General features: G+C 44.4%; 4 protein-coding genes across 7 annotated transcripts; 3 read left to right on the top strand and 1 right to left on the bottom strand.

Moving 5' to 3' along the window:
* Positions 1–85,335: 85,335 nt before the first annotated feature.
* Positions 85,336–90,929, top strand: LOC125511508 (isoprenyl transferase 1-like). The gene is made up of 3 exons (XM_048676896.1): positions 85,336–85,740; positions 85,814–85,881; positions 90,207–90,929. Exons 1-3 carry the CDS (start codon positions 85,396–85,398, stop codon positions 90,655–90,657), a joined length of 864 nt encoding a protein of 287 aa, XP_048532853.1. The 5' UTR covers positions 85,336–85,395; the 3' UTR covers positions 90,658–90,929.
* A 17,838-nt stretch (positions 90,930–108,767) lies between these two features.
* LOC125511507 (E3 ubiquitin-protein ligase SINA-like 10) lies at positions 108,768–111,213 on the top strand. 2 transcript variants are annotated; one of them, XM_048676893.1, is made up of 2 exons: positions 108,768–109,160; positions 110,340–111,213. In XM_048676893.1, the coding sequence occupies exons 1-2, from the start codon at positions 108,834–108,836 to the stop codon at positions 111,027–111,029; spliced, it is 1,017 nt and encodes a 338-aa protein (XP_048532850.1). In that variant the 5' UTR covers positions 108,768–108,833; the 3' UTR covers positions 111,030–111,213. The 2 variants fall into 2 exon arrangements, with proteins under 2 accessions (XP_048532850.1, XP_048532851.1); XM_048676894.1 differs by having other exon boundaries at positions 108,770–109,160; positions 110,361–111,213.
* A 6,186-nt stretch (positions 111,214–117,399) lies between these two features.
* Positions 117,400–120,314, top strand: LOC125511506 (fatty acyl-CoA reductase 1-like). Its single transcript, XM_048676892.1, has 8 exons — positions 117,400–117,635; positions 117,786–117,889; positions 118,002–118,207; positions 118,312–118,412; positions 118,563–118,920; positions 119,040–119,121; positions 119,271–119,650; positions 119,773–120,314. Exons 1-8 carry the CDS (start codon positions 117,545–117,547, stop codon positions 119,972–119,974), a joined length of 1,524 nt encoding a protein of 507 aa, XP_048532849.1. The 5' UTR covers positions 117,400–117,544; the 3' UTR covers positions 119,975–120,314.
* A 625-nt stretch (positions 120,315–120,939) lies between these two features.
* LOC125511504 (branched-chain amino acid aminotransferase 2, chloroplastic-like) lies at positions 120,940–128,135 on the bottom strand. Of its 3 annotated transcripts, none has more exons than XM_048676891.1 (10): positions 128,010–128,135; positions 124,247–124,335; positions 123,966–124,140; positions 123,643–123,819; positions 123,413–123,544; positions 123,096–123,194; positions 122,430–122,546; positions 121,790–121,885; positions 121,581–121,693; positions 120,940–121,454 (listed from the first exon to the last, which is right to left on the bottom strand). In XM_048676891.1, exons 2-10 carry the CDS (start codon positions 124,312–124,314, stop codon positions 121,334–121,336), a joined length of 1,098 nt encoding a protein of 365 aa, XP_048532848.1. In that variant the 5' UTR covers positions 124,315–124,335; positions 128,010–128,135; the 3' UTR covers positions 120,940–121,333. The 3 variants fall into 3 exon arrangements, with proteins under 3 accessions (XP_048532848.1, XP_048532847.1, XP_048532846.1); XM_048676890.1 differs by lacking the exon at positions 128,010–128,135 and adding an exon at positions 126,761–126,820; XM_048676889.1 differs by lacking the exon at positions 128,010–128,135 and adding an exon at positions 124,789–125,077.
* Between the last annotated feature and the right edge of the window lie 16,044 nt (positions 128,136–144,179).

Here is a 144,179-nt window from a genome sequence, read left to right as displayed (position 1 = left end):
TGCTTCTGCAGCTCGTGAAACCATGCACTTCAAAAGTCACGACTGCCACGCTGTAATCGAGGAGCACCTAGATTGACTCTAGCACGGTATCTGGCACAATGAATACTAACAATAAATAGCCATCGCATCGGTCACCAGCACATCTTTTGACCGAGAGAACAATGAGAGGAAGCAAACAAGATGACCCTGTCGTACAAATACTACACGGGGACTGAAGAAAAATAGAAGCACGGTTCGGCCAGCACAAAAGCCACACGCGTGCCTCCACTTTGCTTTAAAGACAAACCTCAATGATATCAACGGACCTGCATCTCTATGTCTGTCCATGCTTCTCACATACAAATAACTGTGGGCTATCATAGATATTCCTACCTGAACCCAACGTACATAAAAACAGTGGCTCCCTGGGTCAACAACTGCTTGAAAAAAAATTACAATAACAGAGTCATGAACCGTGACTCCATTCCAAATACAAAAGTGCCTCTCATTAGGAACCATCATGCCTCCCCTCAATTTTCCTCCCTGATGTATCGACCATGCCTCTCCTGCTACAACGACCGTGCATCTAATAACATCATCACCGTTCCTCTCCTAAAGACACACCCAACCATATCTGGTTAAACATGTGATTAAAAAAATTAAAGCACAGAAGCAGGAGTATGCTTTTTAGCATGTATAACGGTGCCTCGCAAAAAGATGTGAGGCAGCATAGGCACGTAAAAGACTCTGCTTGGACGCAGCACAGCTGGACAACTATAATGGGAGGCAGCTGGACGAGTCAAACATCTCGTGTCCCCATAACACCTCAGGATACACGCACACCATCTACAACCAGCATTCATTCCATTTTGCAGAATAAAAAATAAAACAAAAAGCACTCATTACTAATCTTGCTCTCTCCCATCTCCTTTATATTTCAATAAGCTTCGACTCCCTCAGCCACAACACAACTCATTTGCCTTCTCCGTCGCTTGCTTCTAGGGTTCGTGCTTCTTCTCTGTCTCCTGCTTCCAGGGTTCGTGCTTCTAACCCACACACAATCGATTAATTTCTAAGCCATACTTCTCTCATAGATTGCTGGACGTGGGTGCTTTCCCTACGCTTCCCATCACAAGCCATCTTCCTTATCCGTCCGCCTACTTTTAAGGTTCGTGCTTCTTCCCCGCACACAGTCTCATTTCAAAAAAGTTATTGAAGAGTTTTTATTGGGTCTCTTGATTAACTTCCAAGATGTGCTTCTCTCGTAGATTTTGCTATCCGTGTGCGCTTGCCCTAAGCTTCCCCTACCCAAATCTCCATTCGTCAACCCTCGTTCTTCTTCTGTCACGGGTAAAAAGCATATGCGTAAGCAACATGCTCCGATCCGTATGTACGTTTTATGTTTAGGTTTTTCATTTGATAGTTATTGAAGCATCAGATCCGGTACAATGACTTCATTCTCTAACGGAATATAAAAAACATTTGAAAATCTAAACAAGTGTTATAAACTCTGTCATACTGCTTTTCTTGAAGGAGTAGATGAGAAGATTTATGGTAAATTTGTAGTTGTTGCCTGCCTTCAATATAGCTACCATATTTGAAGCTAGCCGTTGTCTACCTTCCATGTTGAAGCTTGTTTTTAAATTGTTATGATATTCTTGTTTTCTTAACATAGCTTTTCTGAAATATTTAGGTATGAATTGCCCTGCCTGCCGCCAACCAGGCGGCCCTTGCGAACCACACCCTGAAGTTATCTAGGAGTTTGAGGTTATTCTTGATGAAAATTGCTGGAGCCTCATGGTTAGTAAGCATCACTAACAAATTAGTTGCTTACAACACAGTAAAAATCGTCACTGTCACTCATACCCCCTTGCACCTACACTAGGTCCCCCTGCTGCCACTTCTTTGCACATGCCTTGTGTTTTCAATTTCCATTAGTTTGCTTGCCTATGCCCTGATTAATATAGTCCATTAATTTATAATACAATTATGTTGTTATCTGTAATTCTTATCAAAAATTCATATCAAATTTAAGAAAACTTTTAACATTAATAGTACGCAAGTTCAAATTTATACTTACAGGTTGTTATTTGCACTACTTTTTCCAGTATGTACCCTGTAATGTCAGAGCTTTTCTCGCTGAATACATTGAAGAAGAGAAGAAAGAAGCAAGAAAACTGCGTAAACAGCAGGTAGAGCCAGCCCTTCTTACACATGAAGGAAGGTATTACAATGCTTTGTTTAAGCATAGGGAAAACTACACAAAGTTCTGCGGTGGTGAGTGGAACATCCTTGCGGCTGATTATGAACTTCGTGCTGGAGACCGCATAGAATTTGAACTACCAGACGAGGGTCTCAATCTCGAAATACAAACATATTGAGATTTCAAAAGGCTGCTTCCATTACCCCACGTTGGTAGGTATTTAATATTACAAACATTACAGACTTATCTTCTTTCGCTGTAATTTTATATGCATGAATCAAACTGGATAATATTAACCCCGTGTTGGATGTAACTTTATCTAACTTTAAAAGCTTTTTATTTTTCTAGCTCTCGACGATCTTTCTTCTGACGATTTCGACCATGTTCACTGATGTATCTACTCTAAGGATATTGAGCTCACCTACGACCAGACACGATTCTTTCTACAACGCCTTTTCGGAGATACTTTCATCTGTTGCCGTCCATTTGTCCATGTCCTGACTCACACTAACACCAAAGACTACGTCATGGTTGGTTACAACTGTCCTTGTTAAAATACCAAAAGTATTTTTCTCATATGTAATATAAACAATACCGACGTAATATTGCTTATATGTAAAATTATAAAAAAACCTATTTATTCAAACCTAAAACAACGAAACTTCCATTGTTCTCTTAATATGTTGTTTTATCTGTTTACACACAAACCTGAACATGCCAGGATATATTACTTTGAATATGGAATTTCTTAATGTTTGTGCACTAACCATATTCAGACATCCTTTTATTTATTGCCCAAGTGACAAATCAACGGTTTTAATTTCTATTTAATTTCGATGTTCTTCTAGAAAATTCCAAGGAGCGTTGTCTCAACACTGAAGAGACGGGTGGACATGTCAACCAATGGCAGGGTAACCCTTGAAGCTCCTGATGAACATACACATGTCATCACTCCTTCATCGTACTACATCTCCAAAAACGACGGCAGGATGGTAATACAAAAGTCTTCTTTCAGAGACTTCATATCAGCTGCATCCTTCGTTGAAAAGAACGTTGTTCTAATCACTTTCAAAGAGCGAAATGACCATTCTGTGTCCATCATCATTCAGCGCATCATGTAGATTCCGTCGGAACCAGCACCTAAAATGGAAGCAAACAGTGCATCTCCTAGAATGTTCAACGCTCGTTTCATCATGATGCCTCCAGGAGCAAAACACTGATTACTATAAGTTTGCTAGATAGGATGGTAGAGTAATTTAACTATTATGGACCATGTGCTTGCTTGAACTATCGGAATATTCTTTTGCAACTTATGTAGCTCTTACAGACACTCAACTTGTTGTTTCAACCATCGGAATGATCCTTTAAAACAAATGTTGTTTGAACCATCAAAATGATTCAATCGAAAAATGTAGTTCTTATCCTTTGAAAAGTTCACAATTCAAAAAACCAAAAAAACAAAAAGTTTCATTTTCAAAAATGAAACGAAACAAGAATCAGTTTGTGATTCAAAACCTCTAGCAATACGATGTTATCAAACTTATTCAAACCATCTAGTGAAACATATCTCAATTAAAAACCAAACGGTACTACGTTTTCAACTCCAAACTATATTTAGTTCAACTTATCCTAAACACACTTGTACACCGAATAACATGAAAACCGTGCCTCCCTAACCAAGGAAGATTATTAACTGAAAAAAATGTTTCACAAAAAAGGCACGACCATGCATCCGCTGAATGTTCTCACATTTACACGACTACTATCACGGCCAAAGATGCATCACGCAGGCAGCACGCAACGAATAAAAAAATTCAATGAACAAAGACAAGTGAAAATCTTAAAAAAATAGATAAAAAAAACCCCTGTTTCCGAAACTCTACGCTTGGAACCGCCGCGTGACTAGCAACTACTCTTTGGCGGTTTCCTTTTTTGCACGACAAAACAACCCTCACTTTTCCGACTCTATTTCATCCTCTTCCTCGAAAGTTTCTCACCGGCCGCAGTTCACCACCGCACACCTCCAGCCATGGACGACGGGAAACTAACAACATTCACCAAACACATCACTGCCCACGGTACAACCGTGCTCGAGCTGGTGTACACCAATGACCCAAGGACCATGGAGCGGATCATCAACAAATACGAAGAATGGCTAAAGGAGGAGAAGAACAAGTTCATCGGCCTTGACCTCGAGTACACACGTAAGAGCAGTTACATACGACAAGGGGTCGCCGTCGTCCAACTTTCCATGCACGAGCATGTCCTTGTATAACACTACTGTAGGTCCGAGCGCTCCCAGGCGTTAGTTGACTTCCTACAACGGAAAGCGGTAACTTTCACTAGCGTCGACACCAGGAACGACAAGACCATGCTTGCCCGTGCATGCATCAGAATTCCAGACGAGCACCACGTTGACATCCAGAGCCTATTCTGCATCAAGGGTGGTGGAGAAAGGGACTCCATGGCTGACCTTGCAGCAGCCATCATCGACCCCTCATACAAGAACATGAAGAAATCATTCCCAAATGAGAAGCACCAATTCTGGGAGTGGAAGCCACTTTCCCCGATACACCTTGAGTACGCGGCAAAGGACGGGTATGTTAGCTACGAGTTGTACCGTAGAATCCTAATCATCAAGAACGGGCTACGTCATCTCCACCAACAACCAATGAAAGAAAGACTCCTCCCACGTAAGAGCAATGACGAGGGATCTTCTAGCGGCTGGAAGCGCCGGAAGGGAAACAGTGGTTGGTAAATTACGAGAAAATGGATGTCTACATTAAACTAGTAGGAACTACTATTATCATAATTTGGATTGCATGAACCTATGTTGTAAATATGTTTGTTGTTGCTCAAAGATGCTGTGTGTATTGTATTACTATTTTACGTTTGAACTTTGAACACAGTGGTGTGCTCATGTACTAATTTGGATTGTATGAACCTATGTTGTAAATATGTTTGTTGTTGCTCAAAGATGATGTCTGTATTGTATTACTATTTTACGTTTGAACTTTGACCACAGTGGTGTGCTCATGTACAAATGCATACTACGTTTTGCATGTCTAAATGCAATTAGTAAGTTATGTATAAATGCAATTAGTAAGTTATGTCCCAGTACTGAGCAAGCATATATTGTATCCATGATTATAGAACGAGAGATATCTCGCACGATATTGTAGTATAATTTTCATACTCAACCTTTACAAGATGCATCGTGCATTTACAAGAATATGTGATCATATCATTGTAAACTCTCAGTACAATGCTTATTAAACATTGGCGTGAGCAATTCATAAATATTGCAGAAGATCATTCGGTACACAGTCACAAGCGACGAGAACTTTTTTACCTTAACCACATTGGAAAAAAATCCTTGCCTCCATTTCACATCAAACACCGCTCCGTCCATTCAGAACATCCTTGCTATTGTACACAGGTTCCTCTCCGTACACCAGTTCTGCATGATGCCACAAAACTGCACTACTGTGTGCAACTGACCTATTTACAAGCGTGACTCACTAAGTGTCTACTCAATACATTCCTGTGGTGCCACGCACCCGTGACCCTAGAGACTACACACATGTGCATCATTAACCGATCCCCTCTAACCAGATATTCGGACCGATGCCTCTACTGTCGTACATCCGTGCCTCTAGAATCTTGACACCAGCAAGTGGGTTCAAAACCATGCCTCCAGACAACCATGCTTGTACTGACTGCAGTGCCTCTATTTGCTTGATCAACATGCCTCACTTGAAACCCAAAGTAACTCTACGTGATCCGCACGCGTGATCGCCAATGCAACTTTGGTGCTGCACATATGTGTCTCTCACTATACCCGTACCTCCAAAACCGTGCTTGTACTGACTATAATTCCATGCCTCTGTTTTGCTCAATCCACGTGCCTCACATAAAACCAACAGTAACTCTACGTCCTACACACACACGTGCCTCTCGCATGAAACTCATAGTATCTCGCCCATACAACTTTGGCGTTGCACACACGTAGCTCTCAGTATACCCGTACTATTGGGGAACGCAGTAATTTCAAAAAATTTCCTACGCACACGCAAGATCATGGTGATGCATAGCAACGAGAGGGGAGAGTGTTGTCTACGTACCCACGCGGACCGACTACGGAAGCGTTGACACAACGTAGAGGAAGTAGTCGTACGTCTTCCCGATCCGACCGATCCAAGCACCGTTACTCCGGCACCTCCGAGTTCTTAGCACACGTACAGCTCGATAACAATCCCCGGGCTCCGATCCAGCAAAGCATCGAGGAGGAGTTCCGTCAGCACGATGGCGTGGTGACGATCTTGATGTTCTACCGTCGCAGGGCTTCGCCTAAGCACCGCTACAATATGATCGAGGTGGAATATGGTGGCAGGGGGCACCGCACACGGCTAAGGAACGATCTCAAGGATCAACTTGTGTGTCCTAGGGTGCCCCCCTGCCTCCGTATATAAAGGAGCCAAGGGGGAGGGGGCAGCCGGCCAAGGAGGGCGCGCCAAAGGAGTCCTACTCCCTCTGGGAGTAGGATTCCCCCCCCCCCCCAATCCTGGTTGGAATAGGATTCCTCGGGGGGGGAAAGAGAGAGAGGGGGCCGGCCACCTCTCCTTGTCCTAATAGGACTAGGGGAGGGGGAGGCGCACGGCCCACCTTGGGGTGCCCCTTTCTCCTTTCCACTAAAGCCCACTAAGGCCCATATAGCTCCCCGGGGGGTTCCGGTAACCTCCCGGTACTCCGGTAAAATCCCGATTTCACCCGGAACACTTCCGATATCCAAACATAGGCTTCAAATATATCAATCTTTATGTCTCGACCATTTCGAGACTCCTCGTCATGTCCATGATCACATCCGGGACTCCGAACAATCTTTGGTACATCAAAATGCATAAACTCATAATAACTGTCATCGTAACGTTAAGCGTGCGGACCCTACGGTTCGAGAAAAATGTAGACATGACCGAGACACGTCTCTGGTCAATAACCAATAGCGGGACCTGGATGCCCATATTGGCTCCTACATATTCTACGAAGATCTTTATCGGTCAGACCGCATAACAACATACGTTGTTCCCTTTATCATCGGTATGTTACTTGCCCGAGATTAGATCGTCGGTATCCAATACCTAGTTCAATCTCGTTACCGGCAAGTCTCTTTACTCGTTCCGTAATACATCATCCCGCAACTAACTCATTAGTTGCAATGCTTGCAAGGCTTATGTGATGTGCATTACCGAGAGGGCCCAGAGATACCTCTCCGACAATCGGAGTGAAAAATCCTATTCTCGAAATACGCCAACCCAACATCTACCATTGGAGACACCTGTAGAGCTCCTTTATAATCACCCAGTTACGTTGTGACGTTTGGTAGCACACAAAGTGTTCCTCCGGAAAACGGGAGTTGCATAATCTCATAGTCATAGGAACATGTATAAGTCATGAAGAAAGCAATAGCAACATACTAAACGATCAGGTTTTAAGCTAATGGAATGGGTCATGTCAATCAGATCATTCAACTAATGATGTGACCTCGTTAATCAAATAACAACACTTTGTTCATGGTTAGGAAACATAACCATCTTTGATTAACGAGCTAGTCAAGTAGAGGCATACTAGTGACACTAAGTTTGTCTATGTATTCACACATGTATTATGTTTCTGGTTAATACAATTCTAGCATGAATAATAAACATTTATCATGATATAAGGAAATAAATAATAACTTTATTATTGCCTCTAGGGCATATTTCCTTCAGTCTCCCACTTGCACTAGAGTCAATAATCTAGATTACACGGTAATGATTCTAACACCCATGGAGCCTTGGTGCTGATCATGTTTTGCTCATGGAAGAGGCTTAGTCAACGGGTCTGCAACATTCAGATCCGTATGTATCTTGCAAATCTCTATGTCTCCCACCTGGACTAGATCCCGGATGGAATTGAAGCGTCTCTTGATGTGTTTGGTTCTCTTGTAAAATCTGGATTCCTTTGCCAAGGCAATTGCACCAGTATTGTCACAAAAGATTTTCATTGGACCCGATGCACTAGGTATGACACCTAGATCGGATATGAACTCCTTCATCCAGACTCCTTTGTTTGCTGCTTCCGAAGCAGCTATGTACTCCGCTTCACATGTAGATCCCGCTACGATGCTTTGTTTAGAACTGCACCAACTGACAGCTCCACCGTTTAATGTAAACACGTATCCGGTTTGCGATTTAGAATCGTCCGGATCAGTGTCAAAGCTTGCATCAACGTAACCTCTTACGGTGAGCTCTTTGTCACCTCCATATACGAGAAACATATCCTTAGTCCTTTTCAGGTATTTCAGGATGTTCCTGACCGCCATCCAGTGATCCACTCCTGGATTACTTTGGTACCTCCCTGCTAAACTTATAGCAAGGCACACATCAGGTCTGGTACACAGCATTGCATACATGATAGAGCCTATGGCTGAAGCATAGGGAACATCTTTCATTTTCTCTCTATCTTCTGCAGTGGTCGGGCATTGAGTCTGACTCAACTTCACACCTTGTAACACAGGCAAGAACCCTTTCTTTGCTTGATCCATTTTGAACTTCTTCAAAATCTTGTCAAGGTATGTGCTTTGTGAAAGTCCAATTAAGCGCCTTGATCTATCTCTATAGATCTTTATGGCTAATATGTAAGCAGCTTCACCGAGGTCTTTCATTGAAAAACTCTTATTCAAGTATCCCTTTATGCTATCCAGAAATTCTATATCATTTCCAATCAGTAATATGTCATCCACATATAATATCAGAAATGCTACAGAGCTCCCACTCACTTTCTTGTAAATACAGGCTTCTCCAAAAGTCTGCATAAAACCAAATGCTTTGATCACACTATCAAAGCGTTTATTCCAACTCCGAGAGGCTTGCACCAGTCCATAAATGGATCGCTGGAGCTTGCACACTTTGTTAGCTCCCTTTGGATCGACAAAACCTTCTGGTTGCATCATATACAACTCTTCTTCCAGAAATCCATGCAGGAATGCAGTTTTGACATCCATCTGCCAAATTTCATAATCATAAAATGCGGCAATTGCTAACATGATTCGGACAGACTTAAGCATCGCTACGGGTGAGAAGGTCTCATCGTAGTCAATCCCTTGAACTTGCCGAAAACCTTTTGCGACAAGTCGAGCTTTGTAGACAGTAATATTACCGTCAGTGTCAGTCTTCTTCTTGAAGATCCATTTATTCTCAATTGCTTGCCGATCAGCGGGCAAGTCACCAAAGTCCATACTTTGTTCTCATACATGGATCCCATCTCAGATTTCATGGCTTCAAGCCATTTTGCGGAATCTGGGCTCACCATCGCTTCTTCATAGTTCGTAGGTTCATCATGATCTAGTAGCATGACTTCCAGAACAGGATTACCGTACCACTCTAGTGCGGATCTTACTCTGGTTGATCTACGAGGTTCAGTAGTATCTTGATCTAAAGTTTCATGATCATCATCATTAGCTTCCTCACTAACTGGTGTAGGTGTCACTGAAACAGTTTTCTGTGATGTACTACTTTCCAATAAGGGAGCAGGTACAGTTACCTCGTCAAGTTCTACTTTCCTCCCACTCACTTCTTTCGAGAGAAACTCCTTCTCTAGAAAGGATCCATTCTTAGCAACGAATGTCTTGCCTTCGGATCTGTGATAGAAGGTGTACCCAACAGTCTCCTTTGGGTATCCTATGAAGACACATTTCTCCGATTTGGGTTCGAGCTTATCAGGTTGAAGCTTTTTCACATAAGCATCGCAGCCCCAAACTTTAAGAAACGACAACTTTGGTTTCTTGCCAAACCATAGTTCATAAGGCGTCGTCTCAACGGATTTTGATGGTGCCCTATTTAACGTGAATGCGGCCGTCTCTAAAGCATAACCCCAAAACGATAGCGGTAAATCTGTAAGAGACATCATAGATCGCACCATATCTAATAAAGTACGATTACGATGTTCGGACACACCGTTACACTGTGGTGTTCCGGGTGGCGTGAGTTGCGAAACTATTCCATAATTTTTCAAATGTACACCAAACTCGTAACTCAAATATTCTCCTCCACGATCAGATCGTAGAAACTTTATTTTCTTGTTACGATGATTTTCAACTTCACTCTGAAATTCTTTGAACTTTTCAAATGTTTCAGACTTGTGTTTCATTAAGTAGATATACCCATATCTGCTTAAGTCATCTGTGAAGGTGAGAAAATAACGATATCCGCCACGAGCCTCAATATTCATCGGACCACATACATCGGTATGTATGATTTCCAATAAATTTGTTGCTCTCTCCATAGTACCGGAGAACGGCGTTTTAGTCATCTTGCCCATGAGGCACGGTTCACAAGTACCGAGTGATTCATAATCAAGTGGTTCCAAAAGTCCATCAGTATGGAGTTTCTTCATGCGCTTTATACCGATATGACCTAAACGGCAGTGCCACAAATAAGTTGCACCATCATTATCAACTCTGCATCTTTTGGCTTCAACATTATGAATATGTGTGTTACTACTATCGAGATTCAACAAGAATAGACCACTCTTCAAGGGTGCATGACCATAAAAGATATTACTCATATAAATAGAACAACCATTATTCTCTGATTTAAATGAATAACCGTCTCGCATCAAACAAGATCCAGATATAATGTTCATGCTCAACGCTGGCACCAAATAACAATTATTTAGGTCTAATACTAATCCCGAAGGTAGATGTAGAGGTAGCGTGCCGACCGCGATCACATCGACTTTGGAACCGTTTCCCACGCGCATCGTCACCTCGTCCTTTGCTAGTGTTCGCTTAATCCGTAGTCCCTGTTTCGAGTTGCAAATATTAGCAACAGAACCAGTATCAAATACCCAGGTGCTACTGCGAGCTCTAGTAAGGTACACATCAATAACATGTCTATCACATATACCTTTGTTCACCTTGCCATCCTTCTTATCCGCCAAATACTTGGGGCAGTTCCGCTTCCAGTGACCAGTCTGCTTGCAGTAGAAGCACTCGGTTTCAGGCTTAGGTCCAGACTTGGGTTTCTTCTCCTGAGCAGCAACTTGTTTGCTGTTCTTCTTGAAGTTCCCCTTCTTCTTCCCTTTGCCCTTTTTCTTGAAACCAGTGGTCTTGTTGACCATCAACACTTGATGCTCCTTCTTGATTTCTACCTCCGCAGCTTTCAGCATTGCGAAGAGCTCGGGAATAGTCTTGTTCATCCCTTGCATATTATAGTTCATCACGAAGCTCTTGTAGCTTGGTGGCAGTGATTGGAGAATTCTGTCAATGACACAATCATCTGGAAGATTAACTCCCAATTGAATCAAGTGATTATTATACCCAGACATTTTGAGTATATGCTCACTGACAGAACTGTTCTCCTCCATCTTGCAGCTGTAGAACTTATTGGAGACTTAATATCTCTCAATTCGGGCATTTGCTTGAAATATTAACTTCAACTCCTGAAACATCTCATATGCTCCATGACGTTCAAAACGTCGTTGAAGTCCCGATTCTAAGCCGTAAAGCATGGCACACTGAACTATCAAGTAGTCATCAGCTTTGCTCTGCCAGACGTTCATAACATCTGGTGTTGCTCCATCATCAGGCCTGGCACCCAGGGGTGCTTCCAGGACGTAATTCTTCTGTGCAGCAATGAGGATAATCCTCAAGTTACGGACCCAGTCCGTGTAATTGCTACCATCATCTTTCAACTTTGCTTTCTCAAGGAACGCATTAAAATTCAACGGAACAATAGCACGAGCCATCTATCTACAATCAACATAAACAAGCAAGATACTATCAGGGACTAAGTTCATGATAAATTTAAGTTCAATTAATCATATTACTTAAGAACTCCCACTTAGATAGACATCCCTCTAATCTTCTAAGTGATCACGTGATCCAAATCAACTAAACCATAACCGATCATCACGTGAGATGGAGTAGTTTTCAATGGTGAACATCATTATGTTGATCATATCTACTATATGATTCATGCTCGACCTTTCGGTCTCCGTGTTCCGAGGCCATATCTGCATATGCTAGGCTCGTCAAGTATAACGCGAGTATTCTGCGTGTGCAAAACTGGCTTGCACCCGTTGTAGATGGACGTAGAGCTTATCACACCCGATCATCACGTGGTGTCTGGGCACGACGAACTCTGGCAACGGTGCATACTCGGGGAGAACACTTCTTGATAATTTAGTGAGAGATCATCTTATAATGCTACCGTCAATCAAAGCAAGATAAGATGCATAAAGGATAAACATCACATGCAATCAATATAAGTGATATGATATGGTCATCATCTTCTTGTGCCTGTGATCTCCATCTCCGAAGCACCGTCATGATCACCATCGTCACCGGCGCGACACCTTGATCTCCATCGTAGCATCGTTGTCGTCTCGCCAATCTTATGCTTCTACGACTATCGCTACCGTTTAGTGATAAAGTAAAGTATTACATCGCGATCTCATTGCATACAATAAAGCGACAACCATATGGCTCCTGCCAGTTGCCGATAACTCGGTTACAAAACATGATCATCTCATACAATAAAATTCAGCATCATGCCTTGACCATATCACATCACAACATGCCCTGCAAAAACAAGTTAGACGTCCTCTACTTTGTTGTTGCAAGTTTTACGTGGCTGCTACGGGCTTAAGCAAGAACCAATCTCACCTACGCATCAAAACCACAATGATAGTTTGTCAATTTGACTCCGTTTTAACCTTCGCAAGGACCGGGCGTAGCCATACTCGGTTCAACTAAAGTTGGAGAGACAGTCGCCCGCAAGCCACCTATGTGCAAAGCACGTCGGGGGAACCGGTCTCGCGTAAGCGTACGCGTAATGTTGGTCCGGGTCGTCTCGTCCAACAATACCGCTGAACCAAAGTATGACATGCTGGTAGGCAGTATGACTTATATCGCCCACAACTCACTTGTGTTCTACTCGTGCATATAACATCAACATATAAAACCTAGGCTCTGATACCACTCTTGGGGAACGCAGTAATTTCAAAAAAATTCCTACGCACACGCAAGATCATGGTGATGCATAGCAATGAGAGGGGAGAGTGTTGTCTACGTACCCACGCAGACCGACTGCGGAAGCGTTAACACAACGTAGAGGAAGTAGTCGTACGTCTTCCCGATCCGACCGATCCAAGCACCGTTACTCCGGCACCTCCGAGTTCTTAGCACACGTACAGCTCGATAACAATCCCCGGGCTCTGATCCAGCAAAGCGTCGGGGAGGAGTTCCGTCAGCACGATGGCGTGGTGACGATCTTGATGTTCTACCGTCGCAGGGCTTCGCCTAAGCACCGCTACAATATGATCGAGGTGGAATATGGTGGCAGGGGGCACCGCACACGGCTAAGGAACGATCTCAAGGATCAACTTGTGTGTCCTAGGGTGCCCCCCTGCCTCCGTATATAAAGGAGCCAAGGGGGAGGGGGCGGCCGGCCAAGGAGGGCGCGCCAAAGGAGTCCTACTCCCTCTGGGAGTAGGATCCCCCCCCCAATCCTAGTTGGAATAGGATTCCTCGAGGGGGGAAAGAGAGAGAGGGGGCCGGCCACCTCTCCTTGTCCTAATAGGACTAGGGGAGGGGGGAGGCGCGCGGCCCACCTTGGGCTGCCCCTTTCTCCTTTCCACTAAAGCCCACTAAGGCCCATATAGCTCCCGGGGGGTTCCGGTAACCTCCCGGTACTCCGGTAAAATCCCGATTTCACCCGGAACACTTCCGATATCCAAACATAGGATTCCAATATATCAATCTTTATGTCTCGACCATTTTGAGACTCCTCGTCATGTCCATGATCACATCCGGGACTCCGAACAATCTTCGGTGCATCAAAATGCATAAACTCATAATAACTGTCATCGTAACGTTAAGGGTGCGGACCCTACGGTTCGAGAAGAATGTAGACATGACCGAGACACGTCTCCGGTCAATAACCAATAGCGGGACCTGGATGCCCATATTGGCTCCTACATATTCTACGAAGATCTTTATCGGTCAGACCACATAACAACATACGTTGTTCCCTTTGTCATCGGTATGTTACTTGCCCGAGATTCGATCGTCGGTATCCAATACCTAGTTCAATCTCGTTACCGGCAAGTCTCTTTACTCGTTCCGTAATACATCATCCCGCAACTAACTCATTAGTTGCAATGCTTGCAAGGCTTATGTGATGTGCATCACCGAGAGGGCCCAGAGATACCTCTCCGACAATTGGAGTGACAAATCCTATTCTCGAAATACGCCAACCCAACATCTACCATTGGAGACACCTGTAGAGCTCCTTTATAATCACCCAGTTACGTTGTGACGTTTGGTAGCACACAAAGTGTTCCTCCAGCAAACGGGAGTTGCATAATCTCATAGTCATAGGAACATGTATAAGTCATGAAGAAAGCAATAGCAACATACTAAACGATCGGGTGCTAAGCTAATGGAATGGGTCATGTCAATCAGATCATTCAACTAATGATGTGACCTCGTTAATCAAATAACAACACTTTGTTCATGGTTAGGAAACATAACCATCTTTGATTAACGAGCTAGTCAAGTAGAGGCATACTAGTGACACTAAGTTTGTCTATGTATTCACACATGTATTATGTTTCCGGTTAATACAATTCTAGCATGAATAATAAACATTTATCATGATATAAGGAAATAAATAATAACTTTATTATTGCCTCTAGGGCATATTTCCTTCACGTGCCTCCTCACGACCATGCCTGCACTGACTTCAATTCCGTGCCTTCATTTGCTTAATCCACGTGCCTCACATAAAAGAGATACACAGCCGTGCCTCATAGTAAAAACCACACGTGCCTCTACTGTATTCAAAACAATAACCCCAATTAAATAACATCCGTCCAAAAGAACATCTTCAAAAGAGATGCACAGCCATACCTCTTCTACAAACATACAACAACAATGAACACTTAGGTTCTTAGGTTCATATCGTTTCATATATCAAGACAACATTAACCCGTAGCATAGATTTTTAAACAAAATCCATTTATGTTCAAAGGCTATAACTAACATCACTGCGGCAGAAGATTGAAGATAACAACAAGCCTCCCATCACGCTCTTTGGAAGTTATTAGCACCAAGCTGTTTACTTCAATAGACGATGCCTGGAGAAAATCACTGAAAGCTTCCTGTTTGAACACCATTCTACTACCCAAGCCAATGAAGTAGGAGCAAGGAGTGCTCACATATACATCATCATCACCAGATTCCAAAGTAACTTCAAGGGTTAAAACGCCAGTCCTAGGAAAAGTCGCAAACTCCTTCAAACTCCTCACAACAATGCCAGGAATAACCTGACAAAAACATCAAGCTATCAGAAATAGAACAAAAATTAAAAACTATAAATAGAAGAGATAATAAAAATAAATAAATAAACAAAAACAAATAAAAACGGTGGAACAAAATCTGACCATATGATAACCATTAACATTCATGGAATCAATCCTGCGAACAAAAGGACAACAGGGTATATAGACATCATCAAAGAGTTGACACCTCATGAAATACATCTGCTGATAATTAAGAAAAACACCACGGGTGTAATGACAACTCCCAACAAGTTCCATCTCGGAGTCGCTCAAACCATCAAGAGCTACAAAATATGATTACACATGCTCAAGGGAACAGAAAAATCATCATGTGCAATAAAACAAGCTAAAAACTTCCTTAAAAATAAACCTTACCAACAGAAGGTAAAGGAGACAACGCATCTCCACGACCAACACGATAAAAATCAATACCAATCCATGTTCCATAGTGTTCAAGCCTAATGGTCATTATATCACGTGAACGAACACCATAATCACTGACCAATCGTTCCCAGGAAGGACCATGGAATTTACTCCTCAACCGACCATGACTAAACAAAACACCATACAAATAACCCTCATTGCACTGAAAAGCAAGATCAGTATCTTCGTCACCCCTCCTTATGGCTAAAGCTCTGCACTCCTCGATGTAACGAGCAAGATGAGCTCCAACACTGCACGGAACATACTGCAGAACAAATCAAAACAAGGATCATAATCAAAACCTAGACAGCATGAGCAGCACCAAAAGAAATAAACGTGTGTGCCAAAAATTGAACAATTATAAAATGGTACTCTTACAACACGCCTCCAACAACGCCGATCCAGGACCGCACTGAACCCATCTACAGAAGAATCAACAGAAGAACACGGGCCACCAGGCATACGGCAAAAAGGACAAGCCATAACTGCAAGGAACACAATGATTATCAAGAACTAATCACACAAAACCCAGTTGAAACTTGACATCTGATAGTGTTGGTAGTCCCCACCCGTAACTACCCCATAAATCTCCATATCCTGGAAATATAATGGGAACAAAAAGAGAAACGTTAAAGGGAAACAGGGAACCCACAAAGGCAACCGGTAGGGAACGACGATCACGCGAACGGGGAAGCACGGTCGACGCTAAAGAAGGACCGCCGTAAAACCAGGCAACAAGCGCGGCTGCCGGGACAGGGGCCGTCGTAACCATGCGACAAGAGCGGCGGCCGCGACGGACGAAGACGACGGCAAAGAAGGAACAGTGCTCCACGACGGTTCGCCCACACCAGAGAGAAAACAGATCTCAAAACAGATGAAAAGGTTTTACAAAACATTAAAAATATAAGGACTAAAGTGAAAAAAGGAAAAACCGGAAAGGGAAACCAGAAAGCGGAAAACACGGGAGACGCCGTGCGTGCGACAAGTGTCGCACGCGGAGCGCCTCGAAAAAGTTTCTCGACCGCTCCGCGCGTGACACTTGGCGCGCGCGGAGCGCTCCCCGACTAATCGTTGCGAGGAGCGCTCCTCGATTAGTGATTTCGTAGCTATACACCTCGTTGATGAGCCTCCAGTGGGCCACTTTGAGGATCAGATGGGCTGGACCGTGCAACTAAATTAGTATCCTGTCACATAATCCTGAACTACGTAAGAAACCACCGTAACGACCCCGAATACTATCTGGCGCCTTATGCGTCAGATAACATGCATTCCATTAGTGTTTAAAAGAACATGCATTTCGTTAACTAGCGCAGGCACTCCGACCTGGACCAGCCTATCTAAGGGTGTAATGGGAGAGAGTTCTTCCCGGTTTTGAAGCTTCCCAACCAATTTTTTTTCTCGATTTTGGTTGTTTTCTGAAGTGGTTTTTTTTTGTTTTTTTCTTTTCTATTTCTTTTCTTTTAATCTTCCTTTTTATTCTCTATTTTATTGTTTATTTTTCTTTACTTTTATTTTGAAATTTTGTGAACTTTTTTTCAAAATATATGAACTTTTCATAATTGATGATTTTTTTTTCTGATTTTTGTGATCTTTAAAAAAATAACTTTGTAGAATTCATGAACCTTTTTGTTTTTTTTGAGATTTTTTGAATTTACATTGTTTTCGTATTTTCCCAAAAAGGTCAATGGTCCACCAGTCAATGGTTGGTCGGTTAATCACAACAATTCAACTGGGAAACCGAGTGAGCTATTTTTGACCAGCCATGTTGACCGGGTTTGACCAATGAACAGTAAATTCGAATAGCAAAATAATCAAAAAAAAAAAGGCTGAAATTTTGTGGCAACCAAGATGCTTGCATGCGTGAAATTGTTTCTGGTGTTTACACATTTGAGGAGCTCGTGGCAAAAAAAAGTTTGGCTAACAAAAAATGGCAAAATTGTGTTTTTTTGCTAGAGCTTCTCGGATGTTATTTAACAACAAAATTTACATGCACCTAGCGCGCACAAGTATCTTGGTTGTCATAAAATTTCAGCTTATATATTTTCCCTCACTACCAGAAAACGGCTCTACGCCGACGGCAGCCGTCGGCCTACTTGGATCTATGCCGACAGCCTAGTCCTGACCGTCGGCTTATCCTTGCCGTCGGGCTACCCCTACCTACACCGACGGCAATCGTCGGCACAGATCAGCCGTCGATATAGTTTAATAAACGCCGACAGTTGCCGTCGGCATAAGCCAGCCATCGGCATACATGTGGGCCCGGCAACCCCGCCCGTGACCAGCGGCTAACGGCGTCAAAGCTATGCCGACGGTCGGGACGGGCGGCCGTTGGCATACCTCCGCACGCCACGTCACTGATTCGCGGCGTAGGTATGCCGACGGCAGCCGTCGGCATAGGTGCCACGTCATCGATCCGCGGCACGGCGCCCGCCTAAACCCTGCCGTATGTATGCCGACGGCAATGCTGTCGACATAGTTATTTCTTTTACATGTGTTTTTTTACATATGTTTTTATGCTTTTTTTTACATATGTTTTCATGCTTTTTTACATATGTTTTTAATGCTTTTTTTACATATGTTTTTATGCTTTTTACATATGTTTTTATGCTTTTTTATGTATTATATGAATATATGTGTAGTTTGTAATTTTTTTCATAGATTATGAATATATATATATATAGTTTGTATTTTTTTTTCGAGCACATTAATAATGTGCCGTCATGTTCTTTTGAATATAGGACATTATATTTTATTAAAATCAAAAACAGCTATGCTGAAACATCTGGAGGGCAGCGCCGCGGTGTGCCCCCCTCACGGACAGCGCCGCCGCCGGCATCTAGAGGGCGGAAACAGCCGCATCGGGTCTATACGGAGGGGACGCATCTCCGAAGTGTTTCTATGGGATGACCTACCACAACCGGGTGGTGCTGTGGCATGTCCGAAGAGGCGGCACGCGTCTCCGGGGCGTGATCCCCCTAACGGACGGCGCCGCCGCCGGCACTTGAAGGGGGGAAACGGACGCATCGGGTCTACACGGAGGGGATGTAGTTGTCGGTTTGGCCCCGGATGTTGCTCCCAGGTGTCCCTCTGGGCTGACCTGACACAGCCGGGTGGAGAGGTCCACTGTTTAAATCCGGTCCGTGAAAAGTTAAAGGGCTAGATCTCGTGGTCAACCGCTCCAGGGTTAGGCGGGACGGGGGCCCTGGGGGTAGCAATGCCACCGGAGCGTCGCACCGGCCCCTCATACATGCGGGGTGGTGTTGTGGCATGTTCGAAGAGGCGGCACGCGTGTCCGGGGTGTGCACCCCTCACGGACGGCGCCGCCGCCGGCACCTGGAGGGGGGAACGGACGCATCGGGTCTACACAGAGGGGATCTTGCTGTGGGTCTGGCCCGGTTGTTGCTCCAAAGTGTTCCTATGGGCTGACCTAACACAACCGGGTGGGGAGGTCCGCTGGTCAAAGCCCGTCCGTGCAAAGTCAAAGGGCTAGATCCTGTGGTCAAACGCTACAGGGTTAGGCGGGACGGGGGGCCTGGGGGGTAGCATGCCACCGGAGCGTCGCACCGGGCCCTCATACATGCGGGATGGTGTGGTGTCATGTCCGAAGGGGTGGCACGCGTCTCCGGGGCGTGGCCCCCCCTCACGGACGGCGATGACACGGTAGTAGACGTTCTGCGGTAACGATGCAGCGTGAATATTATTAAATACTCGGAGCGCGATAAAATCATGAGTTTTTTGCACGATATGGGCACATGTGCTATAGGAACGATGATATTTTTCCATAATTTTTGGTGATGGAGAAGTATCCGAAAAATTCCCTCTACGCGGATTGCCCTCCGCGCATCTACGGCTGTGGCCAGTGGCCTCTGGGGGCTAGCATGCCGCCAAATCTTGCGTAGGCGGCCTCTCACAAGTCATGAAGTGCTGTGGTGGTTGCAAACGCCCAACACGCGTGTCCGGGGTGTGCCCCCCTCACGGACGGCGCCACAACACTTCCAGACTTGTGAGAGGGGGATTTTTTTTTTGAATTTACTATTCATCGGCCAAACCTGCCAACATGGTCAAACTCGGTCAACGTGCTCAAAATCTGGTTTTGGACCAAATTATCAGGTTTTGTGACTTGAAGGACCATATGTCTATCAAAAAAAATCTTAAGGGACTATACTTTTGGGAAACCTGAGGGACCAAAAACATACTGTATAGTTTAAAACATATCTAGTTTTGGACCAAACGTATTAGGTTTTGAGACTTGAAGGACGAAATGTCTACCAAAAATTCTTAAGGGACTAAGTTTATACTTTTGGGAAACTTGAGGGACCAAAAACATATTATATAGTTAAAAACATACTATATCTGTTTTTGGACCCAACTTATCAGGATTTGTCGCAGTGGTCTCATCATAACGTACGTCAATCCATTATAATTAGAAAATGTTGCACTCTATCCACCACACTTGTAAATCTGAAAATATATGTGATGTATTTTCTCTACTGGCTGTTGGCTAGTGCATACACCTACATTTCAATGTGTATTTCCTTGTAATTTATGTTGGTAACAAAATAATACAACCGCATGACATGATATGTCGGTCCTTATTTTTCTTTCGCCATGAAAGCTGACGCATGCATCCTTGGCCAAGTTGGTCTTAGAGATGAGTAGGGGACGACTTTCAATATCTTATATCGAAATGTTGCGAGGCCTCTCGCACACATCCTTTTGTTGGAATTATTTTTCCTTGACGAGGAACATAAGGAATTTTACAATTTACTCTTCATTTTATATACAAATAAAGTAAAATAGTAGTACACTGATAATTTGGGAAACGTGCTGTAAATTTAACTTTTAAACGAAGCTTCTTTTAGAAGAAAAAAAATCGCCGGGCAAAGCTATATGTTGGGTCGGGCCTACTGGGCTTATAGGTGGACCGCAACAGAAACGAAGCCTGATGCGTCTTTGTTTTATTATAAAGCCTGCAAACAGAAAGCGGAAGCAAACCCTGACCAATCCTTGACCCTGACAGATGAGTGACGCGCAGGAGGCTGCGGCGGCGGCCGCCGCCGCCCAAACCCTAGCCGAGGACGACGCCCAAACCCTAGCCGAGGACGACGCCGCAATCGCGCTGCCCACCATGTCCGCCATGGATCGTCTCCCCATGGAACTGCTCGCTGAGATCCTTCGCCGCCTCCCGCCGCGGGGCATCGCTACGTGCCGGGCCGTCCGCAAGGGCTGGCGCGCCGCCGTGGACTCCAACGGGCTGATGCTCGCGGTGGAGCACCGGGTGCCGCACCACGTCGGCGGCATCATCATCAACTTCTCCTACGAGGACCGGCCCTACTTCTTCCCTTGCGGGGCCGGCCCTACGGGCATCGGCCTCGACGTCACGGCGCTCGATTTCATGATCCCACCGGAGGTGGACACGGGGCGGGGGATCGTCCTCGACCACCGCAACGGCCTCCTCCTGTACGAGGGCGAGTACGCGGTGTACGTGTGCAACCCCACGACGCGGCGGTGGGCGGAGCTTCCCCCTTTGCCCTCAGATCGCCCCGGCGCCTACTACCTCCTGTTCGACCCCACCGAGTCGCTGCACTACAGCGTCTTCTTCTTCCCCGAGCCCAACAGGCATGATCAATGGATGGAATGGCCGCCGTCTCTGTACACGGTGAAAGTGTACTGCTCGAGAAGTGGCCAGTGGGATGACATGACATTTATCCGAGAAGGAGATGCAACAACAGTGGCCACGTGGGCGGATCGAATCAATGAACGAAAGCGCCACGCCGTGTACTGGCGAGGGGCATTCTATCTTCATTGCCCCACTGGTTTCATCATAAGGTACATCTCCTCTGCAATTTGTTAACGAACCAACCAATTAATTTATACCATTTTATACCATACAGTTCTGCATAAATAGTATGGAAGAATTGAAAACTAGAATTCCTCTCTTGATCATCATATCATCATAGGGGAGAGAAGGACCTAAACACCATCATGTTATAACTCACACAAAGAGTTATATACCGTGTTTGATATTCTTCAGGCGCCTGGAAATTTGCAGTCGGTAGTAGATTTTGTGCAGGCGCCGAGTCGGCGATGAAGATGGCCTGGCTAGCCATGACATTACTAGTTAAGGTTGGTCCGGAATGAGCCGAAGATAGGGACAACATGGCTTGTTGTGGTGTCACTGGTGGAGGCAAAGCGATGGTTGGTGTGGCTATGGTGCGGGGAATGAGCCGAAGATAGGGACAACATGGCTTGTTGAGGTGTCACTGGTGGAGGCGAAGCGATGGTTGGTGTGGCTATGGTGCGGGGAATTAGCCGAAGAATGGGACAACATGGCTTGTTGCGGTATCGCTGGTGGAGGCGAAGCGATGGTTGGTGTGGCTATGGTGCGGGGGGTAGAGGGTGCTGGTGATAGAGAAACTGGGGGAGGTGTTAGAGGGATGTCTGAGGCGGTGGTAGCTTGGGAAGGGCATGGTGAGGCAGCAAAGTTTCCAGGTGGTGGGGACAATGGTTCGTCACCTAGCGAGGGTAGATCCACGAGGGTGAACTAAGCCGTTAGGTGGAAAGCGAGGAAGATGAAGTCACGATGCAACAATTGACTAAAACCTGAACCTTTTTCAGGCAACTTAGTAATAGACGCTCCTATACTCTACATGCTTAGCAGAAATTACAAAAGATTTCTTATGCACTCTATCATCTTCAACAATATGAAACATGCCATGATGTGAACGGAAAATCACACTAGGACTCAGAGAAGTAGCATGAATCCATCAGGATCACCTACTTCAACAAGAGTAACAGTAGCTTGAATCAAACCATTCGTCATTTCAATGTCTGGGCAGTTGGTGCCTAGCCTATGAACTAGCTCCTGTAGTTTTTTGGATTCTTTTGGGAGAACATCTTACATTTTCCTTTTGCAAATTTGACCACAAATGAATACAACAACATATATGTTATATAATAGCAGTAGGATCATCTAGAAAATCACTGTCATTATTCACAACTTAACTCCGAGCCTAGATGACTTCCGCCACATCGGCAGGGAACATTTTACCCTACCACAGAAGAAATTTCCCAATCCATTCATCACATATGAAAGTTCATGGCACACTATAAACCCCGCTTACAGAATGTGCCATCGAACATGAAATGAAAAGGTGATCAATTATCTCTTGAGCATCACAAAACAATCATTTCTACTTAGTCCACCCTCTATGCAACCAAACATCTCCACTCCAAATGGTTATGTGAAGCACTAGCCAACATGAGATTTTAATCTTGAACAGAAGCTTTAGTTCCATAAATATTTCTTTGGGAACAGAGGAATATCACAATGTAGTTCTAAATAGAAGGATTTGACAAAGTAAACACCATTGGATCCACGAATCCAAATAAAATTATATATCTCTAAAATACTTACATCACTAATTAGCTTTTCCATTTGTGCCCGCCGATCTTTGTAATGCCTCCAAATATTTCTTATGAAACTTAAGCCATCCAAGCCTATATTCATCACTGTATCTAGCATGATGTTGTGAGGGAAAGTGATAGTGAAAAGCTCAGAGAAAGTTTTGTTTAAGGGTTTATCCTGTTAAACTTATCCTCCTAGAGCCACTCATTTTTTCCATTAGGACTATCCATTTCAGAAGATTTTTTTGAGAGATCTTTAATTTCCATTAACTTGGAGCAAAACAAAGATTGGTCTGTTATTTGGTTTACGGGGATTGGGTCAGAGTAATATTCTCAAGATAGGTTTTCTTGAGAACATCTCGCCAAACACCTTGATCAACTCTAATTTTCACAACCATTTTCCAAGTAAGCTTATATTTATCAAATCCAGTTTCAAAACTCCTAATCCTCCCATATCTTTAGGTTTACCTATAGTCCCTCATTCACTATGCATTTGGTAGTTTTCCAAATCCTCTTGCCAAAACAAACATTTACTAAATACATCCACTTGACTTTCAATTTCTCTAGGCAAAGTCTCCCTCTAATGGAAAGGAGCTTGCCCTGCTAACACTAGTCATTTTTCTATAGGTTTCCATGAAGCATTTAAATTCTCTTATCTGTAGGAATCCTAAGTAGGTCATGGTCAAAGATCTCAACTTGCATGTCCAAATATCCTCAGTAAGAATCCACAAAACAGAACAACTCACTTTTGCGGAAACTAATATAAGTCCAAACGTCGATTAGTATAAGCAGAAGATAAAATTTAGTTTCTGGCCGTTAACTTCACCATCTTTAGCAAAAACAAATTGTGATAAGTTTACGGGAGGATTGCAATCCCTCTAGGTTGCAGATGATCTGCCAATCATGTGGTCATAAGATGCATATATGGTGGTAATATCAGCTACAATCATCTAAATTAATATTGTTCTTTTTGTATAGTCATTAAAAGGCTTTTGAAAAACACATATGAATAGGTTTTCATTGGAGAAGACTTCTGTAGTCATCAGATCCCCGGAAGTAGTGGTGATGCCTAATATTACTGCTTGTGAGCCTGAAATGCATCTTGGGAAATCGAAACATGGAGTATACTGCACAACCATCTATGGATCCCAACTTCAAGCATGGGTACTACGAGAGGAATCTAAACCATGTCTAGTGCATGAGTGGGAGCTAAAGTGTCATTTTGGACTTATTCCATCTTTTCAACGATGCTACACTAGAGCGCAAGGGTTGCGTGATGGAGAAGACAACGAGTTGGGTGATGGAGAAGACAACGAGTGGGACTCTAGTGGTGAAAGTCATCCTGATGATTCTGAGGAAGAAGAGGCTGAAGAATTAGATGAAGATATGGAACAATATATTATATCTAATAATGGCATACGCTTTATGGGGTACCATCCAAACAAGGAGATTGCTTTTCTAGTGACCCGTAGCTTATATGGGTTTGCTTACTACCTCGGTACCTCTAAGTTGCGCTACTTGGGATCACTTTACCCAGATGGATGTTCTAATCCTCAATATCTGGCCTTACATAAGTCTTTCATCTACACTCCTTGCATGGATGATTTGCTTCCTACTTGCAATGACCCATAATAACATCTACTCTATCCTCTCTATAATAGACTGCTATGTCTTTAATCCAGTGTAATCAGCACTGCACTTTGCAGGAATGTACTTGTATCAGGTGTTGAAATTGAACAAATGCTTTGGTGACAGAGCCTGACAATTTATGATCATCCATGACATTTTCTTATCTACTCTCATTGTTGATTCTAGTGATATTGTTGTTTCTCTATCATATGATTGTTTGAATTCTCTTATCGATAGTGCTACAAAACAAACATCTGTAGCACGCACCGATCTACTAGTCTTCTATTATGGAAACTACCAAAATGCACAAGCCTCCATTGCCAAAAATGGAAGCTCTTGTTCAACCTTTTTCTTGGGTGCGGTCGCCCTGGTGGGCCTTGTTAATTACCCGAACAGAGAAGACACTCACGTGCCTTGCTCCTCCCATCCCTTCACCTTCCTCCCTTCTTCCTTCGAGTTTCCTTTGGCACCTTTAGTTCTTGAAAGTGCACCTTATGACCTACTGGGTTGGGGTGATTAATGATAAGGCAATTAATAGGTGTAATATTTTTATCAAGTTTGTTTTACGAATATAATCACTAAAGCAAATAGTATTGGTAACCCCCTGCTTTTGTGCTAACGAATGGTTGGATGTAGATAGTCCCTACCTTTTTTACCCAAGGGTGACCCTTCGCATCAACCTGTAGGAAGTACTTATATTAGACATGGATTCAAACAAGCAATTGTTGTCATTAGAAGTTTTAGTTCCTCGAACTGAATTATCACAGTTTACTTTAAAAGAGAGACTTATGGAATGAAATAGGCTAGGGCATGAAGACTTTATTTACAACCTTATACTTGCAATTAGGATCTTGTCTTGATTTCCAACATGGTACTGGTAGACACCGTTATGAACGTGTAGTTGTGTGAGATGCATCTAAATAAGGTCAAGAGCGATCAACAACCTACATCGTGAGTCTGTTGTCCAGCCAAGGCCTTCAGTCTTGCGGGGTTACCTCGATTATTAAGGATTTATCTAGACCAATTCATTGGGTGTTTAATGAATGCACCTCATGGCCCCAACGATTTGATTTTGGTACATTATGAATCCTTACTATCACCCCATCCGATTGGTCTTGTTCAGATCAAGAGGGGTTTTCCTATTCAGCCTCTCAATGTCGCTGGAGTGTGTTTTTGGATGTCTGCTCGACTTTCCATCGCCGTGGGATGTAGCTGATTTTGGTGGGTCCTTCCTCGCGTCGTGCCAGGTGGGTGTTCGGTTGTCACATGATGACATCGGCACGGGTGAGAGTACATGCCTCGTTGGGGGTTTCAACCATTGTCTTCCTGGTCGTTGATCGGTGTGTGATGGACTGGCATGTTGCTGGTCTTGGTCGTCTCCTTTCGGTCATTTCATCGTTGGACCTGGATTGGGTTTTACTGTGTGGTCTTCTTGTCCTCACGCTCGTAACTATTCCATTTGACTTGGTGCATTGCCATACCAAGTGGTCCCAAACTTAATCTCTTTGTCACCGTAGGAGCAAATTCCAATCCTGAACTATTGGGACATGGACCGAGTCGGTCCAGATGGTGCGCCCTGCACCCGTTGAGTGTAGAGTGTAAGGCAAGTGGCGCCTTGATTGCCAAGCTCCTTTGAGACTAAGTACCTCGGAAGCCAAGTCCTCGTGGGAGAATATATCAAGCACCCTGTGAGGGAAGATACATGTGGGTGTCGGCCCTAGGGGCTGCCTATGGAAGGGCATTACCTGCCCAGTATCCTGACGTAGCTGCACATGGACGGCTAGCATGTTTGGCGGGCTTACTTGGCTCTTGTTGGTCGCACTGTCGATTACGATGGCTCAGAGCATTTGCCAAGGCGGAGGTGGTGTGGTCCAATCAGTGTCATTCGGTTGGTGTGGGATTGGATGGGTAATGCTTGCTTTGGCTTCTTTATACAATGTGCTCGATGGGTCGGAGTGGGATGGGATGGGTAACAACTTGCTCCGTGCTCAGTGAGCGAACGCGGGATGTCACGGGTAATGATTTGCGGGATATGGCTACTTGACGTATTCTCGGCTTCTTGCCCGGCTTGGAAAACTCATGTTAGAGAACCCTTCAAAGAACACAATATCACTCCAAAACATTTCTTCAATAAATTACATCACCCACCAGTGCAAGACACCTCAAAGCTTTGAATGGTAACTCATTTCATAAGTCGATCAGCTTGAAGCGCAAGGCCACATGACGAGATCATTATCATACTTTGTGAGCTTGAGATCTAATTCCGGCTACAAAGAGGGGAATGCCAAAACAAAGAGAAGGATTTCGCTGGGTATAGAGCAACGGGGCAGAGTGGGTTGTGTGGCTGGTGCAAGATGTGGCGCAGAGAGCCATGGAGATCATTATCCATCCCATCGGACCATAGGAGCCACATCAACACATACCGATGGTCCTTTTTGTTAGTTTGTGTCGTGTGTTTGACTCCGGTCACGGTCATTTCCTGATACCGATGTGCGCTCGGCTACAAAGAGGGGATCACCAAAGGGGAAAGAAGGCTTCCACTGGGCATAACATAGAGGCCTAGGCAGGTTGTTTTTGCTGTTGGGCTTGGTTCCAACCGAATCCCAGAGCCATAGAGGGTCGTGCAATTTATTGTAGTGATCACTCACGTTTGACTGGCATGCATGGGTCCTATTTAGCAGGATTGTTCGAATCTATGTGGGTTTCCACTTGTCAGGACATGTCTTGCGATAGTTGATTGATGCATTTAATGCGACCTCGCAGCTCATTGGCCCTGTTGTATGGACCAGCGTCACCCCGAATAGACCCAAACAAGGTAGGACCCACTACAAAAAATGTACAATTCCACACAAAAAGGAAGGAAATACGAATGTCACACCTTGCCAGATCTACCACTAATGCACGACACTAATTTGTGTAGCACTAGTATATGCTTTTACCCAGCGGGCTAAAAAAATAATGGCCCCGGCCAATGGCATCATAAACCCAAAACAAGCGCACACTTCAGGATGGAAACAATAAAAGCATGGTCAACTATCTTTATTCGACTTCATATTTCAATGTATAACTTCATTTCCTTTCCTTTGTTGATCCCTTTCCCATAGAAACAAACTAAACAAAGGTATTTGTAATCTTCTGCATTTGTTAGTCATTAGTGAAAAGATCAAAGTGATTTCTTGGAATATAGGGATTGTCCGATTTGAACAATGGTGGAATGAGTGTAAACTATATCATCAACTTCACGTTGCAAGACCTCTAATGGGTAGTATACACCCAGATGGGCATCCTCCATCAACCCAGGTAATAGTCCACACAATGACTGGCACATCGGAATACCCGACTCAACCGCATTAGGAAATCGCAAATAGTCACCATGGATAATGATATTGCCATCAACTATATATAAATATATAGATTCTGGAGACATATAACCGAAAATTTACAATTGTCGACATACATTTCTCAACTAGATTGCAAGCAATCTTTCGAGTGATTTAGATCCAAAGAACATGGGCATGCAAAGTGTGAACAACACTCAGACTCAACACAAATAGAAAATGCAATCTTGTTAGAAATAATCTGACTCACTCAATAATGGGAAGGTATTCACAAAGCAGTATATACCTACACCAGTTTTATTCTGGAAACATGATGAGAACAACGAGGTGGTGAAACATTGAGCAAGTCTTATAGCACAATGGTTCACGTAGATACCAAACTATTCTCCAGAGGTGGAATCTCTTTCTGATACCTTATATCATTGACAGTACAAAATCATATATCTATGCAGTGATTACATATCCATGTGGATCACTAGATTCAGACATAAGTACTCTTGATGGAATCTTAATTCTTAATCAAAATGCAAAACACAACATGTATTGTGTAAAAATCAGTAAGTCACCATACGGCTTATTGTTATCGGTACATTTGGTACAACCGACATAGTTAGTTTCTTATACACAAGGATCACTCCTACAATGATGATTATCCATGTGTGTTTTTCACACAAAGGATTACTCCCGTGTTGACGAAGCACGTGATCATCTAAACGACGAAATTTGAGATGAAGGATTTGTGTAAAACCTTGAGCACCTTCGCTCATACATTATGATACACTATTTGTCTATATCCAAAATGTATAGTTGTATTCATTATGGACAAGTCTTATTCATCTGTAATTACCACGGTTGTTCAATCTCTAGATGTAGAGAAAGATCCATTAAAACCGTGAGTTGATGAAAATGCGAAATTGGGACACAAAGTTCCATATCATAGTGTCATTGGACCCACCACACATAATTGGTTGGTGCTCAGGAATATCTTTTGATATTTCCAAGGCATCATACATCTTGTCCTAATTTTCCAGTTTCAGATAAATCTGGACACCAATATCATTGAATAAGTCGATCAAACCCTCACTATTTCAGAGCGTAGACAAGTTTTGTGTTCTTACTAGGTGTGGTAGTCATCCCATGGAAGTCTTCGAAACAGTTCTTAGTGGTTACATCCACCAACCATTCTCTCAAAGTTAATGTTGCTTGTGTTGCCCGGATACAAACATGTTACATAATAAGAAATGTCACTGTATTGCACATCTTGCAAGTCAAATCATGGGACAACCTTGCTGATTTGTTCATGAAGTCTTCACTAATTCAGAAACATGTTCCTGAATTACTCATGTTCAACGCATCATATTATAGTCTTTCTTCCTTTATGAGTTTATTTTTACAGGTTCTCATCCAGGTTTTTAACAAGGTAATATCAACACAAAATCATATGTCATACTTTCTGTTTTCCCCACTAGGGTTTTCAGGAAAGTATATACAACATATGTATTGTCCTCTAAATTCTATGGGTTTCTCATATTGAGTTGAAAGGGGCAACAACCATTACATGTTGCACCATTTTCTCCTTATTTTTTCCACTTGGCTTGAAGGAGTTTTGGCAACATATCAAACAATACACTCCTCATATTTTTCCCATAGTGTTTTTGGAGGAGTCTCTAATCAAGATTATGATTCTGCATGGACAAGTGTGTGAATCAAGGGAGCGTTAGCAATTAATTAAGCACATGTTTAATAATTATATAAATCCAATAGTAACCGTGATGCGGTTATCTCACCTGGAGAGATGCATCCCTGTTTCTCTCTATTGCAACATACGTCATCCTTCACTAGCGTCTCCCCTGTAAAGACGCCTCTTCACTGGCGTCCCTTTGTACCAGTATATGTATCATCATTGTTATTAATAGAGAACCCCTGTTTTGAGATTACTGTTCATTATTGATTCTCTCTCTCTCTCGATCTCAATCTTCACCTTCCAACGTGGGTGGAGCCACTGGCAAAAGGAAAAACGTGGGTGGAGCCACTCGCAAAAAGAAAAAACGGGGGTGAAACCCAGCATCTCATTTATCGTGTTGAGCGCGCAGGATCAGTCTATCGGCTTGTATAATGATGGTACTAGTCATACTTTTGAGATAGCTCTCTGAGACCACGGAGCGCTAAGAAGCCATGCATTGTCTTGCCGCCACGCCAAGCAGCCCCTCTTCAAACGTGCAACACTTTTCCGGCTGCTTCACCCTTCCAGCAGTGAGGGGCCTCGAGCTGCTCTCACCAAACGAGGCGCACTGCAGTACCAACATGCCTGCGCGTCCGGGCCAGTACCGGATCGCCGGCCGAGGGGATCCTCCCAGTAGGGCTGCGGGCCGAGTCTCTGCCATGCCATGTGGCGGTGGCCATTGACGGGAACTCGCGTTGGGCGCACGCACGGGGCATGCCGACGTTGGCCGGGCACGCCGCTTTGCAGCCCGCGCTGGAGGAGACAGTGCGGCTCTCATGCGACTGGGGAATCCGCGTGCTCACTATCTTCGCCTTCTCCCATCGGTACTGGAACCGTCCCAAGGTAATATATATACTGCTGATCCTTAATTGATCTCTTCTGCATAAGCATAACCATTGTTTAAAATGTTTGGGAATTCGCATAAGGAGGTTGACTTTGCTATGGGCGTGTTCGATCGGTTCATCCAGGACATGTCGCCCAGTTTGTAAGGTAGTAGTACATTTTTGTTTTTCGTTTTTTGTTTTTGAGATACCACATGCCTCTCATTTTTTCCCCAAAAAAGATGCAGATCCATCATCAAAGTTTATTGTAACTACAAAGCGTTTCAAATATATTAAAACTTAGATCGAGATTCCGAGACCACCTAACTACCACTACCACCGCCATAACAAGTTGCCGAGACCACCTAACTACCACTGTCACCACTCACACAGTCATGTTACTATCAGATACATATCATTTGAAAAGTAACAAGTGAAAGAAAAAGAGCACTTCCTGCGAAGGAAAAAAAAGCACAAAGCTCGGTGCAACCAGGCACTAACAAGATAATATGACTTCATCACATACCCTTATTGGAAATGTTTGGATCGCCATCCAATCCGGTTGAAGAAACTCCGTCTAACCATCTTCTCTCGGGTTGATTGTAAGATCCTATGTGCTCTCATTTAATGGCCCCATTGAACTGCCGTCTCCCCTCCCCCCCCCTCTCTCTCTCTCTCTAACAATTGCCTTATCGATTTGTCCCTCAGTGCCATTTTTTTCTTTTTTCTCATAAATTGTGCAGGGAACAAAATATTATGAGTCAGTAAAAAAACTTTAGTCTACTACAATCAGGTTTTTTTTCCCCGGTTCCGTCTTTTCCCGGGTGTGGAGCCGGGAAAACTGATTTCTGGAAAATCTTGGATTTTTCACTAGTCTAGGCTTTTCCTTAGTTACCACTTTGTTTATCTCGAAAAAATACAACATTTATAAGATAAAGACATGCACTAGAGAACATTAGCTTATCCATCCAACTTATTTTGGAAGCGGACTTCAATACACTTCCTTTCCTTATTCAGGAGCTTACAAATGTGATTTAGAACACCAAGATACTAAAAGGGAAGAGAACCTGACTCATAACCAAACAACTATTTGTATCAATCCTCCTCTTGCTTTGGCTTTCCCAAACCAGAAAGTTTGCTCTTAGGTAAGTTAAACTTAAGGCCCAAAATTTCTCAAACAGATATAAAATTAACATCATGTTTATAGCCTTCTCAATGTCATGCTCCATGTATATGATGGTGCCATCCGCATACTGCAGAACTAAGACCCACCATCAACAAGGTGTTGAATAAGACCATTCACTTGGCTAGCCTCTTTAGCTAGCTCAATGAGCACCACCAAGATACCTTCAACAATGTTGTATAGGATGGGTGACAAGGGCTTATAGAAATTTCAGCAATGTTGCATAGGTGTTCCAAAATTTCATAGATCAACCTTTTTCTGCCAAAGTTCCACTTTCGAGTGGTTTCCATTCATTAGGAAATCCATCAGTTTTGTTAACGAGTTTATATTTTACATCAAACGGAAAATATTAAACAAATTTTCAAAGAATTCGGAACATTGAAGGTAAAGCATGCATCAGTTTAAATTTTGTTCTCGCAATCATATATTCATCGTATATTGGGGGCAGTGGATAGTCAGAAAAAAGATGTGTATGGTAGATGGAGTGACAGAGAATTAAGGAAACTAGAGAATACCCCGCATGTTGCTGCTCAATCGACTGTAATATATTTCAAATGATTTGATTGTATGAAACATGAATAGTGGAATTAATAATATATTTACTAAAACTGAAAATACATGTATACTGTATTTGGTTATCGTGGTATAATATAATGGAAAACAAAATTCCATGCATGTTGAGTGGACCTTTGGTGAGATGGCATGTGCGGTGAGGTGGGATTATGCGTGGGATCAAGTAATAATGAAAAATATTTTCTCATGCATGTTGTGGTGGGCCTTTGATGAGGTGGCATATGTGCATGCTAAGATAATAAAGATAGTGGGTTCAACTACTTAGGGCGCGTTGCTGCGGAAATTGTTGGATGAAATTTTGGGTTGATAACATAAGAACCAAAATTTAAAATACATATGACTAATTATGTATAGTTGTAACAATATTTAGTGAACATACATAGAATAATTAAATAGAAAACATTTTCTCATGCATGGTTGAATGTTGAGATAAATAAGTTAGTATGAATGAATCTTTTAGGTATATACGATAGGATTTTATAATCCTTGCCTCTTTCCTCCATCACCACTAACGTTGTGGTGAGAAAAATGTCATTCTTGTCCTTTGACATTTTAGCTTAATTTTAATGGAGCCGCACTTATGACACCACTATGTCCACACTGCATCGTAACCAACATGTCCATGTAAGATACCCACATTTCTTCTTGCCTTTCTCCATGCATCTTACTCCTAGGGGCCTTCAGGTTGGGTAATTTGTAAATTGAATCCCGACTACAAAGACAGCCCCTGGGAGCTTGACAAGTATACTACTTCACTTGAATTAGAAACTGAGAGTGGAGTGTTAGTGTGTTACTTAGGACATGTTGCGTGCTTGTTTTGAAACGGAGGTAAAAAATTTGCCTCATCCATTAATTAAGAAGAGAGTAGAGTTAGATTACAGCCCGGAGCTACAAAGGGATTACTCTTCAAGAATGATAGGACCCAATTTCTTAATTAATTAGTTCCCGCGGTTACCAAAAGTTTTGTCTCGAGATTGATGTTGTTGAGCAATACTGGAGGTGGCATGCACTTGTTGTCGAAGACACGAGCTTTCCTTTCGTGTGCTTATGGATGCTATGTATGTAGCTATTCTAATTGCTTCTACTAATACTTGTATTGACTAATAATTAGTAGAGATTCTTATGTTTTGCAGGGATGGGATTCGTCTACACATAATCGGTGACTTGCCAAGGCTCCCGGCTTATCTGCAGAAGACTCACAAGATGCCGAGGAGGAAACAAGAAGCAACTCACAAACCGACCTGATGCTAGGTATCGGCTACAGTGGGCGAGCGAACATCTTGCAAGCATGCCAGAAGCTTGCCCAAAAGGCGCACAACAAGCTGCTCAGACCGGAGGACATTGATAAGTCACTATTCGCCGACGAGCTCGAGATGAGCTGGACAGACGAGTTCCCTTACCCTGACCTACTCATCAGGACCAGCGGCGAACTCAGGCTCAGCGAATTCATGCTTTGGCAGTCGGCTTACACCGAGCTCTTCTTCACCGACGCGCTCGGGCCTGATTTCGGGGAGGCCGAATATCTCGAAGCTCTTATGTCCTTCCAGAGCAGAGAGAGGCGTTTTGGTAAAAGAATACTGTAGCGCATGAAATAAAAGGGCAAAATAACGGTGCGAGTGACGTGATGATCCATCGTGTTACACGGCATGAATAGATTCTCTTCTTGTGGAGATTCCGTCTCCACCGTATATCTTCTGTACTTATGTTCGTTTTTATCACCTTCAATGTATTTCCATCACGAGGAATGCTGCAGTCTGCTGTACTTGCTGGAGCAGGTTTGATAAATAAAGTTATCTATTTACCTAGACTATCTTTAGTGTATCTATTTCTGCGTTGAATGTGTTTGATAAATAAAGTTATGGTTTTATAAATTCTTATTTGTATCATTACAAACAATATGGTTATACAGCCCTCTACAGATATATGCTAAATAATTATGTCATTTGTCAATAATACATGTAGTATGTTTACGATACATATGTTTGAAGCCACTACTGAAAAATTGGTGTTTGCCGAGTTCAATTTCACGGCAGCTTGGAAAACCTCCCCTTCGCAGAGTACCACACTTGGCAAACATGGGGGCTCGATAACGACCTCCATTTGCCTAGGTTCTCCGAAAAAACACTCCAACACAAAAACACTCGAGCTATATGCTTGTTGCTGAGATCCCGTAGGACGGCAGTCGGCAACAAGATTCCACATGTCCCTATCCTCTGCAGACAATTGGGCCACTTTTTTCCATAATTTTTTAAAATATGGAAAGTCTTTTCTCAAGCATTTAAACAAGTCCCTTGGCAATTGGCAAAGGGCGCTCTCAGTTGCCGACACATGGAACACCTTGCTGAGTTCCACACTCATGCTCACGGCAAAGGTGTGTTCATCAGTTTTAATTAATTTTACAGCCAGCCCGCAATAACAGCGTACAATAAATAGATGCACATATCACAATTTATAGGGCATTTCAAACACTGGCGGAGGGCTCCGGTGGGCAGGGTATGGCATCCGCCATACCTTGATTCTGGGGCAATTTTTTTTTATACCTATGCATCTATCGATCGGCAGATTCTGGATCGGCATCGGCTGTTTCGATCGACCGCAGCCAGCAGCGCTGGCCTAATGGGCCGACGCATCCAGCTGTTGGGCCACGCAGGCAGGCACGACAGGTTCGATTCGATTGAGAGTGTCTAAAAAAAGGTTTGATTCGATTGAGCGGCCACACACACAACGCACACGCACGCACGCGACCAACTCTACCCAGACGCGACACAACCCTAAGCACTGGCGGAGGGCTCCCGTGGGCAGGGTATGGCATCCGCCATACCTTGATTCTGGGGCAATTTTTTTTATACCTATGCATCTATCGATCGGCAGACTCTGAATCGGCATCGGCTGTTTCGATCGACCGCAGCCAGCAGCGCTGGCCTGATGGGCCGACGCATCCAGCTGTTGGGCCACGCAGGCAGGCACAACAGGTTCGATTCGATTGAGAGTGTCTAAAAAAAGGTATGATTCGATCGAGCGGCCACACACACAACGCACACGCACGCACGCGGCCAACTCTACCCAGACGCGACGCAACCCTAAGCAGCTAGCGCGATGGCGGCTGCTGGCCATGTCGCGAGGACCAGGCGGGCGACTGATGACGGGGGCAGCTGACGGCGGCGGCAGGCTGGGGGCTTAGAGGGCTGCCGCAGCAAGCTCCAGCGAAGGAAGCAAGCGGCGGCTTCAGTGGCGGTAGAAGCAAGTTCCAGCAGACGATGGCAGTTGGGAATTTTCCTGATCATTCCCCGGTGTACGAACCAGAGGACTAATTGCATCCACTTTGTTTGGTATTGGCAAATTTTCTTCAGTCAATTCTGCAGGATCTGAACCAACTACAGTAATTCTGAATATAACGGATAAAAATTTATGTAGCGACCTTGTACAATATGGTGGAAAGTTTGTCTATATTTTTTCATTCATGCTAGTGTACTGTGGACGCACAAGTTTTTGTTTTTAGATGATTATGCATAAAAGCTAATAAGATGCCCAACCGGCAGTTCTAGACGCCATTGAAATCTTCATTATTGGTTTGTTTTAGGTTATTTTCCTATTGAAATATGCCTACATTTTCATTGTATTGGGGTTTCCGTTTGTAATGTGTATTGACTATTTTGATTTGCATCAAAAAAATTCTTTCCTTAAAACTTCGCCACACCTTAAAAAAAATTCGTCCTCCGCCTCTGATTTCAAATATACCATGGCACATTATAAATTCTAAAAGAGTTTGGTCTGATAATCGGATGCCTACTGAAATTACTATTTTCTTCATGAATTACAAAAAATGCTAAAAGGAGAGCACGAAGAATGTGATAAAATCAATACGAGGCACATCGTCGATCATCCGAGAATCAAGCAATCATACGAGACACGATACCGAGATTTGTTAACGGGGTCCACTAACATGGAGGCGCCCATGGTATTTGACTGCAGCTTCTCGGTTAGATATAGCTTTGGTCTTGTATGACTTTGCTCTTGCCAGCATGTTTATTTTGTGTGTACATGGCTATGTGCATTTTAACTATGCAGATGCGAGTGTGTCTCTTTATGTTTGTATCCACTTGGTGTTTCAGTTTAAGTCAATAAAATCCATTCGTTGTTGAAAAGGATTTGTTGCCAGCATGTTTTTGTGTGTGGGTGGGTGGCATCCAGAATAAGTGTCTTTGTGTTTGTATCCACATGATGTTTCAGTTTCTATCATTTGTTGAAAAGGATTTGACTGCGGCCATTGCTGGAGCTTGTTCGTTACTGTAGTATTTTTGGTACTTTTGAACACTGTAGCACCAAAGCAGGCCCAGGGCCGGGCTAGCCTGGCACCTCCCCTGACCTGCGGCGGCGGCGTACGTGTTGCACACAAATCAGAACCCAGCAAACTTCACTCCCGTTCTTTGTATCTGTCATCTATCACTAGCGGCCCAATAACACTCTGATACAGTAGCACACTTTTTTTGGACGTAGATTTTTGGCTCTGGGAGCATATGCTCCTTAATAAACAGTAAAATCAAAATAACTAGTAAATAAATTTGGAAATTCTAATGTTTAGATGTTCGTATTAGTGTAACAAGTGTACTTGATAATTTTCAGGCCACATAGGATAGCAGTGCTTCTTCGGCAAAAGAAAAACAAAGTTAAGTATAACATTTGACGTTCTACTTGTTTTTTTTTTCACAGGTCAAAATGCTTACATTTTTTCCTGAAAATTTGCATGTATCATTTGGATGTGACAATAAACACATCTATTTTTTTTCCTTTGTTTGACATTTGTAAAATCCACTTTTAGCACGCAGGAGCATGTGCTCCCTAGAGCCAAAATGGATTCCGACTTTTTATTTCCTAAAAAAGAATATTGTAGAGCTAAAGTTGTACTTAGCATATAAGTACAAAACCACTATCAACAGTAGAACTAAAATTGTACTCAGCATACAAGAGACTCGTGATTAGGGTTACCACGTTTCCCACCGGCATTGTTGTCGATCTACTTCGTCTCCTCTCGCTTTAGAGCTATGAAGGCGTGGTGGATCCCGGCCATTGTTGGTGGAGGGCTCCTGCTCCGTTTTTAGATGTTTTTTTTATTTTTCTTTAGGGTTTGTGTCCTGCTTAATAAGACGAGGCGGCAACGGTGACTCTTTTAGTATGAAATGATGTTCTCCTCGCCTAGCCCCCGTCCCGGAAGTGTGTCTAGCACCGTCGAAGGGCATGTGGAGGTGTGTCTCGGGCGGATCTTAAGGGATTCGGCCGGTGTTTGTCTTTGGTGGATCTGCATACGTGTGTCTACATGTTGGTTCCTTCCGATCTATACTTCTCTTCATTAGCGACGATTGCTGTTCTGGTGCGCTCATTCTTTGGGGCCTTAGCACGACGGCTTCCCGATTGTCCACTACAACAAGATTTTCCTGTTTCCGGTGAAGGAGGGGCAATGAAGGCGGCACGCCTTTAGCTCGCTCCAGTGCTGGTAGTTGTCGCTAGGTGGTCTACGAAAATAGATGTAATTTCTAGTGCTTCTTGTGTTCTTTGCACCGCCATGATGTTTGATGAATAGATCAGAAGTGTTTGTCGCAAAAAAAAAACAAAGATAGAAAACCATAATCAACAAAAAAAACATTGTCTAGCTACATTTATGAAAAAGGAATTTGCACTGTAAAAAATGAATGTATTACTTCCTATGTTCCAAAATATTTGAACTTCTAGAATTTTCCTAAGTCAGACATCCTTAAGTTTGATAGGGAATTTTACTAATATAAATATATATAATATGAAAATATAATTTATGTAATCAAACTAATTTGGTGTTGTAGATGTTTGTATATTTTTTCTATAGACATGGTCAAACGTAAAGAAGTTTGACGTAGGACAAACCTAGAACTTCAAACATTTGGGAACAGAGGGAGTACTAATCAAACATTTGCGCTGACGATTACGACCATGGATGACTAGTACTAGCAAGTTAATGTAATCAATTTGGTTTTTAGATGATAATGTAATTAATTTGGACCCAAGAGGCCAGGACTAGGATGTTGAGAGGTTAGGATGCTATGTGGTATTATTAGCAATCGCCATTGTTTCTTGACCTCAGTGTTGCATGTGTTGGCATCAGGCTCAAAGAGTTTCAATCGAATCAATCGGCACATCATTGCACAGTTAAATATATGAAGCGTATCTTCTGTTTCACACATGTGTTTTCATTCCGCAATGAATGGAACCTTTTTTGCTTGTTATTATTCACATCAATCTCTTCATTCATGCTTTATTATATTGAGCATGTGATGCACACGCGCTTGGTTTTAGCTGCACACAGGAGATACGCTTGCAACGGGAAGTGTGTTCTCCTTCTATGATAGTGTAGTTTTTGATAAAACTTATGATCTTTGAAGGTACTCTACGCATACTTTGCCAGCTGGCTATGATTCTGTTGTTATTATAACATAGGGAGCTGATGAAAGCTGATTTGAAGAGATTTCCATTTAAAAGGAGGCATTCTCCTGACCTCTGTATTGATTGATGCACACAATCATCTTTTGATCGCAGCATTTCAGACCCATCAGAAAATCATACAAGGAGATGAAAAGAGGCTAGGACAATCAAAATAGAATAAGATTATATGATGGGCTCCTTCTATTCACCAAGCCGGTACTGTTTTCAAAGTACGGGTCTTAACTCATAATCGTAACTTGTTTACTTTTCATTGCACATGTGAGATGATCAATATTAATTTCTTCCAACACAAAATTGCTAGATAAGACTCATTGGATAAGCACAAAGTACATTTCCCCGCAAAGTGAAAATGCAAACTACATTTTTGTTGACAAATCTGTCAAGCCGGGCGTAGTCAGGTAAACTTTCCAAATCGGCCGATCGGCCAAGTCTTGTGCTGGTCGCCTAGTGGCGCGCTGGGTGTCCTCCGTAGGACCCGCACGATTGCTCGAAGCCCACCCATATCCTGTTGCTAGCGGCTCTGACAACCCATGTTTCTTCCCCTTATTCCCCAACACAGAGCTCCTTGCCGACTCTCCCACCGCGTTGCGCTGCGGGAAGGTGGCACCGATACACGATCAGCGGTTGCTGAGGCTGCGGGCTAGCACTACTAGAAGAAAGCCTACTAACAGCGTTGAAAATACCTATAGCAATAGCGCTGGATCCAGTTGTTGGGGCTGAATCTCTCAACCCCTCTTCTTCTTCCTCTAGCTGCTGTCTCTCACAACTCAAGGAAGAAACACAGGAACACAAGAAGTTTGGTGAGCTGCTGTTTCACACAACCGAAGCTCTTTTTCTTCTCTCTATTCACTTGTGTTGAAATAAACATGCTCTACCACACTTAAGTACCACGCACGCACGCACGCACAGCCTGGGCACACTTGCCCACTAACACCACCAACAAACTAGCGCATGCACGCACTAACCCAGGCCACTAACACACACATGCAGCTAACAAGAATTGACCACATCTACTACTACGGACCTCTTCTCAAGGCCTCAACAGACTCCTATCCATCAGCTCCAACTTGTGTAGGTCGTTCCCTTCAGAGCTTCATGCATCACCGTCTCACACGGCAAGCTAGCTTCACGCCACAGCTTGGACTTTCTCCATGCATGCTCTCAGAACTGAAACATCCTACTCGTACGCATCGCCGTACCTCCGCACAGACAAACTACTACATACTCTAGCTACATGCAGAAAGAAAGCAAACTAAAATGTGGATACAATCAAGATTAAACCTAACATTCTCCTCCTTAATCTTGATTCTTCACTCGTGACGTAGCATTCGGAGAAGAGCCGGCTCGTCCTCGACGCCGAGTAGTGCCTTCTCCTTGTTGTCCTTCTTCTTCTCCGGACACTCCCAAGCAAAATGCCCAAAGTCATCACAGTTATAGCACTGTACCTCGCTCTTGTTTCTGCGCCCTCCACCACGGCCATGTCCGCGGCCACGGCCACGGCCACCACGGCCGCGTCCTCGCAATGAGTCATGCCCTCTCACCATGAGGAGCTGCTCTTCTTCACGTGCCGTCTCCCGCCCCTTGACGAGCTCCTCGTGCGCCTTGAGTGAACCAATGGCCTCCTCCATGGCCATCTTGTTGGTGTCGCCGAACAATGCAATCGATGACGCGACGTGGATGAATTTGTTGGAGACGGCTCGGAGCAGCTTCTTCACGACGTACTTCTCCTCCATCGCATCACCAAGTTCACGGATGCGCCCCACGAGCGTCGTGAACCTCGCCGCGAAATCATCCACGAACTCCGCATCACCCATCTTGAGGTCATCAAATTCCGAGCGCAAGGATTGAACCCTCGCCTCTCGGACGCGCTCGACGCCCACATGCATGGAGCGTAGCGCCGCCCACAACTCGGCTGCGGTCTCCTTCTCCGCAACTCGCAGCAGCGTCGAGTCGTCGATGGACTGGGAGATGATCGTCATGGCCATCTCCTCCTTGCCCTTGTCGACCTCCGATGAGGCCTCGCGATCAACGGCACCCCACGCGCCGTTGGCGCGCAAGAGGTACTTCATCCTCATCGCCCATGCCGCGTAGTTCGTCCTCGTGAGCAGCCGGAATGGGAGCTTCCCCGCCGCCGTTGTCACCGCTGTCGCGGCAGCCGCTGTCGCGGCAGCCGCCGTCGCCGCCGAGTCGCTCGGCACCAACGCTCCACTCGCTGAAGAGTCACGCGGCATCGCCTTCGTCATCACCTAGCTCCGATACCAAATGTTGGGGCTGAATCTCTCAACCCCTCTTCTTCTTCCTCTAGCTGCTGTCTCTCACAACTCAAGGAAGAAACACAGGAACACAAGAAGTTTGGTGAGCTGCTGTTTCACACAACCAAAGCTCTTTTTCTTCTCTCTATTCACTTGTGTTGAAATAAACATGCTCTACCACACTTAAGTACCACGCACGCACGCACGCACAGCCTGGGCACACTTGCCCACTAACACCACCAACAAACTAGCGCATGCACGCACTAACCCAGGCCACTAACACACACATGCAGCTAACAAGAATTGACCACATCTACTACTACGGACCTCTTCTCAAGGCCTCAACAGACTCCTATCCATCAGCTCCAACTTGTGCAGGTCGTTCCCTTCAGAGCTTCATGCATCACCGTCTCACACGGCAAGCTAGCTTCACGCCACAGCTTGGACTTTCTCCATGCATGCTCTCAGAACTGAAACATCCTACTCGTACGCATCGCACGTACCTCCGCACAGACAAACTACTACATACTCTAGCTACATGCAGAAAGAAAGCAAACTAAAATGTGGATACAATCAAGATTAAACCTAACACCAGTGCTACTACTAACGCGCTACAGCTAAGTTGTAGCAGTATAGCGCTGCTTGAACCAACGCTACTGGTAAGTATGGTTAGCAGTAGCACTGCTCCGACCAACGCTACTACTAACTATCTGTAGCGCTGCATCGAAGCAAACACTGCTACTAAACCAGCGCTGCCGCTAGATGCCTACCACCGTAATTGCTAATTAATATTGCTGCTTTCATATTTTTATGTCCTCTCTACGTATTTGTGATGTATTTGTGCATGCCATATATAGTAGTTTCATTATATCATACTAAACATGCATTATTGTCATCATATCATACACATACAGTAGTCTCGTCATACTCATACCATCATCATCCAACACAAATATCATCACATATCGAAAATAGTGATACACAAGTCATGTCAATGTCTCGAATAAATACAACTGCATGGTCATGGCACACACACAAGTTTCACCATCTCTATTTAAACCATGATGTAGAAGATAAGAGTGATCAGTATGAGCAAGAGCGCGACTATGTAGTACTTCTTGAGGCACCGGTTTCGCTCCCTCTCTTGCCGGAGCGTCCACCTCAAGTAACTATTTTCCGCTTCAGCTCTGCTGTCGAACCCTCTGTGGCTAGTGCCCGGGTACTTGTCCAGCTGGGCCTGTGCGTCTGGCCAGTGGTCGTACATTCCTGAAACCCTCCCAACGAATATGGCGTAGCAGTCCTTCGCCATCTCTGATCTATGTACCTGCATCGTCGGTTGATGAATTCAACGATAATATGCAACATAATGTACTTGAGAAACACAAAGAGGCATAATTAGCAAAATATAAGCAACCAATAGTAAACATAAATAACGAAGTTCCTCATACCCAAACTAATTAACTAGAGCGATCTACGCTAGTTCAGGAGGACGGTTTAATCACATCACGGAGTTTCGCAGTGCATAAATTCAAAGTTTTGCCACAGAAAGACAGTAGTGACACATTGTCATCAACAATCAGTCCTCCATGTCGGCGTTCCAATCTTCATAGTCAGGGAGGAAGCACCCGAGCTTGTTGAAAGGTTTTAGGTCCAGACGCTGAGCGGGTAGTAGTGCTCGGACATCATCCCGCGTGATGGGCCCATGGTACAACATCCCTGTTAGTTCGAGGACCTCCTTGATACGTCCATTTTGCATCATGCTTTTATATCAATATTTATTGCATTATGGGCTGTTATTACACATTATGTCACAATAATTATGCCTATTCTCTCTTATTTTACAAGGTTTACACAAAGAGGGAGAATGCCGGCAGCTGAAATTCTAGGCTGGAAAAGGAGCAAATATTAGAGACCTATTCTGCACAACTCCAAAAGTCCTGAAACTCCACGAAAGTCAGTTTTGAAATATATAAAAAATATTGGGCGAAGAAAGCACCAGAGGGGGGCCACCCACCATCCACGAGGGTGGGGGGCGCGCCCTACCCCCTAGGCGCGCCCCCTTTCTCGTGGCGCCCCTGGCAGGCCTCCGGTGCCCATCTTTTGCTATATGAAGTCTTTCGCCTAGAAAAAATCAGAAGGAAGTTTTCGGGACGAAGCGCCGCCGTCTCGAGGCGGAACCTTGGCAGAACCAATCAAGGGCTCTGACGGAGCTGTTCTGCCGGGGAAACATCACTTTGGGAGGGGGAAATCATCACCATCGTCATCACCATCGATTCTCTCATCGGGAGGGGGTCAATCTCCATGAGCATCTTCACCAGCACCATCTCATCTCAAACCCTAGTTCATCTTTTGTATCCAATCTTTGTCTCAAAACCTCGGATTGGTACCTGTGGGTTGCTAGTAGTGTTGATTACTCCTTATAGTTGATGCTAGTTGGTTTATTTGGTGGAAGATCATATGTTCAGATCCTTTATGCATATTAATACCCCTCTAATTATGAACATGAATATAATTTATGAGTAGTTATGTTTGTTCCTGAGGACATGGGAGAAGTCTTGCTATAAGTAGTCATGTGAATTTGGTATTCGTTCGATATTTTGATGAGATGTATGTTGTCTCTCCTCTAGTGGTGTTATGTGAAGTCGACTACATGACACTTCACCATTGTTTGGGCCTAGGGGAAGGCATTGGGAAGTAATAAGTAGATGATGGATTGCTAGAGTGACAGAAGCTTAAACCCAAGTTTATGCGTTGCTTCGTAAGGGGCTGATTTGGATCCACATGTTTCATGTTATGGTTAGGTTTACCTTAATACTTCTTTTGTAGTTGCGGACCGGCGCAGTTCTAGACGCCATTGAAATCTTCATTATTGGTTTGTTTTAGGTTATTTTCCTATTGAAATATGCCTACATTTTCATTGTATTGGGGTTTCCGTTTGTAATGTGTATTGACTCTTTTGATTTGCATCAAAAAAATTCTTTCCTTAAGACTTCGCCACACCTTAAAAAAATTCGTCCTGCGCCTCTGACCCTAAGCAGCTAGCGCGATGGCGGCTACTGGCCATGTCGCGAGGACCAGGCGGGCGACTGATGACGGGGGCAGCTGACGGCGGCGGCAGGCTGGGGGCTTAGAGGGCTGCCGCAGCAAGCTCCAGCGAAGGAAGCAAGCGGCGGCTTCAGTGGCGGTAGAAGAAAGTTCCAGCAGACGGCGGCGGTTGGGAATTTTCCTGGTCATTCCCCGGTGTACGAACCAGAGGACTAATTGCAGCCACTTTGTTGGGTATTGGCAAATTTTCTTATGTCAATTCTCCAGGATCTGAACCAACTACAGTAATTCTGAATATAACGGATAAAAATTTATGTAGCGACCTTGTACAATATGGTGGAAAGTTTGTCTATATTTTTTCATTCATGCTAGTGTACTGTGGATGCACAAGTTTTTGTTTTTAGATGATTATGCATAAAATCTAATAAGATGCCCAACCGGCGCAGTTCTAGACGCCATTGAAATCTTCATTATTGATTTGTTTTAGGTTATTTTCCTATTGAAATATGCCTACATTTTCATTGTATTGGGGTTTCCGTTTGTAATGTGTATTGACTCTTTTGATTTGCATCAAAAAAATCTTTCCTTAAGACTTCGCCACACCTTAAAAAAATCGTCCTCCGCCTCTGACCCTAAGCAGCTAGCGCGATGGCAGCTGTTGGCAATGTCGCGAGGACCAGGCGGGCGACTGATGACGGGGGCAGCTGACGGCGGCGGCAGGCTGGGGGCTTAGAGGGCTGCCGCAGCAAGCTCCAGCGAAGGAAGCAAGCGGCGGCTTCAATGGCTGTAGAAGCAAGTTCCAGCAGACGACGGCAGTTGGGAATTTTCTTGGTCATTCCCTGGTGTACGAACCAGAGGACTAATTGCAGCCACTTTGTTGGGTATTGGCAAATTTTCTTCTGTCAATTCTGCAGGATCTGAACCAACTACAGTAATTCTGAATATAACGGATAAAAATTTATGTAGCGACCTTGTACAATATGGTGGAAAGTTTGTCTATATTTTTTCATTCATGCTAGTGTACCGTGGACGCACAAGTTTTGGTTTTTAGATGATTATGCATAAAAGCTAATAAGATGCCCAACCGGCGCAGTTCTAGACGCCATTGAAATCTTCATTATTGGTTTGTTTTAGGTTATTTTCCTATTGAAATATGCCTACATTTTCATTGTATTGGGGTTTCCATTTGTAATGTGTATTGACTTTTTTGATTTGCATCAAAAAAATTATTTCCTTAAGACTTCGCCACACCTTAAAAAAATTCGTCCTCCGCCTCTGCCTGAGCATGAACAGGAACAGATCCTATGCAAGTGTCACTCCGAGGCTTATGGAGGACACCATGCTGGAGATAGAACTGCACATAAGGGATTGCAATCCGGTTTTTATTGGTCTACTCTCTTCAAAGATGCCCGTATGTCTTGTGATGAATGTCAAAGAATTGGTAATATTAGTAGACGTCAAGAAATGCCTATGAACTATTCACTTATTATTGAACCATTTGATGTTTGGGGCTTTGATTATATGGACCGTTCCTTCCTCTAATGGGTATACACATATTTTAGTTGCTGTTAATTATGTTACTAAGTGGGCAGAAGCTATTCCAACTAGTAGTGCTGATCATAACACCTCTATTAAGATGCTTAAAGAAGTTAATTTTTCCGAGGTTTGGAGTCCCTAGATATTTAATGACTGATGGCGGTTCACATTTTATTCATGGTGCTTTTCGTAAGATGCTTGCTAAGTATGATGTTAATCACAAAATTGCATCTCCGTATCACCCACAGTTTAGTGGTCAAGTAGAACTGAGTAATAGATAGGTTAAATTAATTTTGCAAAATACTGTTAATAGATCTAGAAGGAATTGGTCCAAGAAACTTGATGATGCATTGTGGGCCTATAGAACTGCATATAAAAATCCTATGAGTATGTCTCCATATAAAATGGTTTATGGAAAAGCATGTCACTTACCTCTCGAACTAGAACATAAGGCATATTGGGCCACTAAAGAGCTCAATTATGACTTCAAACTTGTCGCTGAGAAGAGACTATTTGACATTAGCTCACTTGATGAGTGGAGAACCCAGGCCTATGAGAATGCCAAACTGTTTAAAGAAAAAGTTAAAAGATGGCATGACAAAAGGATACAAAAACGTGAGTTTAATGTAGGTGATTATGTTCTGTTATACAACTCTCGTTTAAGATTTTTTGCAGGAAAACTCCTCTCTAAATGGGAAGGTCCTTACGTTATTGAGGAGGTCTATCGTTCCGGTGCCATAAAAATCAACAACTTCAATGTCACAAATCCGAAGGTGGTGAACAGTCAAAGAATCAAACATTATATCTCAGGTAATCCCATAAATGTTGAAACTAATGTTATTGACACCATAACCCCGGAAGAGTATATAAGGGACACTTTCCAGAACGTTTCAGACTCCGAAAAGGAATATGTATGTGGTACGGTAAGTAAACCGACTCCAAAACAGTTCTAATAGCAATTTTTCTCCGTTTTAGAATATTTAAGAAAATAGGAAAATAAGAAGCAGTCCGGGAAGGACACGAGGCGTCCATGAGGGTGGAGGGCGCGCCTCCTGCCTCGTGGTCACCTCGTGTGCCCTCCGGACTCCGTTTTCTTGCACGATACTTTTTTGGTCAGTAAAAATTCATTCTATAATCTCCCGAAGGTTTTGACCACCGTACCACACAAATATCCTCTGCTTTTGTTTCGAGCTGTTTTTCTGAAAGATCTAGATCACCATGACGTCTCCAAGCACCCCCAAGGACAAGTTTACCGAGAGGTTCATCAACCCCTACCTCGCGGAGGTGCTGCAACACCCTCAAACCATTGAGTTGCATGAGGGGGTGCTGCACATCCGCGACGTTGAGGGACCAAGGAGGACTGGAAGCATGGAGACAAGACTCGAAGCAATGGAGCAACAAGTTTTCAAGTGCCAAGGTATGGTGGAAGGCGGACTCGACGCCAACCACATGATGATCACGGAGTTCACCAACAATCACAAGCTGGATGCCAAGAACATTGGGGAGACCATCTTCAAGCTTCACGAGAAAATCGAGCACCTCCAAGCCCAGATCTATGACCTGCAAAACCAAAACTATGAGTATGGATATAGATTCAAGAGGATGAGTTTGGCTGCAAATTTGAGGATCCCGGAGACTCGATCATCCTTATATGATGGTGAGCCTATGCCTTGGAAGATGGATGACAAGCCTACATCATCAACAACTCCATCATCACTACCACCAAAGGAGAATTGAGTATCGGGTATGGGCACTCCCCTTGGCAACTGCCAAGCTTGGGGGAGTGCCCCAATATCGTATCACCATCACACTTCTATCTTTACCATTTTTCTTAGTTCGATCCTTTTGGTAATATCTTGATCTAGTAGAATAAAGTTTTAGTATGACCTAGTTTAGAGTTTTGCTTTATGATCCTTCTATGTAATCAAGTCCGTGAGCTATATATAATAAAGATTAGTTTTGAGTCGAGCGCTTTGCTATATTGCTATGATCTTGAGGAAATAAAAGAAAGAATAAAAACAAATAAAGAGATCATATTGATCTTATGGAGTGTAATGACTTCACACATAAAGAGTATGATGAATAAAAGTTGTTGAGAGTTGACAAACATACTTTTGGTCATCGTTGCAATTAATAGGAAATAATAAAGAAATAGAGGTTTTCACATATAAATGTACTATCTTGGACATATTTTATGATTGTGAGCACTCATTAAAATATGACATGCTAAAAATTTGATGTTGGACAAGGAAGACAACGTAATGGGTTATGTTTTCTTACATCCGAAATAAATTATATTGTCATGGATCATCCAACATGTTGAGCTTGCCTTTCCCCTCATGCTAGCCAAATCCTTTGCACCAAGTAGAGATACTACTTGTGCTTCCAAATATCCTTAAACCCACTTTTGCCATGAGAGTCCACCATATCTACCTATGGATTGAGTAAGATCCTTCAAGTAAGTTGTCATTGGTGCAAGCAATAAAAATTGCTCTCTAAATATGTATGATCTATTAGTGTGGAGAAAATAAGCTTTATACGATCTTGTGATGGGGAAGAAATAGAAGCAACGGACTGCATAATAAAGGTCCATATCACAAGTGGCAATATAAAGTGACGTTCTTTTGCATTAAGATTTCATGCATCCAACCATAAAAACACATGACAACCTCTGCTTCCCTCTGCGAAGGGCCTATTTTTTATTTTTTTTCCTTTACCTTATACAAGAGTCATGGTGATCTTCACCTTTCCTTTTTACATTTTATCCTTTGGCAAGCACTATGTGTTGGAAATATCAAGATATATATAGCTAATTGGATGTGGGTTTTCATAAACTATTATTCTTGACATTACCCTTGAGGTAAAAGGTTGGGAGGCAAAACTATAAGCCCCTATCTTTCTTTGCGTCCGATTAAAGCTTCATACCCATAAGTATTGCGTGAGTGTTAGCAATTGTGAAAGACTAAATGATAGTTGAGTATGTGGACTTGCTGAAAAGCTCTTATGTTGACTCTTTCCGATGTTATGATAAATTGCAATTGCTTCAATGACTGAGATTATAGTTTATTAGTTTTCAATGAAGTTTCTGATTCATAATTTACATTGTGAACAAGATTGTTACTTTAGCATCAGAGGGGGGCCACCCACCATCCACGAGGGTGGGGCACACCCTACCCCCTGGGCGCACCCCCTTGTCTCGTGGCCCCCCTAGCAGGCCTCCGGTGCCCATATTTTTCTATATGAAGTCTTTCGCCCTGGAAAAAAAATCAGAAGGAAGCTTTCGGGATGAAGCGCCGTTGTCTCAAGGCGGAACCTTGGCGGAACCAATCTAGGGCTCCGGCGGAGCTGTTCTGCCGGGGAAACATCCCTCCGGGAGGGGGAAATTATCACCATCGTCATCACCATTGATCCTCTCATTGGGAAGGGGTCAATCTCCATCAACATGTTCACCAACACCATCTCATCTCAAACCCTAGTTCATCTCTTGTATCCAATCTTTGTCTCAAAACCTCAGATTGGTACCTGTGGGTTGCTAATAGTGTTGATTACTCCTTGTATTTGATGGTAGTTGGTTTATTTGGTGGAAGATCATATGTTCGGATCCTTTATGCATATTAATACCCCTATGATTATGAACATGAATATGATTTGTGAGTAGTTACATTTGTTCCTGAGGACATGGGAGAAGTCTTGCTATAAGTAGTCATGTGAATTTGGTATTCGTTTGATATTTTGATGAGATGTATGTTGTCTCTCCTCTAGTGGTGTCATGCGAACGTCGACTACATGACACTTAACCATTGTTTGGGCCTAGGGGAAAGCATTGGAAAGTAATAAGTGGATGATGGGTTGCTAGAGTGACAGAAGCTTAAACCCTAGTTTATGCGTTGCTTCGTAAGGGGCTGATTTGGTTCCACATGTTTCATGCTATGGTTATGTTTACCTTAATACTTATTTTGTAGTTGCGGATGCTTGCAAGCACTACTAGGGAAAACCTTATACGCAAAACTTTAGTAGTAGCGCTTGATAAAGAACCGCGCTACTGCACACAGCAGTAGCGCGTGCAGAATAACGGCGCTGCAGATACATATATAGCAGTAGCGCGTCCCATGGTAAAAGTGCTACTACTAAAATTCCCACCACTAAGCCGATAGGCTATACATAGTAGTAGCGTCTTTTATAAATAGAGCTACCGCTAATATTGTTGTAGCAGCGCATTTAGGTGTAAGGCGCTACTGCTAACGAAAATAAAATGAAATGAAAAACAAGTAGAAAAGTAAATGAAAATGAAAGAAATAAAAAAAGGAGAAAGAAAAAAATAAAATGTAAAGAAAAATAAATGAAAAAAGGGAAAAAAGGAAAAAGGCATAGCAGTAGCGCTTTTCTGAAAACGCGCTGTAGCTAACTTAGCTATAGCGCATTTTCAGAAATGCGCTACTATTATGTTTCACTTAACCAGCGGTTTCCCTCCCCGTGGCCACTACTTATCCCCCAAATCCCTCGCCCCACTTTGCCGCCGTCTCCCCAATTCGCCGTCGCCCCACTTCGCCGCCGTCTCCTGCCGGCGTGAACGCTCGCAACTCACCCTCTCCCCCCCCCCCCGAGGCCGCCCTCAGCCTCACCGCGGCCGCCCGATGCCACCCTCGACCTCACCGTCGTCGCCCTCGACCTCAACGTGGCGGCCCTCGACCTCACCGCCGCCTGAGCCCACCTAGGACCGCTGCTACCCGAGCCCGAGCCTTCCTCCTGCCTCCGTCGCTGAGCACCTCCCCGCCACGGTCTCTCCCCTCTCTGTAAGCCCCCACCCCTCCCCCACCACTCCTCTCTCTCTGCATTTTAGAGCAAAAGTTAGTTTACAGCAAAAGAAGTAGTTTTGAGCAAAAGATGTTAAGTAGTAGATGTTAGAGCAAAAATTAGTTTAGAGCAAAAAATTTGGTTTACAACAAAAGTTAGTTAGGGCAGTAGGGTTTAATTAGGGTTTTTGTTTTCATAGATGTTTTTTTAAAGAAAAAATGAAGAAAATGTTGTAGGAGTGCTGCTTGTAGTATATAGTGATACTAGTAGATGTTAATTAGTTTAGGGCAGTAGTGGTACCGTAGGTTAATTAGGTGAAGTTAAATGAATAACCTAATGAATGAAATTAGTAGTTAACTGATTTTTTCCTTTCATAATTATAGAGCACTAAAGTTAACTAAATTTTGTTCTATTAGTAGTTAAATGAATTTTCTTCTACACTTAGTTTTTGAATTAGCTTGCGAAATTTGGACATGTGGTTGCTCGTGTATATTTGGACATGTGTTGCGGTGTCGAAGATGGATATTTAAACACTGTTTCCAGGGAATGTAGCCGAGTGGCCTATGTTTTGCCGGAATGTTGATTCATTTCCATTCTGGCAAATTTCAGGTGCTCGATTTGTCCACTTTTTAGCAAAAGTCATGCCGAAATTTTCCGTGAATTTCAGCATGACTTGTGTACAAACTAGGACATATCGAGTGCCTGGGATTTGCCGCACCGGGAAGGAGTCAACGTTCCCTGGAAAGCATAGACCTCTTTTAATGTCATTATTCATTTTACTAGGTCTAGAATTAATTGACTAGATTTAATCTTAGGAAACATGGGTAGCAACGATGAAGGACAGGGTTCTGGTGACTGCGACAACGTGTACCTGGCGGCAGAGGAATTTTTGAGGGAAGTCGACGATCAACAGTTGATGTTGCTGGGTCCACCTGTCACATCAGGGACTAAGACCGACATCGATACCGGCACTGAGACTGAGACCGACGCTGAGAGTGAGATCGACATCGAGACCGGCGCTAAGACTGAGATCGGCGCTGAGACTGAGACCGGCGCCGAGACTAGCAGAGCCGGTATAGAACCGAAAGCAAAGAGGCGACGGCTTCCTAACAAGCTCAGGACTACTAGACTGGTGGTCACGAAGGTGGACGACAGCAATTTTGAGCCAAGCGCGCCCGAGGTAGCGCGCGTGCTACGGCAATCAAATAGGCTGCATCATACGAACAACCGCCACTATCAACGATGAGAAACTAAATCTAGAAAAAAATGCAGCGGACTTTCCCCTTGCTGACTTCCTCGGGAGTAGCTCGACTAGTGTTGCACCAGCACCTGCTCCCGCACCGGTTCCCGCACTTGCTCCGGCACCGGACGTGCTCGGCGGTGCTTCATCTTTGGCTGAGCTCGACGCCCTCACGGTATTTGTCACACCGCCCCCTTCCATAAATGTATAATCTCCCGTTTTCGTTGCCTTTCGGATGTCTCACATCGCAGACTTTTCTTTGCAGGCCGACGAAACCCCGTGCACCATATTGTACACCATCGGCGACCAGAAGGTGAACGTGGGGAAGGCGACGATAATGGAGCCGAAGGAACCATTGTTCCACAGCCGGCTGACCCCCCCGGATGTCTTCAAGGTTTCCGTGGCCAGTGTCAAACCCGGCCACGAGAATTTGGCTCCTCTCGTACTAGTGGGGGATGACGACGAGACCCCGCGGCGGCTTGGTGATTGTTGCAATGGGTGGGTCCTGTTGTGGCCAAAGAGCCTGCTTGGTCTAGAGGCGGCCGGGAGCACACCCACGAGCACGCAGTTAGGTATGAACATCAACACCTCACCTACTCCATTAGTTGCTGGTGACGTCGCCATAGATGAGGATGAGGATGAGGATGACACTCAACGGTATGTCAATACTGGCGCCTACTTAGGGCTTGAGCGTCATGAGTCGGTGCTTGAATTGCCGCCTCCGGAGTCTGAATGTATTATGGACAACCTTCCAGTACTAAAGAAGTCTAGGAAGAGACCGAGGGAAGGCAAAAAAGCTACTTCTATGATCCAGTCACCTCAGCAGCCTCGGGTTCAAGACCGTATAGATATCCCCGGTGCGGCAAAATGGCATATCATCGGTCAACCAATCCTACCTGAAGCAGCGCTAGGGGGCTAGATTCAGCGATTTAAGGAGACTTTATGACGATGTGCTGCGGATAGAGAAAGGCCTCATCGCCTCAAAAAATCCAGGATACCCACTCTACGTGGTTAACGTGCCGCGGGGATTTTCATACATCGACACATTCCCCGCGGAGAAGTTCTTCCTTTGATTCGATTACATCTTCGACATGTTTCACTTGAAGAAGCTGGATTTTGCGTTTGTCCGCCTTTATGCTTTACACATGAACTACCGCATCGGGGTTGAGCAGATACCTCATATCTATGTCGCTGACCCGTACTTCATGCACGAGGGTTTCTTGGGAGTCTGTGCAAAGCTTCATGAATACGCGAGGGAATACATCGCCAATTTCATGCTCGCCAATAAGGACAAGGAGGCGATTCTTGTGCCTTATCATCCCCTGCAAGTCATCCGCACAAATATCCTTCCTTTGATTTCAATCATTCATTTCCACGGTGGAGGCTAATTAATTTGAGGTGTACTTATTTTGCGCAATGGCGGGTGCGCTGTCCTCATCATCCTCTACCCCCGATACTCCCACGCTCTTTACTTGGACTCGTGGAAGAACATTAACAAAAAGTATTACACCCACATCAAGTTTGTTCTCGACAGTGCTATGTTTTACTACGGCGCACGGGGTGGAGAGGTCAAGGACAAGAAGAAAAGGGACGGCAGGCCCGCCTTCGGCCATAAGACCGACTTCTGCTGCATCCAGCAACCGAGTGATTCTCTTAATGATGGATTCTATGTCCTACACCACATGCTGGAGTACAGACGGGATCACCAGAACCTTTGCATGTCACCTAGATCCGGCGATGCCCATATTCTCCAATGGGCAAAGAACTTAGGAGATATCGAGGATCATCGACTTCGAGCTGAGTTCTATCACATCCAGCGTGAACTTGCCCAAATCATCATGAAGGAGGTCGTCGGAAGAACAGGGATGTTCTACGAAGAAGGACAAATGTCGCCGGAAGACGTCCAAACACACGTAGCCGCTCAGCATCTCGACCTGAAGCCTTTCACTAAGCTCGGGGACTATCTCCCTGACTTGGATGGATGGCACGACATGGAGTGATTGTCGATATATGACAATGTGTCTGTTTAGTCCATACTATCTGTATGACAAAACTTTGAATTATGCATGGCGAAACTTTATTTGTGATGTAATTAAACCGTCCTCCTCGACTAGCGAAGATCACTCTGATTAGGGCATTTTGGGTATGATGAACTTTGTTATTTATGCTTATGATATGTTGCTTCTATTTTTGCCAAGTCTGTCTCTTTCTGTTGCTCAACTATATATGTTTCATATCATCGACTCATGTGATGATGCAGGTGTATAGATCATTGATGGCGAAGAAGTGCTACGCCAGGAGTATACGACGAGTGGTCGGAATGTCAGGCCCAGGTGTACCGGTTTCTGGTTTCCGGTTTCTGAGTGACAGCCAGTAGTTAGTTTAGGTTCACGCTAATGCGAGAGAGGGATACGAACTCCTGTACTGCATAGTTTCGCTCTCACTCAAAGTGATAGCTCTTCTCGCGTATATCATTGTTTAGATGGATGACGATGTAGTTGCAAGTAATCGAGATTTGTATCGCTATTTTCGAGATGATGACGAGAGACCACTTTGTGTTGGATGATGATTATGATGATGACATGATTTGATGAGACTATTTGTATGTATATGCTATGATTACATTTGTATGTGTATGATATGCTAAAGATTATTGTATAAAGCCTATTCAAATACAATACAAATATGCAGAAAAAACAGAAACGAATAAAACTAGCAGTAGCGAGGGGAACAAAGTTAGCAGTAGCGCTCCCTTACCAGTAGCGCTTCCTACTAAAAATCGCTGCAGATATTAGCAGCAGCGCTCTGCACTAAAGCGCGCTACGGCTAGCCATGTATAGCAGTAGCGTGGGACGACAGGCGCTACTACTACACGTTAGCTGTAGCGCCTTATCAGTAGCGCGTCCTCCCGCGCTACTGATAGGGAAAATACCTGCGCTACTGCTAGGGTTTTCCCTAGTAGTGAAGGGGGGTTAATCATAAGTGGGATGCTTGTCCAAGTAAGGGCAATACCCAAGCACCGGTCCACCCACATATCAAACTATCAAAGTAACGAACGTGAATCATATGAGCATGATGAAAACTAGCTTCACGATAATTCCCATGTGTCCTCGGGAGCGCTTTCCTTTATATAAGAGTTTGTCCAGGCTTGTCCTTTGCTACAAAAAGGATTGGTCCACCTTGCTGCACCTTGTTTACTTTTATTACTTGTTACGCGTTATGAATTACCTTATCACAAAACTATCTGTTACCAATAATTTCAGTGCTTGCAGAGAATACCTTACTGAAAACCGCTTGTCATTTCCTTCTGCTCCACGTTGGGTTCGACACTCTTACTTATCGAAAGGACTAAGATATATCCCCTATACTTGTGGGTCATCACTCCTTCATGATCACTTGGGCAAGTTCGCACTGTACGTGATAAAACTCAGCTCGGATTCGATGATCCGGTGTCCTTCCTATGCTTGTGGCCCAGTTGACAACTCTGGCATCGTTGGAAGTAGCTGACATGCGAATGCATTGATTATCCCTTCTGTACTCGATCATGTGATGCATGAGGTAGAATCCATCAGCCTTACTGGTGTATAGTTGCTAGATGCAGCAGAAGTCAATCTTATGGCCGAAACCTAACCCGTTCTTCCTATACTTTTTCACCTTGATATATCCACCAGACAGGCTGAAGGTTAGCATGGCACTATTCAGAACACTCTTTATGTGCGTGTAATCCTTTTTCTTGTTGTTCTTTGATGAGTCCAAGTACATAGCATGGGAGTATTCTGGGTACAGACAGATGAGAACCCCCTCCCCCACGCACTGCGCAAAATAAGTACACCTCAAATTAGCCTATAATGCTTGCAAAGGAATGATTAAAACTTACGGAAGGATATCCGCGGATGACTTACGTGGGATGATAAGACAGGAGAATCGTTTCCTTGTCCTTATTAGCGATCATGAACTCGCCGATGTACTTGCTCGCATAGTCACGGTGCCCTTGCCAGACTTCCAAGAAGCTCTCGTGCATATAGTACGGGTCCGCGATGCAGATATATTTTATGTTCTCGCGCCTGATGATGTAGTTGAGATACAACACATACATGTGGATGAACTGGAAATCCAGCTTGGTCATGTGGAACATGTCGTAGATGTAGTCAAATCGTAGGATGAACTTATCAGCGGGCCATCTCTCGACGTACAACTTCCCACCCGGCACATGAGCCGCGTAAAGCGGGTATCCTCGATTTTTTTAGATGAGAAGGCTTTTCTCTCTAGCCAGCACATCTTCATGAAGTCTCCTTAGATCATTGTTCAGTATGTTCTCTAGCGCTTTCGGAGGTAGGGTCGGGTGGCCGGCGATATGGAAACGCTCTGCATCCTTGACATGTATTTTTTCTACCTCTTCGGGCTTCCGAGGCGGCTGGCTGCTTGAAGCAGCTCTAGCGCCTTTATGGCCTTTCTTGTCCAGTCTCCTCCTTTGCTTCTTGGCAGGTGGCGGTAGTGAGCCCACCATACCTTCCCTAACCACTACCCCCAGTGTCATTGGGCTAATTAGTGGATGGCCCTCGGGTTGTTGTTGCTGGGTAGAGACGGCATCTGGAGGCGTCTCATTCGAGGATTGCATGAGGAGAGACTTTTTGCATTCCGCCTTAGGATGTCCCGGCTCCGGCAAATCAGGTAGCATCGAGTCATCATCTCCATGCTCATAGCCCGAGTCATAGTCCTGAACCATCAATCCTCCATCATCATAGGCGGTATTGATATACTTGAGAGGGTCATCATCATCCTCCTCCATGACATCATCAACATTTGCTTCTTTGGCGGGGGCGACATCATCTGGCACTAATGGAGGCTCTCCGTCGCGTCGTCCGGTATCACCCACCACGACGTGGTGTTCATACCTTCTTGAGGAGCTTTCGTTGGTGTGTTACCGGGCACCTCGACACGAAGAAGAGTCTTCAGCCAAGGCAAGAACTAGCTCTTGCATGCGCAAATTTGTTTAGGGGTCTCCTCGTCATCGACTGGTACCGGAGGAGGCAAATCCTCGAAGCCCGCTTTCACACTGGCCACGTTAACCTTGAAGATTCCATGGGGCATCTCTCGATTGTGGAACATGCGGTACTTCGGCTTCACGATCGTTGCCTTTCCCACGCCCACCTTCTAGCCGTTGATGTCATATAGTAGGGTGCACGGGGTTTCGTCGGCCTACGAAGACATGTCTGCAACGTCAAACATCCGAAAGGCAACTGAAATGGAATACTATAGACATGCTGGTTAAAAGGGTATGATGCATAATTACTATGAGGGAGTCGAGCTCAGCTAAAGACGAAGCCCCACCGAGCATGCTAGAGACGGAGGTGGGGCTGGTATGAATAGGAGCGGGACCTTTTGTGGTTTCCTGAGCAGGTGTTGGTGGTGCGATGTTCACCAAATTGCTCCTACTGTAGCTGGGAAGGGGAAAGTCCACTGGCCCTTTATCTGAATTGCTCTTCGACCAGTCAATAATTGCCGGAATCAAGCTGGTAATAATGGAAGATTGGAAGTCAGTCATGACGCCAGCTATCGCTGCATTGACTACCCCAACCATCCTTCTTTGGTCTCAGATTTGGTCTTATTGACTGCATCGTGACCTTCTCGTCGATGGTCTCTTAAGTAAGCAACCGTTTCTGCCTTCTTTCCCCTGGCTTCTCATGGTAGCACGTCTTCCACGAGGCGCCATCTCCAAGCCATGCACACGTCCATACGATGACGGTTTGTCCTCCGGGACCTTTTCAGTATGTTCAGGGCCCGGTTGAAAGGGGTGTCCCACATGGGCCTCGCCGATGACTGTGACGACTCATCGCTTTCGGCTGCATTTTGTTGCTGCACTTTCTGCAAAAGGAATGTGGATGGTTTACAAATGTGGCAAAACATGTAGTCGAATGGATTGGAAGCTAATATAATAAGGTGGTGACATAACAATTACCAGAAGTCTCATGAACTCCCTCGTGTTCGGGTCCATGTAAAAGATCTTATTGACGTGGTCCCACTTGTATTGGGCCCTGATCCAGTCACGCTCCTGCGGTCGGTGAACTCTAAAGGAAATATGCCCTAGAAGCAATAATAAAGTTATTATTTATTTCCTTATATCATGATAAATGTTTATTATTCATGCTAGAATTGTATTAACCGAAAGCATAATACATGTGTGAATACATAGACAAACAGAGTGTCACTAGTATGCCTCTACTTGACTAGCTCGTTGATCAAAGATGATTATGTTTCCTAACCATAGACATCAGTTGTCATTTGATTAACGAGATCACAACATTAGGAGAATGATGTGATTGACTTGACCCATTCTGTTAGCTTAGCACTTGATCGTTTAGTTTGTTGCTATTGCTTTCTTCATGACTTATACATGTTCCTATGACTATGAGATTATGCAACTCCCGTTTACCGGAGGAACACTTTGTGTGCCACCAAACGTCACAACGTAACTGGGTGATTATAAAGGTGCTCTACAGGTGTCTCCGAAGGTACTTGTTGGGTTGGCGTATTTCGAGATTAGGATTTGTCACTCCGATTGTCGGAGAGGTATCTCTGGGCCCACTCGGTAATGCACATCACTATAAGCCTTGCAAGCATTGCAACTAATGAGTTGGCTGCGGGATGATGTATTACGGAACGAGTAAAGAGACTTGCCGGTAATGATATTGAACTAGGTATTGAGATACCGACGATCGAATCTCGGGCAAGTAACATGCCGATGACAAAGGGAACAACGTATGTTGTTATGCGGTTTGACCGATAAAGATCTTCGTAGAATATGTAGGAGCCAATAAGAGCATTCAGGTTCCTCTATTGGTTATTGACCGGAGACGTGTCTCGGTCATGTCTACATAGTTCTTGAACCCGTAGGGTCCGCACGCTTAAAGTTCGATGACGGTTATATTATGAGTTTATGTGTTTTGATGTACCGAAGGTAGTTTGGAGTCCCGGATGAGACCGGGGACATGACGAGGAGTCTCAAAATGGTTGGGACGTAAAGATCGATATATTGGACGACTATATTAGGACATCGGAAAGGTTCCGAGTGATTCGGGTATTTATCGAAGTACCGGGGAGTTACGGGAATTCATCGGGGAGTGTATGGGCCTTATTGGGCTTTAGGGGAAAGAGAGAGAGGCAGGCCGCGCGCCCCCCAAGGCCTAGTCCGAATTGGACTAGGGGGAAGGGCTGCGCCCCTCCTTCCTTCTCTTCTCTTTTCCCTTGCCTTCTCTCCTACTCCTACTACTTGGAAGGGATCCTAGTTCTACTAGGAAAGAGGGAATCCTACTCCCGGTGGGAGTAGGACTCCCCTAGGGCGCGCCATAGAGAGGGCCGGCCCCTCCCCTCCTCCACTCATTTATATACGTGGCCAGGGGGCACCTCATAGACACAACAATTCATCTCTTAGCCGTGTGCAGTGCCCCCCTCCACCATAGTCCACCTCGATAATATCGTAGCGGTGCTTAGGCGAAGCCCTGCATCGGTAGAACATCATCATCATCACCACGCCGTCGTGCTGACGGAACTCTCCCTCAAAGATCGGCTGGATCAGAGTTCGAGGGACGTCATCGAGCTGAACGTGTGCAGAACTCAGAGGTGCCGTGCGTTCGGTACTTGATCGGTCGGATCGTGAAGACGTATGACTACATCAACCGCGTTGTGCTAACGCTTTCGCTTTTGGTCTACGAGGGTACGTGGACAACACTCTCCCCTCTCGTTGCTATGCATCACCATGATCTTGCGTGTGCGGAGGAATTTTTTTGAAATTACTATGTTCCCCAACAGTAGCATCCGAGCCTGGTTTTATGCGTTGATGTAATATGCACGAGTAGAACACAAGTGAGACATGGGCGATATAAGTCATACTGCTTACCAGCATGTCACACTTTGGTTCGGCGGTATTGTTGGATGAAGCGGCCCGGACCGACATTGCGCGTACGCTTACGCGAGACTGGTTCTACCGACGTGCTTTGCACACAGGTGGCTGGCGGGTGTCAGTTTCTCCAACTTTAGTTGAACCAAGTGTGGCTCGCCCGGTCCTTGAGAAGGTTAAAACATCACCAACTTGACAAACTATCGTTGTGGTTTTGATGCGTAGGTAAGAACGGTTCTTGCTAAGCCCGTAGCAGCCACGTAAAACTTGCAACAACAAAGTAGAGGACGTCTAACTTGTTTTTGCAGGGCATGTTGTGATGTGATATGGTCAAGACATGATGAGATATAAGTTGTTGTATAAGGTGATCATGTTTTTTTGAAGTTATCGGCAACTGGCAGAAGCCTTATGGTTGTCTCTTTATTGCATAAGATGCAAGCGCCAAATAATTGCTTTACTTTATCGCTATGCGATAGCAATAGTTGCAAGAGCAATAGTTGGCGAGACGACCATGTGACAACACATTGATATAGATCAAGATGATGGAAATCATGGTGTCATGCCGGTGACGATGGAAATCATGACGATGCTTTGGAGATGGAGATCAAAGGCACAACACGATGATGGTCATATCATGTCACATATTTTGATTGCATGTGATGTTTATCTTTTATACATCTTATTTTTCTTAGTTCGACGGTAGCTTTATAAGATGATCTCTCACTAATTATCAAGGTACAAGTGTTCTCCCTCAGTATGCACCGTTGTGAAAGTTCTTCATGCTGAGACACCACGTGATGATCGGGTGTGATAGGCTCTACGTTCAAATACAACGGGTGAAAAATAGTTGCACACGTGGAATACTCAGGTTAAACTTGACGAGCCTAGCATATAACAGATATGGCCTCGGAACACTGAGACCGAAAGGTCGAGCGTGAATCATATAGTAGATATGATCAACATAGTGATGTTCACCATTGAAACTACTCCATCTCACGTGATGATCGGACATGGTTTAATTGATTTGGATCACGTGATCACTTAGAGGATTAGAGGGATGTCTATCTAAGTGGGAGTTCTTAAGTAATATGATTAATTGAACTTAAATTTTATCATGAACTTAGTCCTGGTACTATTAGCATATCTATGTTGTAGATCAATAGCTCGCGTTTATCTCCCCTGTTTTATTTTTGATATGTTCCTAGAGAAAACTAAGTTGAAAGATGTTAGTAGCAATGATGTGGATTGGATCCGTGATCTGAGGTTTATCCTCATTGCTGCACAGAAGAATTATGTCCTTGATGCACCGCTAGGTGAGAAACCTATTGTAGGAGTAGATGCAGATGTTATGAACGTTTGGCTAGCTCAATATGATGACTACTTGATAGTTTAGTGCACCATGCTTAAACGGCTTAGAATCGGGACTTCAAAGATGTTTTGAATGTCATGGACCATATGAGATGTTCCAGGAGTTGAAGTTAATATTTCAAGCAAATACCCGAGTTGAGAGATATGAAGTCTCCAACAAGTTCTATAGCTAAAAGATGGAGGAGAATAGCTCAAGCAGTGAGCATGTGCTCAGATTGTCTGGGTACTACAATCGCTTGAATCAAGTGGGAGTTAATCTTCCAGATAAAATAGTGATTAACAGAATTCTCTAGTCACCATCACCAAGTTAGTAGAACTTCATGATGAACTATAATATGCAAGGGATAACGGAAACGATTCCCAAGCTCTTCGTGATGCGGAAATCGACGAAGGTAGAAATCAAGAAAAGCATCAAGTGTTGATGGTAAACAAAACCACTTTTCAAGTAAAGGGACAAAGGGAAGAAAAGGGAACTTCAAGAAGAACGACAAGCAAGTTGCTGCCCAAGTGAAAAAACCCAAGTCTGGACCTAAGCCTGAAACTGAGTGCTTCTACTGCAAAGGGACTGGTCACTAGAAGTGGAACTACCCCAAGTAATTGGCGGATAAGAAGGATGGCAAAGTGAACATAGGTATATTTGATATACATGTTATTGATGTGTACTTTACTAGTGTTTATAGCAACCCCTCAGTATTTGATACTAGTTCAGTTGCTAAGAATAGTAACTCGAAACGGGAGTTGCAGAATGAACAGAGAATAGTTAAGGGTGAAGTGATGATGTGTATTAGAAATGGTTCCAAGATTGATATGATCATCATCGCACACTCCCTATTCTTTCGGGATTAGTGTTAAACCTAAAATAAATGTTATTTAGTGTTTGTGTTGAGCATGAATATGATTGGATCATGTTTATTGCAATATGGTTATTCATGTAAGTTAGAGAATAATTGTTGTTCTATTTACATGAATAAAACCTTTTATGGTCATACACCCAATGAAAATGGTTTGTTGGATCTCGATCGTGGTAATACACATTTTCATAATATTGAAGCCAAAAGATGCAAAGTTAATAATTATAGTGCAACTTATTTGTGGCACTGCCGTTTAGGTCATATTGGTGTAAAGCGCATGAAGAAAATCCATGCTGATGGGCTTTTGGAATCACTTGATTATGAATCAGTTGATGCTTGCGAACCATGCCTCATGGGTAAGATGACTAAGACTCCGTTCTCCGGAACAATGGAGCGAGCAAAAGATTTGTTGGAAATCATACATACTGATGTATGTGGTCCGATGAATATTGAGGCTCGCGGCAGGTATCATTATTTTCTGATCTTCACAGATGATTTGAGCATATATGAGTATATCTACTTGATGACACACAAGTCTGAAACATTCGAAAAGTTCAAAGAATTTCAGAGTGAAGTGGAGAATCATCGTAAGAAAAAATAAAAGTTTCTACGATATGATCGCAGAAATAAAATATTTGAGTTATGAGTTTGGCCTTCAGTTAAAACAATGTGAAATAGTTTCACTACTCACGCCACCAGGAACACCACAGTGTAATGGTGTGACCGAGCATCATAACCGTACTTTATTAGATATGGTGCGATCTATGATGTCTCTTACCAATTTACCACTATCATTTTGGGGTTATGCATTAGAGACAGCTACATTCATGTTAAATAGGGCACCATCTAAATCCGTTGAGACGACACCGTAGGAACTATGGTTTGCAAGAAACCTAAGCTGCCGTTTCTTAAAGTTTGAGGTTGCAATGCTTATGTGAAAAAGTTTCAACCTGATAAGCTCAAACCCAAATCGGAGAAGTGCGTCTTCATAGGATACCCAAAAGAAAATGTTGGGTACACCTTCTATCACAGATCCGAAGGCAAGATATTCATTCCTGAGAATGGATCCTTTCTAGAGAAGGAATTTCTCTCGAAAGAAGTAAGTAGGAGGAAAGTAGAACTTGATGAGCTAACTGTACCTGCTCCTTTATTGGAAAGTAGTTCATCACAAAAATCTGTTCCTCTGACTACTACACCAATTAGTGAGGAAGCTAATGATGATGATTATGTAACTTCAGATCAAGTTACTACAGAACCTCGTAGGTAAACCAGAGTGAGATCCGCACCAGAGTGGTACGGTAATCCTGTTCTAGAAGTTATGTTACTAGACCATGACGAACCTATGAACTATGAAGAAGCGATGGTGAGCCCAGATTCCGCAAAATGGCTTGAAGCCATGAAATCTGAGATGAGATCCATGTATAAGAACAAAGTATGGACTTTGATTGACTTGCCCAAAGACCGGCAAGCCATTGAGATTAAATGGATCGACTTGCCCAAAGATCGACGCTGATAGTAGTATTACTATCTACAAAGCTAGAATTGTCGCAAAAGGTTTTCGACAAGTTCAAGGTGTTGACTACGATGAGAGTTTCTCACTCGTATCTATGCTTAAGTCTGTCCGAATCATGTTAGCAATTGCCATATTTTATGAAATCTGGCAAATGGATAAACAAAACTACATTCCTTAATGGATTTATTAAAGAAGAGTTGTATATGATGCAACAAGAAAGTTTTGTCAATCCTAAAGGTGCTAAAAAAATATGCAAGCTCCAACGATCCATCTATGGACTGGTGCAAGCATCTCGGAGTTGGAATATACGCTTTGATAAGTTGATCAAAGCATATAGTTTTATACAGACTTGCGGTGAAGCCTATATTTACAAGAAAGTGAGTGGGAGCACTACGTCATTTCTGATAAGTATATGTGAATGACATATTGTTGATCGGAGATAATGTAGAATTATTCTGCAAAGCATAAAGGAGTGTTTGAAAGGAGTTTTTGAAAGAAAGACCTCGGGAAGCTGCTTACATATTGAGCATCAAGATCTATAGAGATAGATCCAGAGGCTTGATAATTTTTTCAATTAGTACATACCTTGAAAAGATTTTGAAGTAGTTCAAAATGGAACAGTCAAAGAAAGAGTTCTTGCCTGAGTAAGACTCAAAGCCCGACTACGGTGTGAAACTGAGTAAGTTCTTGCCTGTGTCATTCCCTATGCCTTGGCCATAGGTTCTATAAAATATGACATGCTATGTACCAGATCTATTGTATACCCTACACTGATTTTGGCAAGGGAGTACAATAGTGATCTAGGAGTAGATCACTGGACAGCGGTCAAAATTATCCTTAGTGGAATAAGGATATGTTTCTCGATTATGGAAGTGACAAAAAATGTTCGTCGAAAAGGGTTATGTCGATGCAAATTTTGACACTAATCCAGATGACTATAAATCTCAATCTGGATACATATTGAAAGTGGGAGCAATTAGCTAGAGTAGCTCCGTGCAGAGCATTGTTGACATGGAAATTTGCAAAATACTTACGGATCTGAATGTGGCAGACCCGTTGACTAAACTTCTGTCACAAGCAAAACATGATCACACCTTAGTACTCTTTGGGTGTTAATCACATAGCGATGTGAACTAGATTATTGACTCTAGTAAACCCTTTGGGTGTTGGTCACATGTCGATGTGAACTATGGGTGTTAATCACATGGTGATGTGAACTATTGGTATTAAATCACATGGCGATGTGAACTAGATTATTGACTCTAGTGCAAGTGGGAGACTGAAGAAATATGCCGTAGAGGCAATAATAAAGTTATTATTTATTTCCTTATATCATGATAAATTTTTATTATTCATGCTAGAGTTGTATTAACCAGAAACATAATACATGTGTGAATACATAGACAAACAGATTGTCACTAGTATGCCTCTACTTGACTAGCTCGTTGATCAAAGATGGTTATGTTTCCTAACCATAGATATGAGTTGTCATTTGATTAACGGGATCACATCATTAGGAGAATGATGTGATTGACTTGACCCATTTCGTTAGCTTAGCACTTGATCGTTTAGTTTGTTTCTTTTGCTTTCTTCATGACTTATACATGTTCCTATAACTATGAGATTGTGCAACTCCCGTTTACCGGAGGAACACTTTGTGTGCCACCAAACGTCACAACGTAACTGGGTGATTATAAAGGTGCTCTACAGGTGTCTCCGAAGGTACTTGTTGGGTTGGCGTATTTCGAGATTAGGATTTGTCACTCCGATTGTCGGAGAGGTATCTCTGGGCCCACTCGGTAATGCACATCACTATAAGCCTTGCAAGCATTGCAACTAATGAGTTGGCTGCGGGATGATGTATTATGGAACGAGTAAAGAGACTTGCCGGTAATGATACTGAACTAGGTATTGAGATACCGACGATCGAATCTCGGGCAAGTAACATGCCGATGATAAAGGGAACAACGTATGTTGTTATGCGGTTTGACCGATAAAGATCTTCGTAGAATATGTAGGAGCCAATAAGAGCATTCAGGTTCCTCTATTGGTTATTGACCGGAGACGTGTCTCGGTCATATCTACATAGTTCTCGAACCCGTAGGGTCCGCACGCTTAAAGTTCGATGATGATTATATTATGAGTTTGAGTGTTTTGATGTACCAAAGGTAGTTCGGAGTTCCGGATGAGATCGGGGACATGACGAGGAGTCTCGAAATGGTCGAGACTAAAGATCGATATATTGGACGACTATATTCGGACATCGGAAAGGTTCCGAGTGATTCGGATATTTATCGGAGTACCGGGGAGTTACGGGAATTCGCCGGGGAGTGTATGGGCCTTATTGGGCTTTAGGGAAAGAGAGAGAGGCAGGCCACGCGCCCCCCCAAGGCCTAGTCCGGATTGGACTAGGGGGAAGGGTTGCGCCCCCTCCTTCCTTCTCTTCTCTTTTCCCTTTCCTTCTCTCCTACTCCTACTACTTGGAATGGATCCTAGTTCTACTAGGAAAGGGGGAATCCTACTTCCGATGGGAGTAGGACTCCCCTAGGGCGCGCCATAGAGAGGGCCGGCCCCTCCCCTCCTCCACTCCTTTATATACGTGGCCAGGGGGCACCCCATAGACACAACAATTGATCTCTTGATCTCTTAGCCGTGTGCGGTGCCCCCCTCCACCATAGTCCACCTCGATAATATAGTAGCGGTTCTTAGGCGAAGCCCTGCTTTGGTAGAACATCATCATCGTCACCACGCCGTCGTGCTGACGGAACTCTCCCTCAAAGCTCGGCTGGATCGGAGTTCGAGGGACGTCATCGAGCTGAACGTGTGCAGAACTCAGAGGTGCCGTGCTTTCGGTACTTGATCGGTCGGATCGTGAAGACGTACGACTACATCAACCGCGTTGTGCTAACGCTTCCACTTTCTGTCTACGAGGGTACGTGGAAAACACTCTCCCCTCTCGTTGCTATGCATCACCATGATCTTGCGTGTGCGTAGGAATTTTTTTGAAATTACTACGTTCCCCAACAAACTCCGCCAAGGAGTCTGGGATTCTGTGACTTTCACGTTCAACGTCCTCCTTGGCCCATACGTGCCTCTTCCCCTCGTAATCACGGCTTCCAAGGCGGTGGGGAGGCGTGGTCCTGGCCTGGAGGGCCTTCAGTTTCTCCGATCTTTGCTTGACTTCTTCTTTAGTGCAAGTCTCCTTGAATTTTTCAAAGTCCTCTTCCTTTAGTGATGAATTGTTAGCATGAATCTTGGACCACGGTTCATTCTTCGCAATCGTTTTTTTCCACCCTGACTTTCTAGGCTAACAAGTCGTTGGTGAGCGTCACCATCGCCTTGCTGTTTATCTTTGCCATGGGTTCGTCGTACCAAGGATCTTTCTTTCATCCCGACCGGTGAACAGGAACCTATTGTGCAACTTCTTTAGGAGCATGTGCTCCATATGTGGTATCTTCTTTAACTTCTCGTCATTGATGTTGGCGGTTTCCCTGAGGATGCATCCTAGTTGATTGCCCCAGCACAAGCGCGCTTCCTCCGGCACCGTTGGCTCTAATTTCTTGGGGTGCATCTCCGTGACCACAATTTGTCCAATGCCGAGCTCGTTTGGTTTTCGTGCCATCTTCTGCTTCGGTGCGGCATCGGCTATGGCAGCATCGTTGCCGGTCTCGGGGGTGGTGTCGGTGTCAGTGCCATTGTCGGTGCCGGTGTCGGCGGCGGTGTCGGGGTTGGTGCCACTGCCGCCACACTACACCCGCAACTAGTGTTCGTCTAGGTAATCGAAATAATGATTTGCTACCTTGATGGGGTCTTCTTCGAGGTGACTAGAACCCCGGCTTCGGCGTGGCTAGACATGTTTCCTATTCAACAATTGTAAATAAAAGATATAATAAAGAGAAAAAGGGGCCTATATTTGGTCGGAATGTTGATTCATTCCCCTTCCGGTAAATCCCAGGCACTCCATATTTCAGCACAAGTCATGCCGAAATTCACGGTAATTTTCGACATGACCTTTGCTAAAAAGTGGACATATGGAATGCCTGAAATTTACCGGGACATAAATGAATCAACATTCCAGCAAAACATAGGCCACTCGAATATTCTTCGACATTCAACCAACATTGCAAAATCATATAACATCAATGACATATATCATATAACATCAATGACATATGAGCATCAGAGGAGCACATATATAAAGCAAGTACACATAGTGAAATGACCTCACTACACATTGCAAAATAGTGGTCTTTTCAAAAACCAAAAACCTTTGCAAAATGACTTCACTAAACATTTGCTACTATTTTTTTGTCTATAGCTAAAAAAGTCTAGGAAGGGAGTTACTGATTTTTATTTATAGCTATTTTATATACCTACAAAAATTCCCTAGCTAATTTCCTAAAAACATTTCCGGCTATTTTTTATTTATAGCTAATTTATATACCTAGAAAATTTTCCCTAGCTAATTTCCTAAAAAAATGGCTACTGTTTTTTATTTATAGCTAAAAAAATTGCTACTGTTCTTTATTTGTAGCTAAAAAATTATAGCTATTTTATATACCATAAACTAAATTGCCCTAGCTAATTTTTATCCTAAATGCTCTCCCTCTCTGCTACTGCCCTAAACAAAAATTTGCTAATTTCGCTAAATTTGCTAAATTTGGTACTGCCCTAAACTAAATTCCTACTGTCCTAAAAATATCCCTACTGTCCTAATTCCTAATCACAGCAGCAACATCTCATCTCCTAGGGTTCATACATCAAACTCCTAATTAGGGTTCATAAAAGAGAGAGAGAGAGAGAGAGAGAGGAGGGCGGGGGAGAGGAGAGGGAGAGGCTTATGGGGCGGTGGCAAGGTCGGGGGGAGATGGCGGTGGCGGCAAGGTCAAGGGCAGGGGAGAGGGTGACGGCGGTGAGGTTGAGGGAGGGCCCGCTCGGGCAATGGACCGCGTCGAGCGATGGCGGGTAGGGGCGACGGCCAGCGACAGAGTGGGGGGAGAGCTGGAGAGGGGGGCAAAGGGCTTGGCGAAATTTTAAGCCCGCACGGCGGGGGGTTAACTAAAAATAGCAGTAGCGCGGTGGGGGGTTCTAACTATTCCAATTTTTAGTTTTTTATATTCTAAAATACACATAGCAGTGGTGCTGGATTAGGAGCTTGTGCTATAGTTAACTTAGCTATAGCATTGGTTTCTAATCCAGCGCTACTGCTATTTTTCTTTTCTTTTTTTTATTAATTTTCTTTTCTAGTTTTTAGTTTTATTTTCTTTTTATTATTTTCCTTTCCTTTTCTGTTTCCTTTCCTTTTTCTTTTGTATTGCTTTCTCCCTTTTGTTTTTCTTTTTCTCCCGACGACGGCCTTGCACGTAGTCGACGAGAACGTCTCCCTCCCACACTGCATGAATATCACCGGAACCATGCATGTGGTAGTAATTGAAGGGGATACGATGTATACATCAGTTGACCGATAACGGTTACTTAAGTGCGTACACAAAATAGATACATATATATAAATGATGGTTTCTCAGCTGCGTCGACGACGTTTCACATTGAGCTTCTTCCCTTTCTTGTTCGTTGTCGAATAATTGAGCCCCTCATTTTGACTTTTCCGGCACCATGGAGTACGATCTTTCTTAGGTAATGTAGTATTGATTCTTCTTTTCACGTATGCTTCATCGTCATCATCATCTTCCATCATTGGGTTGCCGTATTAGTCATAGTCTTCCTCGTTGGCGACTCCATCCATTCCGACGATGCTCCTTTTGCCTCTCCTCACAACAACACGGCTGGGATTGGTCGGGTCGGTTATGAAGAAGCATTATGTCACGTGCTTAGCGTGTACCCATGGCTCAGTTTTAGCGATGACGTTAACGTTCACGGTCTTCGCGTAGGTTATAGACATGGTAGTGAAATACTTGTTTTCTCTTACGACGTCCTTAGCCCATTTGACACGGAACATCGTCGCATCGTGCATTCCAGCGTAGTCAAACTCCCAGATCTCTTCGACCCTTCCATAGAATCTTTCAGTTGTGCCGTTGGCGCCAGTCACACATTCAATCATCACTCATGACTTCTGGTAATCACTGTCCATGTCTTTGGCCTCCGTGTAGAATGTTTACCCGTTGATATCGTATGCCTGACAGGTCGCGAGTTTGGGCGCGGGGCCATGTGTTAAGGCGTGTATGAGCAATCCACCCGAACTTCCCTCTTCCGGGGGATTAGCAAGAACTTGCTCTTTGAACCAACGCAAGAAAGTGGCATTGTGCTATACAGTAACTTTGTCACCCGTCTTGCACATCCCCTTATCACGGTACTTTTTTGCGATGGTTTCTTTGTGCAGTGTCACATAGTCATCTACCACATCTAGATGTTGTAGCACTACTAATTTAGCCCCTTCAATGTCGTTCGTCGATCCGAGTAGTCCACGTGCAATTCCCTCTGGCCGTTGTTATGACCTTCTCCTCCGAGCCTCTCATGGCACTTCTTGACGGTCAAACCTACAACAGGGTCTCCGGCGCCTATATAATTCTCGCAAAAGGAGATGCACTCTTGCGTCAGATACCCCTGGACGATGCTCCCATCGGGACGGGACATGTTATGAATGAATCCTTTAATGACCCCATTCATCCTCTCGAATAGCATCATGCTGTGAAGGAATGTCGGCCCAAGGTTAATGATGTCTCCCACGATGTGGATACATAGATGCACCATGATGTCAAAGAACGTGGGTGGGAAGTACATCTCAAACTCACATAGTATGACAATGATCTCTTCATGTAGCCTTCGGAGCTGCTTCACACTGATGGACTTTCGAGAGATAACGTCGAAGAAGTTGTAGAGACAAGTAAGCGTGTCACGGACGTGCTTGTCCATTATCCCTCTAATGGAAACCAGGAGTATCTGCGTCATCATCACGTGACGGTCATGAGACTTCATCCCTCTGAACCTTTTCTTCTTGGTGTCTAAAAATCTGCTTATCTTTCCACAGTAACCGGAACTAACTTTGATTCCCATAAGGCACTTGATGAATTGATCGATCTCCTTCGCACTTAAGGTGAAGCAAGAAGGGGCGCAATAATTCTCCTCCTTCTTGTTGACTTTTCTGCCCCTTTCCCCCTCCTTTGTCTCCGTCTCCTCCGTCGACTTTTTACGGGGTGGCATGTGGAGATCTCTCCTGATCTCCAAATCTTCCAAGTCTTTCCTTGCCTTCGGCCCATCATTGGTCTTCTCCGGCATGTTCATCAGTGTGCCAAGCAAACTCTCGAGGACATTCTTCGTGATATGCATTTGATCAAGGCAATGAGGTGTGTCGTGATTGGGCTAGTACTCCAAGTCCCAGAAAACATACCTCATTTTCCATACCTTCAGTAGCAGCTCCGGCGTCTTTTTTATCTTCCCCGGCACGGGGCACTGTTCCTAGTTTTTCAACAACTCGTTGATTTCGGCACCAGTCCTCTTACGTGGAGGTCCTCGATGCTGAGCCAAACCATTGAATAGATCTCCACGTTTTCTCCACGGGTCATCCTTCTTGATCCATCTATGATACCCCATGTACACGATTTTCCCAAACCCGCCATCTTTCGTTGACGTAAGCTGCTAAGACGTTGTATCATCCATGCACCTCGTGCATCCGCAGTATCCGTGACACACCTGGCCTGAGGTGTACCCGTAACCGAGATAGTCGTGCACCGTTGTCATCAGCGCAACTCTCATATAGAAATACTCTCATTTGCTGGTGTCCCATGTCCATGCTGGTGTTTTCCATAACGTGTCTAGCTCCTCTTTCAAAAGCCCCATATACAGGTTAATATTATGTCCCGGTTGTTTTGACCACCCTTGAATCAGCATGCATGTGTATGTACTTTGTCTTCATGCACTTCCATGGGGGGAGGTTGTACTTCCATACAAAGACGGGCCATGTGTCGTGGTTGGTGTTCTGGTTTCCAAACGGATTCATGCCATCGGTACTCGCACCAAGCATGAAGTTCCTTGCATCTTCTATAAAAAAATCCATTTTGGCGTTGAATGCTCTCCACTGGCTAGCATATGCGAGGTGTCTCAGCTTCGGATCATCTACATCGTCGGGCTTCTTCCTCTCTGCGTGCCAGCGCATCAGCTTTGCTTCCTTAGGATCTACGAAATACCGTTGCAGACGGGGAGTGATCAGAAAGTACCATACAACTTTCTGAGGAGCTTTATTTCCTGCCTTCTTGTATCGAGAAGCATTGCACACTGACAGCTGGTTTTTTCTGCGTGCTCCCCCCGATAAATGATGCAATCATTGATTCATGTGTGGTATCTAATGTTTGGCAGATCAAGAGGGCAAATGGTTTTCTTGGCCTCCTCGACACTAGTAGGACACAGGTTCCCTGCAGGAAGAACTTTATTATGTAGATACTTCAAATGCTCATCGAGGCTTTTGTCTATCCATTTGTTTTTGGCCTTCGTCTTTAGAAGTTCAAGCGTGAAACTCAAGCAGGTCACCTCGGGATCGCAACCATCATACAATGGAGTCTTCGAGTCTACTTCAAGTTGCACTAGCTTGGCCTCCTCTCTAGAGGCAGCTATCTCGCTAGTCGTACTCTTGCAAAGGAGGTCTCGAACATGAGGGTCCTGCACGACTGAACTTAGTAGCGTCGAAGACTGCGGCGTGTAGTCCGCCACCTCCTCTACGCCATGTCCGGACTCTTCTTCGTCGTGTCCGGAATCTTCTCTGCCGCCACCATGTCCGGCGCAATCGTCTTCGTGTCGATCAGTCATCTCTTAGTCTAGCCCATGTTGTTATTCCCTGCCATGTGGACGTCCTCATCATCATCTTCACTTATCCACCGAGTATAGCCATCCATGAAACCATTCATCAGCAGGTGCGCCTTCAAACTGCCATGATCAAAAGGGTCCAGAAGGACTCCTTGAATCTTGTACACGGACATCTAATCCTAGTCCGATTATTTGCATACATGTCCATCACCGCGGATTGCAAGTATCGCTCCACCTTCCATCCACTCACCTTCATGACCGACTGCACGGTATAACAAGCAAAAGGGTTATAAACAAAATGCATGTATGCATCAAAGTCACATAAAAATTTGGCATGACCTTGCCTAAAAATAGGACATATCGAGTTTGCTCAAAATTCACCGAAACGGAAATAAATCGACATTTCGACAAAACATAAGCAACTCGGGGGCATGTCACTCGCACAAATCCCTCCATATCTCAAACACACATATTCCCATTCTTGAAATGCACAACTTTTGAACTCACCTATCTCCCAATAAAGATCGGGCACAATTAGATGAGGCCTTCGCTACCTATAGGGACGATCGAAAGTGTGGATGGCTAAATAGCTAGCTAGATATAGTTGTTGGGAGGAGAGATGACTATAGCTAACTAATGGAGAGGTAGAGAGATGAGCTAGCTAGATCTATATGTATGGAAGGGGGGAGAGCGAAATAAATGAGGTAGATAGAGAAGAGAGGCCATTTATGGAGGAGAATTATGGTGGAGGGGGGCATTAATAAGGAGAGAAGAGAGGTAGAAGGAAGACAGAAGAAGGGCAACAATGGTGGAGAACTAACTTAGAGAGGGGAGAGGGGGGGGGGGGGGGGGGGGGGGGAGGGGGGGGGGGGGGGGGGGGGGAAGAGGGCGGGTGAAAAGGTGGCACCAGCCACTTCTAGCAGTAGCGTTGTTTTCTAGACAGCGCTACAGCTATGGTGCTTAGTAGTAGCACTTGTCAGGAGCAGCGCTACTACTAAGTGGGGCCCATTAGCAGTAGCGGTGTTGACAAAGCAAGCGCTTTATTTTGGGCCGCGCTGCTACTAGCGTCGGTGGGCTCATTGGGTCCCACTTATCTATAGCGCTTTCTTCATTTCCAGCGCTATTCTTAAAGCATTACTTGTAGCGCTGCCCGAGACCAGTGCTACTACTAATTAGCAGCAGCGCTTATTATTTTCCAGCGCTACTACTGATGTCCTATCTATAAGCATTTTCCTAGTAGTGTGGGGTCACATCACTCGCGAGGCTACAAGCCCAAGATCTATCTCCATCGTTGGGTGTTGCATGCAGAGAGTTGTCAAGGAGGCTTCCCGGTGTTCCACACACGCAAGCTACGAGGTACGTCGCCAAGGAGACTACGAGACGTGTGTGGGGGAGGGAGGGGGCGGATAGGGGAGCTATGACTACATCACCATTGCTGCCGTGTCTCGAGCAAAGCTGCGACCAGCCTTTGTCGATGCCAGAACTGGCAATAAGCAAAACCGCGATGATGGCGGAAGATGCGTTGGCGCAGCGGGATGTTGCAAATAATGCGCGCCATTGGTGGAACAAGAGATCGTTGTTGCTAGGACCAGTGAAGGTGAGTATCGGTCTTGCAATGGCTGGGGCAGAAGAGATAAAGCCGCCTCTGGCTAGAGCGATGATGGTGTTGTGCAACTGCTGGGGGTGTCAATGCTGCAACTGGATTGCGGTCAGCGACTCCGCAGTGCTACAATTGGCTTGTAGTCATGTTGCGTCTAGCTCACGACGGTGCTGGAACCAACGGGCCGCGGTTGTGTTGGGACGGTCAACAACGGGAGCTGCAATCATTAACGGAGGAAGGTGCGACCGGGACAATGGTGTTGCAAGGGGCCACACGAGCACAACCGCAGAAGGTGTGCCACGATGCACAGCGAGCGGCGGCGAGTCGATGGTGCATCAACATGTGCTTCGATGGTGTCAATGATATGAATGACTCCAGTCATAGCTGCAATCAATGATCACCAATGCTACCACAAGGGCAGAGCGGGATGCGGCGTCAGTGCTCAGGGCGAACCGAGTTGGGGGCGACAACCATGTGCGTGTTACGGGGGTGGCTGGAGAAACACGAACGGGGTAGGGGTGCATTGACCACGTGCACCAACACATTTGAGAGAGGCGATGTCGCAGAGCGAGAGAAAATGGGGGAAGGGATGAAGCGCGAGGGAGGGGGGAGGGGGTATGATCTGATTGCTGGGATTAACACATCAAACGGTGGGGATGCGGTCGATCTGGAGCTCACACCGGTTGACCGGCCCACCCTCCCAGCTAGCGTTTGCGGGACAGTATCCACAAAAGACCACATAAAGCATATATGGACATCTATCGCTATCACCTGAGACTACCGCTACAACATAATCCTTCCTCTATAAACTAATATAAGGGCATGTACAATGGTTGATAAGATAGTCTTATCTTAAATTTTGCATGTAATTTAGAGATGACCAAAAAGAAAGTCTACAATGGGTCATCTCTTAGCCTTATCTTCAATAACTAGCAATTCCTAAAAACATGGTGAGACATATTGTGCTAAGAGATCATCTCTTGTCTTCTCTTAAACTAGCGGGGTCACCCGCGCATTTGCGCAGCTAGATTTTTCCAATTTCAATTTGACATGTTAAAGCTATGTTTTGTTGTGTTAAATACTTTTGCATTTTAAAATAAACATCATACTATCATAAGTTTCACAATTATGTATTGAGCCCATTTAGTTCTTCTTAAGGTGCGTTAAAACTCATATTATTTTCTGACTTACAACGAAAAATATAGAACCATTAAATATAATTATGTATGTATGAAAAAAAGCATTTGCAATTCACAAATATGGTCCAAGGATATAGGTACTTGTGTGTATGCACGTGTGCCCTTGATTTTTTATTCATAATTTCATATTTTAGAAGCTATATTTTGTCATTTTAAATATCTCTTAGATTAAATAAACATTGCAGGGCTGCAGACGACTACGACGCCGCGGTCGCGCTGGCCGAGTTTCAGGCGGCCTGCGCCGGCGTCCGCGGCCTCATCGAGTCCGGAATCACCTCCGTGCGAATCCCCCCCCCCCCCCCCCCCCCCCCCCCCCCCCCCCCCCCCCCCCCGCAGCCCCCGCGTCGTCCGCTCGGGCGACTCGGGAGGCGACTAGGGTTTCCGCCCAGCGCCGCCACCCCTCATCTCCTTCCCCCTCGTCGCCACCCGAGGTGGCCACCGGCAAGCCATGCGCGGTCGCCGGTGACGGTGGCGGCGAGGCCCTGCTCGCTCCGTTCCTGGCGGAGGACTCCGGATCTGGGGCGGCGGCCCTTGGCGCGGCGGCGGCGCCCTCCCGGCTGGCGGCGTCCGTGGGTGGTCCTAGCCGGCGTTCCCGACCACGCGGGTGGTGGGACGGCGGCGGGTGGTGGCTGCGGCGTGGAGATCCCCCTCCTCGTCAGATCTGAGGTTCGACTCCCCTCCCCTTCAGCTCCCTCATCCTTGCCGGTTCCAGCAGCTTCGGTCGCCGGATTGGTCTGGATGGGTGCCCGGTGGTGCGGTTTTGGGACCGTGGGAAACCACTGGTCGGCTGGTCCGGCCCGGCAGCAGCGACGCCCTTGGGCGCCGCCCTTCCTCCTTGGAGGTGCAGCTGAGATCCCAACCCTATCCACCCCCGCTCCCCTCCCGGGTGAAAGCCCAAAATCCTTCTTGGATTGGGCGGTGACGGTGTGCTACGCATTGTGCACTCCTTGGAGGCGCCGCCTGGGGAGTGTGCGTTCGGGTGAGGGGCGACAAAGGTGGAGTTTTTGGGCGGCCCTGGTTATCAGGTGGCAGTGGTTGATCTGGCTCGCGGGGAAGTCTATCCCTGCTCCCCTCAAGTGCGGTGCTCCTTGGCGGTGGCGTGTCTAGCTCAGCTCCGGCGGTACGGCGTCTGCGATCCGGCGGTAGGGGATAGGGTTCCTCTTCCCGGCAGTAGCAGCACGTCCCTGGCCGTGGACGCCCGGTGTTTCTCTTCAGCGGCCGACGACTCCTGCTCCTCATCGTTCTGCGGCCTCTCCTGATGTCCTTGCTGCTCGTCCTTCAGTGGCTCCTCCCGGTGGCTTTCCCACTGTTTTTCAGGTGTCCTAGGTTGCTTCGGTGTGTCAGATGAGGTGTGCTCATGTCCTAGGAGGATGTGCTCTGTGACTGTTCCAGGACTCGAGGACGGCATCTCTCCTGCTCTAGGGTGAGCGTCTCTCATGTCCGTCGGCGGCGCCTTTCGATCCAAGGCGAGAGGGAAGGGTCCCTCTACGGCGAGAGCAAAGGAAGATGCTTGATTTCCTCCAACCTTGGACTCGATCATGTCCACAACTCCACTCTGTTTCTGCAGGTCCTCGTTGTGCTCATGCTGCTCGCAATTCTCGGTTCTTGTTTGCTGCGGTCGGCGACGTGTACTAGCTTGGGCTTCTCTTTTTGTTTTGAGCTAGTATTCGGAGTTGAGTTGTAAGCTTCCTAGGGTGCTCCCTTGTATCGTTCGGCCGTTGTGCTTGTTCCTGTGTTGTAATTCCTGGCCGGTTGATGGCTTTGTTAATTCAAAGCCGGGCTCATCGCGAGCCTTCGTTCTAAAAAAAACATTGCATACTATAGTTTAAAAAAATTATGCATTGAGCTAATTTAGTTCATGCAAAAAGGGTTGAAGCTAATGAAGGTTTTTTGACTGATAACGAATAATATAGATTGATTAAATTTAAATATGTATTTGTGAAAAGGTACATCTTCCGTTGAAACATATAGTCCATGAATGCATGTACTTATGTGTATGCATTGGTGATGCCTTTGTCTGGTAAATTAGCCGAGTATAAAGGTGTTTTTTAGTTAGGGAAATTGTACTGATAACTTTGAGACACATGGATTTTTTTATTAGTTCAATCACGATGCGAAGTATGTAGGCACTCCATGGATAGTGTTATGTGTAGTAATTTAAATCTTTATGAGTTAAATATCTCTCTCTCACACACACACACACGTGCGCGCGTATAGAGAGCACACCCCCTCTTATTAGCCTCCTTAAACGACATCTCATCAGTGTGCGTAATGGATTAGTGGTTCTATTTACCCTCCCATATAAATTACTTTTATTTGTTCAGTGTCACCTCCATAAACCGCTACATTAAAAGTTTTAAACCCATAAGCTTGAAATATAATTTCGACTACACACTGTTTTTGCCCATTTTCCCAAATCCAATCTGTTATGGCTTGGATATAAATTGCTATACGCTCGAGTGGGTTTCCCATGTCTATCGTGAGGGGGATTTGGCTTCACATGCTCTGCAAAATTGCATCATCTAGCCAGTTTTTGCTCTTCTGATTTTATTGTAAACTTTCCTGCACACAAAATGATCATGTCACCATAAAAATGATATTGTCAAACAATATTTAAGATTACCATGGAGAAATATTAAAAAACACAAAATGTACTAATCAATGGGAAAGATTTATAAACTAAATGTGATCATACTTAAATTCAAGTTCTCGTCACATCCGGTTAATGACGGTGCGGCTTTTCTATTTCAATCTACGGGTGCAAGAATGGAAAAGCATCCATGAAAAAAAAGGAAAGGAGTGAAACCCAAACCTGGTATTTTGCTGACACCGCTTATGACCATAGCACATGCAATGCAACCCGAATATTTGTTAGATGAATTCTATCCCGATTGCTCACATGCACTCATAGTTTGGATAATTATTCACGTCTATGCTTGATTTATCACAACCTTTTTAATCTCCACCTTTAAGTGCAATCTGATAAATAATAATAGCCAGGATTATTACATATGGACCTAGCTACTATGAATGTGACCTCGGAGTAAGTTTCATTAGCCTCATCTATGGTCTTTGACGTGTACGGCAGGCCGTTTAGCATTCTTGGCATGCATGTATCTGAAGCTCCAATTGAAATAATGTTCTTGTCTAGTTTTAATTCTTAAGCCGCCGTTGCTTGTCGTAGATTGGCGTTGCCCAGTCCGGGTACACATGTATGTATAAACATGTCTTTTATGCATTCAAATCCAAACAGATGGTTGTAGATTATACGTGGAACGTTTCCTAGGATGAGAAGACTTTGTGGAAGTACGTGTGAAGCAATCAAGAATGTGTAACTACCTGAATGTCCTGCAATGCACCCATCGATGCTTCTCATATGTGGAGTGCACTGCAATCACCAATGGTGTTGACATGTCGTACTACATAGACTGGCAGAGTAGCATCTCATTTGACCCATAGTATTGTCCGCGGTCACGTAGGCCGAGGAAGCGCCTCATCATCAAGAAAAGGAAAACTCCTTGGTCGGACTTGCACATCACCCCATTATGGTCTTGACGGCGCAATTTATGCAAGTGACTATCTGGCCGTGGCCGACAACCTAGCCGAGTCTTCATGCTTGCGACCTTGATGTCGAGCCGAGGAAGCGCCTCATCATCAAGAGAAGGAAAACTCCTTGATCGCACTGGTGCATCACCCCATTACGGTCTCGACGGCACAATCTATGCAAGTGACTATCTGGCCGTGGCCGACAACACCTAGCCGAGTCTTCATGCTTGCGACCTTGATGTCGAGTGCTAGCGCGATGTTTTGAATTGACTGTATGGATGGCCGACAACGCCGATAACCTGGTGTTGTCTTCGTGCTTGCAACCATGATGTCAACGCCCTCCGAGATGGGCCTTGTCACAAGTTACATTGTTGTCGTGCTAGCAGCTGATGTCGAGCGCTAACGCAATCTTTTGAATTGACTGTACGGATGGCCGACAACGCCGATAACCTGGTGTTGTCTTCGTGCTTGCAACCATGACATCGACGGCCTCCGAGATGGGCCTTGTCACAAGTTACGTTGTTGTCGTGCTAGCACCATGCTTCTTTTTGTAGTCCTGTCATCCCAGATCTCCTGCGAGCACTCCTGCCCAATTTAACTTTGTGCCAACCAAGCCACTCCAATAGTCTTCAAAACGTCTAACGATCGCATCGTTTAGCTCATGCATATATAGCAGCCCGCATGTTTCCTTTTATTCATAATGTGTACTGGCATAATCCTTTTTTTTTAGCATCAGTACAGACACAAGCGCTCATATACACGCGCATACACTCACCCCTATGAACACACACACGCACACCCTACCCCTATGAGCACCTCCGAGAGACTGAGCCGACATATCATCTTGAGATTTACGAAGTCACCGTAGGCGCCTCGTCGTTGACGGGAATGTCTCCTCCCACTGAAAGCGTATCGCCGGAAATCCTGAAATAAATCTAGGAATAATGCGAGCACCAGGATTTGAACCCTGGTGGGTTGGGGATACCACTATCCACCTAATCAACTCAACCACAGGTTGATTCGCGTACGGGCATAATCCTGCACGTGCTCAAGTTGGACTCAAATTGTGTTGTCAAGGGTGGACCTGTTGGTACGTGATAATATTTTATGTTTTTTTCTCAAAACTGGACTCTTCATTATATTGCTGCGGTACTTTCCTTGGGGTGGACTTTTCGTACGTGAGACATGACATGTTCAATTTTTTGTACCCGATAATATTTTTGTATGTAACGCTATATCTTTTATATCTTAACCGTTGATTTCTAATATTGACGGTAAAGATAATTTAATCTATGTGGGCCAACGTGATGGCTTGTTTGACTTCTGTTTTATGTATATAATAGATAAGAGAAGACAAATATTTTCTTATGAGTTATCTCTCTTTCACCTCATCATTGATCCTACGTGACACTCTTAAGATAGCACCATTATACATACCCTAAAAGCGTTTAGAACACTACTTTAATGATCTAAATGCTTTTATATTAGTTTACAGAGGAAGTAATTCGTTTACCATAACAAATAGGAATGTACGTATATAACTTGGAAAGCGAATATTTAATTAGCACGCACACATGTACCATTGTCATCAAGATTCGTATATAATTCAATCATACTGTGTATGGAAGATACTGCCTCTTATACTATCGGAAAAGAGGAAGCAATGATACGTCACACGTGCTGCTGATCTGTATTACCAAACACAGCAAGAATCATTGGCCAACCCAATTTAAGTTGGCCAAACAAAGGGACAAACTCTTGCTTGAATACCAAACCCAATGAGATAAGCGAACCAACCTGTGGTTGAGATGGTTAGGTGGACAGTGGTATTCCCAACCCACCAGGATTCAAATCCTGGTGCTCGCATTATTCCTGGATTCATTCCAGGATTTCCGGCGATGCGCTTTCAGTGGGAAGAGACGTTCCCGTCGACGACGAGGCGCCTACGGTGACTTCGTAAATCTCAAGATGATATGCCGGCTCAATCTCTCGGAGGTGCTCATAGGGGTAGGGTGTGCGTGTGTGCATTCATAGGGATGAGTGTATGCGCGTGTATATGAGCGCTTATGTCTGTACTGATGCTAAAAAAAACCCAATGAGATAATATATTATATTTTTATTGGAGTCCTTTTACGATACATCAATCAAATTTGGACCGTTTATTTTCGTGGTTCGACGGCTCAGACGATACAATACTATACTAAATTTTCGGTAGTATATTAATTAGTTAGGGACATTTTTGGTAGTGCATTGTTTGTTTCTGTTGTGTGTTGACGGAAGGGCCAGCCACAGCGAGGACTTCGTGGAACCAATTCCTCAGGTCTGTCGTGTTGGGAGGGACTATTCCCCAAGTCACCGGAATTCACTGACCATGTTACCCCGCGACACCCGTTCCCTCTCCACGATCACAGCCGCATCACAAGAAGCTGGCCTCGAATACAGACATGCAAAGTTAGCACCAAGATGACCCTGATCGATTGTTAACCAGACGTCTACTACTTCTAGTGGCCAATCGCGTACAGCGGGTTGCAAGAACCGCTGGTCAGGTGCCATGCGCGACAACATCCGGCCACGACAACAGTGGATCTACTCTCGTTGCTCCTAGGTACAGGGAGAAGGGGGCGCCAAGGTTCGAGTAGGTCGAATTCGGCGACGCCCTGCAGTGCATCTAGCATGGCATCGCCGGCTACCATGACAACCGCGGATGTGGAAGGCCGCGACCTGCAACGACATCGGCATGGGCGGAGGTCGTGTTGACGATGCGCACTGCTTGGAGCGTGATGTGCGTCTGGAGTGGCGGACGAATGGGCGGCGTCGGAGGGAACTAATTTAATTAATTCTCATAGAAATTTACCACTATGTTCTTGAGGAGAATTTTGCCTTATTCATAATGACCGTTGGATCAAATGAATACTACCCGTTAAACTCTCTTTTACTAGCGGTTGGGGAGCGAAAACAGGTGAAGATTAGGCATCTCCCAATACTCCACCTTATACAGGTGCTAAGACTATCATATAGGCAAAATATCTGACGTGGCAATGTAATTAAGAGGAGAGAGATGGTGGTGGTGACCCTAGGAAGAAACAATACCAAGCGTGAGAACCTAAGCAAGACACTTAAATGAAAGAAACCGGCCAATGCATGAAGAGCTTTAGTTACAAAATTATTAAATGAAGGATGCTTAGCGCCGACAAGTTAAGCACCTACCCGCAAAAAAGAAAAAGACAAGTTAAGCACCTATGCATTGAGGGCTTTAGTTGCTAAAGTTTTTAATGTGTTGAGCACCTTATGTAAGCACCAATGCATTGGAGGTAGCCTTAATGTCGCTTCAGGGGCACGCTCGGGCAAATCCTAGTTGTCGCTGCCACCATCTCCTCCCTCCATTCTCACCCCACCACCACCGGACGAGCCTCGCGGGCAAAGCTTGCCTGAAAACAGGACCACCCCTCACGTGGATCATATTTTTGTTGGGGTCATCAAGCAGGCCTCGGATGTTATTGGCGCTGGCAGTGTCATTGTGGTTGTGATGGCCACGTGGTAGTAGATTTTGGTATCGTTGCCTAGATCTGGTTGGTGATAGAGGATTCCTAGGGCTTGAGCGATGAATATGCTTTTAGATGGTGGTGGTGGTGGCGGGTACCACCCTACGGTTGGATCAATCCATTTTAGTAGAGGGGTGCACGCGCTAGACCGGGAGCTCGGTGGTCGTGCATTAGCTACGGTTTTGCATGTCAGACGCGAGTGCCGTCTCAGCCTAATATTTTCAATGCGGAGGTGTGTGGCCTCCTCCACTAAATACGTGTTCTGCTATTTGCACAACTATCTAAAGATACATTTGCAAGATGGTGTTTGGAACACCGCTTCATGTCCGGGGTGAAAACTCTTATTTCGGGCTTCATTGGTCAGGACTCAATAGCGATATACTTCGTCTCATTATTTTGTTGAAGGTGTTGTCTTCATGTCGATGTTCAGGCCTTCAAGCATTGGCTGGTCTTGGCACCCGGGATGAAAATCCTTGTCTTCGTCTTTTCTGCATAACGAGAAGATGACGGCATGAGTGTGTTATCCTATCTTATAAGACGTTGGTATGGAAGTCGACTTAGCCATATGTTTTTATTTATATCATGCCTTAGTTTTTATGTCTTGTACTCTGCGTGTTGAATCAACTAATACGGTTATGTGCATCTAGGGATGGAGAGGTTTATCGTTTTCCAAAAGAAACCGCCAATAGTAAAATATGTGAATTCGTCAATCTTAAGATGTTATGTTGATCCAGTCTCTCAGAGGTGCTCATAGGGCTGGTAGAGTGTGTGTGTTCATTCATAATGGTGAGTGTATATGTGTATGTGTTGCATTAAAAAAATGAATGACCAAGACAGCCTTTAGAGCAAGTACAATAGGGTGATGTAGGCGGGCTGCAAGACTTTAAATAATATATTTTTGCTGAATTAGACGAGAGAAAAGAAGAGAGAGAAGAGAAGCGGGCTACAAACTTACAGCCGGCTGTAGCTCGAGCCCCAAGACCCTTTATGAGAGAAATATGTGGGTCATATATTAATGATCTAGTACTAGTACGGCTAACTATTGTATGAGTGGGTCATAAGATTGACTATAAATGACATGGCAAATTCATATAGCCGGCTGTTGACTATACTATTAACCATGCTCATAGAATTCCTCCTAAGGCTGGTCATAGTGGGGAGTAACTTAGACTAGTGTCATGCATATGACACTAGTCTATGTTACTACCTTCATAGTCCTAAGTGTCATAGAAGTAGTATCATATGTGGTTGCATTTATTAGCTTATAGACTCAACATTTCTTGGGAAGCGCTATGTGATGGTAGCATAATAGTATGTTACTCCAAACACCTCTCTTCTTATTAACTAGGTATCACATAAGCAAACTTGTTTTGGGATGTGTTATGTTACTAGCTAAGTTATTCCCATTATGACTAGCTTAACTAGGGAGCCTTTAGGCTGGTCATAGTGGGGAGTAACTTAAACTAGTAACATGTATATGTTACTAGTTTATATTACTATCTTCATAGTGGGTGGTGTCATAGGCGTGATAACATAGATGTCTTCATTTATTGCTTTGTAGAGCCATTTTGCATTGAAAAGCGTTATGTGATGGCAACATATTATGTTACTTTATTAGCCTCTCTCCTCATTAAATACTTGCCACGTCATATTTTTTGCTTATATAGCATCTATGTTACTCTCTAAATTACTCCCACTATGACCAGCCTTAGAATTCCTCCTGATTAAAGTAAAGATTTGCCATTGATTGCTTTAGAAAAACATATTCAAATTTGCCACATACCGTTCTTTATGGCATGCTTGCACACTAAACCGGCTAGCGCCCCCAATAAAAAATCCATGCTTGGGCTGTCTCGCTGGCACGCGTTAGCTTTCCGTGTCAGAGGTTCCCGAAGAAAATACCTTTCCATCAGAGGATATCACGGGAGGAATGTCCAGATCACACATGTAATAATAGGAAGGTGTACATATTTTGAATAATTCCCTCCGTCCTTAAAAGTGTATATTTTTTTGCGAAAAATGTATACTTTCAACTTAATTGAAAAGTCAATTTTTTATGTTTGACCATATTTATACAATAATACACCAACATTTTTGCCATCAAGTTAGTAGAATTAGATTCATGATAAAATATATTTTTTATTATAATATCTATTTAATTTCACAAACATTGATATGTCTTTACATAAACTCGGTCAAACTTTAAAATAATTTGACCTTCTAACAAAGTAGTTGAAAGTACAATCTTTTAAGGACGAAGGAAGTATGTTTCTTTCTGCCATGAGGAGTGCACAGACTTGCTTGCAGTTCCATTCCAGGGACCCAGCTTGCCTGTTCCCTCCCCATGCTCCCATCTGTGCTCCTACTTCATCATACGGCTGTTCTTTTTTTTTTCTCTTTCTAATCTAATTATCTTCCCATGATTTTGAGGGGTGGGGTCGGGCCTTATTTTGTTCCAACCAAATCAAGCCACGTACGCGGGAGCACGGATGGGAGCACGCGCAGGGAGGAGCAGGCAAGTCTCGTCCCCATTCCAGATGAAGTAGGTTGCCGGGCATGGCTCATTAATTCATGAGAAAGCGTTTGTATCCCTAATGTATTGACTACTCCAATAATGTGTGGATATCAAGCTACGTACTCCCTTCCTTCGGGTTCAAAGGATCAATCCAAAACCAGAAATTTTCTAGTACTTGTAAGGCTCATTGTTTTGGGAATATGCAAATAATATACTTTTGTCCACATTAAAGTCTGTCAAATTTTTGATTCTCCATGTAGAATCAACTAATGCATGAAAGGAGTGAGAAGGCCATGCATGAAGCATTAATATAGGAGTACTCTCTAGCACTTCACTAGACCCTCCTCCTTGGTTGATGTACTAATTTGCAAGATGAGCCTGATACAAATCCCGAAGAGGCAGTAAACAAGAAAAGAAAATGTTCCAAAAGATGATATCACGCGCCCGATGCAAAAGGAGTCCCTTCCAATGTGGGTGGAGCCCAGCATCTCATTTATCTTGTCGAGCGCGGCCTATATAACGATGGTAGTAGCAGCTATGCTGCTCCCAACTCTCCACAGGGCTAGCTCCAAGAAGCCAGCAATAATACTTGTGCATTGCCGTTGCCGCCATGCAGCTCTCCCTCCAAACACGCAACGCTCTTCGAGCTGCTTCTCCCTTCCAAACGAGGCGCACGGCAGCACCGCCATGCCTGCGCATCCGCGCCTGTACCGACCCGCCGGCCGAGGGGATTCTCCCGGTCCCGGCAGGGCTGCGGGCCGAGTCGCTGCCGCATCACGTGGCGGTGATCATGGACGGGAATTCGCGGTGGGCGCGCGCGCGGGGCATGCCGACGTCGGCCGGCCACGCGGCTTTGCAGCCGGCGCTGGAGGAGACGGTGCGGCTCTCATGCGCCTGGGGAATCCGCGTGCTCACTGCCTTCGCCTTCTCCCACCAGAACTGGGACCGTCCCAAGGCATATATATACTGCTACTCCTAGTCTCTTCTGAGTAAGCATAACACTGTTAATTAACTCTTGGAATTCGCAGGAAGAGGTTGACTTCTGCATGGCCGTGTACAACCGGTTCATCCAGGACAATGTCGCCCAGTTTGTAAGGTAGTAGTACGTTTTTTCTCTTTCAAAAAACAGGGTTTACTCCGGCCTCTAACATCATGTACGAATATATCAATTATCATGTACTCCCTTCATAAACTAATATAAAAGCGTTAACAAGCCAAACAAAAAGAGTACTAGTACGTACCAAAGCTCGGTGCAACCGGGCACTAAAAAAGATACTAGTACGTATTATGAGTTTATCAAATATCCTATTAATGGATCACCATCAAGCCTGGTCGAAGAAACCCCGTGCAACCATCTCCTCAATCTCCAGTGCTGGTTGTAAGATAGTAGTACATAACGGCTCATGCAGCTACCGCCACCCCTTATGGATTCATCGGTCAATTCAATATTTTTTTATCTCACAGACTGTGTAGGTTAAAACATTTGGACTCATTAAGAACTTATAGTCTACTACAATCAAAGTTTTTTTCTCAATTTCGTTATTTTCCAGGTGTGGAGCCGAAAAAGACCGGTTTCCAAACATTCTCGAAATTCCAGAATTTTGTAGCCCAAAATTTTCAAACGAATTTTGAATTAAAAAAACTGGCATCATAATATAAAACTTTTAACCAATTGAACACACAAAGCACTTCCTGACCGAGTGGTCATTATGCTTCAGCCTCTTTCGAAGGTCACAGGTCCGAGTCTAGGCTGCTGCATTCAGAACCGAGGTTACACGACATACCACTGGGCCAAGGGAGCTCTCTCGTGAACATATGAGCACATGAGCTCTATTTGACTTTTCTAGATGCTTAAATTAAATAGTTAAATTTCTCAGACGATATAAGAAAATCAGGCTTCACTATCGGACGGTTATCTGAAATTCCAACTGAAAAAAACCCCACAACAAATTTCTTAGACGATATAATTATACCAATTCAGAATTTGTAATAGAAATGTTGTGTTGTTTACAAACTCCTACACATATAAGAAAATTAAACTTCCTTCCACATAAGTATTCACAACATATCACACATTTTATATTTGTTTCTTTTTTGCGAATAATGTTATATTTGTATATTTTTTGCAGGAATTTTTATATTTGTTTCAATATTAGTATGTAGAAATAAAAAATTACCAGCATTGGCAGCGTCACATTAATACCGCGAAATATACCAGCTGTATAACCATTTTCCAACAACAGAGAAAGTATTACATGCAAGATCTTGTTTTTTTTAACACAGTACAGACGTAAAGTGTTCATATATAAATGCATATACTCATTCTTATGAAAGCACACACGCACACCCTATTCCTATGAGCACGCTGTCACTTGTCAATGTTGTAAAGTATACCCCACAAGAATATATATTATAAAGGATGTGTATTTGGAAGGGAGAAGTATCATCTCATGCAAACATGGAAACCCTGTGACTCCAGGTCCGTTAGATCAAGAGAAATAATGAGCTATAGAGGTCGATTTAGTCCCAAGCAACTAGCATCCTTCAATTCCAAATGGAGATTTTTGAAAAAGAAATATTTGTAGGCATACAAAAATGTGAAGGAGACAGGATCTGGTGACTGCTGGGTGCGTTGCCCCCTATTCCGAACCGATGGATGGAAATCGTGGGTTGGAGGAGTAAGTAGGCTCCTTGGGAAAGCAGTGGGATTAAGATAACTGGATAAGTACCTATTGTGAGCGTACGCGCTGCGTCAGCTTCATGTACAAAGAAAGGATTGGTGTTCGCCTTGGGTGTTCGCCTTGCTCACTCCACGCAAAGATGCATCATATACTACTCCCTCCATCTAGGTATATAAGTCACCTTACGAAAACCAAATAATCCCAAAACATTTAGGCACGGTGCATTAACTTGCACATAGTTTATTATTTCTTGACATAAATCAATGAATCAACCAATAAAAGATGTGGGGTGTGTATGCTTTCAATTACTTAAGACTACCAAACATGACGTGCAGTGGTCAGTTCATTGCATGCAATACTATTGATTAGCATATAAACATTAAGTTCCCTCCTTTTTTTCCTTTGCCTTGATCGCGGTGCATAATCTAAGATAACTTACACACCTAGACGGAGGGAGTAGCACAGTCTACAACACCATGCGAGCTAGCTATGATTGCATGGATGCAGCATGCGCTCCTCCATGATAGTAGAAGAAACAAAATTTGGAATTCTTGTTAAAATTAGTGCTAGCTATTACAATTATCGTTGAAAATTGATAGTAGAAGAAAAAAGAAAGGAGGAGTACACTGTATGGAAATTTCCCTTGAAAAACTAAAATTCACATTGAAAATGAATACACTATTTAATGTTCCACGTGCTAGGATGCTAGCTGTCATGCTCTACCATTGTACTCACTAGAGAATACCCCGCGCGTTGCTATGGGAATCAACTGCGATATTTTCGGCGATTTGATTGTATGAAACATGCATAACTAAATTAACAATATATGAACTAAAACTAAATATTAGATATTAGTATATTTTATTATTGTGTAATTACAACATATTTGAAATAAATGACATGATATGATGAAAAAATAACATCATGTTGAGTAGACTTTTGATGAGGTGGCATGTGTGAGATGAGATATGTGCATGGATCAACTAATGATGAAAAAAAAAATCATGCAAGTTGTGATTGGCCTTTAATGAGGTGGCATGTGTGCATGTTTAATGAAGATGAACTATTTATGTATATAGCATTCAGCAGGACGTTGACGTCGCTAATAACATTTTAGGTGATAGCCGTTGGATGGTGGAGCTGTGGAATGGACGGTGGATGGAGTTGTGGTGTAGTACCACCATGGGTACATCGATGGGATGCATTGATGAACCCAAGCTGAAACTCATCTGCATGCTTAGTACTCACAGTTGAACCGATATTTCATGGATCGGCCTTTTTCATGCAGAAGTTTCACTAGCGAGTAGGTTCTATAGAAGTGCATGCTCTAGCTAGTGCAACCAAAATATATATCTGATGTAAGAGAGTAGGCAATATATTTATACGTCAACACTCTCCCTCACGTGTGGCTCTCTCAGGCCTAAACGTGACCGAAAGTGGGCTGCAATTTAATTGCGTTAGCCGGGTCCTGAACTTAAGACCTCTTGGTTTTGATACCATGTAGAAGTGCATACTTTAGCCAATGCAATCAAAAGACCGATCTGATGGAAGAGACTAGGCAATACATTTATATCTTAACATGTTCCATTCATTAGAAATTCCATCTGATTTGCCAACGAGTTTATGTTTTGCATTAAACATAAAATAGTAATCAAATTTTCATAGAATTTAAAACTTTATAGATAAAGTATGCATTAGTTTAAAGTTTGTTTTCGCCATCGCATATTGATCTTATATTGGAGTGGAGGGTACTCGGATCAGTTACTTCAGCCAGAGTTTTGGACTAGAGATACTTGGTTCTAAGTAGTTTGTGCCACACCCCGTTCTCAGTATCTTATGCAACCATTTGCTAAGCAATATTCTCGGGTTCCTCCACCCTGAGGCTCCTTGATCTTTTGATCTGCAATTAACATTTCAGTCTATTTTCATCAGATTGCTACAAAATTCTAGATCGGTAAAAGCTAGACTTTTCCTTACCCTTTTGGTTATCTTGAAAAGACAACATGAACATAAGTTGGCTTGTTGGGACCGCATTCATAAGAGATAGACGTGCACCAGAAGATATGAGCTTATCCCTCCAATTTCTTTCAGAAGCGGTCTTCAATATGATTTGGAACACAAAGATACTAAACAAAGAGATATTCATGTTCCGATCCTCCTTTGCTTTTTCTTTCCCAAAGTAGGAAGTTTTCTCTTCTTAAAGTTAATCTTAAGGCCCGACAATTTCTCAAACAGATACAAAATTAACTTAATGCTTCTAGCCTTCTCAATGCCATGCTCCATGAATATGATGGTGTCATCGGCATGCTGCAAAAGTGAGACCCACTATCAATAGGTGTGAAATAAGACCACTCACTTGGCTAGCTTCTTTAGCTTGCCCAATGAGCACCACCAGCATATCTGCAACAATGTTGTATAGGATGGGTGAAGGGATTGGAAATTTCAACAATGTTGAATAGGTGTTGGAAATTTCATAGATCGACCTTATTTTCTGCAAAAGTTCCACTTACATGAGTGATTTCCATTCACTGGAAAATCCATGTGATTTGCTAACAAATTTATATCTTACATGAAACTGAAAATATAAATCAAAATTTCAAAGAATTCAAAATTTTGAAGATAAACTATGCATCAATTTAAATTTTGTTTTGACCATGTATGGTACACGGAGTGACAAAGTATTAAAGGAATTCTATAATCCTTGGCTCGTATGTTAACGGAGAAGAGATTCGTTTTGCAGGGAAGGGATTCGTCTACGCGTAATCGGTGACTGCTCAAGGCTGCCGACTTATCTGCAGAAAACTGCACAAAACGCCGAGGAGGAAACAAGTAGCAACTCACAGCTCGACCTGATGCTAGCTATCGGCTACAGTGGACGAACGGACATCTTGCAAGCATGCGGGAAGCTTGCCCGGAAGGTGCACAGCAAGCTACTCAGGCCGGAGGACATCGACGAGTCACTATTCGCCGACGAGCTCCAGACGAGCTGGACAGACGAGTTCCCTTGCCCCGACCTACTCATCAGGACCAGCGGCGAACTGAGGCTCAGCAACTTCTTGCTGTGGCAGTCGGCGTACTCGGAGCTCTTCTTCACTGACACGCTCTGGCCTGACTTCGGGAAGGCTGAATATCTCCAAGCACTCATGTCTTTCCAGAGCAGAGACAGGCGTTTTGGAAAAAGAAAACTCTAGCCCTGGAAATAAAAGAGCAAAATAACGGTGCGAGTTACCCGGCATGGAATGGTGTAGATTCTGTCTCCACCTTGTATCTTCTGTGTTTATGTTTGGCTTTTATTACCTTCAAAGTATTTCCATCACGAGGAATGGTGTAGTCTGCTGTACTTGCTGGAGCAGGCTTCTAAATCTTCACCTAGACTATCTTAAGTGTATCTATTTGTGTGTTGAATGTGTTTGGTAAATAAATTTGTTGTTTATGAATAACATATTTATGTCATTACAAACAATATGGTTATACAGCCCTCCACAAATGATATGTTAAATAAATATCTCATTAGTCAGCACCACATCGTCTTCTTCTTCCTCGAGCCCAACAAGCATGATCAATCGATGGAATGGCCGCTGTCTTCGTACACGGTGAAAGTGTACTGCTCCAGAAGCGGCAGTGGGATGACATGACATTTGTCTGAGAAGGAGATGCAACACCGGTGGCCATGTGGGCAGATCGAATCAATGAACGAAAGTGTCACGCCATGTACCGGCGAGGGGCATTCTATCTTCATTGCCCCACAGGTTTCATCATAAGGTACACTTCCTCTGCAATTTGTTAATGAACCAACCAATTAATCTATACCATACAGTTTTACATATATAGTAAGGAAGAATTGAAAACCGGAATCCTCTCTCATCATATCATCATAGGGGAGAGAAGGACCTAAACACCGTCAGATTATAACTCACACACAATGAGTTATATACCGTGTTAGATATTCTTCAGGCGCCTGGAAATTTGCAGGCTGTAATAGATTCTGTGCAGGCACCGAGTCGGGGATGTAGATCGCCTGGCTAGCCATGGCATACTAGCGAAGGTTTTTCTGCTTATTTCATTTTCTTTCTTTTTTTCATTTTCATTTATTTTTTTTATGTTCACCTTTTATTTTATTTATATTTTTATTATTCCTTTTACTTTTATTTCCCTTCATACTTATTTCTTTGTTATTCTTTTATTTTGTCATTTTATTGTTTTTTTCTTTTTCGTCTTTTACTTTTCCAAATTTGACGAACATTTTACAACTCGGTGAATATTTTTCTAATTCCAAAAAATTTCATCATATTATTATAATTGTTCTCTTTGCAAATATATGAACCTTTTTTCAAATTCATGATTTTTTAAATTGCATATAATTTTTCGAACTCATGAACAACTTTTTTCCATAGGTGAACAATTATGAAAAAAATTCAGGAACAATTTTCTAAATTTAGAAAACTTTTTTGTTCTAGACGAAAATATTTTGAATTCGTGAATATTTTTTTAATTGGTGATTATTTTTTGAATTTTGTGATATTTTTTATAAAGTCTGAATAATTTGAAATTCGTGAATATTGGTTTGAATATTTATTAGAAATTCATGAACATTTTTTGAATAGACCAACATTTTTTGGAAATCATGAATATTTTTTGAAGCAATGAACGCTTTTTAAAAATTCATGAACATTGTTTGAATTCATGGAACTTTTGTTCAAATTCACGAAAAAAAATCCAAGAAGCAAAAAAAGTTCAAAAACATGAACATTTTTTCATCCAGGCCCTAACCTTCTCCCAACCTATGTCCCTCGGGTCTTAGAAGTTCCATTCTTGGAGTGTCCCACGTCGGTAGGCATTTCATTGTCACATTAAGAGAATTCTTGATACTTTCTCCGATTGACTGCGAGCACCCTTCTCCTGGAAAAGATAGATGACTTATCATGGTTCATCCTCTAGCCCGATGCCATACAATAGTTATTAAGCAGGTTTGAAACTGCAATCGCGCCCTCAACACTTGACTTGAAAAAGAAACACGCTGTCATCTGTGATAAAAGAAGGATAACAATTGGGCCTGTTTGGGGACACCTTGACTCCGTTGAGGGGATGACTAGATTGGTAAGGACCCTCCGCTGCAATCAACAATTGGTAAGGGGATTTTGAATCTCCCTGACGAATACCTCTGGTAGGTTTGAATTACTCAAGTTTCTCTCCATCGGCAAGCACATAAAAAGTATATAGATTTGACCATCCCCATCTTTGTTTCTCTCTAGATAGGAACAAAACCAAGCTTTTTCCATTATAGCCTGAAGATAAGGCCATTCCAACGTATCATAACTTTTCATCATATCAAGCTTGAGTGCACAATAGATGTTTGTTTTGGCCTTGCTGCCTTTGCTGGAAGGCCATTTGCTGGAACCAGATAGAGCGGGGACTGCGAGCCATGTGCGCCGTCGCCATCGATGCTGCAACGGGGGTGACGGGGTGGGGGGAGGCACCGGTGAGGTGCGGTGCTGGAACTAACTAGTAACTACACACATTGTTGGGACTGGTGAGGCACGATGTTGCGACCAACGACACACATTGTTGGAACCGCCAAGGCGCGGTGTAACGGCGACGGTGTGCTATGCTGGCTTCAACACGGGGGAGATGAAAGAGCTGCTGTGCTATGCCGGCTTCAACATGGGGGAGATGAAAGAGCTGCTGCCTGATGACCCACAAGTATAGGGGATCTATCGTAGCCCTTTCGATAAGTAAGAGTGTCGAACCCAACAAGGAGCAGAAGGAAATGATAAGTGGTTTCCAGCAAGGTATTATCTGCAAGTACTGAAATAAGTGGTAACATATAGTTTTGTGATAGGATAATTTATAACGAGGAATAAGTAACAAAAGTAAATAAAGTGCAGCAAGGTGGCCCAATCCTTCTTGTAGCAAAGGACAAGCCTGGACAAACTCTTATATAGAGAAAAGCGCTCCCGAGGATACATGGGAATATCGTCAAGCTAGTTTTCATCACGTTCATATGATTCGCGTTCGGTACTTTGATAATTTGGTATGTGGGTGGACCGGTGTTTGGGCGCTATCCTTACTTGGACAAGCATCCCACTTATGATTAACCTCTATTGCAAGCATCCGCAACTACAACAAAAGTATTAAGGTAAACCTAACCATAGGATGAAACATATGGATCCAAATCAGCCCCTTACGAAGCAACGCATAAACTAGGGTTTAAACTTCTGTCACTCTAGCAACCCATCATCTACTTATTACTTCCCAATTCCTTCTTCTAGGCCCAAATAATAGTGAAATGTTATGTAGTCGACGTTCACATAACACCACTAGAGGAGAGACAACATACATCTCATCAAAATATCGAATGAATACCAAATTCACATGACTACTAATAGCAAGACTTCTCCCATGTCCTCAGAAACAAACGTAACTACTCACAAAGCATATTCATGTTCATAATCAGAGGGATATTAATGTGCATATAGGATCTGAACATATGATCTTTCACCAAATAAACCAACTAGCATCAACTACAAGGAGTAATTAACACTACTAGCGACCCACACGTACCAATCCCGGACTTGGAGACAAGAATTGGATACAAGAGATGAACTAGGGTTTTGAGAGGAGATGGTGCTGGTGAAGATGTTGATGGAGATTGCCCTCTCCCGATGAGAGGAGCGTTGGCGATGACGATGGCGATGATTTCCCCCTCCCGGAGGGAAGTTTCCCCGGCAGAACGGCTCCGCCAGAGCCCTAGATTGGTTCCGCCAAGGTTCCGCCTCGTGGCGGCGGAGTTTCGTCCGAGAAGATGGCTTATGATTTTTTCCTCATCGAAAGACTTCATATAGCAGAAGATGGCCATCGGAGGGCCACTAGGGGGCCCACGAGGTAGGGGGCGTGCCCAGGGGGTAGGGCGCGCCCCCACCCTCGTGGGCAGGGTGTGGCCCCCTGGTGAACTTCTTGCTCTCAATATTTTTTTTATATTATGAAAACGTCTTTCGTGAAGTTTTAGGACTTTTGGAGCTGTGCAGAATAGGTCTCTAATATTTGCTCCTTTTCTAGCTCAGAATCCCAGCTGCCGGCAAGGTATAAGAGAATAGGCATTCTCCCTCTTTATGTAAACCTTGTAAAATAAGAGAGAATAGGCATAAGTATTGTGACATAATGTGTAATAACAGCCCATAATGCAATAAATATCGATATAAAAGCATGATGCAAAATGGACGTATCAACTCCCCCAAGCTTTGACCTCGCTTGTCCTCAAGCGAAAGCCGGAATCGAAAAATATGTCCACATGTTTAGAGATAGAGGTGTCGATAAAAGTAAAATACGGACATGAGGGCATCATGATCATTCTTAGAACAACAACTTATATAATTCTTGTCATATGATCTCTTATGCTAGGGTAATAATTCAATCACAATTTCAAGTTTGAATCATAAACTTCATTGAAAACTAACAGACTATAATCTCGGTCATTGGAGCAATTGCAATTTATCATAACATAGGAAAGAATCAATATAAGAGCTTTTCAGCAAGTCCACATACTCAACTATCATATAGTCCTTCACAATTGCTGACACTCACGCAATACTTATGGGTATGGAGTTTTAATCGGACACAGAGAAAGATAGGGGCTTATAGTTTTGCCTCCCAACGTTTTACCTCAAGGGTAATGTCAACAATAATAGTTCATGAAAACTCACATCTAATTAGCCATATATACCAGGATCTTTCCAACATACTGTGCTTGCCAAAGGATAAAATGTAAAAAGGAAGGGTGAATATCACCATGACTCTTATGCAAGGTAGGAGATAAAAGTAAAAGATAAGCCCTTCGTAGAGGGAAGCAGAGGTTGTCATGCGCTTTTATGGTTGGATGCACAAAATCTTAATGTGAAAGAACATCACTTTATATTGCCACTTGTGATATGGACCTTTATTATGCAGTCTGTCGCTTTTATTTCTTCCATATCACACGATCGTATAAAGTTTATTTTCTCCCACACTAATAAGTCATACATATTTAGAGATTAATTTTTATTGCTTTGCACCGATGACAACTTACTTAGAGGATCTTACTCAATCCATAGGTAGGTATGATGGACTCTCATGGCAAAACTGGTTTAAGGGTATTTGGAAGCACAAGTTGGTGCGATGAATTTGGCTAGCATGAGGGGGAAAGGCAAGCTCAACCATGTTGGATGATCCATGACAATATAATTTATCTCAGATATAAGAAAACATAACCCATTACATTTTCTTCCTTGTCCAACGTAAACTCTTTAGCATGTCATATTTTAATGAGTGCTCACAATCATAAAAGATGTCCAAGATAGTATATTTATATGTGAAGACCTCTCTTTCTTTATTACTTCCTATTAATTGCAACGATGACCAAAACTATGTTTGTCAACTCTCAACAACTTTTATTCATCATACTCTTTATATGTGAGCTCATTACTCTCCATAAGATCCTTATGATCTCTTTGTTTCCTTTTTTATTTATTTCTCTTTTATTTTATTCACTTAGGATCATGGCAAAATAATCAAGCCCTTGACTCAACACTAATCTTTATTATATATAGCTCACGGACTCGATTACATAGAGGGATCATAAAGCAAAACTCACAACAAGATCATACTAAGAACTTTTATTCTACTAGATCAAGATATTACCAAAAGGATCGAACTAAGAAAAATGGTAAGATAAAAGTGATGGTGATACGATACCAGGGCACTCCCCCAAGCTTGGCAGTTGCCAAGGGGAGTGCCCATACCAGATACTTAATTTTTCTTTGTTGGTGGAGAAGGTGATGGTTTTGTTGATGGCGTAGGCTTCTTCCTTAATTTGCGCTTGAGGACAGAATTTTGGTCCTTTAGGTCCTCGATCTCCTGCTCTAGGCTCAGTATCTTTTTGCATAGTTCCTATTTGTTTTCCTACAAGAGGCGAAAAGGGATAAACTCGATCTTAGGTTTCTTTACTCTATCAGGGAGGCTTGACTTTTTGAACTCCACATGCATGTCCCCAGGTTGAGGTAGTGGGACTTCATCTTCATCTGAGCTCGTCTCCTCCTTTCCCTTAGGTTCATAGTCCTCTTCTTCTTCCGTAGTCCAACCACAATGCTCCACATCCCCATAGACTTTAGGATCTGCAAGGTAATCAGCCACATAGCTCTCTCCTTCTGAATCTTGGGACGACATGTTGCTCAAATCTGCAGCAGGACAGCTCGAAACAAAGTCAGGAGATATTTGCGTGATATGGGAGTCAAAACCTCTGGGAGATTATATAATGAATTTTTACCGACCAAAATATGTGTCGTGTAAGAAAACGAAGTCCGGAAAGCGCACGAGGTGCCCACGAGGAAGGGGGGCGCGCCCAGGGGGTAGGGCGCGCCCTCCACCCTCGTGGAGGCCTCGTGTCCTTCCCGGACTGCTACTTATTTTTCTATTTTTCTAAATATTTCAAAACGGAGAAATATTGCCTTAAAAACTTCATATAGCAGAAGATGGCCATCGGAGGGCCACCAGGGGGCCCACGAGGTAGGGGCGCGCCCCCCACCCTCGTGGGCAGGGTGTGGCCCCCCTGGTGAACTTCTTGCGCTTGGTATTTTTTATATATTCTGAAAACGTCTTCCGTGAAGTTTCTGGACTTTTGGAGCTGTGTTGAATAGGTCTCTAATATTTGCTCCTTTTCCAGCCCAGAATCCCAGCTGCCGGCATTCTCCCTCTTTATGTAAACCTTGTAAAATAAGAGAGAATAGGCATAAGTATTGTGACATAATGTGTAATAACAGCCCATAATGCAATAAATATCGATATAAAAGCATGATGCAAAATGGACGTATCACTGCCTGTGAACGACTTGCGATGGCGAGAAAGTTGAGACCGACGACGATGGTGAGGCAAGCGGACGAGGTCGGCCGGCTGCCGCCCGAGAGGGAAGGCGCGTTGCACGATTGACGTCATTTTCCCTAGGATTTTCTCAGATGGAGGGGTATGTCTCCCTTGATTCATCCTCACCGTAAGATCTGGTTTGGAGGGTGGGTGTGACTTGCCCCCACACCTGTATCTGCATTTCGTTCCCCTTTGGTGTTCCGCCGTCCACCGATAGCTCGCGCCGCTCAAAACCCTCGTCTCCGCCGAGGTCATGCCGCCGCCGGCGTCGGCTCCGGGCGCCCTCGGGGCCGCGATGCTGACCGATATGATGCACCACGGGCGTGAACCACACGAGATAAACGAGATCTTGGCCCGCTTGCTCTACTGCATCCACCACACACTCCCCGACCCGCCCGTCTCCGCCGTCGCTCGCCTCTCCGCCCTCCCCTCCAACGACCCCGTCAACCGCGTCAGCCGCCTCCCCGACGTGATACTCCGCCGCATCGTCTCCCTCCTGCCCATCAAGGACGCCGCGCGCACCGCCGCGCTCTCCCGCTGCTGGCGCGGGGTCTGGCGTTCCATCCCGCTCGTCCTCACCGACGCGGACCTCTCCCCGTCCCCGGTAGCCTCCACCCTGTCCCGCGTCCTTGAGGCGCACCCAGGGCCCTTCCGCTGCGTCCACCTCACCAACAGCTGCACGGAGGAGTCCGGCCACCTGCTCACGCCCTGGCTCCAGCTCCTCGCCGCCAAGGGGGTATAGGAGCTCATCCTCGTCAACCGCCAAGGAGGAGATCTTCGTGGTGAGCGCCCCACGCCTTCAGCGCCTAATCAATTTGGAGGGTTGGACCCCTGACACGGGCTGCACCAAGGTCAGGATCGGCCATGCCCCTAAGCTGCAATTGCTGGCCTACTTGCAGTTGGACACAGGGAATCACGTCTTCAATGTCGGCAACACCATCATCAAGGTGCCGAGACTGTTGTTAACTTTCAATTTGTGATTTCATTTCTCTTATAATTGAAGATGATTGCACTGTGAATTGCATTTGCAGGCTGGGACAAGAGTGAGCCCAAGAACCATGGTACCAAGTGTGACAGTCCTGGCTCTGGAGGTGCGTTTCGATGTACGCAATGATGCCAAGATGATTCCGAGTGTCCTCAGATGCTTTCCTAATGTCGAGACGCTCCACATCAAGGTGAAGCCCTCCCTCTTTCAGCTTATGTTTGCATGTGCCCAACCTATTTAATTGATGGAATTTTTTAGTCTGGAATTTTTATCATCAGCTGATGAACTTCATGTGCATTTAATTGATGGAAATTTTCAGTGTGGAAAATCTGATCAATCCACTAGCAAGCTCAACCTAAAGTCCTGGCATGACTCTGGTACCGTAGAATGCATCCAGTCGTGCATCAAGGAGCTGATCTTCCATGATTTCTGAGGGGGGTCGAAGTGAGCTCGCCTTCCTCAAATATTTTGTCGAGAGTGCATCGGTGCTCAAGCAGGTGTTGCTTCTGTTGTCTGCTGGCTGCACCGTGGAGGCGGTGCATTCCAAAGTAGCGAGTCTGGGGTCTGTGCACGGTGAAGTCTACATAATGCTGGTCACTGGCTGTTCTGATCTTCAAGGATGTTTCCAGAGAGGGTCTGAATTTTCTCTTGGCGACCCTTTTTTTATTGAAATGTGCTAATGCAAACTACTGAAGTTACAACAGGTTCTTGTGACGCAAATTGCCTTGGAAGTTGTCCTGTTACACACAAGACACCGTAGAAATAAATTTGTCCACCGGCTTGAACTTCTGGAAATGTTTTGTTTCTTTTTCAGATGGCGCAAGTACACAAATTTTAGTGCAAAATCGATATCGACTATTGAGGTGCTTGCAAGCAACGATGCGTAAACTTTTGTGTTTTCTCTTCGGGTTTGAGGAACTAGCCAGTGGGCAGTCACAACTCACAACTAAACATTTCACATGTTTGCTATCTACAATTGAAAACAGAATTGGCGTCGATCGAATTTCGTTGAAGAAGCAGAGCTACTAGGTAGAGACGAGAGCGACGTAGCTGGCCCTGGCATCCCGGCGAAGCCTTGGCATGAAGTAGAATGAGAAGGGGGTGCCGCGACCGACGGCATGTCTGGCGGGAGCAAGTCTGAGGCTTGCCGGGCATGAGCAAAGGCGTCGCTAGGCCCTAGTGCTTCATTCACTGTAGCAATCAGAACATTATTTGGCACTATTTACTATTGTAGCTAGGTTGTTTGCCCGGGGCATGCTCCCAACTTGGCTATGCCTTTGGGTGCGAGTGCACGGTGGGTTGCCGGCGCCCAAGAAGAAGAAGGAGAGTGTCGGTGTCAAAACCGGCGGATCTCGGGTAGGGGGTCCCGAACTGTGCGTCTAGGCCAGATGGTAACAGGAAACGAGGGACACAATGTTTTACCCAGGTTCGGGCCCTCTTGATGGAGGTAAAACCCTACATCCTACTTGATTAATATTGATGATATGGGTAGTACAAGAGTAGATCTACCACGAGATCAAGGAGGCTAAACCCTAAAAGCTAGCCTATGGTATGATTGTTGTATGATGAAGTTGTCCTACGGACTAAAACCCTCTGGTTTATATAGACACCGGAGAGGGTTAGGGTTACACAAAGTCGGTTACAATGGTAGGAGATCTTGAATATCCGCATCGCCAAGCTTGCCTTCCACGCCAAGGAAAGTCCCATCCGGACACGGGACGGAGTCTTCAATCTTGTATCTTCATAGTCCTGGAGTTCGGCTGAAGGTATAGTCCGGCTACCCGAACACCCCCTAATCTAGGACTCCCTCAGTAGCCCATGAACCAGGCTTCAATGACGACGAGTCCGGCGCGCAGATTGTCTTCGGCATTGCAAGGCGGGTTCCTCCTCCAAATTCTTCATAAAAGTTTGTAAACACCAAGTGTAGTGTCCGGCTCTGCAAAATAAGCTTCCATGTATTGCCATAGAGAGAATAATATTAACACAAATCTAATCTGTTGACGTATTCCGCAACGTGACATCACACTACGGCCAAGCCTTTATTCGAATCGTTTTCACTTCTCCACCTCAGCGTGTTTTGCGAGGCGGTTTCCTTGGCACGTCTTGTCAAAGCAGAGATCATGTCCCCTTTGTTTACGGGATTCTCGTTAATACGGACGTGGGTAACCCAACCACGCCACTTATCATGGCACTTGGGAGGCAAGCAAGTTTTACTAGGCTGGTGGGGATGCATAGTCGCATCCGGCCATATAAGGGGATAAGGATCCACCTTTTTACCTACGCCTTCTTCCTCCTTTGCCTATCCATATTTTGTGCACCCGAGCTCCAGCGCCCAAGCCCGCACTTTCTACCTCAACCCTCTCCAACAATGTCCGGAGCGGGAGGCAAGTGGATGGTCTCCTCCGTCACGGAGGGCCATGTCAAAAGGTTAAGGAAGGCCGGATACTTGTCCAAAGACATCGCGCACCGGCTTCCTGAGGAGGGGCAGCTTCTTCCCACCCCAAGGCCCCATGAGAGGGTAGTATTTCTTCCCCACTTCCTCCGCGGACTGGGTTTTCCTCTCCACCCATTTGTCCGCGGGCTCATGTTCTACTATGGCCTAGACTTCCACGATCTGGCCCCGAACTTCATCCTCAATATCTCGGCGTTTATCATCGTGTGCGAGGCTTTCCTTTGCATTCGCCCCCATTTCGGCCTCTGGCTCAAGACCTTCAACGTCAAGCCAAAGGTGGTGCGCGGCAACCAGGCGGAGTGCGGAGGTGCCATGGCGGGCAAAATTGCCAACGTCCTATGGCTCGAGGGCTCCTTTGTGGAGACCTTGAAGGGGTGGCAGTCAGGGTGGTTCTACATCACCAAGCCACGCGATCCGAAGTGGATCGCAGCCCCTGAATTCCGATCCGGACCCCCTACGCGGCTCACGTCCTGGAAGGAGACGAGCTTGTCGTGGGGCGATGAAGAAGAGTTGACTGGACTGCAAAAATGCATCCAGTCCCTGGTGAACAAGCAGCTCAAGCTTGTCAACGTAATCCAGGTCATGCTCGTCCGCCGGATCCTTCCATGTCAAGAACGGGACTTCAATTTGTGGGAGTTCAACCCGGCGCAGCACCGAACTCTGCGCAGGCTCTTCGACACGACGTGCGAAGATGTCTAGAGGGGGCTAACCAAAGGCGCCGAGGCTCCCACATCCGCCTCTGAAGACCGCGGATTCAGCTCGCAGCGTCTTGCTGGCGAGGTAAGATATTTCCATCTTTTACAGGATGTTAAGTTTTTTCATAGTTTGACTATATGCGGGATCTAAACTCCCTCACCTTTGACAGGATTGGCGGGAGAAGTCCGGACAGATTAACTGTCCGGCTCCCTTGCCCGAAGACCCAGCCCCTGCTCTCCTAGAGAAGCTGCTAGTTCCGGCACCTTATGTGGTGCCGGAGAAGAAGGCCAAGAAGAAGAAGGCCACGGGGACTCGAAAGAGTTCCCGGCATATGGTGGTGTCGGACTCGTCGTCCGACGAGTCCGAGACGCACTCCTCCCGTGAAGACGAGGGGGAGGAAGAAGAAACCTCTCCCCCTCCAGCGGGGGGAGGAAAGAAGAGGAAGGCCGCCCCAGTAGAGGAGGCCGAGGGGTCCAAGAAGAGGAAAACCCCTCCGCCGGACTACGTCCCCGACGCTGACGAGGACGAAGAGGAGTGGCCGGACAGGGCCAAGCGTCCGGCGAGATCGTAAGTGTTCGGATACCAGAGTAACTCGTGATATTCCTTTTGTTGCATAGCTTTCCCTAATGTCGGATATAATCATGCAGTCCGCCCAAGGACGGGCTCGACGAGTCGTCGAGCGGCTCCCTAGATTCATCGGACATGAATTCAGTTCCGCCCGCTGCTTCCCCCTGTGCTGCGGATGACGCCGAAGTGGCGTCGCGACAAGCTCCGGGGCGAGAGGAGGTGGTCCAGGAGGAGCCGCGAGGCGACCTCCCGGACTCTAGGAGTGAAGGGGACAAGACCCCCCCTGGGCTCCAAGTCCGGCTTTAAGCCGGACACTGCGCCGGAATCATCAACGGTTCCGGATCGCGGTAGGCGAACTCCTGCCAAGAGGAGCAAGCCTACTGAGCCGGCGTCCTCCGTCCAACCGGAGGCGCCAGACAATCTGCTGGAGGAGCATAAGGGCGCCTCCATCGACGAGGAGCACCGTGCCATCATGAGTACGGTGGTCCAGAAGGTTCGGTCCGCCAAAAGCGGACTGACTGAAGCTTGTGCTAGCCTTCTAACAGGCTTCGAGGTAAGTAAAAATATGTAAAAATATTACCGTATAGACAGTAGCCCCTGATGCTCTGTTTGGCGTTCGGAAAGAAAAGCCGAATAGAGGATCTATTAAATATCGCAGGAGTCTAACTAAAAAGGAGTCAATATACGTATGCAGGCTTCGTTGCTGGCCACCGCCGCACTGACTGCGGAGGTGGGTGCCCTGAAGCAGGGCCTCGAGCGGACCGAGCAAGAGCTCGGCCTTGCCAAATAGCAGCTCGAGGAGAAAGAAGGTAAGAGATACCTTATAGAAAAAATGCCTATAGGAAGGCGCAATTGAAAAAAATGACAGGAGTATACTGCTTATTGTAGGGGCCACAACTGAGGTGGCGACCCTCAAGCAGGCGCTGTCCGAGGCCGAGAAGAAAGTGGCCACGGAGCGCGCCGAGCGGGAGAAATTTGAGGCGCAGGTTGGCGAGGTGCGGCAAGAGCTTCAGGTTCTCATGCAAAAACATGAGAGTTTGGAGCTCGACTCGAAGACGCGAGCGTCCGAGCTTGCTGCGGCCCTTAAAACTGCCAAATCTGCCAAGGCCGAAGCCTAGAAGGCCCTCCAGGAATTGGATGCGGTGAAAAAGATAGCGGCGGGTAAGGCATTCTATATGCAAAGCAGACATATAAAAGTAAACTACTTGTTACTTACCCAAATCCGGAGCTCTCCAGGGGCATTCGCAGATCTTCCCCACAGTGTATCCGATGCCGCTGCATTCTACCGAGCCGAGGAAGGAAGCTCGACGGAGAAGGTGTTCTGGTCTCAGCACGCTGAGGCCGGACACCCTGTGCCCTTGAGTGACCAGCTGAAGCAGCTGGTCGAGCTCCACAAGGCGGCCGAACAGGCCCTGAAGGGCTTCATAGTTCGGCTGTGGCCTGGAGAGGCCCTGCCTGGGAGCTACTTCGGACTGGTGCGGCGGCTGGTGGAGGCTTGTCCAAGGCCCGAGGTCATCAAGCGCTCCGTCTGCATCGAAGGTGCCCGTAGGGGAAGGAGCATCGCAAGCCCGAGAACTATTACAAGGATGTTCTTGCTGGTGCCCGCCTTGTGGCGGATGAATGTACCAAGGATGTAATTTTTGAATGAACTCGCTCGTGTTATCCTGTGCGCTGAAAACTTGTTCATATGCGCTAAGCAATGCTTGAATTTAAAATATTACTTTCTGTGCGGCCGTTTATCAAAAAATTGAGAGATGGCCAGTCATCGGCTTCTGCCCCCATGCCACTAGTGCTGGGGTGTTCCGGATAAACCTGAGCGCTCTTTTTCCCATGATTGGGTCCGTCGAGGGAGGCGGTCAGCACAACGAACAAGGCAATCGGACTATAATGCTTGAACACTCTCACTTAGCCATAGAACTCTATAATTTTAAATTTTGGCGAAGCCCCTAGTATTCGGAAGACCGAGTTCGGGGCGCTATCCACGCCTTGGACGAACAAAGCCGGTTCCTCGCTCGAAGCGGCATAAGCCTTTAAGGACTCAAAAAACCTCTCGAACAGCGACCGGTCTCTCGCCTCATCATGACAGTCAGTTTTAGCTTTCTCCATGAGGTGCTCGGCCCAGCTCAACTGGGGCACAATCGCAGTGGTTCTCCTAGTGCTACCTTAGCCGATATAGCGGAACGTAAGGCACCAAAACATAGGAGCCGGGCAAACCCAACTATTGACCCAAATCATGATTCGAAGCCGATGCATATAGTGCTATAAGTTCGGGGTGCCGCACTTATGAAAGTGGACGGACTTCTCACGCCATATTGATGGGTACTGAAGCCCCTGGGAGTTCCATAATGCGGCGTGGCTTGTCTGCTTCCCTGGATCTTGCATCGTTTGTGCGACAGTTGAATTGCCGAACGGGTCGTCCGAAGTATGGAGTCCTGAGAGTAAGAGAAAAAAAGAAGGAATCCGGCAGCCCCTGGTGCGGTTTAAGCCGTATTTCGGGCGTGCCGTGATAGTGCCCCTTCCCCTATGCCCATGGTATTTCAAGAGCGTAGTTATGTACGCGAAGCGCTGGTTTCGCTATATCGCGAGGGCTAGGGTTGGGGCCGCATTGCTATGCTAGATCGGAACGTGCCAGGCGGTCTTGTTGTATGGTACTCCGGGCGCGCTTGACAGTGTCCGGCTTTTTGAAGGCCGAACTGGAGAACTGCCTAGAGAGGCTGCTTTGTACTTCTGCTGCGAGCGCTGCTGTGTGCTCCTCCGTTCGGAGGGAGCGTTCAGTGTTCCCATTGACCGTGATTACTCCTCTAGGGCCTAGCATCTTGAGCTTGAGGTATGCATAGTGCGGTACCGCATTGAATTTTGTGAATGCGGTTCGCCCGAGCAGTGCGTGATAGCCACTACGGAACGGGACTATGTCGAAGATTAACTCCTCGCTTCGGAAGTTATCCGGAGATCCGAAAACCACTTCCAGTGTAACTGAGCCTGTACAGTTGGCTTCTACACCTGGTATGACGCCTTTAAAGGTCGTTTTGGTGGGCTTGATCCTCGAGGGATCTATGCCCATCTTTCGCACTGTATCCTGGTAAAGCAGGTTCAGGCTGCTGTCGCCGTCCATGAGGACTCTTGTGAGATGAAATCCGTCAATGATTGGGTCTAGAACCAATGCGGCGAAGCCGCCGTGACGGATGCTAGTGGGGTGGTCCCTTCGATCAAAGGTGATCGGGCAGGAGGACCATGGGTTGAACTTTGGGGCGACCGGCTCCATCGCATATACGTCCCGTAACGCACGCTTCCGCTCCCTCTTGGGGATGTGGGTTGCGTATATCATGTTCACCGTCCGCACTTGCGGGAGAAATCCCTTCTGTCCATTGTTGTTCGGCGGCCTGGGCTCCTCCTCGTCGCCGCTATGCAACCCCTTGTCTTTGTTTTCGACTCTTAACTTGCCTGCCTGCTTGAACACCCAACAATCCCTATTGGTGTGATTGGCTGGCTTTTCGGGGGTGCCATGTATCTGGCACAAGCGGTCGAGTATTCGGTCCAAACTGGACGGGCCCTGAGTTTTTCTTTTGAATGGCTGTTTCCGTTGACCGGATTTGTAGCCTCGGAATCCGGCATTAACTGCCGTATCCTCGTTGCTGTCGCTGTTAACGCGACGCTTTTGTTTGTTCTGACGTGACCTGTCACTTTTTTCATTGGTATTCGAATTACCAGTGTTCTTGGTTAAGTTGTTACTGCAAGCTAGCCAGCTGTCTTCTCCCGCGCAAAAGCGGGTCATGAGTGTCGTGAGGGCTGCCATAGATTTCGGCTTTTCCTGTCCTAGGTGCCGGGCCAGCCACTCGTCACGGATATTATGCTTGAAGGCCGCTAAGGCCTCTGCGTCCGGATAGTCGACTATCTGGTTTTTCTTTATTAGGAACCGTGTCCAGAATTGCCTGGCTGATTCTTCTGGCTGCTGAATTATGTGGCTTAGGTCATCGGCGTCCGGTGGTCGCACATAAGTGCCCTGGAAGTTGTCAAGGAATGCGGCTTCCAGGTCCTCCCAAGAACCGATTGAGTTTGCTGGCAAGCTGTTAAGCCAATGCCGGGCCGGTCCCTTAAGTTTGAGTGGGAGGTATTTGATGGCGTGTAGATCATCGCCGCGGGCCATGTGGATATGAAGGAGATAATCCTCGATCCATACCGCAGGATCTGTTGTGCCATCGTACGATTCGATGTTTACGGGTTTGAAGCCCTCAGGGATTTTATGATCCATTACTTCATCTATGAAGCATAGTGGGTGTGCGGCACCTCTGTATTGGGCTATATCACGACGCAGCTCGAAGGAGCTTTGTCTGTTGAGTTTGGCCCGGCCGGATTCATTGCGTCCGGAGTGACGATCACCGTCACGTGCCGTGGGGCGCCTGCGCGATCCGTAGATCGATCTTGTTTGCCTTGCCTTGTCCTCCAGGATGTCGCGCAGGTCGGGCGCATTTTCCCATGCCTTAGTATGCTTGACGCGGTGCCGGGGCATGGCTTGAGTGGAGGGCCAAGAGGCCTCTCTGTCGCGGCCACGAGGTGGCCGGTCGGCCATGTCATGCGCTGGTGATGTAGGTGCTTCCTCCTCTAGTCGGGGTAGCAGCCTGCGCTTTGGGTAACTCTTGGAGGGGCGTTCGAGTTCATACTCTTCGGCCGCAAGGACTTCAGTCCATCTGTCAGCTAGCAAATCCTGATCATCTCTAAGATGTTGCCGCTTTTTCTTGAGGCTGCTTGCCGTGGCCATGAGCCTGCATTTAAAACGCTCTTGTTTGGCAAGATCCTCTGGCACGATGAACTCGTCGTCGTCGAGGCTTGCCTCGTCTTCGGAGGGAGGTGTATAATTATCGTCCTCAACCTCTTGGTCCGCCGCCCTCTCGTGAGGGCTGGCTTCTCTATCCTCCTGTGCCGAATTTTGCTGGAGGGGGTGTTCTTTGGCGCTATCCGGAGTGGTATTATCTCCCGTGCCGGAATCACCGTTTTTGTTTTGGCGGGATTTAGAGCGGCGCCGCTGACGCCGGCGCTTGGGCTGTTTCTTAGAGGTATCGTCCACCGCTGTTCCATCGCCATCTCCATCCTTTGGAGTGTCCACCATATATATGTCATATGACGAGGTGGCCTTCCAACGCCCTACAGGTGCTGGTTCTTGTTCGTCTCCTGCATCGTCGTCCATGCCGTCGATGTCTCCGGAGTCGAAGTCAAGCATGTCGGTTAAGTCGTCGACAGTGGCTACGAAGTGGGTGGTGGATGGGTTTTGAATTTCTTCATCGTCCGTATCCCAACCTTGCTGACCGTAGTCCAGCCAGGGCTCTCCCAATAAAGAGAGAGACTTTAGAGAATTCAGGATGTCGCCGAAGGGCGAGTGCTGAAAGATGTCTGCGGCGGTGAACTCCATTATCGGCGCCCAATCGGATTCGATCGGCGGGGGCGCGGGGGGCTCGGAGTTTGGAGAGGAATCCGGCTCCTCGGAGTCACGGGCCATGCGGAGTGCGGGGCTAGAGTTCGGCTCGATCGCCTATGAGATCGCAGCCCCTGAGGCAGCGTCCAACCGCTGATCCTCGATTGGCGCAGTGGGCTCCGAATCAATGGTCGGAACCGATGCGTGTGCGGCCTCCAAGGCGCTGTTCGGCGGCAGAGCTATATCATGCCCATCGAGACAGTGCGGCACGCTTGGCTGTGGCTCGAATCCGTCGAAGATCAAGTCCCCGCGGATGTCAGCCGTGTAGTTTAGGTTTCCAAACCTGACCTGATGGCCAGAGGCGTAACTTTTGATCTGCTCAAGGTGACCAAGCGAGTTGGCCCGCAGTGCGAAGCCGCCGAAGACGAAGATCTATCCGGGGAGAAAAGTTTCACCCTGGACTGCATCGTGGTTGATGATCGAAGAAGCCATCGGGCCTGAAAGCTACGACACAGAGGAACTCTCAATGAAAGCACCAATGTCGGTGTCAAAACCGGCGGATCTCGGGTAGGGGGTCCCGAACTGTGCGTCTAGGCCGGATGGTAACAGGAGACGAGGGACACAATGTTTAACCAGGTTCGGGCCCTCTTGATGGAGGTAAAACCCTACGTCCTGCTTGATTAATATTGATGATATGGGTAGTACAAGAGTAGATCTACCACGAGATCAAGGAGGCTAAACCCTAAAAGCTAGCCTATGGTATGATTGTTGTATGAAGTTGTTCTACGGACTAAAACCCTCCGGTTTATATAGACACCGGAGAGGGTTAGGGTTACACAAAGTCGGTTACAATGGTAGGAGATCTTGAATATCCGCATCGTCAAGCTTGCCTTCCACGCCAAGAAAAGTCCCATCCGGACACGGGACGAAGTCTTCAATCTTGTATCTTCATAGTCCTGGAGTTCGGCTGAAGGTATAGTCCGACTACCCGAACACCCCCTAATTCAGGACTCCCTCAGAGAGGCTTAGAGAGAATACCAGGGCAAGCACTGTCGGCCATTGGTTTGTTCATGAAGAGGAAGGAGAAAGAGTGTGAGACGAAAATCGATTGACCACTAGATTTTCATCACTCGAGAAAGAATGAAGAATGGAGATGTGTCCTCAAGAACCTCAATCAAAGTATCTTTGCTTGCACTTCAACACAGTTTGTGCTATTGACACGTGGCCCTGGACCCCACGAGTCAGTGACACGGTGGTGGCAAGTCACCCGTCGCTGCTGTAGAACGAACACAGGACAGGAGACCCCCCAAAGACGAAGGAAAAAAGAAAATCCAAAAAGAAACACGGTTGGTTACTCCATTTTCCTTCCATGGCCAAGTTCTCCTTCGCCGACGCCGACGCCGACGAAGACCCTCCTCCCGCCACCGCCGCTGCCGCCGGGTCCGACAAGAGGAAGCGGGACGGAAGCCCTGCCCCTGACGACGGGGCGGCTGGTGGAGGGCCGCCCCCCAAGGCCCGGAGACTGGAGGTCGCGGGCGGCGAGCGGGAGGAGAGGGCGGTGGCGGGGTGCGGCCGGGAGGTGGGGAGGGTCGGCGCCGGCGGGGATGGCGACGCGGTGGGGATCAGCATGCGGATCGACCCGGACCTGCTGGACTGCTCCATCTGCTTCGAGCCCCTCTGCCCTCCCCTCTACCAGGTAAATTAAAATTGACCGGAGGAAGGATGTTGCTCTGCCAGATTATCCATGCTGCTGCTGCTGCTGCTGCCTAATTATCGATTGGAATTCGCTAATTAAGCTGGCATCGCTTCTGTTGAGCTAATTGAGAAAATCCATAGCCATGGCAAGAGGGGATAAGAGATGATGATAGGCAGCGAAGCAGTTGGGTAACTGCACAATTACTATCATCTACTGTTCCTCAGGACACCGGACCACAAACCAGTTTTTTGAATGCATTCTTGAGTCAATGTCCCCATTACTCCTGTCAACTGAATCAGTTGAACTGATCTGACACCCACACAGCGTCGTGTTCCTAATTTGTCTTGGCCATACCCAGACACAGATCTCTGCATATGGAAGGAGAACTAATTTTGGGATTCAGGGTACTCTGCTTTCCCTTTGGTTAGTTGCTCTGTTTCATTCTGATTTCCCTTTGGTTAGCTGCTCTGTTTCATTTCCTTCTGAAGCAGTTTCTATCTTTTAGGTTCTAGGACCTCTTAAGTAAGGTGGCCAGTGTAAAACTGTCAAGCAAATAACAAACAAAGATCACACTGCTCTATATACTCCCTCCGTCCCATAATGTAAGACGTTATTATATCCAATATACTCACATATTGGATGTAATAACATCTTACATTATGGAATGGAGGGAGTAGTTTAAGCCTCACGGTCTATTGTTTCTCTCTGAATTGCTTCCTTGCCGAGCGGTGCCTTTTCCTCCATTATAGGTACCTGGGTTTGTTCTGAAGGTCATTACATGTTTCAGTTGATAAGTTACTAACGAAGAGACAAACCTCGTAAACTGTATCAGTTTAGATGGAACACCACAGCTTATAAGCACACAGAGGACTCATCTGTACTGCTAGATAGCGCTATGCTGCTAAAACCATCATGGAGCATCACTGCCCAAGGGCATCTGATAGAAATCCTGAGCAAAAACTATTCCATGGCTGGTTCTAAACACATACTGATGCGCTTACAGTTTACTCTTCTGAACATATACAGTCAACTTCAGAAAGCTAAAAACCATGTGATCCATATAATTTGTTGGCGTATATTTAAGGCACGAATTAAGCTGCAAAGGCAGAGTGGACACACTTCTTTCGAGAAGACTAACCTTTTGTTATAAGAGGCAAGATATCTATTGCATGATCACAGCTTGTTTTGTGTATTTTCCAGTGCCAAAATGGCCATGTAGCATGCTTGTCCTGCTGGTCCAGGCTCAGCAACAAGTGTCATGTTTGTTCTCATGATGCGATCTTTGCACGGAACATTGCACTGGAGAAGATTGTTGAGTCAATCAAGTCCTCATGTGCATATGCCAAGTGGGGCTGTTGCGAGTTGGTCAGCTACACGCAAAGAAACAGTCATGAAGAATCTTGCCTCTTTGCTCCTTTGATGTGCCCTATTCCTGGATGTGGATACAGAGGCTTTACAGGATGTTGGTCAGGCCACTTCCTCGTCGACCACCACAGTGCCGATTTCTTGCACTTTGCTTACGGCCAGTCATTTGAAGTGAATTTGGAGGCGTCCCTGCCTTTCCTTGTTCTTCTCGGAGAGGACGATCACCTTTTCTTGCTCCTGAACAAGAACATGACACCCTTTGGGCATGCCTTTTCCGTGGTTTGCCTCAGGACAGGTGATTTGAACTGGAAGTTCTCCTACGAAATTGAAGCGGCCAGTACGAGAAACCCTGAAAACTGTCTGCAACTCAAGGCCTCTGTCACAAATGCAAAGGAGTGGGCAGGTCTGCACCCTACAAAAGCTTTCCTTTTGGTCCCATATGATTTCTGCAGTTCTACTAACCTAAATCTGAATGTCTCTGTTGGGAGGTCTGTTTCTGTATGATGTGAGCATGTCATGTTCTCTTCTATTCCCTGTGTTCACAAATGTAAATGTGTGTAGCACTGTAAAATTGTTTGTAAAGTAATTTCAGCATGTGCATGTAGATGTGAAGGCACTGGTTCCACCTGGAAATTACAACACTGTAAAGGCTAGTCTAAATTTATGGAAGCAAGAGTTTCACAGTTCATTTATTATATTCTCCAAACCCTTCTATACTACTCCCTCTGTAAACTAATGTAAGACGTTTGAACTGCAAAAGCGTCTTATATTAGTGTGTACAGAGGTAGCACCTGCCATTTATCTCAGATAAGTAAGGATGATCAGCAGAACAAGTTTCCAGTAAAAATAATTCCTAGATGGCTGCCAGGTGATGAAAACAAATAGATCTCATTGATATTGTTTCAATAGCAACCTTAGTAGGCTCTGTTTGTTTGGGCTCTTGCTTATGGTTTTGTAGCTTTTCCACTGGCGAAAAAGCCACAAAAGCTCCTAAACAGGGGATTTTTGCTTTGGCTTTTGGCTTATGAATAAATATTGTTATACGATTCTATAAGCCAAAAGCAGCTATTAGGAGTTTTCATGTGAATGAGTGGAATGAGTTCAATATGCTGTTCGTTTTCATGTGAATGAGTGGAATGAGTTCCTGAACAAGAAGCCAGTTTCTCAATCGAGCATCCATAGTTCTTGGAAGCCACCACTGTCAGATTTTGTTAAAATTAATATTGATGGAGCTTTTTCAGAACACAATGGATACAGTGGATGGGGATTAATATGCATAGATGCCTCCCATGAAGCCCTTTTTGCTGCAGCGGGCTCATCCCAATCAATTTCCAATGCTTTACACTCTGAGACAGTGGCCCTTTGCACTGCTGTTAACTGGGCTGTTCAAATGGGAGTGGGAAGAGTACAGTTTGAGACTGATTGTCTAGTGCTACAACAAGCTGTGTCATCGGATATGTACGACCTGTCTTCCCTTGGCCAAATGTTCAAAGAGCTTAAGGTGAATCTTGCCACACAATTTATCCAGGCTATGGTTCTACACATGTCAAGTGTTTGTAACAAGCCAGCGCATGTGCTGGCTGCTATTGGTGCGGGTTTAGTTGCAGGAGAGTCTAACCAGTGGTTCTCTAACTATCCTGATGATGTAACCCGTGCTGTAACCGGCGGTTTAGCCGTGTCTTAATGGAATACGAGTGTTCCATCTAAAAAAAGCAGCTATTAGGAGCTTTTTTGGCATTTTTGCTGAAGTGAAAAAGCTGCAAAAGCAGAAGCAAAAGCCCAAACAAACAGGATCTAAAGCTAATTGCTCAAATCAAAAGAGGTGTCATTCTGATCAAAAGAGGATCCGAGAGTGGTTGGAGTGAGGAGTTTGTAATACGTGGTGGGGCTCTATATATGCTTCAAAAGGCTGTTGACCAGTGAGTAGTTTACGGTTTACCAAACCTGACTACCCACCGGTTTTTTATAGACACCGAATGTTACTACGGTTTGGTGTTAATGAAGGGCAATGGTACAAAGAGATTCAAGCCGAGATGGTTATGTGAAGAAGCCGTAGAAGAAATGGTTAAGACTGCCCGGGAGAAAGCTTGTGTGGCTGCATCAGCGCCATGTTTTGCAGCCCGCTTTGCCGAGGTTCATGCATCCTTTGCATGATTGGGGCATGCCAATTTTGAAAACCCCGGCCCGGGAAAGAGGATTTGAGAACTATAGCTAGAGGTTGAAGATCCCATGTGTGGCTGCATGTCCAATGAAGCATTAGAAAGAAATTCAACTAATCTTGGAGAACATGTGGGAGTAGGTGGAACTCATCTAGGCCCAACGAGGCAGGATAAACTGAAATTGGATAGAGGGGACATTTGCGTTCGAATCATGCTAAGGATTACTTCTCAGTTCTCTTTTCTGGTGGGCAAACTGAACGTCTGGAGGTATTGAGCAAAGTGATATTCCTTGGTTTACACAACATGTGAATGATATGTTGTTGGATCCTTTCTCCCTGAAGGGTTTAAAAAAAAGCATTATTCGGTATAGGGGATTTTAAGGCTCCTTCGCCCCGATGCCCCTCATGCTATTTTTGTAAATGGTTTTGGCACATAACTGGGATGAGCTTACTAAAGAGGTGTCACAAGCGGTTAATGACGCATGTTTCCTAATGATTGGGACATGAGTACTACTGTTGTGATTCTTGAAATACTCCCTCTGTTCCTAAATATAAGTCTTTCTGGAGATTTCAATATGAACTACATACAGAGCAGAATGAATGAATCTACACTTTAAACTAGTCTATATACATCCGTATATAGTTCATATTGGAATCTCTAGAAAGACTTATATTTAGACTGGAGGGAGTAGAATCTAGAGACTAGCTGTGACTTATTCATACCTATAAGCCTTTGTAATGTATCATATGAGGTAATTTCCAAGACCAGGGCCGTATCCCGGAAATCTAGGCCCCGGAGCAAGATCACAATTTAGGCCCCGTTGTATAATAAAGCCAATAAAAAATATTTTTATTAATCACTGTATATTTGTGGTAGTAGTATAGATTTTTTTAGCAATGTGGTAGTAGTAGTACAGTGTTTCAAAGGATTACATCACACCAAAAGAAAAACTTTGAGCTATTAGGATACCAGAGGGTGCACGGACTCGAGAAAGAACGATGTAAAGTTAATTTCCAGGGAATTAATTCGGGGGTTTGATTTGCCACTGAACACTGAGGTCTCAAGGAAGACAGAGAAGAGCACTGTAGAACTTGATAAGTAATCTGCTTCAGGAGTTCTCCTTGCGTTATGCAGAGAGATAGGTTTGGTTGTGGGGCCTCGGTCGGTGGTGGTTCCACGGTTGATTGCTATTTTTTTCTCTTTACAATTTCATTTCACAGTTCATTAGTTTGCGATCCACTTATTATTAGTACGTGCTTAGCAAAATTAGGGGCCTCATAGTTTTGCGGGCCCTGTGCGGCTGCTCCGGTTGCACATGCAGAGATACGGCCCTGTCCAAGACGCTTGCTAACATACTGAAGAACATAGCCCGGGAAACAACTCAAAGTAGCTGGTTTAGTGCTGAGGAGGATTATTGCCGGCAGCATCCTGGTAGCATATGCGTGCTAACATAGAATTGAGAAGAAAGTTAGAAGAAAGATGGCCTTTGTGTAGAAGATTATATTTGCCTGGTAGCATATGCGTGCTAACATACTGAATAACACGTCGTTCTATTTGCTACTATAAAATTGTACACTGTTTTAACTGTAGAAGGAATCTAGTGAATCAAATAATAATAATAATAATAATATCGTACAGTACTTATCTTGCACTATAGCTTGTCCTCTAAAATTCAATGTATATAAGGGACCTAGCAATATTTTCTTTAAGACCGTGTTTAGGCCATTCGCTCTGTTGGTCTCCCGGTAGATTGGAGCCGAACTAGTGTACGTGTGTGCCAAATTGCCCGGAGCCAGACTTAAAGAGGTCGGCATAGGACAATGATAATGAAGGCGGGCGGAACCAACTGCAATGCCATGGACCAGCGGTTGTAGCAAAACGTCCACGCCCACGCCCACCATTGGAAAAAGACGTCCACGCACCGGAATCAATGCCAACCAAATATCCAATGGAGCAAGTTTTCCAACATCGCCACACAGGAGTACGTACAGGACACTGCATCATCATCTACCAACGTGCGGCCGGCCGGCCGGCCATTCATTCATCTCCCAACTGATCCTCCCAAGCTGGTCCTATTACTCCCTGCCTTTTTAGGTGTTTGATTTGATTAGCGAAAAATGTGTTTTTTTGCCAAACAATGTATACTTTAAAAAATGTGGGTTTCCTAGCAGTCCTCGAACTCGCTTTCCCTTCTTTCCTACACCCTTTGTTCTGCAGAACTGATGTATTTACGTTATATCATGGTAATGGAAAGTGGTAACCCCGGTCCAAAAAAAAAAAGGATTCGTTGTCGAATGAAGTTTCTAAACAAACATTGCTATGACATGTTATATATGTTTTGCTAGTTAAATTGACGACCATTGTTCTCGCACCAGACTCATATTCCCATCGAAGGGGCCGAGGGACTATATGAGACGGTTGTGCAACCAATATCACCAATGCTGTTTTTACTCCAAAGAGGTGGACTCCTAGCTAAGCTATGTTCTGTTTGCGAGATTAGTCATTTCTTGGAAACTTGGACAAATCAGATAGATAGATAGATAGATAGATAGATAGATAGATAGATAGATAGATAGATAGATAGATAGATAGATAGATAGATAGATAGATAGATAGATGCCTCTTCTGGTTAGTGTTTGCGGCAATGATCTGGACCTTTTGGACACGTAACAAGATGGTTATTGAGCAGGTCTTCTTGTGACGGTCCTTTGGCTTCATATTTAAATTTCTAGAATTTTTGCAGCACTAGCGCCCGCTCGTTAAGCCGCAGGACTGAGATCGGTTAGGCGGCATGATGGATCCGCTGACTGCGGCAGATGCCGCCTTGCTCGGGCACCTAGCCACTGACCTGCCAGTCACTTGGCGCCCTTTTCTTCTTTTTAGTAGGGCATGTTTGTGTTCCTGTCCTGTATGTTTACTTTTCATACTTAAACTTGTTGTATGAATATGATAATTGCCTTACCTATAAAGCAAGGCGAAAGCCTATTTCAATACATCCATGAATTCCCTAGCTAGTCTCTTACTTCCCCATCCCCATCATTTTTACGTACGTAGAACGACAACATGTGGTTTAATATCGGCAGGCAACTAATGCCTACATTAATCCATATCTCCCAACCGATGATGTTTCCTTCATGTTTACTAAACAAAAGGAGTGGACCTAGGTAGATGATACGCCGCCTCTCTTGATGGCTCTTGTTCTGCCGTCGTCTTCCTATCTCATCCCATCAATGCCAATGTTGTGCAAGCAAGTGAAACGAACCATGATTCGCAAAAAAAGAAGAAGAGGTGAAACGAACCATGTGTTCTAATAAACAATGGAGCAGTAGATGGAATTAATAGGCGCCACGTACTACGTCTATGCTGTCCGTACGTACGTACCAGGAATTACTATGCCGGCCTCTTTAAGCCAGTCAGGTACGTAGCACTAAACGAAACAGGCAGGACATGTTTGAAAATCATTGTTCCAACTTTAATAACGTACACAAGAACTTGAAGGCATGATAAATCCTGTGCTAGTAGTACCACCCATCTGACTGTCGGGTTTTAAGACATAGTAGAGTACTAACATAATGATCTTCAAAATATTGTGTCCAAGTTCTTTGCCACAGGTTTTGTCGTATCGAGCCAAAATATACCACTGAATTATATGCTAACAGTGTGGGCCAATGTTTTGTTCTAACCAGAGAAAAATACGCTCTGCGTTTCGAAGGGATGGATTACGACCAGTGAAAAAAAATATAGCGCGCTAATAGCACGCTATAGCGTTTTAAGCAATGTCTCGCTAAATAAATCATGTATAATATCTCGCTAATAGCATATTTTCAAGGCCACACTATTTTGTCATAGCGCACTATTTTTTCATTGATTGTGATGCTACTCTACCGTACTCCACCGATTAATTGTAGGAGTACCCTATAATTTCTAATGGTATAACTTTCATGATATATGATTTGTATTACATTGGTTCAATTGTACATGGGCCTTCTAAACCGAAAAGGAAGGAATATTGAACTTCTCTAGTTTTCTAAACCAGAGTTAGGACATCCTCACCCGCAAAAAAAAAGGATTTAGGACGTCCTACTGACAACTCATTCCTAAGTGTGTAGCAATAATATGAGTACTCCTGGTTGTCCACCTTAGCTATTACTACCTCCGTCCTGGTTTACTAGCCCTCTTCGTATTCTGGTTTATATTTTGACCATGCTTTTAACTAATAAAATATATGTTATGCGTAGAAAAAATAATATCATTGAAAACTACATTCAAATATGAATCCAACAATATAATTTTTGATGACATGCATTAACATTTTGCTAGTTAAATATGTGGTCAAATTTAACTCAAAATACTATGGGGACTAGTAAACTAGGACAGAGATAGTAATTTGATGGCTAGCAAACGTACTGCAACCCCAATAATAGCCCTATTTGAAAATCTAGAGTACTCCGACACAATATTTTGACTGCATGTGATTCCTCTTATGATCACTGAGTCTTTGTTTCGGTTGGACAGCGCATAAATGTTGCGCTCAAGTGCCTCAAATTAAGACACCCCTCTTCTACCTACAACACGAAAGACCCTTTTTTCTTAGCAAAAGAGGGGCCACCCCCTCCGATTTCATACAATGAAACCAACTGGTTCAACTGCCAAAACAACAGACTCCAAGACAAAACACCTTGATGGCCCGTGTATAAATATTGTGTACAGGAGCCTCTTTCCACTCACCTACACAAATCATCTCCTTCTTCCTCTCTCTCTCTCTCTCTCTCTCTCTCTCTCTCTCTCTCCCTGCTCTCCCTGCTCTCTCTCTCTCTCTCTCTCTCTCTCTCTCTTGCGCACACAAGAAAAAAAATCAAGATGGTTGACACACTGAGTGAAGAGAAGATCATTGGATACTTCAAGAACAAGAGCATCCTCATCACTGGATCAACAGGCTTTCTTGGAAAGAGTATGCATGCATGCACGCATAATGTTTATACAAACATATTACGCATGCATATACTATTTGTTGCAAATTCTAGAAGTTTTTTTTTTGCGTCAAGTTGATATGTGTTGTGCTCATCTGTTAATTAGTTCTACTGTTGGTGCATATGTGCAGTACTAGTGGAGAAGATACTGAGAGTTCAACCTGATGTAAAGAAGATCTATCTCCCGGTGCGAGCGGTGGATGCCGCGGCGGCGAAGGATCGGGTGGAGACTGAGGTAGTGTTGTCCATCATGGTTCTTCATGATCTAGACCTCTACTGCTCTCATGATTCTTTTGATCCCTTTGCTTGAGTGTTGGTACTGAATAATTTATTTTCTATGTGCCCAGGTGGTAGGGAAGGAGTTGTTCGGGCTTCTGAGGGAGAAGCACGGGGACTGGTTTCAATCTTTCATCTGTGAAAAGATCGTCCCATTGGCCGGAGATGTGATGCGTGAGGACTTCGGCGTCGACAGCGAGACCCTGAGGGAGCTCCGGGTGACCCAGGAGCTCGATGTCATCGTTAATGGCGCCGCCACCACCAACTTCTACGAAAGGTGCGTCGTCGTCAACTGATTGTTTTGTCCAAGAAAGGAAAAAAAATCAGCAGAGAACTTGAGTAGGTGCAGCAAGAGTACGGAGTGGAATTGTGTGCGTGCAGGTATGATGTGGCCCTGGACGTGAACGTGATGGGAGTGAAGCATATGTGCAACTTCGCCAAGAAGTGCCCCAATCTCAAGGTGCTCCTCCATGTCTCCACGGGTACGTACACCAACTCTACAAATTACCATCATGGACTATGAACTTGGATGCTTCTGGGGAAAACAAAAATAAAGTTCTTGGATGTAATTAAAGTACACCTAGATTTGATTTACAAATCAAGTTAATGAATTCATACATGAGTTGGTGCAGCTTATGTTGCGGGTGAGAAGCAAGGACTCGTGCAAGAGAGACCATTCAAGAATGGCGAGACGCTGCTCGAGGGGACCCACCTCGATATCGACACCGAGCTGAAACTGGCCAAGGACCTGAAAAAGCAGCTTGAGGCCGACGCCGACTCGTCGCCCAAGTCCCAAAGGAAGGCCATGAAGGACCTTGGCATCACCAGGGCCCGGCACTTCGGGTGGCCGAACACATACGTGTTCACCAAGTCGATGGGGGAGATGGTGCTGGGCCAGTTGAAGTGTGATCTCCCTGTTGTCATCGTCCGTCCCAGCATCATCACCAGTGTCCAGAACGACCCACTGCCCGGATGGATCGAAGGCACCAGGTTCGTTATATGCTTCTCTTTCCTTTCCCTGCCTCTAAATTTAAAGTGCAATCGTTTTAATCTGTTGCAAATGCAAGTAAATAAAGGATGTTTGTTCAATGTAAAAATGTAAATTGCAGGACGATCGACACGATCGTGATCGGCTATGCGAAGCAGAACCTGACATACTTCTTGGCGGACCTCAACCTCACCATGGATGTGGTAAGCAACGTTGCACTATGCATGCAGTTAATTAACATATATTCCAGGCATGCAATGGTTGGTTGTCAGTCCAGGAATCCATACAGTAAGATATGGATTTCAACGACGGCGGTGAATGCAATCGTGTGGTTGGGTATATGTTGGTGCAGATGCCGGGCGACATGGTGGTGAATGCGATGATGGCTGCCATCGTGGCGCACAGCTCGTCCTCATTGGAGAAGACACAGTCACATCCCGAGCCACACGCACCGGCGGTGTACCACGTGAGCTCGTCGCGGCGTAACCCGACGCCGTACAATGTGCTGCACGAGGCTGGGTTTCGGTACTTCACGGAGCACCCTCGGGTGGGCCCTGACGGCCGCACGGTGCGCACCCATAAGATGACATTCCTCAGCAGCATGGCTTCCTTCCACCTCTTTATGATGCTCAGGTACCGCCTCCTCCTTGAGCTCCTCCACCTGCTCTCCGTCCTCTGTTGTGGCCTCTTCGGCCTCGACACCCTCTACCACGACCAAGCACGTAAGTACAGGTTAGTCGGTTTAAATCTTTTGCGGATGGCATTTTGATAACAAGTATTTCCGGACGGAGGGAGTATCTTCTTGATGGCGCGGCATATATGATGACACGGCCTTTATTGTTATATTGTTGTAGGTTCGTGATGCACCTGGTGGATCTGTATGGGCCCTTCGCGCTGTTCAAGGGCTGCTTCGATGACGTCAACCTAAACAAGCTCAGGCTCGCCATGACCAGCAACCATGGAAGCCTCTTCAATTTCGACCCCAAGACCATTGACTGGGACGATTACTTCTACAGCGTCCACATCCCCGGGGTCCTAAAGCACATGCTCAACTGAAATATCCATGCACCGAAAATTTAGGCGTTGCCTTAATAATTAAATAATCGTACGTTGTAAGAAATATCCTCCCAAATTGGGTTCTAACCGTTAAATAATCTGTGTGAAAGAGGGAAATGTGTCTGTCGCTTGATAGTGCAGGCATCAACTTGCATATGCTTCTTGAAGAACAAGGAATGCTACATCATGTAGTTTCGTTCTGGCTCGTGCTGTATTGCCAATTATGACTAGTATTGGTTGATAACAATTTCTTGTTCAGTCACATATTGTACCTTGACTAGTATTGATTGTTAATTATAATTTCTTTTCAAGAGAAATAAATGTAGTGCTCCAAGATTTGTGAATTATGCATAATCTTTTCAAGCGCTTCTCAGTTCAAAACGAATAAGCCAATCGATTAATATTTGTGTATTAGACTTTGTTTAAATTGACGCATCTCCAGAATTAAAATCACGATCGACCGCATCCATGAACCAGGTCACTATGCATACACATATCACCAAAACGTTATACCATGCATGGGAAAATGTTTTTCATTCAATTTTTCTACTAATATTCAATAAATAGTGTTACAACTATGCATAATCAAATATAATAATTCATGTATTTTAAGTTTAGTTCTCATGTTATCAAGTCAAAATTTTATCAAACAATTCCAGCAGCAATGCATGGGGCCTCCTCTATTTTATATTGCACAAAAGTCAGACAGAACTCCTTCCGGTTTGGGTGTTCGGCTGGGCTGGCAAGCCTTCCGTCAGTCCTAGCCCAATAGCGAGTTCGAGCACTCAGGTTTGCTGCCAATACTCCAGTTAATTCCGTAAATTTTGCTCAAAAAAAGTAAATTCCGCAAATATAGTATTAGATAAGTACTAGTACGTATAATTCTAATACTTGGTAAATACAGTATAAAATAATAGTACACTTTTGTTTCAGTAAATATCAATCTGTTTCAGTAAATGCCGTACTAATCAAAGTTGACACGAATTTTAATTTGGCTAGACAATTTCACGTCAAGAAATCACAATAAATTGGTTCAGTAACCCAGCGGTCAGGGCCGCACACTCAAGCTGTACTCAGCATACAAGATAGGAAAAGAACACTGCTTCACATCACTCGATACATTTGGAGTAACGTTTATTATTCTGAAAAAAGAAATCAGAGGATAAACACATATTCTTGTGCCGTGTTCAGGAAGTCTCGCTAGCTGCCCAGCTAGACTGACCATTTTTGCAAGATCCTAGTTGATGGTAAACAAGAGAATTACATATTAGCTTCCCCTAGGTCCCAGTTGAAGAGTTTAATTCATCTGCCATAGCAGTGTTCTGGAAATCTGTCGAGCCAAGATCGGTGATGCGATACTTAATTCAGTTGCATGGTCCAGCCCATCCGATCCTCTGTGTGACCCATCTGGAGGCTTGTCAGCGAGGTGTATAGCTGCTGTGACACCACGCCGACTCCTTGGTTGCCATCGTATTCTACCCTGAAAAGCAGAAGAAAATGCATGGTGGTCTGAGTTCTAGTAGTACATGGCTTATTTGTCGGTGTTTGAACAGCCAAATTAAACGCCATAAAAATTGACAGTTCCAAGGCAGAGCAGAAGCTTCACCTTTTCCCCTTATAGGTAATGCTCCCCACGGGTGAAACCACAACAGCTGTTCCTGTGCAGAAAACTTCGTCTGCATCAAGCAGTTCATCTACAGACACATGGCGTTCCTCCACCTTAAATGAAGCACATTGTGTTAACTAAGGCCATATAAAGCGAAGCATCATATAGTACTTCCGATCAACTGTTGATTTTTGGTGACCAACATTTACCTTGTAGCCTTTGCTCTCGGCAACTTCAATGATACTTTTCCTTGTGATACCAGGCAATATCGTTCCTTCTATTGCTGGAGTGGAAATAGCATTGCCCTGGTGCAAAAGACCATAGCAAATATAAGTAACATTTCTTCAGTCCTTAACTTGGTGAAATAATATTCTTCAAGAAGAACTTGACAGCATACTGATAAGAATAAAGCCAGGTATAAGTTCAGAATTAGAATGAGTAATCACTCGGTCCTCAAAAAAAAAAAGTAATTACTCCTTGCAAAAATAATGACCAATGTTCTATACAAGGAAGATGAGAGATAAACTAGATGGACCAAACTGTTTTTACATCTTTTTCTGACAGATCAATTCGGTTTGTATCTTAAAGGAATATTCATGTCACTTCCCTAGTTACTTGGAATCTCAGAAAAAGATAGGTCACATGAGGGTGATAAATCCTGTAATTTGGCTACTGAAACAAAGATTCATAGTAGCTTATCATCCACATTAGACTTGCTTAGTTTGTAGAGGGGGCAAAAGTTGTACATAACTAGGATGCTCCCACAGGATTCGGTCGCAAAAACTACTTTTAAATGCAGATACTGAAACAGATTTAAGAAAATAAGAACTGCCATGTGAAGATTCATACTTTCACAACGAAAATATTGCATGAAGAAACTTCTTCCAGATATTTGTTGTGAACGGCATCCAAATAGAGGACATCAGAATATCCTTTGTCCTTTGCAGTTCTCTGTGCTTTCAACACCTACATGGTGACGACAAGTTTATCAATTAAGTGATCATAGTTTCAGATTTAAAAGTCAAAACAATGTGGGCGTAGTTAACAATTCATTACAGAATCGACGGCTTCAATTTCAATATAGATTTGCCAACAATATCCTTTTACAACAATTTATAACGAGAAGGAGAAAAGAAAGATGTGCCGAGGATTTAGTTAGCACCATAGAAAACAGAGGTCTGTATAAATATCCAACACCTAGCAATCGTAAATGATAAAATAAGGGGTGTAAATGTTAGTACTGAAAAAAATCCCAGTCAACCACTAAGAGCAGCTATTACGTAATTTCCATCATTCTATTTTTTCTTTCGAAAGCTGTATATATTATGTTGTAGATGTACATTTTCATCATTTGCAGTACTACAATCATATTTCACCCACAGAAGTTTTGGGCACTGGGGAGAAGGCATCACGCGAATGCCAAAGCAAATGATGCCCAAAAAGGTTCTTTTTTCCTACAAAAGGATGCCAACAGAGGTCGAAAGAATGAAAAATAATGCCGATGTTAAAAGTTACCGAGGCATAGTTTCCAATAGTTTTCACGCCTCCAGTTCCACCAGGGGCCGCACGGTGAAAGTTATCTTCAATAATCAAGTTAATAGGAGCTAAACCTTCCTGTAGAATAAAGTTAACAGACTTAATCAATATCCAGGATGGTATAAATTTGGAAAAATGAAAACTATTCTGGATAGTAGATAGATCATGGGGGATGAGCCTGTACTTGTGCAAATATGCTTGTGGCATAATTACCATTCATCTATACTATATCATCAAGAAGATAAGAACGGTACTTGTGACTAGATGTTTGTTGAACTGAAAAACTCGGTACAAACCTTGAAATAATTTCCAACAGGGGAGACATAAATAAGGAAGGTGTACTCAGGAGCAGGTGCAAGACCAAGAATAGCCCCGCTTCCAATTAGTAGCGGCCTGATATACAAGGAACCTTTACCGGTAGGAGGCACCTAAAATTTACAGTAGTACATTAAAGAAGAAGTTAGGGGATCATAGGAATGTACAGAGGGCAATGAAATGAGCATGAGAAGACATAAAAATAACTTACCCATCTTTTATTTGCCAGAACAGTTTGCTTCACTGCATCCACAAATTGCTCAACAGTCGGTGCAGGCATGCACATCCTATCTGAACCATTTTTCATCCTTATGGCATTCTCCTCCGGACGGAATAATAGGACAGACCCATCAGTTTTCCTATATGCTTTTAGGCCCTCAAACAGTCCCTACATGCAAGAATAAAAATTGTTTAAGCACGTCTGATACCTTTAGGCCATCAAAGAGTACATATTTCAGTCAGAGATTATCATAGCTACTTGCTATGCCACCGCATATATGAAATAATGTCTTCCAAGTCCTCCGGTTAACAAACCTGTCCATAATTTAAGACTCCAGCAGACGGGCTTAGTGCTATGGGTCCAAAAGGCACGATTTCTCCACTGGAAAAGTTTCCATCTGTCCCGCATTTGGCCATGTACATAAAGTCGGTATCGACAAGGCCGAAGCCAAGGTTTTCCCAGTCCAGATCGACTATGTCAGGTGTTTCCCTGGTAAGAATCATACCGTCAGAACAAAGCAGCCGTCAGAAAGGACAGATGAATACTCATGAATCTAGTCCAAACAAAATAGTGTAGTACATAAATAATTGCATACATGTATTTGGCTGCTACAGAAGCCTGGCATCCTACTGTGGTATGGGCCTTGTGATGGAGAGTCGGCATCGAGTAACCGCGAGTCTGTATCTGCAACCAGGAGAATGTAACCAAAGGACTGTCTGTGAGATGCCAAGGATGGTGACAAGAAGTAAAACCACCTGAACTGCCCCCCTCTGCAGATTTACAAGGAAACACAAAACCAAGCCGGGAAAACGACATTTTGAGTAAGACATTTACAGCTAGTTCTGTAAGTCAAGCAGCAGATGACAAAAAAAGTCAAGCATAATGGTTATCCAGCAGGACCATACAAACAAATGATATGCATTGTTCAAGAAATGATCAGTGCTATCCTAGTTGGCCGCTCATTCTGCCAGATTCAGTCACCCACTGCCTTGAACATTGGACATGTCAAGAAAATGGCCAGTCAAGCTCGCATTTACAGATTGGACAAGGCATCGCAATGCTACCTAGAGCGATCCAAAACAAGCAGCTGATATATAGCCCCACGCATTACGATCCTGAGAGGGATGAAGCAGCTACCTGAAGCGAAAGGGGGCAGGGCAGCGGCGGCGAGAGCGAGGGCCGCGGCCGCCGCCCGGCGACGGCGAGCGAGGGGCCGGCCGGGCCGCGGGAGGAGGCGAGGCCGAGCTCCATTTCCGCGCGCGGGGGCCGAGACCGAGGTGGCGAAGGCGGGCAAGATGCCGAGCGGCGAGGCGAATAATGCGGCGGCGGCGGCGGCGGTCAATGGGTGGCGGGCGGTCAAGCCGCCGCTCGGATGGAGAAGCTAGCAGGAGCAGCGGCCCTCCGCGTACGGACAGAACGCCCACGCTGACTACCGGGTCCCGCGCAATGCGGTGTTGACGCAGGGCCCATTGGTCAGTAGCAGTTCTACACGGTCACCTGGTGTGCAACGAGTCAGCGTGCAGCGTCCCACGCAGAATTTTTTTTGTCTGTTCCGTTCCGCTGACATGTATGGCACCCCGTCCCTACCATGTTCGTACGCAAGTGGAGTAATAATAATGAAATACAGGGAGACACCACGCAAAAAAAAAATACAAATTTCAGGGAGACAAATCAGTATGTACTAACAAAAGAGCCGGTGCGGTGCAACGGGAGAGAAAACATAACACACGCTCTTAACTCAACAACCATCACTCAAGACCACAATAGGTCCATCTCCTTTATTTATGCGGGGCATCATATTTGTGTTGCCGCTTATCCTCCTTCTCACTCTCGCCGGCGATGGCCTCGGTGTTCACACAAAACAACAAAAAACGTGTGTTGAATATGGTTAATCCTAAGGGTCTCTCTCTCCCTCTCTCTCTCTCGTTCGCTTTCTTTCACTCTCGCGATGAGAAATCTGTTGTTTTTCCTTGCGACATTTTTCAGAGGTATGCATGTGTTATCAAAAAAAAAATCCGTATATGGTCATAGTGGGGTGTTTATTTGCAATCCGGATCGCTGCCGGTATGGAAAAAAAATCTTGCGCTATAAATTATAAGTTTACTTCCATAACAATATTTTAAAAATATTTAACAGGTAAAATTAGCATCATATTTAGACTCCACACATTTTTCTAATAAAATTTCATATATAATATGTTAAAATCGAAGTTACGGTTTAAAAGATACAGATAATTTAGAAAATCATTTGGTTTGACTCAAATATATTCCAAAATAATATTTAAAAATACTTACCGGGTAAAAATAATCTCATATTCATATTCTACATATTTTTTAATCAAATTTCATATATAACATGTTCAAATCGGAGTAACGGTTTAAAAGATATGGATGATTTTTAAAAGCATTTGTTTGACTTAAATATGATCCGCGGATGAATTACCTAAAATATCAGGGGGGTTTCAAAAAATGTAAAATAATGGTTCGGGTGTGACTTAAATCCGGACAGCGGGTTGATTTCAGGAAAAGACAGGGACTTTTGTGTAAAACATGAAAATACGATTCATTTTAACTTAAAACAGGACTGCGGGTTGAATTTTCTGAAATAAATAGACTTTTTTGAAAAATGCCATGACGGACGAAAAAACCCAATTTGCTTTATTATTAGGTAAAGATAAAGATATATACTGGTCCGCCCAGCGCAAAAAAAAAGGAAAAAAAGAAATTCCGCAAGATGATTCTTCTCATGGCTTTAGGGCCAGTTCATTTGCTAGCTTTGTTGGGCTTTCAGAATAAAGTGCCCCCTATCCAATTTATTCTAGAAGCTCAACAAATTTTCTTTTACTAGACTTTAAAAAAATTGGTTGGGCTTTTAAAGTAAGCTGGATAGGAGGCAGCTTTTTGCAGCTTATAATCTAGAAGCCATCAAAAGAACTGATCCTTAGTTCAGAACTATGGAAATGGAGGGAGTATTAAGCAAAAGTTATAACCTGAGGCATGTATGTAGATATCATAACCATGCAAACAACAACAACGACAACAACAACAAGATCGACGGCAGAAACAACAATCTTTTGTATGCGGCACACACGTAATTGGGGAGTACGTACCGTGTCGAGCCTACCGTGGATAGATAGCTATATGCTGATTGATGGATTTGAGTGATGGTCGATGCAAAGTCACTGGAAATCATAGGGGCTTTATATAGAGGGAGACATATGTATGGTAGATGCAATGGATGCTCATAGCAAGCCGTGTGAACAAAGGAAGCTAGGTAGTTGCTGGCCCTCGGTCAAGAGTATTTTTAGACTACGCGCAGGCATCTTGTCTTTGTGTGTGTTTGTACATTACTAATTCTAGTGATCAACATGCATGTGTTCAAGATCGATATCCGGTTAAATTAATGTGCTCTGTATTCTCATCTTTTTGTTAACTATTAACACACACACCTGTCACGTCCTCAGCGTGTAGTTTCATACGTACGTTACGCGGCATCAGTTCTTTTTCCCCTTTTTCTTTTAGACCGCCGACTAGTTCACGAGTCATAGAATACAAACATGCAACGTATATGCTCTGCCTTGCTCTACACAATCATGTAGAGCATATTATTTGGGGCCTACACCTGCTATATATATCCTATAAAAAGGAAATGATAACCATGCGACGTCGTGACAACGTGTATACGATGAGCAATCATCAAATAGCTAAGATGGATATATACCAATCCTTTTTTTTTGTATATGCACACACAACAGACTGACGGAAGATCATGGTCTTTGTAGTATACTCCCTCTGATCAAGGGGGAGGCGAGGCGGAGCTCCATTTCCGCGCGTGGGGACAAAGACCGACGTGGCGAAGGCGGGCAACAACAGACCGAGCGGCGAGGCGAATTCGGCGGTGTCGGCGGTGGTCAATGGGTAGCTAGCAGCAGCCCTCCACGTTCGGACAGAAGCCCACTCTGACAATCGGGTCCTGCGAAATGTGGTATTGATGTAGGTCTCACTGGTCAGTGGCCTGTGGACCCAATCGCCTGGTGTGCAACAAGTCAGCGTGCGTGTAGCGTCTCACCCAGAAGAAGAAAATGTCTGTGCCGCTGGCATGTAGGGCACCACACCCCTACCATGTACGCCAAGTAATTGATTAACTAGCCGATTAACTTACTGCTTAGTTTATTAATCCCCTACTCGTCAGCCAACCAAGCAATTATCAATTAACATTTCCCTCAACAATAAGAAATACCGATAATTTTGAGCAGCTATATGTAGGAGTATATTAAGCAAAAGCTACATAAATGCTATAAGCACGCAAACAACAACAATCGTTTCGTATGCGGTATGCATGTAATTAGGAGTGTGTACCTCTCTCCGTGAAGGCAAAACAGTTAGCGGTCGTTGTTGTGCGCCGTGTCTACGCACTTGAGCCTATCACGGATAGAGATAGCTATTGATCTGCTGAATGATGGACTCACTTGAGTGATGGTCGATGCAAAATCCATGAAAAGCATAGAGGCTGGCTCTATATATAGATAAGAGAGGCATGGTCGATCGACGCACACAGCAAGCAAGCAGTGTGAACAAAGGAAGGAGACCATGCAATTGCAATGCATGCGTCCTCTAGCTAGCTAGCGGTCGGTCAAGAGTATTTTTAATAGTTGACGTACTACCGTCCTTTTGTAAAAGACAATATATTCTCTTCTTATTCCTCCTCTTCTTCTTGCATATCGACCATCCATGTGTTCAAGATCGATATCTGGTTAAAATAATGAGCTCTGTATTATTTTGCTAACTAACACACACACATACACACACACCTGTCACGACCTCACGCATGCAGTTTCGTACGTTACGCGGCGTCAGTTCTTCTTTCTCTATTTCTTTTGGACGCCCGGCTAGTTCATGAGTCATGGAAAACAAAAAACATGCATGGTATTGGTATATGCTCTGACTAGACCTGGCCATCCTCCAGACCAGGCCGGGCTTTGGGCCGGGCCTGACCAAGCCTGAGATAGAAAACTCAGGCCCGAGCCCGGCTCAGCCTGGCTACCGGGTCTAGTTTTCAGGCCCGAGCCTGGCCCGTCACAGCAAAAAAACACCGGGCCTTGGGCCAGGCCTCTTTAATAAATGGCAAAAACAGCAGGCCCAAGCCCGGCCTGACCGATATTTGGGCTCAAAACCTAGGCCCAGGCCCGGCCCGGGAGCAGCATCGGGCCGGGCGGCCCATGGCCAGGACTAGCTCTGACTTGCTCTACACAATAAAAGCATGGATATTATTTGGGGCCTATATCCTGTGAAAAAGGAAATGATAACCACGTACGCGACGGTCGTGAGAACGCGTACACAATGAGCAATCATCAAGTTGTTAAGATGGATCTAAACTAATCCAACCACAATGAGCACTCATTGAGTAGTTAAGATGGATCTAGACCCACGGAAGATCGTGGTCTTTTGTAAGTAAATGGCTTGACCTTACCAATGAGTGTTGTTGTAAATATATCCTGCAGCTCGGGTCCCTATGGCCTGGCATCGGATTCGATCACTCGTCGGTACCTACCTTACGCTAACCGGCCGCTTGACTTTTCCTTTGATTTTATTTTATTTATATATATGTATACCCAAGTATGTTAAAGTCAGAATACGCGTGCTCGATCCATCAGCAACTACTCTCACCAAGACCCACCTTGTGCGGTGGTCTTTGCAGAAAACAATTAACATGCATAATGACTTTGCAACACCATTGCAGGTATTACGATACTTCAGGACAACAGAATGTGCCACTAGAGTTTATTTTATTTTTTGGACACAATACAGACACATATGCTCATACACCCACCTCTATGAACGAACGCACACACACTATCCTACCCCATGAGCACCACTGAGAGACTGAACCGACATATCTTTTTGAGATTGGCAAAGTCGCCACAGACACCTTTGTAGTCGATTCCTCCCACTGAACTCACATCGTCGGACGGCGTAAAAGTTATCTAGGAAAATGCGACCACCCTCTTTTAACCAATTGCTTAGTTATCAGAATAAGTTGTTCGCCTTTCTTGGCTTTTTGTTGATGAAAAAGTGGATTATGCCCATGGAAAGCCCTAGCAAATCCGGGTGCATCAATATTTTACTGAAGGAATTGCCCACCCTAATTATTTTTTAAGAGCATGCAAATTGCGTTCTTTAGCTTCATATAGAAGTTAGAGGCTAAGGGGCTGTTTGGATTGTGACTATCTTTGCCATATATTGATTTTTGCCACACTTGCCTTAGTTGAGTTGCTCAAATTGTTAGCCACATTTTAGCTTGCCTAAGAGAATCTTGTCACACTTTTTGTGTCTATGACATGTGAAGTTCACTGCTCATAAAAAAAATACTTGCCTAAGGTTAGGCGTGGCAAAGTGTGACAAGGTGTGGCTGGGAATCAAACAGCCCTAAGATACCAATACGATGGACAACTTCCATCACAACACGGTGAGTAGCAAAATCAACACCAACTCCAACTTGAATGCACACAATATGGTCACACCCTAAAAACACTTCAATTAAAATGTTCTTCAAGAAGACGTCTCGACCAACGCCGGTCACGTACGAAGAGCAACAACTTCAAAAGAACTATCTTTGCCAACGCACCAACCACCCACGAGCGCCTAAAAGAAAAGTTGGCAGTTTGGTGGGGCCACCATATTTTGCCAGCGGTCACCACTCGTGGCGCATAGGTTGATGTAGCGACCCAAATATTAGCATGACTCTGAAAGTTGGGCTTGATTCCAAACGTGAGTCCATGTCATCAGTCAACTCCCTACCCTCCTCCGAACTCATAGTTCATGAATTCTTAGCAAGTCCTAGCATCCCTGACATAACCCGACACCTCCCCGCAGCGTGGATTCAAAATCTTGCCGGCTCCGACAATGATGCAGAGCTCTAGTTGTGACATCAAGCATGGCTCACGGCGCCCTGCCGGAAGAGGCAGAGCCAGGATTTGTGAAAGCCTAAGGCTAGACCAATCGGCTATAAATAATGCCAAATACCACACACACGAATGCATCCTAGAAGAACACCACAAATTCACACTAAAAATAAAGATATGAATTCATTATTATCACAAAAGAACAAATTCCGTAGACATGTCATCAATTTAACAAAGTGCATCATTGCAAACGGGTAAAACAAAATCGAGTAAAGTAATACTACAGTTTAACATCAGCGTTCAGCAATTCATTGGTTTCAACTTCTTATTGTTTTAGACAGAGAGATTCATTGGTTTCCGGCTTTCCGCTGATGCAAAGGAACCAGAAGAAGAAATGGTGATACGTACAACGCTAGAGCCGGTTGTGGAGATGGAGCCGAACAGGACCTAGCTTGAAACCGACGAGGCGACGAGCATCAGGCGGAGCCGCGCAGCTCTGGAACTCTGGATCTGGCTTAGGAGAAACGCCTGGGGCGGCGCAGGAGACGAGCCAACAGGGATTCTTTCTGCTCGGCAGGCGCGTGATCGATGGTATCCATGCAATGCAGTGGGCGAAAGGATCGCAGCAGACCAACGTGGAGAGCTCAGCTGGGCTGAGAAAGTGAGACGATTTATGGGCTCAGCTGCTGAGGCCTGGGGCTGGGCTAGGCCTCTTTAAAAGCTACAGATATCCAAAATTTCTACTGGTCGTTATAACACCGGGTTGGGCCACGCCTGGGGCTTCTCCAAGGAACTGACTCTACTTTCTATTTTTTTCTCAAAAAAAAAATAATGCACTTTCTATTTCTTGTGGAGTGGCTTTTGTAAAAACAATTAGACCTTGCTCTGTAAGGGTTGGATCTTTTAATATACTCCCTCCGTTTCTTTTTACTCCGCATATAAAATTCTTTTGAAGACAAACTAGATAAAGTTTGACCAAATTTATATAAAAAATATGAACATCTACAATACTAATTTTTTTACATGATAATAAAGCACAGAGTGCTTCTACCCATTCACCATGATCCAAATTAGCCTACAAGTTGGTGAGAATTACCCACCAATGCCACATGTAAGTGGCAAAAATGATTCGCTTTTTTCCTTCATAAATCAGCCGTTCCCACTGGTTCAATACAAAGCTATTCTCTTATGTGTCACAAGTACATGCGCATCCCACCGACTAAACACTCCCTCTTCAACCTGCGAGACGCAGGTTTGATCCCATGTTCTCCTCCTTTTCCCTCCCTTTTCTCTCTTTTGACAGCTGACCGTTTGGGCCGGCCCAACGTGGCCTTCAATTCTTTTTTTCCTTTCTTAAACTCGATTTTTCTTTCTTTTGGCTTTATTTCGGAACTCTGAATATTTCTATTACAAAAAACACTTATATTTAATCATGCTTTAAAGAAATGTTAAACTTCTCTAAAAAAAATGTTTCCATTGTCTACAAAAAAATGGATAGTGTGTATGGAAAAAAATTAAGAAAATAATAATGCAAGTTTCCATTTTTTCGAAAAAATTTAAGCATGCATTTAAAAAATGTTAAATGTGTATAATTGTTTTCCTGCTGAATAGAAAAAATATATAATGTGTATAGAACAAAGTAGACATAAAAAATCATAAGTTTTCAAAAGTATTAATCATGTATTTGGACAATGTTAAACACGTATATAAAAAATGATCATGATGTATACAAGAAATGTAGAATGTGTATAGAAAAAGTAGACATAAATAAACTATATGTTAAAAAAATATTGACCATGTAATTCGAAAATATTAAACGTATATATCTAAATGTTTCTGATGTATACAAAAATGTATAATGTTTATGGAGAATGTAAGTGTTAATTATGTATTATCAAAAGGTTAATCATGTATTTTCCAATTGTTAAACGTGTATATAAAAAGATGTTTCTGGTGTATACAAAAAGTGTACAATGTATATGAGCAAAGTAGACATAAAAAAATATAAGTTGTCAAAAATGTTAATTGTATATTTGGAAAATGTTAAATGTGTATATAAAAATTATTCTTGGTGTATTACAAAAATGTAGAAAGAAAACAGACAAAGACTATAAAATTGAAAAAGAAACACAAAAACAAAGAAAGCAAAAAACCCGTAAAATCCAAAAAATATATCAAAAAAGAAAGAAAAAAGAAAGAAAACAACTGCGTAACGACAACAAATGCGTAAATATTTGTTGGGCATCATCAAGGAGTAACGACAACAAATGCGTAATGAGATACCTCCTCCAACTAGGTAGATATTTTTGTTGTCTAATAAATTAAAAACATCTTGACTTCACTTCAAAAATCATCCCAAATTTATGTTTTTGCGCAACACCACTTATCATGTTATTTGTCATGTGACATCGTGAAAGATTTCAAGGGATTTACTGGTGTCTCGAGAGTGTGAATGAGGGCTGACTTGTTCTCCCCCGTCGCAACGCATGGGCATATTTGCTAGTGATATAGTATGTGAATACATTTCATGATGCATCTGGTAATATTGATTTCATATTACGAGTGTTGATAATTTTTTAATATAAATTAGTCAAACTTTACAAATCTTGATTTTTACCAAATTTTATATGCAAACTAAAAAGAAATGGAGGAAGTATATAAATGGCCATTGACCTTCACAAAAAAAATCCAGAAGTTTGTTTTCTATTCTAAAATTTAATACAACTTATATTTTAAAATACAGAAAGTAAGAAATCACTGATATAGAGGTACTTCTTGCAAAGGCCACCCTGCCTTCTCAGGTTGCGACAAATGACACACAGTGCGTCACTTAGGAGTTATCCTTTTCTCATAGATTCATTATTTCAAAACATTTTACTCTTGAATTGTGCGTCCAAATCGTGAACCGTTTTCGCTATTGGATTTCTCGTGTCGAGATCTTCAAAACTAGATCCCGTGTTAATAGGTTACGACAAACTTTTTTACAATGTTCTTTTCAAGAAAACCGAAACAAAAAACGAGCCAGAAGCACTATTGTTTTCACCTTTCCCCTTTCCAACGGTAAAATCAGAAGCAATAATCGCAGAAGCAAATATGTGCCTCAACGAGAAGCAAATTTGTTCCTCTCGCAAAAGCAAACCTATGCCTCCACGAGAAGCAATCTATGACTCTCACGAAATAAAAACATGTTTTTTTCTTTTTAAGAGGCACAACTCATGGAAGAAAATCTATGCTTTCACGAGAAGCGATTTAGAATTCTTTTTTCATCCAAACCTAGGGTTAGTAGGCAAAAATTAGAAGGCCAAAAAAATCATCTAAAACTCACAAATGAAAAAAAAATTCACGAGGGAACACTCAGCTCACCAAAATTGACCCTTTGAAGGCTCCCGCAAGGGACACCCTTCGGTTAGTTGGTCCCGAAAAAGTACAAGGACGCTCAATTTTGGCAATTTACCATGATCAACAACATAAGAAAACCAAAATAAGTGAATTGTCCATCCTAAGCAAAACGTTGCATGCAATTACTACGATTCAATCTAAGCGCACGAAGGGAACCTTCAATCTTTCAGTTTTGTGAGCTGTCTAAACCCGTGTTTAATGAATTACGCGGACGTGAGTTGATGAATCGAATTAACCCAACCTATAGTAACTTCCCTGCTAAAGCCATGCAAACGATGTAATGCACGCAGATATATGGAGTATTTACTACACATCTCCTATCCCTCCTTGCTCTCGTGGCTCACTTCTTGCATTGCATTTCATCTTGGCCAGCCGGCCGGGAGATAAGTTCACAAGGTTCAGCGGAGATGCGCCTCGTGCTCTGCGCGGCCCTAATCGCCGCAGCCGGAGTCATCTCAAGTTCGTCTCGATTCATCACTATCCTAGTAGCTGCCTCTGTTGCATCTGATCGATAGTAGCATTTACACAGCTTCTTGGTTGATCTAACGTACTGACCAGGAGACCATGCCCGGTGGACTTCGCGGCGGCCAACTGCACGGTGTTTGCTAAAATTTGAGATGGGCTCTAGGCCCATATAGCAATTTCTGAAAAATCTGTAAAGGCTCATGTGAGTTATATGACACTAGGTGTAGTGGGAAGTTTAATCCCATCCCGAAAGTGGAAGAGGAGTTGGACCTCCTTATAAGGGTTTCTCTTCTACATGCTATTGGAGCTTGAGAAAAGAAGAGGCCCTCGCGCACTCCTCCTCCACCGCTCGCCCGCCACGGGATTGAGCCGAGCTGGTGAGGGGCGAATAGATTTTTGGGTAGCGATTACGCGACTGATCGCTTCTGATCGTCTACTTCCTCTACGTTCACGTTGCCTTCATCATCACCATGTCCACCAACACCGAACGTGCCGCTGCCGAGAAAGCTGAAGCCGACAAGAAGGCCGCTGCTGCCACCAAAGCCGCGGCCTCTACATGGTCTACTGGAGGGTATAACTCGTTTATCCCGCTCCTACTGTTTTCTGTTTTAGCCATGCTAGCGTTATACGTAGATTTTTCTGCAATTAGCATAGTACTAGTCATCAACCCGTGCAGCTGCACGGGCTACAATTTCAAATGTACAGAAAAATTAAAATAACTACATCCATTGTACATGAATATTTTAAGAATTCAAAATATAGCGAAACGTGGAAAAGTAGTATGAAAAACTACCACAAAGTCTTTGCATTAGTATTTTTCATATGGAAAAAGAAAAATGTATTCATTGGGTATAATAGATAGTTCGGTGGTCCTTGTAATCTTTGGTAACATCAAGTATAGATGAAATTAATAGATTATGTGAAATAGCTAATAATAGGTTTTACGTTGCTTCAGAGTGACAAACAATATTTGAAGTCAAAAAAGTGGAAATGACCATATGATGGCTTACATTATTTAAGGTACATGTTCAGGTGTTAATGCATATATGTTTACAATTTCGGTTAAAGAAAATGAAACTATGATGACTTAAGCATAAAGGTGAAAAAAATTCATTTGACATTATAAACCAAGGGCTATTTCCCATCAAAGAGGAAAAAAATTAAAAACATGGTGGGCTTCTTATTCCTATAAATTTGGCAAACATATCTTTTTGTGTACCAAATATGCCCCATAGTTCTCGTAACTACATATTTAAGGTATTAAACTCTATGAGATGAGATGAATTTTGTTTTGAAGGAACAACACAATGCTAACATTCTTAAATCCAACCCCAAGAAGCCAATTATTAGTATGATGAGAGTGCTGGTTACTCCAATGTCTCACCAAAAAGTTATAGAGATGTAAGAAAACAGAATTTGTCCAACTACAAACATAAACTTAGTAATTTGTTCATCACTAAATTTATTTGGAAGTATAATTCGACTAAGAATTATTAGCATAAATAGATTTTAATGGCACCTTTTGTAGTGGAGTATGTAGATCCAAGGGTTACCATACATATACACTGAAAACAATTCCAATCTGAGAACTTTATCGACCTGGGGGACAAACTAATATCAATGAAGTGTTTCTCAAGAATAACTCCGTGACATTCGAATGATGTCATGTTCAACAAAAATATAGTCCATTATATATTCGTGTGAAAACTGATCTCATGGAGCCATTGTTTTGTAGACATGTATGTAGAACATCCTAGATACCTTCCAACACATGTAATTGTGTTTCTTTTCTAACCCCGAGTAGCATGGTATTAGCAAAATAAATAAAAATAGAGAAACAATCGTTAGATTATTCTTTCCGAAGAGCCATATATGCTTGTCGATTTTTGGAACTTCGACGTGGATGTGTTTTTCTTCATTAGTTGCACGTGGGGCTGAGAACCTTTCTATTTGTACGTGATTGTTTTCATTTTTATTTGCTGGAACTTGGCTGTAGGTGTGGAGGACTTTTTTTTGTACATGCACGTGTTGTCTTTTTTCTTCAATTATTAGACGTGGGTGCTGAGGAATTTTTTTTACGTGATGGATTTTTTTGTACGAAATCGATTTTATTTTTATTTGGTGGAACTTGGACATGGGTGTGGAGGTCTCTCTTTTGTACATGTACACTTTTTTCAATTAATAGGCGTGTGTGCTGAGGATTTTTTTTACGTGATGGATTCATTTTTTTCCTGGAACATGGAGCGTGGGTGTGGAGGATTCCTCCTTTTACATGTACGTGGTGTTCTGTTTACAAATAGATGTGGGTGTTTTTTAAGAAGAGACGTGGGTGATAGGACTTCTTTTTATTTATGTGATGGATTTCCTTTTTTTTCTCAAACTTTTTGCTGAAGGACGTGGGTGCCCAAGAACATTTTCTTTTCTTTTTTATGGGTAGATATATTTCCTTTTAATGTTTGTACATGTACGTGATGATTTTCTTTACAAATAAATAAGAAACATTGTTTTAATATATCATAACCATTAAATTTCTAATCTAACGGCTAAATTAATCTTGTTGATGTGGACTAACATGGAATCTCTTGTGGTGCCTCCAATTAGTAAATATAAGATATAAGATATAAGATGTGCTAGCTTAACTGAATATCAGTATGCGTTTATTTGTGTCAATGAAATGCTAGTGATTTACTCATGGATTAATTTAATCAAGAAATTGCCTATTTACTCAACAATCCAAAAACCTATTATGTGTAGGACTTTTTCGGCAAGTGGCTTTGCCGCTGCACTAAAACCGGATAAGTTTACTGGTTCGTATTTTAAGCGTTGGCAGACTAAGACCACTTTATGGCTCACGGCTATGAACGTGTTCTGTGTCACCGATGTCTCCACGAGAACGATTGCTCCTGAATAGGAGAAGGCGTTCAAGGAGGCCACCGTTGTGTTCCTCGGAGCAGTTCTTAGCGTGATCGGAGATAAACTGGTCGACGCATATTTACATGTGCATGTCGCCAAGGACTTCTGGGAGGCGCTCGAATTTAAGTTCGGGGCTGCCGATGCCGGGAGCGAGATGTATATTATAGAGCAGTTCTACGATTACAAGATGGTTGAAAACCGTCCTGTATTGGAGCAGGCTCATGAGATAATATGCATTGTTAAGGAGTTTGGACTTCTTAAGTGCGAGTTACCGGGCAAGTTTGTCGCGGGCTGCATAATCGCTAAGCTCCCTAATTCCCAGAGGAACTTTGCCACCACTCTGAAACATCAGAGGCGTGAATTCTCTCTGGAGGATGTCATTGGCCATCTGAGTGTTGAGCAGAATTCAAGGGCAAAGGACTCGCACGGAAAAGGGGCCGAAGGGACTTCTGTCGCCAACATGGTGAACCAGAAGAACTTCAACTCCCACAAGCCCAAGGGAAAGAACGGTGTCCAACAAAATACCGACTTTAAGAAGAAGGGTAAGAAGACCTTCAAGAAGAACAAGAAGGATGAGGGCTGCTTTACTTGTGGTTCGGTTGAACATTGGGCCACAAGTGCCCAAACAAGTACAAGAAGTCAGGACATGACTCCAAGTCCGTCAACATGATTGTGGACAACAATGAGAATGGTGCACCTGGGTACGGTAATTTATTTACTGTTTTTTGCAGCGTTTCAGCCCACCGATTGGTGGGTGGACACAGGTGCAGGTGTACATGTGTGTGCTGACATTTCATTGTTCACTTCTTACCAGGTCACAGGCCACGGGTCCGTATTGATGGGGAATGGCGCGAGTGCTTCTGTTCATGGTGTTGGCACGGTCGATCTGAAGTTTACTTCGGGAAGGATCATGCAGCTGAAGAACGTGCAGCATGTCCCCGCCATCAAGAAGAACCTCGTTAGTGGCTCCCTTCAATGTAGAGAAGGGTTTAAGTTGGTTTTCGAGTCTAATAAATTAGTTGTTACGAAATATGGACTCTTTGTTGGAAAAGGTTATGAGAGCGGAGGGATGTTCCGCCTTTCCCTCGTAGATTTTTGTAATAAAGTTGTGAACCATGTTCATTCGAATGTTAATGAATCTGAAGTTTGGCATTCACGTCTTTGTCACATTTGTTTCGGTGTTATGACGCGGCTAGCCAAGTTGGATTTAATCCCGAGTTTTAATATAGCCAAAGGTTCTAAGTGCCTTTCATGTGTGCAAGCTAAGCAACCTCGCAAGCCTCACAAGGCCGCGGAGGAGAGACACTTGGCACCATTAGAACTCATACATTCTGATCCTTGTGAGATGAATCGTGTGTTGACTAAAGGTGGAAAGAAATACTTCATAACATTGATAGATGATTCCACTAGATACTGCTATGTGTATCTGTTAAATACTAAAGATGAGGCTCTACACTACTTTAAAATCTATAAGGCAGAAGTTGAGAATCAACTTGAAAAGAAAATTAGACGAGTCCGGTCAGATCGTGGTGGAGAGTACTTCTCGAGTGAGTTTGATTCCTTCTGTGCGGAACATGGCATTATTCATGAGAGGACGCCTCCCTATTCACCCCAGTCAAACGGGGTTGCCGAGCGGAAAAACCGTACTCTAACTGATTTGGTTAACGCCATGTTAGATACATCGGGTTTATCCAAGGCATGATGGGGGGAGGCTATATTGACGGCATGTCATGTCCTGAATAAAGTTCCAACAAAGGATAATGAGATCACTCCCTATGAGAAATGGGGAAAGAGAAGGACAACACTCTCGTACTTGCGTACTTGGGGCTGTTTGGCGAAAGTCAATGTGCAAATCCCCAAAAAGCGTAAGCTTGGACCAAAGACTGTGGATTGCATTAATTTGGGCTACGCTAAGAACAACGTTGGATATAGATTTCTAGTAGTGAAATCTGAGGTACCTGACCAGAAGGTCGGTACAATTATGTAGTCTAAGGATGCTACATTCTTCGAGGATATTTTTCCTATGAGAGATATGCAAAGCACTTCTATACAGAAATCTGAGGAGACTCCTGAACCTGCCATCCCTATAGAATATTATGAACAAACACATGATGAAAATCCCGAGGAGGATGACGAGGAAACCCTTGGTAAGGGCAAGAGATAAAGGACTGCAAAGACCTTTGGTGTTGATTTCTTCGTGTACCTCGTGGATGATACTCCTACTTCTATTTCAGAAGCGTATGCCTCCCCAGAAGCTGACTACTGGAAGGATGCGGTCTATAGTGAGATGGATTCCATCATGGCTAACGGGACATGGGAGATCACCGAGCGTCCCTATGGTTGCAAACCATTGGGATGTAAGTGGGTGTTCAAAAAGAAGCTTAGGCCCGATGGTACGATTGAAAAGTACAAGGCTAGGCTTGTTGCCAAGGGTTATGACCAGAAAGAAGAGGAAGATTTCTTTGATACTTATTCACCTGTGGCTAGACTGACCACCATTAGAGTATTGCTCTTGTTGACGGCCTCGCATGTTCTTCTCGTCCACCAGATGGATGTTAAGACAGCTTTTCTGAATGGAGAGCTAAATGAGGAAATCTATATGCAACAACCAGATGGCTTTGTGATAGATGGTCAGGAAAGAAAGGTGTGTAGGTTGTTGAAATCTTTATATGGCCTGAAGCAAGAACCTAAGCAATGGCATGATAAGTTTAATACAACTCTGTCATCTGTTGGTTTCGTTGTTAATGAGGCTGACAAATGTGTATACTATCGCCATGGTGGGGGCGAAGGAGTTATACTGTGATTGTATGTTGATGACATACTGATATTCGGAACCAACCTCAAAGTCATTGAGGAGGTTAAGTCGTTTCTGTCTCAGAACTTTGAGATGAAAGACCTTGGTGTGGCTGATGTTATCTTGAACATCAAGCTACTGAGAGATAATGAGGGTGGGATTACACTTCTGCAATCCCACTATGTTGAGAAGGTGTTGAGTCGTTTTGGATATTCGGACTGCACACCATCTCAAACACCATATGGTCCTAGCGTGTTGATTCGAAAGTCCAAAGGCACGGCTATAGATCAATTGAGATACTCTCAAATCATTGGTTCACTGATGTACCTAGCGAGCGCAACGAGGCCTGACATCGTGTTTGCTGTGAGCAAACTGAGCCGGTTTGTTTCCAAACCGGGGGATGTACATTGGCATGTTGTTGAAAGAGTTATGCGCTATCTGAAAGGTACTATGAACTATGGACTTCACTATACCGGATACCCGTCGGTACTTGAAGGGTATAGTGATGCAAATTGGATCTCTGATTCTGATGAGATGAAGGCCACAACTGGGTATATGTTTACTCTTGGAGGTGGCGCTGTTTCCTGGAAGTCTTGCAAGCAAACGATCTTAACGAGATCGACAATGGAAGCAGAATTAACAGCATTAGACACATCTGGTGTTGAAGCAGGATGGCTTTGAGATCTTTTGATGGACTTGCCATTGGTTGATAAACTGGTTCCGGCTATCCTTATGAACTGCGATAATCAGACTGTCATCACCAAGGTGAAAAGTTCAAAGGACAACATGAAGTCCAACAAACACATAAGAATGAGATTAAAGGCTGTCAGAAAATTAAGAAACTCCGGAGTGATAGCGTTGGAGTATGTCCATACGGCTAAAAATCTAGCAGATCCCTTTACGAAAGGGCTATCACGTGTAGTGATAGATAATGCATCGAGGGAGATGGATATGAGACCCACATGAGTTGCCATGGTAGTAACCCAACCTATGTGATCGGAGATCCCGTGAATTAGGACCTGGGAAAACAAGCCAGTGGTGAACTGAGGAGAGTAACTATACTAACCCACTCCGTTGGAGATGCAATACTCTCGATACTGTATGGTAGGATGACTATTGTCTTAATGTGTTCCGAAGCTTATATAAGCAAGATGCTATCCTACAGAGCGATCTTTGGAGGAACACACCCATATGAGCCCGACTGCTGGTCACAGTCTATGAGATTGGGGTGATCTCTAGTAAGCTCATGAATAGGCCAGGAGTGTTACTTATATGCTCCACCCGAGGGGTCAGCCTTCGGCAGCCTAGTACTAGTAAGACATGTGGTGAAACTTCTTTACGCCAAACTGAAAATTCAAGGCATAGTCCATTGTTCAGTTGTGAAGGAGTGTAACTACTTGCTCTAAGTTAAGCTCAACATTAACAGGTCTTCACTGAAACACTGGTATATCGAAACAGTAATTGGAACAGAGGACACAATGGGCCCTCGAGATCTGGTGGGGGATTGCTGAAATTTGAGATGGGCTCTAGGCCCATATAGCAATTTCTGAAGAATCTCTAAGGGACCATGTGGGTTAAATGACACTAGGTGTAGTGGGAAGTTTAGTCCCACCCCGAAAGTGGAAGAGGAGTTGGACCTCCTTATAAGGGTTTCTCTTGTACATGCTATTGGAGCTTGAGAAGAGAAGAGGCCCTCGCGCACTCCTCCTCCGCCGCCCGCCTCGCCACGCCACGCCTCGTCATGACGCGCCGCGGGTTGCGGGATTGAGCCGAGCCAAGCTCACACCTACGCGCTTATTTTTGCTAGTCACTAACGGAGAGTTCTCCGACAGCTGGGCCATGATCTGAGACGTCGGATCATGGGCTGTCACGGACTCGGACGTGGGTCGAGCCCACGTCTCTCCACGCGGCTGCGCCTATATAAGTGTGCGGTGTCTCCTAACCCTAGCCGCCACGAATAGATCACATCTGCTCCCACGCGCATGCCCACCGTCGTTCCCTTGCTCCTGCTGCCGCCGGTGACTCCATCCCGTCCGCTGCGTACACGGTCGACGGGAGAGCAGGTCTCCGAAACCATGCCCTTCCGGTTCCTGTACGGGGTGAGGGGCGAATAGGTTTTTGGTCAGCGATTACGCGACTGCTCGCTTATGATCGTCTACTTCCTCTACGTCCGCATCGCCTTCATCATCACCATGTCCACCGACGCCGAACGTGCCGCCGCCGAGAAAGCTGAAGCCGACAAGAAGGCCGCCGAGGACGCCGCTGCTGCCACCAAAGCCACGGCCTCTGCATGGCCTACTAGAGGGTATAACTCGTTTATCCCACTCCTACTTTTTTCTGTTTTAGCCATGCTAGCGTTATACGTAGATCTTTCTGCAATTTGCGTAGTATGTGCTAGCTTGACTGAATATCAGTATGCGTTTATTTGTGTCAATGCCATGCTAGTGATTTACTCGTGGATTAATTTAATCGAGAAATTGCCTATTTACTCAACAATCCAAAAACCTATTATGTGTAGGAATTTTTCGGCAAGTGGCTTTGCCGCTGCACTGAAACCGGATAAGTTTACCGGTTCGTATTTTAAGCGTTGGCAGACTAAGACCACTTTATGGTTCACGGCTATGAACGTGTTCTAGGTCACCGTTGTGTTCCTCGGAGCAGTTCTTAGCGTGATCGGAGATAAACTGGTCGATGCATATTTACATGTGCATGTCGCCAAGGACTTGTGGGAGGCACTCGAATCTAAGTTCGGGTCTGCCGATGCCGGGAGCGAGATGTATATTATAGAGCAGTTCCACGATTACAAGATGGTTGAAAACCGTCCTATACTAGAGCAGGCTCATGAGATAATATGCATTGTTAAGGAGCTTGAACTTCTTAAGTGCGAGTTACCGGGCAAATTTGTCGCGGGCTGCATAATCTCTAAGATCCGTAATTCCTGGAGGAACTTTGCCACCACTCTGAAACATCCGAGGCGTGAATTCTCTTTGGAGGATGTCATTGGCCATCTGAGTGTTGAGCAGAATTCAAGGGCAAATGACTCGCATGGAAAAGGGGCTGAAGGGACTTCTGTCGCCAACATGGTGAACCAGAAGAACTTCAACTCCCACAGGCCCAAGGGAAAGAACGGTGTCCAACACAATACCGACTTTAAGAAGAAGGGTAAGAAGACCTTCAAGAAGAACAAGAAGGATGAGGGCTGCTTTACTTGTGGTTCGGTTGAACATTGGGCTAACAAGTGCCCAAACAAGTACAAGAAGTTAGGACAGGACTCCAAGTCCGTCAATATGATTGTGGACAGCAATGAGAATGGTGCACCTGGGTACGGTAATTTATTTACTGTTTTTCAGTGTTTCAGCCCACCGATTGGTGGGTGGACACATGTGCCAGTGTACATGTGTGTGCTGACATTTCATTGTTCACTTCTTACCAGGTCACAGGCCACGGGTCCGTATTGATGGGGAATGGCTCGAGTGCTTCTATTCATGGTGTTGGCACGGTCGATCTAAAGTTTACTTCGGGAAGGATCGTGCAGCTGAAGAACATGCAACATGTCCCCGCCATCAAGAAGAACCTCGTTAGTGGCTCCCTTCTATGTAGAGAAGGGTTTAAGTTGGTTTTTGAGTCTAATAAATTAGTTGTTATGAAATATGGACTCTTTGTTGGAAAAGGTTATGAGAGCGGAGGGATGTTCCGCCTTTCCCTCGCAGATTTTTGTAATAAAGTCGTGAACCATGTTCATTCGAATGTTAATGAATCTGAAGTTTGGCATTCACGTCTTTGTCATATTAGTTTCGATGTTATGACGCGGCTAGCCAAGTTGGATTTAATCCTGAGTTTTACTTTAGCCAAAGGTTCTAAGTGCCTTTCATGTGTGCAAGCTAAGCAACCTCGCAAGCCTCACAAGGCCGCGGAGGAGAGACACTTGGCACCATTAGAACTCATACATTCTGATCTTTGTGAGATGAATGGTGTGTTGACTAAAGGTGGAAAGAAATACTTCATGACATTGATAGATGATTCCACTAGATATTGCTATGTGTATCTGTTAAATAC

Source organism: Triticum urartu, chromosome 5 (genome assembly GCF_003073215.2).
Source record: "Triticum urartu cultivar G1812 chromosome 5, Tu2.1, whole genome shotgun sequence".
Taxonomy (NCBI): Eukaryota; Viridiplantae; Streptophyta; class Magnoliopsida; order Poales; family Poaceae; genus Triticum; species Triticum urartu.
The sequence above is the reverse complement of the archived record's forward strand: the minus strand, read 5'-3'. Positions and strand labels throughout refer to the sequence as shown.

Excerpts from the sequence above, each read along its gene's own strand:
- LOC125511504 (XM_048676889.1), bottom strand. The coding sequence starts at position 124,902 with ATGGAGCTCGGCCTCGCCTCCTCCCGCGGCCCGGCCGGCCCCTCGCTC. Across the intron at positions 124,141-124,246 it reads TCTGTAGCAGCCAAATACAT|GGAAACACCTGACATAGTCG; the intron begins GTATGCAATTAT and ends GATTCTTACCAG. Across the intron at positions 121,455-121,580 it reads ATTACCTATAAGGGGAAAAG|GGTAGAATACGATGGCAACC; the intron begins GTGAAGCTTCTG and ends TCTGCTTTTCAG.
- LOC125511507 (XM_048676893.1), top strand. The coding sequence starts at position 108,834 with ATGGCCAAGTTCTCCTTCGCCGACGCCGACGCCGACGAAGACCCTCCT. Across the intron at positions 109,161-110,339 it reads TCTGCCCTCCCCTCTACCAG|CTTGTTTTGTGTATTTTCCA; the intron begins GTAAATTAAAAT and ends GCATGATCACAG.
- LOC125511506 (XM_048676892.1), top strand. The coding sequence starts at position 117,545 with ATGGTTGACACACTGAGTGAAGAGAAGATCATTGGATACTTCAAGAAC. Across the intron at positions 118,921-119,039 it reads GGATGGATCGAAGGCACCAG|GACGATCGACACGATCGTGA; the intron begins GTTCGTTATATG and ends TGTAAATTGCAG. Across the intron at positions 119,122-119,270 it reads TCAACCTCACCATGGATGTG|ATGCCGGGCGACATGGTGGT; the intron begins GTAAGCAACGTT and ends ATGTTGGTGCAG.
- LOC125511508 (XM_048676896.1), top strand. The coding sequence starts at position 85,396 with ATGCAGCTCTCCCTCCAAACACGCAACGCTCTTCGAGCTGCTTCTCCC. Across the intron at positions 85,741-85,813 it reads AGAACTGGGACCGTCCCAAG|GAAGAGGTTGACTTCTGCAT; the intron begins GCATATATATAC and ends TGGAATTCGCAG. Across the intron at positions 85,882-90,206 it reads AATGTCGCCCAGTTTGTAAG|GGAAGGGATTCGTCTACGCG; the intron begins GTAGTAGTACGT and ends TTCGTTTTGCAG.